This window comes from Brachypodium distachyon, chromosome 4, assembly GCF_000005505.3.
Source record: "Brachypodium distachyon strain Bd21 chromosome 4, Brachypodium_distachyon_v3.0, whole genome shotgun sequence".
In the NCBI taxonomy this organism is placed as follows: domain Eukaryota; kingdom Viridiplantae; phylum Streptophyta; class Magnoliopsida; order Poales; family Poaceae; genus Brachypodium; species Brachypodium distachyon.
Window position 1 is genome coordinate 35707298 of NC_016134.3, and position 140727 is coordinate 35848024.

General features: G+C 44.9%; 14 protein-coding genes and 2 non-coding genes across 28 annotated transcripts in view; 11 read left to right on the forward strand and 5 right to left on the reverse strand.

Moving 5' to 3' along the window:
• Window positions 1–13597: 13597 nt before the first annotated feature.
• LOC104584676 lies at window positions 13598–14580 on the reverse strand. Its single transcript, XM_010239854.3, has 2 exons — window positions 14303–14580; window positions 13598–14185 (listed from the first exon to the last, which is right to left on the reverse strand). The coding sequence occupies exons 1-2, from the start codon at window positions 14370–14372 to the stop codon at window positions 13947–13949; spliced, it is 309 nt and encodes a 102-aa protein (XP_010238156.1). The 5' UTR covers window positions 14373–14580; the 3' UTR covers window positions 13598–13946.
• A 4098-nt stretch (window positions 14581–18678) lies between these two features.
• Window positions 18679–19188, forward strand: LOC106866724 (uncharacterized mitochondrial protein AtMg00810-like). The gene has a single exon (XM_014902390.1). The coding sequence runs from the start codon at window positions 18679–18681 to the stop codon at window positions 19186–19188; it is 510 nt and encodes a 169-aa protein (XP_014757876.1).
• Window positions 19189–23917: 4729 nt separating this feature from the next.
• On the forward strand, window positions 23918–25077 carry LOC100834251. Its single transcript, XM_003578060.4, has 3 exons — window positions 23918–24115; window positions 24194–24267; window positions 24646–25077. The coding sequence occupies exons 1-3, from the start codon at window positions 24028–24030 to the stop codon at window positions 24769–24771; spliced, it is 288 nt and encodes a 95-aa protein (XP_003578108.1). The 5' UTR covers window positions 23918–24027; the 3' UTR covers window positions 24772–25077.
• A 250-nt stretch (window positions 25078–25327) lies between these two features.
• LOC100834551 (pentatricopeptide repeat-containing protein At2g36730) lies at window positions 25328–27085 on the forward strand. The gene has a single exon (XM_003578061.4). The coding sequence runs from the start codon at window positions 25343–25345 to the stop codon at window positions 26885–26887; it is 1545 nt and encodes a 514-aa protein (XP_003578109.4). The 5' UTR covers window positions 25328–25342; the 3' UTR covers window positions 26888–27085.
• A 1621-nt stretch (window positions 27086–28706) lies between these two features.
• On the forward strand, window positions 28707–33448 carry LOC100834851. The gene is made up of 9 exons (XM_003578062.4): window positions 28707–28834; window positions 30120–30187; window positions 30300–30660; window positions 31765–31836; window positions 31920–31984; window positions 32125–32275; window positions 32354–32431; window positions 32525–32614; window positions 32880–33448. The coding sequence occupies exons 3-9, from the start codon at window positions 30403–30405 to the stop codon at window positions 33000–33002; spliced, it is 837 nt and encodes a 278-aa protein (XP_003578110.1). The 5' UTR covers window positions 28707–28834; window positions 30120–30187; window positions 30300–30402; the 3' UTR covers window positions 33003–33448.
• Window positions 33449–33588: 140 nt separating this feature from the next.
• Window positions 33589–37464, reverse strand: LOC100835158 (activating signal cointegrator 1). Its single transcript, XM_003578063.4, has 4 exons — window positions 37217–37464; window positions 34780–35412; window positions 34254–34352; window positions 33589–34144 (listed from the first exon to the last, which is right to left on the reverse strand). The coding sequence occupies exons 1-4, from the start codon at window positions 37385–37387 to the stop codon at window positions 33794–33796; spliced, it is 1254 nt and encodes a 417-aa protein (XP_003578111.1). The 5' UTR covers window positions 37388–37464; the 3' UTR covers window positions 33589–33793.
• A 93-nt stretch (window positions 37465–37557) lies between these two features.
• On the forward strand, window positions 37558–41705 carry LOC100835467. Of its 2 annotated transcripts, none has more exons than XM_024462782.1 (10): window positions 37558–37885; window positions 38194–38282; window positions 38411–38518; window positions 38644–38726; window positions 39060–39124; window positions 40059–40108; window positions 40206–40298; window positions 40380–40471; window positions 41149–41255; window positions 41409–41705. In XM_024462782.1, the coding sequence occupies exons 1-10, from the start codon at window positions 37631–37633 to the stop codon at window positions 41448–41450; spliced, it is 984 nt and encodes a 327-aa protein (XP_024318550.1). In that variant the 5' UTR covers window positions 37558–37630; the 3' UTR covers window positions 41451–41705. The 2 variants fall into 2 exon arrangements, with proteins under 2 accessions (XP_024318550.1, XP_003578112.1); XM_003578064.4 differs by having other exon boundaries at window positions 37560–37885; window positions 38991–39124.
• Window positions 41706–44838: 3133 nt separating this feature from the next.
• Window positions 44839–47262, forward strand: LOC100824629 (protein FEZ). Its single transcript, XM_014902391.2, is given in 4 exon segments — window positions 44839–45277; window positions 46158–46459; window positions 46556–47234; window positions 47237–47262. Coding segments are annotated over 4 exon segments (1188 nt in total). The 5' UTR covers window positions 44839–45096.
• LOC100824936 (pentatricopeptide repeat-containing protein At1g74600, chloroplastic) lies at window positions 46449–51040 on the reverse strand. 7 transcript variants are annotated; one of them, XM_024462784.1, is made up of 5 exons: window positions 48342–51040; window positions 47765–47841; window positions 47383–47489; window positions 47128–47262; window positions 46449–47018 (listed from the first exon to the last, which is right to left on the reverse strand). In XM_024462784.1, the coding sequence occupies exon 1, from the start codon at window positions 50918–50920 to the stop codon at window positions 48491–48493; it is 2430 nt and encodes an 809-aa protein (XP_024318552.1). In that variant the 5' UTR covers window positions 50921–51040; the 3' UTR covers window positions 46449–47018; window positions 47128–47262; window positions 47383–47489; window positions 47765–47841; window positions 48342–48490. The 7 variants fall into 7 exon arrangements, with proteins under 7 accessions (XP_024318552.1, XP_024318551.1, XP_024318555.1 ...); XM_024462783.1 differs by lacking the exon at window positions 47383–47489; XM_024462787.1 differs by lacking the exons at window positions 47383–47489; window positions 47765–47841.
• A 115-nt stretch (window positions 51041–51155) lies between these two features.
• On the forward strand, window positions 51156–51236 carry TRNAL-CAG. The gene has a single exon. It is a non-coding gene; the product is annotated as a tRNA-Leu (tRNA).
• Window positions 51237–53515: 2279 nt separating this feature from the next.
• Window positions 53516–59083, reverse strand: LOC100835777. 2 transcript variants are annotated; one of them, XM_010239857.3, is made up of 5 exons: window positions 58365–59083; window positions 55993–58220; window positions 54510–54920; window positions 54189–54421; window positions 53516–54066 (listed from the first exon to the last, which is right to left on the reverse strand). In XM_010239857.3, the coding sequence occupies exons 1-5, from the start codon at window positions 58556–58558 to the stop codon at window positions 53812–53814; spliced, it is 3321 nt and encodes a 1106-aa protein (XP_010238159.1). In that variant the 5' UTR covers window positions 58559–59083; the 3' UTR covers window positions 53516–53811. The 2 variants fall into 2 exon arrangements, with proteins under 2 accessions (XP_010238159.1, XP_010238160.1); XM_010239858.3 differs by having other exon boundaries at window positions 53591–54066; window positions 55993–58217; window positions 58365–59081.
• An 8096-nt stretch (window positions 59084–67179) lies between these two features.
• On the forward strand, window positions 67180–73810 carry LOC100836082. Its single transcript, XM_003578065.4, has 4 exons — window positions 67180–67433; window positions 68676–68991; window positions 70383–70542; window positions 73075–73810. The coding sequence occupies exons 1-4, from the start codon at window positions 67284–67286 to the stop codon at window positions 73541–73543; spliced, it is 1095 nt and encodes a 364-aa protein (XP_003578113.1). The 5' UTR covers window positions 67180–67283; the 3' UTR covers window positions 73544–73810.
• A 13710-nt stretch (window positions 73811–87520) lies between these two features.
• LOC112269105 lies at window positions 87521–87639 on the forward strand. The gene has a single exon (XR_002960692.1). It is a non-coding gene; the product is annotated as a 5S ribosomal RNA (ribosomal RNA).
• Window positions 87640–91242: 3603 nt separating this feature from the next.
• LOC100825541 (myb-related protein 306) lies at window positions 91243–93092 on the forward strand. The gene is made up of 3 exons (XM_003576478.4): window positions 91243–91681; window positions 91810–91939; window positions 92064–93092. Exons 1-3 carry the CDS (start codon window positions 91549–91551, stop codon window positions 92767–92769), a joined length of 969 nt encoding a protein of 322 aa, XP_003576526.1. The 5' UTR covers window positions 91243–91548; the 3' UTR covers window positions 92770–93092.
• A 22494-nt stretch (window positions 93093–115586) lies between these two features.
• Window positions 115587–121020, forward strand: LOC100836392 (zinc-finger homeodomain protein 7). Of its 5 annotated transcripts, XM_010239862.3 has the most exons (5): window positions 115605–115862; window positions 116517–116606; window positions 117549–117666; window positions 119388–119489; window positions 120245–121020. In XM_010239862.3, the coding sequence occupies exons 3-5, from the start codon at window positions 117637–117639 to the stop codon at window positions 120686–120688; spliced, it is 576 nt and encodes a 191-aa protein (XP_010238164.1). In that variant the 5' UTR covers window positions 115605–115862; window positions 116517–116606; window positions 117549–117636; the 3' UTR covers window positions 120689–121020. The 5 variants fall into 5 exon arrangements, with proteins under 5 accessions (XP_024310232.1, XP_010238164.1, XP_024310230.1 ...); XM_024454464.1 differs by having other exon boundaries at window positions 115587–115732; window positions 117549–119489; XM_024454462.1 differs by having other exon boundaries at window positions 117549–119489.
• An 18712-nt stretch (window positions 121021–139732) lies between these two features.
• The window catches only part of LOC100825855 (zinc-finger homeodomain protein 9), a 1619-nt gene continuing 624 nt past the window's right edge, over window positions 139733–140727 (reverse strand). Inside the window, exon 1 of the mRNA XM_003576479.4 lies at window positions 139733–140727. This exon is cut by the window's right edge and continues 624 nt beyond it. Within this exon, the coding sequence (XP_003576527.1) occupies window positions 140162–140727 (566 nt within the window). The 3' untranslated portion in view covers window positions 139733–140161.

The window sequence follows — 140727 nt, forward strand, 5'->3', positions numbered from 1 at the left end:
TACTCTATTCCAAAGCCATAAGAGTCACCAGCTGACGTGCTGTTTTCTCCATCATGTCGTAAATTGGTCCAAGCTGAGCATCGTCTGGAACACTGGAGGGAGTCAAATGCAGAGAGTCCAGATTTAATGAGGGGTAGTGAAGCCGAACAAACGAGAGGGCTAGAACAGCCCCTTCGATCAATTGTTCATGCGTAGCCCCCCTCACCGCTGCTCCTTCGCAAAATCTCTCGATCAATCCCTTCAGGTCCACGGGAACAGGAAGCTCCGGAAACAAGTTATGGTGCACCTCAGTCAAGCAGTGGCTGCAGGACTTCAGGCAGACCACAGCTCTTGCAACTCGATCTTGCAGCAGTGCAAGGGTATAACCCTTGTCGCGGTTTGACCAGAATGAAGGGGTCATTGAACCAGACCATGCTATAGCATCAAGATGGCTTTTTACGCTTTCAGCTTCAACATATGGTTCTGGCATCATATCTGCAAAAGATGGCGTGTCCAAATCAGTCGAAATTCAGCTGACCCAGCAATTTCAAGCAGAGGAATCAGTTGTTACCTCGCAAATTAGAACTCAGCTTCACGATTTCCCCAAGAAGGAAATCTTTTCGGCCCGACGTGGCCCGATTCTCCGACTTAAGCAAGGAGATCTCCTCCCGTGCTTGCGCAAGTTGGTATTCAACATGTCCCAAACGGATATGCATAACCTCGAGTGCGTCGGAGGAACTCATCTCTTCCCACATGACTTAAGTGCTAATCAGCAGGGCAAATCCTTTGCGCTGGTTAGTACGCTCGAGTCCGCACTCGGTTATTTTTATTCAATTGTGAGAAACTCCCACCGGGAGTACTCGAACTCCAACCTAAATTCGACTTCAACAAGTCAGAATTCGACTTGGTGTTGACTAAGCAAAGTCATATCGTTCCATTTCTAAAAAAGAAGGGGAACAAGTTCGCCAAGAACTACAAGGATATCAAATTACAACCTTGAGTTCGGTCGCCACTACACACAGTCACAACCGAACTCGGGGGCTACTCCCATCGGGAGCGCTGATCGCGCACCCGGTAGAATATTCTCTACAAAAAAGAACTACATGGCTATGTACTACGAGGTATGGTTTCCTCCTCGGCTGCTTGCCCGGATCATCTGTAGCGTGGCCACTTGCCCGGCCTCCAGGAACGACCCTATACTCTGGGTGAGAGCAGCTGGCAGGGTAGCAACTCGCCAGAAATCCAACTCGGGGCAGTTAACTCGCACAAATGCGAGGGCAATCTGGGCACCCATCACCAGTTGGAGTCGAACCAATTCCTTCATTTTCTCCTTGCCGTGAAACTTCACCATCAGGCTGCCCAGTCCAGGAGGCACCTTCTCCCGTGGCGATAAGGCACGATGAGTCGAAGCTAGCATGTCACGGCAGGAAGTGAAATACCTCTTGACCTGTTTGATCCACTCGATCAACAGCATCAAGTCGTAGCTCCTCGACTGATCCAGCCAAATGGGTGACGGGTCATGAGCTCAGCGAGCCTGAATTGCAGCATTCACTCTGACCTTCTCGTCATTAGGGTCAAAGCGAACAGCTGCATAGAAGACGATAAGATTACTTTGCAAACTGACATGAAAGGCAAAGTCTTGAGAACCTATACCTTGGATTTGACTGCTCAGGTTACGAAGTTCTCCAAAGACAAACTCCTCCTGGTTGGTTGCAGCTTTCAGGCTAGACTTGTTACTTCTAGCGTCACCCAGCATGTCACGCTTCAGCTTAGCGAGCCGAGCCTCAACTTCTTGGAACTGCTCTGGGGACAGAGTCGTCTCAGCTTGACCCTTTTTGCTAGGGTTGGCTGGAACATTGTTGGGAGAGGCTGCCTTTGCAGCTGGAACCGGGTGACTTGATTGTCCTTTTTCCCTCTGCGCGAAAAAAGACTCAAGTTACCTCATCATTCATCCTAAAAACTCCTTCAGGGGTGGAGATAAAGACTTTGGATTTCTTTCCAAAAAAGGCTCAGCTAGAGCAGTTCTTTACAAAGCAAAAGAACAGAAGAAGAAGATTCACAAGGGAGAAAGAGAATCGAATATATCTAGTGAAAGATCGCCTACCTCTGGGCCATGAGATGAAGCTAGGTTTATCTCCTCGATTGATCTACGAGGTTGCCGCAACGAGAGCTCAGCCAACTCTTTGCCTTTTCCCATAAAGGGCCCTAGGCTGATCGTCTCGCCTGCCCTCGATCGAGTCGATTGAGAAGCTACTCGACGGAGAGTGTCTTCCTCGACGCCATGCTCAAGAGCAAGCGTGAAGAATAATTCAGCGTCGGTCGTCGACTGATGCTGGCAGTACTTCTCTATCGGGTCTTGTCTCGCAGTAAAGAACTCGATGAGCCCATTCAACGACTGCGGCACTGACCCATCAGGAAACATCTTCCTAATTACGGTGGTCAGAATCTTCGTCACCTGCCGAAGCTTGGCCTTAGCTTCGGCGTTGATAACTTTGACATTCTCTAGAGCCTCATTGAAGCTCTGGCTTTTCTTATTAAATTGAACCTCAGCAGAGGCATCAAGGACTCCTGCAAAAGGATAGTGCAACAGTCAAACTTTACACTAGAAGGTAAAGCCCCATGTGTGACGGACTCAAACGCTCACCAGCAACAGATCGAGTAGCACTTTCGAGTCGCTCGATCCAAATCTTTTCTCGCTCTTTCTCCGTGGAAAGACGGGAGTCCATACGTTGCTGGAGGCGATTCTTTTCGACAGTTCCTTCCTTCAGCTCTTGACGACACTGATCCAGCTCTGCTCCAAGTCACTCCCGCTCTGCCGTCGTCTCCTCAAACTCTTCAATAAGAGTTGTCATGGAGCGGATGATTGGTTAAAAACAAATAGCGGTCTCAAGTTATTTCTTGAGCATCACTCCCACCGGGAGGCAAAAGACAACAACAAAAGACAAATTTGCTCACATGCTGACTCGGTGCAGGAGTCGTCGCTTGAGGAATAGTCGACTCATCTGGTTGACTCCCTCTGCTCGTTTCGGAAGGATTAGCCGCTGAGGCTCCTTCTGCGTGAGTTGCCTTTTCCTTAGTCGGCTGGTCCGACCCTTTCAAGTCCTGACCAGTCGATTGAGTCTCGGGAGCCTTTTTGCCGTCGACTGAGCCACCAGTATGGCTGAGCAAGAATTTTTTAGAGATTTAATAAAATCTCTAAAATGCTAAAATAGGATCGCCAAAGTGCTCACCTGCCACAGTCAAATCGAGCAAGAAGGCTAAAACGACGAGCCGAAACGGGCCCGTCAGACTTGGTTCTCTTGAACGCAGAAACAGACACTGACGACACGATATTCGGGTCTCTCGTGCCTGTTGGTCGGGTCTGTACCGGCGGATTATCATCTTCTCTGCCACGCTTCTTTGTCGGTGGAGAAACGTTGGTTGGCTCATTTTCGGGTCCCAAGAATTAAAAAGTTTGAGCAGAAACAGTTCATGTCAAGACTGCAAGGTTTGTTAGAAGCCTCGATGATTACCTTTTCCCGGGGTCTGTCAGGTCCATAGGAAGCTACTGGAGGGTCAATCTCGCATGGCTCTGACTCACCCAAGTCAGCGAGCCGTCGAACCCGTCGACACACTTCAGTCGAACGAAATTCCACGGTACTAATCCGGGTCGGGTCACGAACCCCTTGATATGCCCACATGGGATGAGCACGAGCTTGCAGAGGCTGGATTCTTCTCCGAATAAAAAGCAGCAATGAGGTGAATTCCAGTCACCTTCAGCTGAGGAGTCTCCATAAGAGACAAGACTTGGGCCATCAGAGTCTCGGCCTCTTCGCCCTCTGTTCCTCCCAACTTATGACTCCAGACCGTCGTCTTCTTCACCGAAGGTGTCGCGGAGAATTCAGGGAGACTGAAGCCACGCCCTTCGGCTGGCACATCCATGACATAAAACCACCTCGATTTCCATTGAGAAACTGATTCCCTCGCTCGGAGGTTGAATAATTTGGCATCTGCTTCAGTTTTGATGTCCACACATCCAATCGCATCCTTGCCCTGGCGCTGGATTGTGAACATTCTCTTCCAAAGACCCAGGTGTGGGTTTATACCAAGAAAGCATTCACACAGCGTCACAAAGCACGCGATGTGGAGATAGGAGTTTGGAGAAAGATTATGAAATTGGATCCCATAGGCCAAAAGCAAGCTACGAAGGAAATGGTGGACTGGGGATGCTAAGCCGCGAGTGATGAAATCGTAATGCACCACTCGCTCTCCATGCATGGGACGAGGGATTACTTCCTCGCAGGGAAAACGCACGTGCCCAGGTCGCGGGGACAGCAACCCTTCCTCTTGCATGCTGGCCACCCTTTCGCGATCCACGAAGGACAGCGGCCAAGCTTCTGCGCTCTTCTTGCTCTTCCCCATTTCACTGGGTCGAAGGACATTCTTGTCAGGGAACACGAAGGGTTTTGGCTATGGAAGCTAAAATCTTGGGCGCCTGAGCTCTGGGTGCGAGGAGGAAGAAGGGTTAAACTAATTTTTCCCACCTCTGCTTTTATCCTTACCTTGGCAAAAAATCCGGGACGCACGATCTCGTTCGTGGCCACGTGTTCCGCATCAACCGGAATACGAAACGGCAAGGATGAAAATAACTGCTTACTTCATGGGCGCAAGAACCAATGGGATCATCATTGTGTCTTGTTTACTACGCGAAGTGTGATCATTTCTCCACTGACACGACTACAGTGTGCCTTGCTGTCAGGCTAGGCTGTACATTCAGGCACATCAGCTGACCAAACGGCTCTTCACCTCCAACAGGTACGTCATCAATGACGAAGTCTGACTCGAATCATGACTCGAAACTATCTTTCATACAGGATGACGGAGTTTATCTTAAATGTTGAAACTCGTATTGAATCTCGACTGTGAATACTAGGACTCTCATTCGAGTCGCTAACTAACCAACTGTTGCTTTATACTGGCTAAAGACTTCATACAGTCAGCTATTGTCTGCTCTTTACTTACAACAGTAAAACCAGGGTAATGACCCTAACACAAAACAGTCGATTTCATATAGTCGACTCAATCGAGTCACACCAGCTGCGTCACCTTGATTGCTTATGCTCATTCGCATAACAGTAAGCCTCTTGGATTTCGTCCAAAAAGCTTGGAGCCGCACCAGCTGTGCTGCTCTAGTAAACCCATGCTCATTGCATGAAGATAAGCCTCATGGATCATCCCATCGAGCTTGAAATCGTACTAGCTGCGAATTTTAGCAAACCCATGCTCATTGCATGAAGATAAGACCCGAAATTTCTCTATCGGGCCTGGAATCGTACCAGCTACGTTATTCCAGTCGAATCCATACTCATTGTATGAAGGTAAGTCCTAAAATTTAGGCCTGGATATGCATCGACTGCATCCCTCTAGTAATAATTCTCACTTAAGGGTCGCTCCCTACAATCATGTTCATTACATGAAGATAAGACCCGTAGGCTTCCTATAGGGCCTGGAAATGTACCAGCTGCGTATTTCCAGTACAAGCAATCTTGACGAACGAGTCGAGTGCTTAAAAGCTGGAACTTGACTTTATAAGGCCCCAGCAGGCTAAGTCAAAAATCGCCAGTTGCCAGGTTCGAGCCCGGGGACTCGAATGCTGATGAAAGCTAGTGTTGTATTCGTCCTAGAGTGATCAACTGACTCGACTTCTCGAGTATCTGGGCACATTAAGCATATATCCCTATGACTCCTACTCATCGCGTTGATCTGCTATCAAAATCATATTGTGAAACTGTTACTTAACAGTCAAACACTAAAGCATCAGTTCAAACATTCTCTGAGTCAAGATACTTCTCATTCGGAGTACAAGTCGATAAAATGCCAAAGTCGACAGCACTAAGCAACTGGCTCAACAGCAAAATGAGTCCATTCTTTACGGGAAAAGTCCCTAGTCAAGTTTTCGACTCAACTAGGCACTTGGGGGCTACTCACGTGGTTATGACTAATTACGTACTTGACTCGAGCATACCCGGTACAGCCCAGCTGGGGGCTCACAAGGACGCCTACTACGACTCCAGGAGTCTACATGCCAAATCTTGCGACTCAAGAGAAGGAAGATTAACTAGAGTATATTCCCTCGTTGTAACCGACTTGGACTCTACCTTAGACCTGGATTCCTGCATATATAAAGGATCAGGAGGGGGAGCCAAGAGGACACCCCCAACTTAGATACAAGTTGCCTAGACGCACTCATCGACTCTGTGCATCTAGACTCTGCGGCACCCCATTCTAATCGACTCAGCAATACAGATCCGACAAGCAGCACGTAGGGGTATTACCTCATCGAGGGCCCTGAACCTGGATAAATCGTGTCCCCTGTGTCCTTGTTAGCCGACGAGTTCGCCAACACACACTCGAAATCTTTCCTTGATACAAGTCCATCAATATGGACATTGTCGAAGTCACATCTTCGTCACTTCGCTGTTGACGGGTATGTCACCTACCATCAAAAAATTAGCGCCGATAAATCCTGAAATAATTCAGAAAAACATGACACTCATGTAAAGTCTAGGACTTGAACCTGAATAGAGGGTTGCTGGTTCCACCATAAGAATCAGACCAACTAAAGTAGGCTCGGTTCACTGTTTCCTGGTGTATTTGTGAGCACCGAAACGCGATGGTCTTTGATGGGACGGCAGCGAGTGCATTTAAGATTCTGCGGGTGATTAGACAGGAGAGCGCAGCCTAGAGGAGCGCCGGACAAATTAGAAGTGGGTTTATGTTTAGTGAGTTTGGTGTTGTAGTGGATGAGTGAAACTTGCGTGAGTAGTTGTTGTAATTCAGCCTTTGATTTCTAACCGCATCGCGGTCTTCTTCTTCAGTACTCGATGAGATATATATTCTAAAAGGAAAAAAAAAGACAGGCTGTATCATTGTGACGGTCATCTTTTCATGCATGAAAAAAAAAATCATCTTTTCATGCATGTGTCATGTCCGGACTGGGAGACTGTGTTCACCCGGACGCCCGCAGCACGCGCTACCTTTCAGCCTTCTTCTTTTTTTCGTACATCCTACGGACCGGAAAGACTTGAAAGCTCCAGAGTCCAGCTGGAAGACTGGAGAAAAACGTAAAGAGGTTGACTCAATTCCTTTGGGCCTACTTCAAATTTTCTTTTCCTTTGGGCCGACATATCAGGTTTTATTGTAGTATGGGTCGTGGAATATGGACCTCAAGGCCCAAACGTCTTGAAAGACCCAGCCTAATCCGCTCACGTATCAGCCCAGTCCGTTTGCTATGCTTGTCCCTGGATCACAGTCTCACCCGCACTGTTTGTCCTCTGCTCCTGGTCGGTTTCGGATGAAGCAACGCTTTGGTACAGAAGATTGCACGTGGTTTACAGAATAAAATAAAAATTATGCTAGCATGTTTCCTCCGATCCTAAATTATTGTCGAATTATTACATGTATCTAGACGTTTTTTAAGAATAGATACATCCATATTTCGACAAATTTGAGTCAAAAGTTTAACATCAGAAGGAGTAATAGTAATAGATTATCCTTTAGTTATATTTTGAATTAATGATTATATTAAAAAAAGCGGTGAAAAGATAAAACCTAGTACAATGGATTTTTTTTTTGCAAAGAGATCATCGCTTAATTAGTTAAGAGGAGACTCATACTTTTGTTTTCTTCATATCTTACTCCCTTTCATATTAGCAATTATCATGTATGATACTGTTGAGAGAAGCTGATCACCCTCATTGTATGTGCCCTTACATCAAAGATTTTGGATGAATCGAAAGTTACATCAAAATCTTTGAAGCCAACTTTTCTAACTGCGCAAATCACATTTTTCTTCAAGAGGTAAATGCATCGTCAGTCTATTAACTTGGCACGCATGTGCAGATTAGTCACCATACTTGTAAAATGCTAAATTCAAGTGTTACAACTTTGCACGCATGCGCGCGCGAGGTCAATACTACGAATTCGTATGTTTTGACGCTGATGTGGACGAAAACGATTCAATTTATTTACAAAGGATACCCTAAATTAATATGGAAGGGGGTAAATTATAAAACTGCGACGAATAATTTCTTTTCCTTCCTCCTCCAAATCTGCCAACCTCCTGCAGCGCCACGACCACCGTCATCGCCACCTCCGGCGGTGGCGGCCTCGTCGTTGCCACCATAGATGGCTGCCAGGGCGCTGATGGCGCACTCCACCTGCGGACAGACATCCCCTCAACTGCCCGCTCACCGGCGTTCCGAGGACCTCCATCCTATCAGCTCAGTGCCGGCCGTGGGCCCAATGCCACCACCGCCGCGCCCACCTGCACCATAGCCTCCCTGCCCCTTCTCTCGAGGAGCCGATTGATTATTTGGTGTGCCGCGCGACAAGGTCTAGTGGCCGGTTGGCGGCGGCGTTCATGGCGTCCTCGCCGAAGTCCGCAATTAGTGAAATCGGTTGACGCGAAATGGCAGGTGGGTGTAGTATGTGCTTTATCTTGAATTAATTTGAGAGGGGAGGGCCGTGGTGGTCAGTGTCGTCGGCAAAGCTCATGGCGGAGCATCTCACCGGACTTGGGGAAGACGGGCTCTGCTGGGCTTGGGGCTACTGTGGGTCGGACTTCTTGAACTCGAAGGCAGATGCCATGTCCGGTGAAGAGCACAGGCACCAGATGGCGCTGGCGCTGTTCGTCGACAACTTCCAAGCCTGATCGGCACCGGAAACCGAACTGTTCGACTCCTCGTCGGCTGCTTAAAAAAATTGCGAGCCGGCCGATGGTGCTCTGCGGCAACCTCAACATGATCGTTCTAACCGCATGTACAACCATGCGATGGCCACGACGAACGTGCAGTTGTTCTCCAGCAGCGCGAGCAGCGTGTCTCTGCGGCCGCCCGGGGCTCCCATGCGAGCGCATGTGCAGCTGCACAGCAGATTCCTTCACGGCATCGATGGTGTGGTGCCGCCGCCGGCCTACCTGCGGATGTCCGACAGCAAACTAAAGTAGTAGCATCTGATCGAGGAGCAGATGGTGTGGCAGCTGTATGTCAAGAGTGGGTGCATGGAGGGAAATTCAGGATTATGGGGTTGATGGTGAGAGCATAAAAGAGGAGGGGGCTATTCGCAGGATTTAATGGCCTGGCTTGGTACACTTAGTCCACGTAGGCATGCAACATCATCATCTGGACCAGCGAAACGTATTTTTGACCGCGAATGCTCAAACGTGCCAAGTTGTATCACTTGTTTTTAGCAATTTTCATGTACGATGACCAATCTGCACATCCGTGCCAAGTTGATAGATCAGCGGTGCATTTACCTCTTTCTTCAAATATCTCAGGTGACAAAAAAGTAGAAGACCAAATCTGCATAAGCTGAACTAACCTTGTAGGTTTTAGTGAGCCGCATGAGCCGCCCACCCCAGAGGGTGAGAACTTAATATCGTTGAACGCGTGGTGGCCGGGGACACTCCCCTCGCAAGACAGATTGTTGAACCATATTGTCAACGTTGTTACCTTTGTACAACAAATTGTGTAGAGTCGGCTTAATATACAAAACCCATTTTATCTGACTTGTACGCGTTAACTCTCCACTTATTTCGTAAAAAAAAACTCTCCACGTTCGTTTGCGTCCATTCATCTAATGGGCAGCTCGAGTGGTCTCGATTAATTTGAAGGGTATGTACCCATTGTTTGAAGAAAAAAACGACTTACTCTGTTGAGAACATCCCAACTAATGATACAACCACAGCCCCTACAGCACCTACACCTAAAGTACCGGAGATACATGGACCAATTACTAGAGCTCGTGCACGACAACTAAATTATCAGGTACTTTCGTTCCTCGGTACTTCATTTAATATTAATGAGAATATGCTGCTGCCTAAGATGGGTTCTTTTATGTGTTTTAGGAATGAAGAACCTAACTTGGACCTCAAGGATCAGCGTTGGACAGCAAACCATGAAGGTGGCAGCAAGGTAGCGGGAGGTAGCTCAAGTGATGATTTCAGAACATTGAAACCGCTGGATGAGAAGAAGGTCGCATCCTCTTCATCAATGGGATTTCGGCCAAGTGGAGAATTCCCCCTCCAATGGGTATCTATGGGCCAAAGACGAGGGTTATAACCTTACTTTATTGGACCTAAGGCCATGTAATAGGATCCAGCCAATTTTTAGATGTTTTCGTTGTGTTTTAGGAGGATTCCTAGGCCGTTTCGGAGTCCCTCAAGGGCCTGGCCGAAACCACCTAGTTCCCTCCTATTTATACTCCATGAGCCCCCCTATGGAGCCTTGGGTTTTGATTAGATAAAGTTTAGCCTTTGCTACTTTCGTGTAATCGCGTGTGTCGGTTAGACCACCTGTTTTACCGTCATCAAGACTCCAACTATACTGAGTATTCAGATTCGTGAACCTTCATATCTCCTATTCGCAATTTCAGATTGCTTTTCATCTTGTTCTTCGATTGCTTGCAGGAACAAAGACCTTCGTGGTCAAGTTGATCGTGCCCCCGCGGGATCAATAACCTTCTGGAGTTGGTGTATCAATCGCTAAGGCTCTGCCTCCTAGGTTGTAGTCAGATCGTCAATGTCACCTCCTACCAAATCGATAATTAGGTATCTCATCGAAAGATCAGGACACCCTCGAGGCTATCATACTCCCTACGATGCATAATAAGAGCAACTCTAGCAGTTACTGAACCCGAGCGATCCGAACTAACCGAGTTCGGATCAATCGAATTCGAGAATTCGGTACCGTCTCTATTCCGGCAGAATAGATACCGAATACCAAAACTGAACAAAAGAGAAATTTGAAACTTCGCGCGAAATTCATGTAAATACGCGGATGGTTCATCACGATTCACAATGCAGATCATCGGAGTTCGTCATCCATCCACATACTTAAGTTCTACAACATCTACTAGTTCAACATTTACCAAAAGTTAGCTAAATTAGAGGAGCAAACACCCAAAAACAAAATGCTCCTCGCCGGCCCCGCCGGCTTCCAGTGTCCTCGCCGGAATGCTTGCTTACTCATCTTGTCAGAAAGGACGATGACCGGGGGAGCTGTTGTCACCGGAGCCGCGGGAGCCGCGTTGGAGAAGTCGTAGGCGGCCGCGAGCGCATCCTCTCCTCTGTGGCGAGCCGGCGCGCGTCGTCTTCAGCGATGGAGTGGTTCGATGCCTACTTCGCGCGCGATGTCCTCAGGGTCGAACCCCGCCTTCGCCTCCCCAACTATCTCCACCGATGAATCGGAGGACGAGGAAGAGGAGGGCGGAGCCAACCCTCACCGGCGTGGGGTGGATGCCGCTCGAGTTCCCCTCCCCGGCGGCGTTGTAGGGGCTGTCGGTGAGGTCGTCCCACCACCCCCACTTGCAGGCTCCCCGCTTGCGGCCAGCCTCGGACTGGTGGCGTCAGGCTTCTTCCTCGGCGATGATGAGCCGGCCGTTGGTAGGGTTTCTGTGGCCGCGGGGACCAACAGTTGGACGCGCGGCGAGCGGCGGAGGAGATCGGGGGCCGCATTTTGCCGAGGAAGCTCGCTGGAAATGGAGTGGGTGGCGGTGGCGGCGGCAGAGCGGGGTGGATTGCGGCTGAGGGAGTTCGGAGTTGGAACCGGAAAACCCCCGTCGAACGCTACATGTAGTGCACAGAAACGAAGCGATTCGGTGACCCGAATTAGGTTTTCGGTAAATGGGCTCGATTCGATATCTGGTCTGGCCCATTTTTTGGCCCAAAATTGAAAACAGAGTTCGGATCGTTCGGGTTCGGTAACTGCTAGAGCGGATCTAAGTGTCGGAGATTTAATACAAAATCATAGGTTCTCATCGGTTGCGGTGAGCAACTCATGCAGCTATTCAAAACCTACAAGGTTAGTCCAAGTTGTACAGGTCTGGTCTTGTGCAGTTTCATCACGAGAGATATGGAGAGATTTCAAGACAGTGATGACGAATCTAAAGGTTTTTACTTCAAAGAATCTTGATGTAACTTATAATTCCATTTGGGTTCTTTCTCGTCAGTTTTTCTTTCATTTTTTCGATACTTTGTACTCTGTTTATCAATAAAACCAGCTGTTTCTCTTAAAAAAAATGTCGGGAATTTAATACAAAATCAGTAGAATTTTGAACTAAATCCCCGTACTTATTATGGATCGGAGAGTACATACTTACTATCTGGACCACTCGAGCTAGCTGACCTACCTTCCAATACGTACACTCTCCGGTATACAATTAAGTACAAGTACATGGCAGGAATACGTCAATATCGGTCGTGCACAGCCAAATTTCTGACCAACTAGTCGCAATTGGCTGGACGTACGGGTCCACTGCGGTGGACTCGCGGCTTACGGGCACCCGTACGCCCATAGTTTAAGTGCAAGTTAAGCTCGCTCTGATCCGATGATGGTGCGCACGTACCAAAGATGGAACCCTACCATCTCATCCGCTACCGCCTCTTTTGGAGCGACGCAGCGACTACTTTAGTGGTTCCGTAAAGTTTCTTCCCCTTCCCCTTCTCTCTTTCGCCGATGCATGCAAGTCGATCTAACAAAGTACAAACCATGCCAAACCTTTTCGTTGGATCACGAGGTTGACATGTCCCAACCAATCAAAAGTATCCGATCCATGCTCATCTGCATGAGTTAGCTGCAGCAGATCGATGCAGATCAAGGATTTTGTTAGCGAGGATCGATATGCTTATCTTAACGAGGGATCATCAACCACTTGAAATCGCCGTGCAACTCCTAAAAAAGTTGTCTGTACGGATCGAGCTCCGGAACTAACATCTAGATCGATCTTGTGTATGTGTGCAACCCGATGAGTTGACCCAGACGCTGAGTGCCCATGCCCGGGTGTTTATCTCGGAAAGCAATGACGTGGCAATCAATCATCTGCAAGTCTGTCGATAAAAGGGATACTTTTTTCTTTTTGAAACTGAAAAAAGGGTACATTTTTCGACCCTCGATCGGATGCCATGATTGGGATCGATGGGCCAATTTAAACAATGAAGGAATTTATGAAGGTTAACAGGTTGACAATGACATCAATTAGGGAGAACGCAAATCAGACACTACTTGTGGTACGTAGCAGTATAATATGTAGCCCATCCATGCATCCCAGAACAGCCAAACCTTTTTTGTTCTTCTCCAAATTCAGCCAAACTTTTGTCTGGTAGGTCAAGAGAGTCTATGACGCCGTGCAGCCCGTGCTGCATCTTGCAGGAGGTGCATGGCATTTGACCTAATCATTCGATTAACTAGCTCGGAGAAAGAGAAATGATATGATCACCTCACAATCAAAGGGTTAGCTGCCACTGGCTTCGTTAGTTCCTGTGTTTAGTTAGCTGTTACCGTCCGACCGAATGATTATGGCATCTGCTTGTTCCAGGGAGCAACGGTTCAGTCAGATGGATCTGAAGAACAGAAGAACATCGTACCATGGGATTCAATCATGTCATTCAGCAGCGCATTCCCTTCGTTCCGCAAACAACTCACATAAGTTTTTCTGTTTCGTTTCACAAAACAACTTGTTTTTCTCTTGTTTTTCGCACCTGGCTAATAATAGTTCACATCCATTTAATGCTTATCCAATATGAGTGTCAGACGATACTACTTACGAAAGTTGTCTATCAAAGTGCACAAATCTATATGAGTAAGCAATGGCGAAGAATGTTGATAATTTTATTTCAAAGCACACAATGAATCGGTTGTACAGATGGACGGCATGCAGGGTTCGTTACAGATCGATGGATCAAAACTCAACAGTAAACACATACACGCACTGACAGACACAGTGATACAAGATGAAATTCTCGGAACTAACAAACTACAAAGGGCGATCAGAATCAAAATTACCACTACTATGTACCAATTCGTCAAGAACCGCGGCAAGAAGAAGGGAGGAGAACACCTGTTCATTCTGACCCCTATCTCCTTGCGTTATCTCCTTACGTACACGCAAATGCGTAGGCGATGGACGGCATGCCGTTCGATCGATCTCGATCAGTGCCCCGGCGGCGAGGTGGGGTACTCCGGCGTAGCGGGCACGTTGCCGTGGGGGTTGGTGTTGGCCTTAGGCTCCGAGTAGTCCGCCACCGTCGACACCATCCCGCCGGCGCCCTCCTCCTCCTGCAGCAGCCGGGTGGCGCCGCCGCCGCCGAGGGGCGAGCGCCACCGGCGGCCGTAGTGCCCCGCCGCCCTCATCACCTGCACCTTCCTCCCTTCCACAATCACCACCGAACCTGCATCAATTCCATCCATCCACGGCACACACGCGCGATCGAGCGTCAGTTAATCTTTACCTTGTGGCCGTGTATCGATCTTGCGTGCACGCATGTAGAATTGTAGATACGCTTTACCTTGTGGGAAGGAGAGGGCGAGTAGGAGAGCCGCGATGAAGAGGACGGCGAGAAATCTCGGCGTGGCCATAGTGGCCGGAGTTGAGATGGAAATTAGTGGGGTGTCTGTTGGCTATGGCGAGAGAGAGGGATCAGCGAGGGAGAATGGGAGATAGGATCGAGAAGGGAGAAGAAGACGATGTGCTTTCGTGGGCTTTAAATGAGGCTTTCGGAGGCTTCGAAGCCGCCGGGGTCACTTGCGTGCGCAGCAGGCCTATTTTAGTGTGCCACTGCCAGCTGGGATCGGAACAGAGGGGGGGGGGGGGGGTCATCTTTTAGAGCGTGACGAGCGTCTCACCCACGGCTACTTGCCATGTAATCATTCTAGCTTATGCGGAGAATAGGAAGAAGGGAATGTCAGCTTCCTGCTGAAGAAACAGGTAAAAGGCTGTTTCCAAGAAAAGTCGGAGCAAAAAAAAGGGTCCTGGACTCCTATCAGAGAAGATATCTCTAAAACTTGGCCAAAAAAAGAAGATATCTCTGAAAAAACATGTTTGGAGAGAGAAATAACACGGCTTGTTGACAATGTTTTTACGCAGCACACGGTGAATTCTCTTAATCTCGCTGGCCTTATCCATTTTTATCAGTAAGATTTATTATATGTGTTGAGTAGTGTCACTCTAGCGGTGCCTCCACCTCCGCACGTTGCTCCACTTGTACGATGTAATATATGAGAGCCTGAGTATGGCAGCACCTCACGGTGCATTCTCCCAATCTTCTGTCTCTCTAACTCTCTACATGGTATCAGTCGCTGGGTTCTAACTGCCCACGATCCCACTTCCGCTGCTCCATCTCGCCATGACTCCGACTTCCTCCCCTGCCAGTCGCGGCCGCAGCCTCGCCGCCGCGTTCGACGCCGCCGACGCCCACGTCCTCGGCTCCCCTGGTCTTCACTCCCCCGCTGCCCGCCTTCTCTCTTCCTCCACTAGCGCCGGTGCGGCCCCCGCTGCGGGCGCCCTGGGTGCGCCTGCTCCCAACCGCCATAACGTCGTGGTCATTGGCGAGCGCGTGCCGCTAGTCCTTCAACTCTAGCCGCCCAACTACACCCCCTGGCGCCTCATGTTCGAACTGCTCCTGCAGCAGAACGGGCTCACCGATCACCTCACCGGCGATGCTCAGCCCCACGACCCCGTGTGGCTCCAGGACGACGCCCTCATCGTCTCTTGGATCTATTTCCGTGTGTCGCTGGAAATTCTCGGCCTCATCATCGCCCCCGCACCGACCGCGTCCACCGTCTGGCAAGCCGTGCACGGCCTCTTCCTCGACAACATGGAGATGCCGTGATCTACATCGGCAACGCCCTCCGCACCCTCGAACAGGGCGACTTGCCGGTGCTCACGTACTTCGGCCGCCTCAAGGAGTATGCCGACCAACTTCGCGATCTCGGCGAGCCCCTCACAGATCGGCAGCTGGTGATGCAGATGTTCCGCGGCCTCGACGAGCGCTTCCACGTCTACATCCCGATCCTCACCGGCCGGACGCCCTTCCCCTCCTTCCTCGAGTGCCGTGCATTCCTCTCCCTAGAGGAGACTCGCAAGTTTACCGCCCGGGTCTCCCACAACACCGCCCTCCACGCGGCAGCCACCAACAGCAACACCGGCTCCGGCTCCACCTCCAACAACCGCAGTGGCAAGAACAAGGGCAAAGGGAAGGGCAAGCAGCCGCAGGGCGGATCCACGCCGGCACAGGGCTCCAACCGCTCAGGCACGTCGACACCTCCTCTACCTGCGCCCAACACCAACCCCTGGACCGGCCTGGTGCACGCGTGGCCCGTGCTGTGGGGTCCTCATGCTCCTGGATCAGGGATCCTTGGGCCCCAGCCCCTGGCGCCGCCCGCGTTCGCTGGCTCCTCGACGCATGTTCCAGCGCCGCCCGCGTACCCTGCTGCCCCGCCTCCTGTCCCAGCTCCTCCTGCACCTGCCTGGGATCAGGAGGGTCTTATCCAGGCCCTCAACGCCCTCTCGATGCAATCTGCGACGCCGACGATGGGCGACTGGTACATGGACACCGGCGCCACTGCTCACATGACCTCGGATCCTGGTATGCTCTCCACTCTCCGCCCCTCTACGAGTTCTCGCATTGTCCTTGGCAACAGTTCCTCGCTTGCTGTTTCGCACACTGGTAGCCTCTCCATTCCCACGTCTCCCTCCCCCCTCACTCTGCACAATGTTCTTGTTTCTCCCTCCCTCATCAAAAACCTAATCTCTGTTAAATGTCTCGCTCGTCAGAATCCTGTGAACGTTGAGTTTGATGATTGTGGTTTTTCTGTCAAGGATCGGCGCACCCGGGAGGTTTTGCTCCGATGTGACGATTCCGATGATGATCTGTACCCGCTCTGCCCCAAGCCGCACCTCAGCCTTCACACCGCCACGGTGCACGCTGATCTCTGGCACCAACGTTTGGGTCACCCCGGGGGCGAGTCACTCTCTGGTGTTCTTCGGCATGTCGTGCCTCGCCAACCCGCCACCACCTCTCATACTTGTCACGCATGTCGCATAGGCAAAAACACTTGTTTACCTTTCAGTTTGTCAAACCATGTGTCCCTTGTTCCTTTCAGTTTAGTTCATTGTGATGTTTGGACGTCTCCTGTATCTAGTGTTTCTGGTTTTCAGTATTACTTGTTGTTGCTCGATGACTATAGCCACTTCTCTTGGACTGTACCCCTTCGCCACAAGTCCGATGTCTTTCTAGCGATCAAACGGTTCCATGCCTTCCTGCAAACACAGTTCCACCTCCCCCTCCTCACCATACAGTTCGACAATGGCCGCGAGTTCGACAATCTCTCTAGCCGGGAATTCTTTGCCGCTCACGGTATCCAACTTTGCATGTCCTGCCCCTACACGTCCCCACCGAACGGGCGCGCTGAACGCACTCTTCGCACTCTCAATGACATCACCCGCACCTTGCTCTTTCATGCTTCCATGCCTCTGCGGTTCTGGGCTGAGGCTCTGGCCATGGCCACTTTTCTGCTCAACCATCGTCCCTGTCGTCCTCGCCAAATCATCACAACGTTCGAGCTTCTCTACGGCGTGCCCCCTGACTACACTCAACTACGCGTGTTTGGTTGCCTCTGCTATCCTAACACTCTCCCTACTATGCCGCACAAACTTGCCCCGCGCTCCACTGCGTGCAACCGGTGCTACGACAACTCCACCCATCGCGTCATCATGTCCCGCCATGTCCACTTCGATGAGCAGATCTTCCCTTTTGCCGCATCCCAAGCCACACCACCTCCCCCCCCCACCCCCATTTCCGCTTCCCAGGCGTGGCCTCCAACCCCTGCCGCGGCAGCCTCGTCCTACCGCGCCCCTGCCGCGGCAGACATTTCCTGCCGCGCCCCTGCCGCGGCAGACTCCCCCCAACGATCCCAACAACCCACTTCCCCGCCCAACCACTCCCCCATCACACCCCCTGATGCCTCACCTGCCGCGCCAGCTTCTCCTGATCCTGCCGCCGCTCCTGTCGCACCCACACCAGCCCCGCTCCCCACGCACATAATGCGCACCCGTGCCCAATCGGGCATTTTCATGCCCAACCCCAAATACAGCCTGACCATCTCCACCACTCCTTCCTTCTCCCCGCTCCCAACCTCTGTGCGTGCAGCTTTGCGAGATCCCTGTTGGCTAACCGCAATGAAGGACGGCGCTGATGGCGAACCGCACCTGGACTTTGGTGCCTTGACTGGCAGGTGCGAACATCGTTTCTGGCAAGTGGCTGTTCAGACACAAACTTCGGCCAGATGGCAGCCTCGACCGCTACAAAGCGTGATGGGTTCTTCGCGGCTTCTCTCAGCGGCCGAGCGTCGACTTTGACGAGACCTTCAGCCCGGTCGTCAAATCTGCCATGATCCGCACCGTCCTTGCTGTGGCTGTTGCTTGGGACTGGCCGGTCCACCAGATGGACGTGAACAATGCCTTCCTCCAGGAACGCATCTACTGTCAGCAACCAGCCGGCTTCGTCGACGAGCGCCACCCCGACCATGTGTGCCTGCTTGATCGCTCCCTGTATGGGCTCAAGCAGGCGCCTCTCGCGTTGTACGACCGCTTCACGGCACCTCTGCGCTCCATCGGCTTCTCCGTCACCAAGTCGGACCACTCCTTGTACGTGCTCCGCCGAGGTGCTGACACGGCGTTCCTGCTCCTCTACGTCGACAACATCGTCCTCATGGCCTCCTCCGACAACCTGCTGCGCGCGGTCACCGCCCAGCTCAGCTCTGAGTTCTCCATGAAGGACTTGGGGCCACTGCGGTTCTTCCTCGGCATCCGTGTCTCCAGGAGCTCCGCCGGCTTCTTCACGACCAAGCACAGTACGCGGAGGACCTCCTCGAGCGTGCCTGCATGACCGTCTGCACGCCCGTCTCCACGCCGATCGACGCACGCGCCAAGCTGGATGCCGACTCCGGCGCACCGGTCTCCGACGCGTCTGAGTACAGGAGCCTCGTCGGGGCTCTCCAGTACCTCACGATGACACGCCCAAATCTCCAGTATGCCGTGCAACAGGCGTGTCTCTACATGCACGCTCCCCGGGAACCTCACTTGACGCTGGTGAAGCGCATCCTGCGCTATGTTCACGGCACCACGACTCTTGGTCTGCATCTCCGCCGGTCATTGCAGCTGGACCTTGTCGTCTACTCCGACGCCAACTGGGCCGGGTGCACCGACACTCGCCGCTCCACTTCCGGGTATGCGGTGTTCCTTGGTGATGCACTGGTGTCATGGTCGTCGAAGCGCCAGCCCACCGTCTCCCGCTCCAGCGCCGAGGCAGAGTACCGCGGCGAGCTGCTGGCTTCGCCAGCTCCTCGGCGAGCTCCATGTTCCCCTCAACCGTGCGACCGTCGTGTACTGTGACAACATCTCCTCTGTCTACATGGCTGCCAACCCAGTTCACCATCAGCGCACGAAGCACATCAAGCTCGAGATTATGACGAAGAGAGAAGGTCGCGCTCGGCCAGCTCCATGTCTTGCATGTGCCCACGACGCTGCAATTCGCTGACATTATGACGAAGGGGTTGCCGGCATCCACTTTTTCTGAGTTTCGATCCAGTTTGTGCATCGACAATCCGACGCACGAACTAAGGGGGGGGGGGTGTTGAGTAGTGTCACTCTAGCGGTTGCCTCCACCTCCCCACGTTGCTCCACTTGTACGATGTAACTTGTACTCTATATATATGAGAGCCTGAGTATGGCAGCACCTCACGGTGCATTCTCCCAATCTTCTGTTTCTCTAACTCTCTACAATATGGTTAACCAATGTTGTCTGTTTTTGTGTGCAGTTTTACAACAAAGTGTAAGATAATTTTACACAATACAATTTGGCGATCGCAAGCTGAAACCGTGGGCGGTGCTTCCGTGGACTGGATGCATGGTGGCGGTGATCTGCCACGGTGAATTCGGCTTGCCAGGATCTGTTGCGGATGGGACATCCCTACTACCTTTAGATCGGGTTTGATTCGGTACGATCACTAGATGATTGGCGAGGCCTCTCATAATGGAGTCGTCTTGTCAAATCTGTTGTTGGTCTCATTTGGCAGACATTCCTTAGTCGCCACAAGAAGTCAGGAAGTGGATCGAGGTGTGACGATGACGGAAAGCGGGATGGTATGGGACCTTTTCTATTTTTAGCATCTCCTCTAGCAGCATCCGGCTAGCGAGATGTCGCCGGTAGGTAGATGGGATTGATGACGGTTTTCGTCTTTTGTTACAAGGTTTGTGATAAGTTTGTAGACTTACTGTCGAGAGGCATACTGTCTTGGGATTTTTTATTTTTTGGTTGACATGTGCGACATTTGTCTACTTTTGTTTGATATTTTTGGTAGATAACATATGGTTGTGTGCATCAACCGATGCAGAGGCTGGGTCTTTCCCTTTTAGAAAAACAAATGGACAGAGTTTGAACTCACAAGACTCTAATAAGATTGACACATGTATCCTGAGAGCATTCAAATATGCAACTTGAAATTAGTACATTTCAATTCTCTAGCATCACACGACACGAAAGGGTGAAAATGTCACAACGCTTCCTACCACTGCCATAATGACATCAACTATGCTATACCTGGCGCGTGAGATTGTTTACAAGCATGATCTTTTTCTTTTCTTTTCTTTTTCTTTTAACGGAGATCGACCGTCTTTTCTCCAAAAAAAATAATGATCTTTTTAATTTTGGGTTAGTTGGATCTATGCCATTATAATTTTCACCGGTTGGAGATATGCCATTACAAAAACTTGACTTCGAGAAATGCCACTCTAACTTTTTTATACCTCTATTCATGCCATTTTCTCCAATACCGGCACGTATACTATCTAAATACATATAGACATAGGTCTATACGAACAATTTTTTTCCCATCCCAAGTCAAACAGTTTTATTTCTCTTATTCCCCACGCGTTCCTCATATCCCGTCCCCAACAGTGGACTCATATTACTGTGTTTTATTTTCTGTAATTTTTATAGAATTTTGGGCCAAATTTGATTTTTTTTTTACCTTTATGGCGCCTGGAAGACTCGAACGTACTGCTGAACGTTCTAAATAGGGGTATTATGGTAAATACTGTTGTACACGCTGAAATATATGTATTTTATGAACCCTTATTGGTCCTAAGTGGACAGAATGGCATTGATAGAGGTATAAAAAAGTTAGAGTGTCATTTCTCCAAGTTAAGTTTTTGTAATGGCATATCTCCAACCGGTGGAATAGCGAGTGGCATAGATCCAATTAACCTTTTAATTTTTTGTACTATATTTTTTAACATTTTTTGTATTTGTCCTTACCAAGAAATTATCCTTCAAGCAGACAGTGGAAAGAAGAGATCGGAATTCAATTTGTATGTACTCCGTAGCATTTATGGGGGTGCACTGGTGCGGTGCAGTGGACCAGACACCAAACTTTAGGTTCGAGCATGATTCTCCAACCTTCATAAGGCAACGTTTCGGGAAATTATGCCGGGCCGTTTCACTTGCAGAGACCAGCCCAATTTTGCTCCTTTTCAGCATTAGCATTACAACAGGCCCAGGCTACAAATTGTGATGCATCTTCGAAGCCCCAAGTGCAGGAGTCGGCCCATAAAACATCGCATGGTTTCCTCTTCCAATACGACCTCGCCTCTATGGCTCTATCGCCGCCATCGGTCGGGTTTTGATGCGGATGGATTCACCCCTGTTCTCACTGAATTTACTCGCTGAGTAATCATGTGTCAGGGGACACAATTTTTTCCCACACTCATCACCCGAGGGTAATTGAGTACCGAGGGCGAAAATACCCGTCATCCATGGCGCACAAACAGATATACTGAGCACGGCGGCAGTTGCAGGACGAGCAGGCGAGGCATGGAGGTGCGTTGGACTGTCGGCCGTCTTGAGTGGACAAGGTCTAGAAGCGGATGAGAGCGCGAGGCTTGGAAGCGGCCGATGCCCTCGTCTGCCATGGCCCATAAGATAAGGTGAGTCTTGTTGTAACAAAATTAACTGTATGCGAAATCTTGCCCCCCTTTCATTGATGTTGTGCATCGCCGGTGACGCCGCATCAATGCTCACCAATGACTAGAGGTTGACATCGACTGATTTAAAAAATTGCATCCGCCTGCTGACGTATATCCAATCCTAATAAATATCGATCTCTAAACAAATAAAACAAAATCCGGCTCAATTCGAATACCGACAAAGTTATTGTTAGACCGGCTCACTCATGATCCTGTGTTCATGTCTATCAACTTCGTTTTTTCTATCAGGTCTAGGATAAACATGTTTGACTCCAAATCTAACTCTCTTATGAGTCTAAGTGTAGCCCACACGCATATTTGACATACAATTTCAACACCAGTCATCTCACACATTGTCATTTCTATAATAGGAAAAAGATACTCCACAAAGCCTCATTATTGGCTAGCCGAAATGCTGCAAATATTGTAAGGAGGCCAGCTTTTTCCAGCACCACATTGTTGCACTCAGCTTGGACACTAACCACACTCAGCAACGCATAACTAAACAAAGCTTTACGGATCTAAAATGAACCATGAGGGTCCTCCACTTTCCATAGGATGTTTCAAAACGTCTCCACTGCTGCGGCTATGAAGAAATTGCAGCCACCGGTTCTCATGCTTGTGCATGCCCCACTACGGATGATCCACAGACCTCTGAACGAAAATATCTGGATCTTGGCAGTCTAGTGCATCATGCATAGTTCACACAAAAGATGCAACATACGTATTAATTACTACTCCATTTGTTACTAAACAGGATATAAGAAGTTCTAAGTTTGTGCTAAGTCAAACTTCTTCAAGTTTTCGCATAAAAAATATATAAACTTTGATCAAGTTTATAATTTTTTATCAACATTTAGAACTTCAATTAGTTTTATTAAATCTGTCATTGTATTGATATTGTAGATCTTAGTAGATTTTCTAAAAACTTGATCAAACTTGAAGAAATTTGACTAGGACAAACATATGGCTTCTTACATTTAGGAACGAATGAAGTATATATATCACTATTGAAATAAGAAATTGTGATCGATGCGCATTTCAATTTACAATACATGCATGTACTATCTTTGTATATAGTTCATTTGACATTAAAAATAACAAAATTTTGAGAATTAACCAAAAGGATAAGGCAAAAAAATTGGACAATGGATGGATTTTATTGGTCTGTGCTGCCACAAAACGGGATGCAAGTATCTCTCGACTTGCGCATTGCTAATGAAAAAATGATGTAAAAATACAAAAGAAACACCTACTGTTGACAAACTTTATTTCTTTGTTTCCTTCCAACACATTATGGATTTTGAAGATAATATTGTAAAGGTTTTGCTATTCAGAAGTCGCCGGTTTCTTAGTTAGAGATCAGTCGACTTGCTTGGGCGTTTGATCTTAATCAAACGACAACATATGGGAGAAGGAGGAGCGGGGATGACACACATATATTATTCCAATGACTCTAATGCATCAACTTAGATTTAAACCCTTTTGCTTAAAAATCAGACGACCGCGATATATAGTCACACCCATATTGTAAAAGATGCTAGAATAACCTACATACCAAGCTCTAGAAAATAATCATGATGACTTGGTGCCTACCGAAGGACAGGTGTATGTTGACATTGAAAAGCCGTCCCATTTGTTCTGACAGTGATCACCGCTAAGTTAGAGTGTTAGCTAGTTATACTTCCACTGGTTACAGGACGGGCATTTCCGTGGTTATTCAGACAAACAAACAATTCAAACATAATTGTAGTATGTCCTGCAAAACATATACAACAATGATCCTATACCAATGCTTTTGACTCTCCAGTTACATAGTGTTTGTCTTTTTTTTTTTTGCCGATAAGTTACATAGTGTTTGTCAGTGCCCCAAAGATAGTGAAAACAAGTTCCCAAACAAATCAATTGCTAATTTCAAATGGATCGATGAGATATGGACAAATGAGAGCACTCCAACAGCTAGTGGAGGGGGAGAAAGGCAGCTAAAGTTGGCTACTGTCTAATTCCACTGGTTAGACTTTGTGAATCGCAATGACCTTTTTGACTTTGGTTCCTAAAAACGAGTGATCTAGGTCGCATGACATGTGCCCATAAAAGGGGGATCCAAGGCATCAAGCACGACCAAGGACAAGTGCAAGGCAGGCACATGAACCCAACAGAGAGTTGAGAGAGAATCCTTTGAGGCAGTAGCTAGTTTCAGTGCATGCAATGGAGAGAACCTCAGCATCACTCTGCCTAGTGATCACCTTGTTGGCATTCTACTTCTTGGTTCCCTCGAATGCTATACCTCTCTCAAGTAAACTTCGCATCTCCCTCAAGTAAACCTGTTGTTCTGGTGTAATAAGATCTGATCATTCCTTTCTGGTGTGTTTAGGAGTGCAGAAGCTGGTGGCTTTGCAAGAGAACAGTGAGATGCTATCGGTTGAAGAAAGCACTCCAAAGCCAGAGGTATGCTAATAGAGGCCATGCTAATATGCTAGTACGTCCTAAAATTACAAGATTTCTTTGGTTCAACTTTTTTACAAGATTTGGAAGACTAATAGACTATATACCGTAAGATCTTCGCACATGCATGGAACACATGGAGAATGTTCTTCTTTTTGTCGAAGCTATGGCAGGAGCTTGATTTTCCCTTGAACATAAGCATAAAAGAGTTGCCCAGTTAACTGAAAGAAAACTGGACGAAAACCAAATTATGTTTTTCCGTATCACATACGGCGTAACTATATAAGATTCAGACGGTTTTACCATTTGGATATATAATGAAATGGCATGTGCTCTGTTGTTGAATAAGTGATCATTTCTGATGTGTGATATATATTTCAGCTGGAGACGGGAAGAGTGGTCCCGGTGGACGACGAGGTGATGATCGGCGCGAGGATGGCGCTGGAGACGCAGGACTACGCGCCCTCAGGCCCGAACAACCACCACAAACCACCTGGCTGGAGCTGAGCAGATCGAGCTCGGGTCAGCACTTTGATCGAGGTTTTCATCGCTGGTTTAATTTAGTAAATCATGCGCGTTGTGTTGTGTGTGCTCTTCCATGATGATGTGATGTATTATTGATGTGTGTGGTGTGCTGCTCACAATCTTCATTTAGTCAGTAAGTAAGAATGCATATTTAGTTATTACAGTGAGCTGTATGCTTGGGATCGCAAAAGTTGCTGCTACCATTGTAAGGAACTAATTAAGATTCATGCATGTCTAATTGAGATATGATGGAGTTAAATTCTGGTGGAATAATTACTAAAAAACCTATATCTGGCTCGTTTTCGTGTTGTCGAGAGAAACAGGTTGTGTTTTATTTTTATTTTATTTTTTTCAGAGAGGAAGCAGAAACCGGATTTGTGACACTTGTTTACCATTATATTATACTTACAATACTAAAATAATTAGCCAAAAAAGGAGATCTGATGATTAATTGTTAGCAAAAAATTGTTCATCTCAGAAACATCTCTCTCTCAAAAAAAACTGAAACAACAACAGCGACGCACCGAGCGAGCATCAAGACTAACTCCATGGCATGGCCCAGCCCAGCCCAACAACAACCAGCGTCGAGCACCTCCGTCTCCATGGCATGGCCCTTGCCACTCTCATCGCCGGCGCCGCCACCGTGCACCATATACGGCAGCTCCACGCCCACGTCATCACTTCTGGCCGCCTCCCGACCGTTGGCCCCATCCTCCTCCCCCGCCTCATTTCCCTGCCCTCCCCCGACCTCCAGCTCGCCCAGCGTCTCCTCCTGTCCCTCCCCTCCCCGCCCCTCGCGCTCTACAACCTCCTCCTTCCCCCGCTCGCCTCCTCGCTTGAACCATCCGCCGCGGCCCGCCTCTTCCTCCACCTCCGCCGCAGCGGCCTATTCCCCGACGCCCACACGCTCCCGCACGTCCTCAAGGCCCTCGCGGGTCTCGCCCCGGGCTCCCTCCCCCTCGTCGCCTCCACCCACGCGGAGGCCATCAAGGATGGCCTAGAGTGCGCCGTGGTCTACGTCCGGAACGCCCTCATGGCCGCGTACTCTTCCTGCGGTCATCTGGCGGGCGCCATCCAGGTGTTCGACGAAATGCCGCGCCGCACCGTGGTGTCCTGGAACACCGCGCTCACTGCCTGCGTGGACAACGACTACCACAGCGGTTGCGTCGGCCTGTTTTCTGCAATGGTAGAAGCTGGGTTCCATCCCGACCAGACCACGTTCGTGTGCATGATGTCCGCAGCTGCGGAGCTGGGCAACCTACCGCTTGGCAAGTGGGCGCACGGGCAGGTCGTCGCAAGGCGGTTGGACATGACGCTTCAGCTTGGCACAGCAACAGTGAACATGTACGCCAAGTGCGGCATGGTAAGTTATGCGAGGCGCTTGTTTGAAAGGATGCCAGCGTGGAATGTCTGGACTTGGAGTGCAATGATCATGGGGTTTGCACAAAATGGATTGGCATGGGAAGCACTTAAGCTATTCGAAAGGATGAAGGGTGCATCCATCGCGCCCAACTATGTCACATTTCTCGGGCTGCTCTGCGCATGTAGCCATGCTGGACTGGTCGACGAGGGACGTCAGTTCTTCCGTGAAATGCGGCATGTATACAGGATTGAGCCAATGATGAGACACTACAGCGCTATGGTTGATGTCCTAGGGCGCAACGGTCGCCTCCAGGAAGCTTATGACTTTGTTATGGACATGCCTGTCGAGGCTGACCCAGTTGTCTGGAGGACATTGTTGGGCGCCTGCCAACTGCAGAGCTCCAAGGACTGCATCGACATTGTCAGCAAGGTGCAGAAGCGATTGCTTGAGCTGGAGCCCAGGAGAAGCGGGAACTATGTGATGGTCGCCAACATCTACTCTGACATTGGGTCGTGGGATGAAGCTGCGAAGGCGAGGAGGCTGATGAGGGAAGGGGGGATGAAGAAGATGGCAGGAGAGAGCTGTGTCGAGGTTGGGGGGCAGGTGCATTGCTTCATCTCCGGAGACGATTCTTGCCCTGAATATCATGGGGCTTTTAGCATTGTCCATGAATTGGATCTCAACATGAGAAAATGTGAACCTATTGACGGAGTTTCGCTTATCGACGTTCACTGAGTACATAGCGTGCAATGACAGCTTATTGCATCTGCATCTGCGCAGAGCCTTTCATCCACCTTACTCTATAACCAAACAGCCAAGTGTTCTTGTTAATTCCTGGAATCACACAAAACAGGACCTGGTGTTCCCGTTTTTTCTGTGAATAACATATTAATTTGCTCTTTTCAACAGAATTATGGCATTCTTTTTTTCTTCTGTGAAACATTTATTACCAAATTAAGGTTCTTTCTTCATGCTGCTCCTCTCCCCCTCGTTCTCCCAACCCAAGCATTTTACTCCACTTGTAATGGACCCATATATAGGTATGTGCAAGAAAAGCCTCAACACATGGTAAATATGACATCAAACTTTCTACAGGAGACATCCTACTCACTATTAGACGAAGCTACAAACACTGCCGTCGGGAGAGTAAGGACCAAACCTATACAAGAGATTTTCCGTACCTATGTTTGCTATATAACCTCATATACGTATGATCACATTTCCCCCAGAAATAGTACATTTTACGATACCATAATTTTGTCGGGATATCTTCCTAAACACAAATATACAATTATTATGAATGGAAGGAGTATTTCACAATACCATGATTTTCTCAGGATATTTTTGATATAAACAAATATACAAAATCATAGTTACAAAATCTAGCTGGCCATGTAATGACCCCCACCTATTAGAACATTGTAATTCTATCGAGTTTTGAGAGAGAGAGAGAGAGAGAGAGACTTTGGACACAAGAAAAGTATTCCACTAAATTTGATAATTCCATACTTCTCTAAAAAAAAATGTACTCCCTCCGTTCCTGATTATTGGCGCCGGAAATTTCGCAAAAAAACTCTTACTATTTCCCAAAATCGACTTGCAGTCCACGTTCTACCAAAACTTTTGCAAAAAAAAACCCCTGTAGTTTTTCAAAATCAATGCGCAGTCCACATTCAATTGAAGATGTGTACTACAGGTTGATTTCATAAATTAATAAGGTTTTTTTTTCGCAAAATAACCGACGCCAATTAATTGGGAACGAAGGAGTATTACGTTAAGTTTATATTGGTTTCCTATAAATACTCTAGACATAGGAAATGTATTCCGTTAAATATGGTACCCAATCTAAGTCAAAGGATCCTAAAAAAAATACTTCCTTCGATTCTTGTACTCCCTCCGTTTCTTAAAAAATGGCATATTAGTTTTTTTAAGAAAAGGCTTTGACCACAAATTACTATGCCAATGTGTGGTTTATATGACATAAAATTAGTATCGCTAGATTCGTTATCAAAGTACTTTATGATACATGTGGTTTCATGTCATATAAACCATACTTTAATATAGTAATTTGTGGTCAAAGCCTTGTTTTAATGAAAACTAATATGACATTCTTTAACGAACGGAGGGATTATCAATTTTGCCCAAAATAGATGTACTTATTCGTAAAAAGCGTCTAGATACATGTAATATTTCAACAAGAATTACGGGACGGAGAGAGTGAGTGCAAAACAAATTCATGCCACTTATTTTGGGATGGAGGGAGTACTGGAGTTAAAAAAAAATGAAATTTTATAATGCTGCATAGTTACTCCGTATTAAAAAAAATGTAACTTGAAAGGAACGTTAAGAGTAAGGAAATCTAAAAGGGCATTCCTGCATCACATCGTGAGAAGTTTGATTAAATGTCCCATTCTGTAGGTTGTTCTTTACTCAAACGCTCACTTGCCGTGACTGGTCCTCTGAAAATTAGAATAAAAACTCTTTAACTCGCGAGCTCTTTGGCTGGCAAGTAGGGCCCGTTCGTCCTCTCAACCCTGGTTTCCAGCTGGACAGGAGGGCCCGTCGCGCGGTGGAAGGCGACCCACCCACCCATGGGCCCAGCGTTGCCGTCATATATTATCCGCACCCAAACGGGGGCGAGATCGAGGACGAGGCCGGAGCCGCACTGGAGTTCTACCTTTGGTAACAAAATTTCTTCGTCCTTGCACCCATTTCCCCCAATTTTTTCTGCAATTATTTTTCTAATTGGTTTGTTCGTCGCGGCGGCGTGTCGCGATTTTGGTGCGGGGAAGGTGAGATTTCGTTGCAGGATTTCTCCAGCCTGTTAATTTCTGCGGAACCGGTCGGCGCGATTGGTCCCCATAGCATAGGCCGCGGAATGTCGTCGGGGGAGAGGGGAATTGGGGGGTAGGTTATGGCGGATTCGATGTAATTTGGTCGATTCGTGGTGCTGACGCTACGCGATTGGATTTAATCAATGCATTTCGTTTCAGTTTTGCGTTATGTACCGTTCGAATCCGTCCATGGGTTAGATGGTTTAGGCGGCATTTCGTGTGCGGAAGGGGAAAAGTGAGGAAATTAATTTCATCTGTCTGCTGCGTGTTGATCGCTTCGCTGTGCTGGAATTTAGAATTTGGATTGGTATGGGCGTGCTCATATCTGTTTTGGGAGTAACTTTTGTCGGGATGCGCTCTGCTCTACGCAGTTGAAATTGAGGAATATTTAGATTGTGTTTCCTTGGGAGTCACGCTGATTGGTGGGAAACCCTGTAAATTTGTGTGTGTCTTTTTTTTTTTCCATCGCATTGCCCCCTCTCTCTGTTGATAAAATTGAGGATGGTGGTGGAAGAATCCTCAATTTCATCAACCTGGATAGGACAAAACAACATTGTTTTGTAATTTAATCTTAATTTGTGATGCCCCACCTGGCACACACAGTGTAACTCTTCACATCGAAGAGTGCTTCTCACCAGATTTTACCCATAATAATTTCATAGGTTTCAAGCTTAGTTTTGGGGCATAATTTGGAAGTACTTATGATTGTATAAATTATTGTGCTTGGAACTCTTCTTATTGAAGAGCACTTATGTTGTATAATCTATTGTGCTAGGAATGTGGTTCTGTGATTAGAATTTGGGAGGATGAAAATGCAGTTTTTTTATTCTCTTTCGGTAATAACCATTATGTGCTCTTATTAATGGTTTGCACCTGCCTATGATTTATATGCAAGGTGATCTTGAAGAAACTATCAGGATATAGTTTGCCGTCCTTTCTGGGAACTTTTTGATTGCTTCAAAATGTGTGGATCAACACTTCTATTTGGAGAACAAATTCGTTTCCATATTGTAACCAACTTAAAGTGTTTGTAGAAACATCATTTAGCCTGTTGATTGCTTCATTTTGAATCTTGACTTGAGCTACTTTCATCTGTAACTGCAAAATTCACTGAAAGCACAACTTTTGTGCAGAAAGGTGGAGCTCGAATAATTGCTGCCTCTATCTTTCACCAAGGATTTTGGTGCCTCATTTTGTGAAAGTAGGCAAATTTCTTCATCCGCTTCATAATTTTGAACTCTATTTTTTCAGCTGTTGCTTGACTGTGGATGTTTCTGATAAATCATATTAATGTTTGGTTGATTTTTTTTCAGCTGGATACTATTATTGGTTTAGCAACCAGATTGCATACTCTGAGCAGATCCAATAGGATTTAAAGAACACTTTTGTTCGAAAGGTCATTAGTTATTTGCAACGATGAAGGATCATCTGATGCTCAATGTTGACCGCCTGATGGTGCCTGAACCCATTGAGGTCACTGGAGCACCCAAGAGCTCCTCATCGAGGGACGTCACTGCACAGCTACCCCCTACATCACATTCCTTTTTTGCAGTTGGAGACAGCATGATTCCTGAAGAAGAACCTCTTCTGCAGATGCTGGAGTGTCGTATTTGTCAGGAGGAGGATGACATAAAAAATCTAGAGAGCCCGTGCGCTTGCACTGGCAGTGTAAAGGTACATATTATTCCATCAACTCTTGTGTTTTTTTGGTTGAAGTTTCGGTTGCTATTAGTTCATGTTTATTCGATTATCTGGGAAGCAAATTTGATTTGACAATATCAACTTGTATCAGTAGTGTTTGTTTGCATGTCTATTTGGTAGATATATGATTCTCTGATTAGTCAATCTGGCCTTGTTTATTGAATTAGGTGTCAACACCATTCTTGAAAGGTCTACTATTGCTTGGAATACTTTTTTGATTAACTTTTTCCAAAGTTTTTTTTTTCTGTAATTCCAGTTTGTATTGGTTTGAATGAAGTACACATGTACCACCACACAAAAGAATGCTGATGATATTTCTGTTTTTTTTCCGCAGCTTAATCAGTTAGCAAATGTGAATTTGGCCTGGACTGATCATGTCACGGTTATTTGAAAACTGAATGAAATGATTGTTCATCCATATGATGGAGACTCTTTGCTTGTAATTTGTGGCTATCTAGACACTCTTTTTCATAACTTAATATTATTAGAAAGTTTTCGCATGAAAGCTAAGGATTGCTTGAAATAGGAGATGGTTCCAAAATTGATAGTGTCAAGACAGTAAACATCACATTCTTTTGTGATGGGGAGTCTTCTAGAAGATAATACTAAAATACGATATATGACAGAAGTACTACTTAACATCAATATCATGTCATCATTGCATCTTATCTTGAGTCTGGGACGGAACTCACTACTCAGTAATTCAGTATGATGATGCTATCTGTAACTAGCAAGCATCCGGATAATCGGAATTTCAAACAACACATGGCTTATATCACTGACATTTTCTCTACTAAGTAGTAATGGTGTGTTTTCTTTGTGAACCACCTCCTGGTAAATTGGGTATTTATTTGTTATTCAAGCACGCAAAAGGTGGAATCAAACTCTGTCTGTGCTCTGCTCCAACTGTGTCCACTATAGTCCTTACATTCTAGCTGAATAGATGTTCAAGTTGATTCTTGTTGGCGTGCTTGTCTGATATGCTTATGAAGCTATTTTTTTTTATGTTTTGAAATTGGGGTCTCTCCTAGGTAATATGCATGGGTAACGTTCTCATGTTTTTTAGTTTTTGTGCAGTATGCACATAGGGCTTGTGTACAACGATGGTGCAATGAGAAAGGAGATGTAACATGTGAAATCTGCCATGAGGTGAGTTTTTTTCTAGGTGATTTTATCAAGTATTTTCCCCCAGATACGGTCCTGAACTATTACTGGAAATTACCTTGCTGCAGCCTTATGAACATGGGTACACTGCGCCTCCCAGACCCCATCCTGATGAAACTACAATCGATATAAGGCATGACATCCTTATTTTGCTTCATTCAATACATGGATATCCTATTATTATCTTTGGTTTTATAAGTCATTTTATTTTGTATCTCTGATGTCATGTTTAAAGTATTCAATTGCTGCTTTATTCTTTTTTTGCGATGGCAGTGGTGGCTGGACTATTACTGGTACCACATTTGACTTGCGTGATCCTAGGATCCTTGCAGTAGCACAAAATCACATCATGGAAGCTGAATATGATGATTATTCAGCCACAAATGCCAGCACCGCTGCCTTTTGTCGCTCTGCTGCCCTTGTTGTGAGTTCTTACTCTGCAGATGTATCTATAAACAGAAAAGCTTGTTGCTTACTTATTTATGTTTTCCTGTATGTTCAGTTAATGGCTCTCCTATTACTGAGGCATGCATTGACTCTAACTGATGAAGACGACGACGATACTTCAGCAATGTTTTCAGTAAGCAAAAGAACGGTCTTCAAAATAATACCATAGGGGCCATCTCGCTGTACATTATCATTTATCTGACTTTTGTGGTTCATTATTTGGCAGCTTTTCTTGCTGCGTGCTGCTGGTTTTCTTCTGCCATTCTACATAATGGCTTGGGCGATTAGTATCTTGCAGCGCCGCAGACAACGGCAGGTTAGTATGGCACTGTGATTTATGCATCTTTATTCTCTTCTATTCTTGTACATTTGTTGGGAACATCTTATAATTGGGGGAGGAGGGTTGGTGGGTGGGAAGAGCTTTGCATATGCATGAGGTGACTGGGAAGAGCTTTCCAACAGATCTCCGAACAGGAGCAGTTTCAAGAAACGTGGTCGGTGACTGGGAAAATTTGCCTTTGAGCCTGTTGTAAACTTGTAATCACAATCTTTTCCGTTGTTTGTTCAATGTGTATGTTCAGGAGGCAGCTGCATTAGCAGCAACAGAGGTGGCATTCATTCTCCAGTCTGGGCAAGGAAGAGGAGTGCATTTCACCATTGCGCCAGATTCTCCTGCCACGCCCCAGCACGAACCACAACCTTGAGGATGTCTGCTCAAGAGCGACTGGCTGGCTGGCAGCTGTGGCGATCTCAGAGTGTTGGTTTGCGTGGTTCACCGCAGGAGTTATGGTTGCTTCTGGTGCAGAGCGAGCCATATTATTTATTTATTTTACATCAGTGTCCTGAGTGTAAAGTTGTGAGACTTTGTGCTCCAGATTTCGCTTGTTGATGCTGGCCAGTGAGTCTCAGTGACGTGTGTATAAAAGTATGAACCATTTGGATCGGGTACGATCGGTCCTAAGTATTTACTTTAAAAAACAGACGGCCCTTCTCCAGGCCGCTGTTTCGTCTCTAGCCTCTAGTCTACACGCTTCTTTTACTGCAAATTTATGTACTCTCTGGTAGAATTGTACTAAGTAGTTAGGGAGTAACAGGAATTGTAGCGCTTTACGCTTGAACTTTTAATATGTGTTTGCAGTGGTGTCGCAAAGTGAGGCCTTAGCGTGCTTCAAAAGTAATCCATCCTCGATTTTCATCAGTAGGCAAAAGAACTTGCTAGCCGGCTAAAATGAGAACTTGCTAACAAATTGCCGAAATAATTCAAGGAAATTTGTGTACGACACGACAAAGTTGCTGGTTCTCAGAAATGCCATTTTCAGCTTTTTAATACAAAACTGTATGAACAATGCTCAGTAACCACCAACACTCTCAACTTGGGAACAAGGTAAACAGGTGCAATATCTCTTCATTTAGGGTCATAACATTTTTACAGTTGCTCTAATCCTTTGAAAAATGGGATACTTACCCAGTGACCATCACAACCCACAAGTAAAACTCAATCAAAATCAAGGGAGCACTCATAGTCATCACCTTCACGAACTTGACCGAAGGAACTGTAGGTAAGGTGATCACCCTTCTTCGTTTTGCCACCAAGAAAGCTCTGGGAGTCCTTGTCATCGTGCTGCACCCTTCCAGTTACCTCCAGGCACAAGCCATTCTGCGCAAGTTTCTTGCTCTGTTTTACTCTGTCGGTTCTCGGCTTCACTGGTCCTGTTTCAATGAACACTGGCTGATCTCTGATCGTGGGGTTGGGCTGTATGCGGTGCATCTGATCCTTTTCCTCTGCTGGTCTCATGATCCCTTGATCAGATTCCAACTCACCGGCTTCATCCTTGTTCAAAATTACCTGCAGAAGATAGACGCAAAATTATGTCTGCATCCAAATGATTTTTTTCCTTCCTGAAAGCTTCTGAACAATAATTAAACTGAGCCTGCAGGAACGAGATACTACGTACCTTACGGCCGACCAGATCAAATGTGACAACCACTTTCCCTTTTTGTTTATCAGCTGCATCCTGAGCTTCCTCGTGCACCTTCTTTAAGTCTGACTTCTCCTGAAGTGAGAAAAACAGAGAATTACAGTAATATCTTGCTTATTATACCGTTCAATTGGAACAACTGACTTTACAACCATCTCAAAATAGTAGACAAGCACAAGCTTTTTATCATCGTCGAATCCAGCAAATATACATGTTTTGGAGTAAATAACTCTGAGCTGATTGCAGAACCGCCTGATTCTCTTAGCACTAAAAGAAGAGTACATTGCATAAATCCCATAACAAATATGAATTTCCATGTTAAGATTAGGCGTTGTATGCACATCTTGGTTAATAGATACACAGCTCACGGTATGCATATCCTAGATCACTAAGTTTTAGTATAGTTTAATCAACAAACGGACAATTGTCAGAATGAGCAGATATGAGTAGGCCACAAGCCATGTGAGGAACAACGGAATATTAAAAATCAACTGTAGATTACCTTCGATGAGAGCCAACTATTTCCTTCCATTTCAAAATAGTCACTTTGATCATCATAAACTTTTGTCCTTGCTGCAGAGTTTCTATCATAGTCAACAAGTCTCTTTGCATAAGCTTCAGCTGCAGCTTCTGTTTCTGAACTAGGAACTCCAACATCACTTAAACCAGCATATGTACTACCTTCCATTAAGACAAGTGCACCACAGAAACTACAGGGTCCCTCGCCCTCTTGTTCACACACAATTTTGCCACATGATAAACAGTTGCTAATAAGATTGTGCTGGCGTGCTTGGCATGAACAAGGTTTCCCCTGCTTGAAGACAATAGAACCCTTTGCTGCCTCGGCAAGAGAGATGACCTTTCCTCCCTTCTTTTTTGCACCTTTCTTGGAGGCAACTCGGGGCTCTGCAGTATCTGACTGACTCTTAGAACCCTGACTAGAAGAAGATGCTGGATCTTTTTGTGTACGTGTTTGATTCTTTGCTTGGGCAGTTGCTGCATCAGCAGATGGCTTTAGATAAGGCTGAAGGTTAGATGACTGCAAGCTTTCAGTTCCTTTCGAGGGATCAATGTAGCCCCTCCTCTGCAAATACTCCTGAATGAGGTCCTCTGCAGCTTCTACTCCGACAATATTCTGCACCATTGAACAGGCCATGCCAAAGTTTATGTCAACTAAAATAACAGTAGCGTCCACATTTGCATGTACAACTCCAAAATAATTTTAAAAAGCAATGGAACTAGAGCTCATTTAAAATGCACAATGGTCACACACTAATAAAAATAAATAACACAATGGTAATACACTGGTCAAAATGATGGCGCATTTTGGCTAAATGATAGTAGATTCTTTCCGAGCAAGCTAAAAGATAGATTAGTATTAAGAGTTCCAATGTTTACTTTTTAGCAAGATGTAATATTCTGCGAACGACACCGTTCAGAACACAATGGACCATTTTTTTTCTTCATCACAGTCCATTATTTTTGGTTGTCGGATATATATAACATCCACTCATCATCTTTTCTTCTTACCCCTTCCTAATTGCTCGAGCCAACTTCATCAACATCGTCCTGCTGCCTCTGGCGTCATGTCCAGCGTCTGCCGATAGGTCAAATGTTTCCTCTAACCCCTCGGACCCGGTAAACCCTCTATTCTAAACACTCCTAATCGATCCACCAATGTCTCCCTCCTCAGCTCTGCTACCATCTCTGCTCCTGCACCGGGCACCGCCAGCGACTCAGCCTCGTCACCCTAGCCACTTCGGTGATGCTCAAAATGCCAGGGTTTTCCATCTCACTCTTCGCCATCTCTATAAGAGAATTGACCAAGTTTTGGAGGAAACAAATGACTGAGGTAAAGTGATGAGTTTGAAAAACGGTACTGATGCAATGATTAATAAAATATACTCCCTCCGTCCGGAAATAAGTGACGTAGGGAGTATTCTAATTGACAGTTACACATATGGGTCCCAATTTTTTATTTTGCACTGGGCCTTCAATTTCTCAGGCATGGCCCTAGTGATACAAATGTCAAGGGCACAAAATTTCAGAACCATGGATATTCAGGCTTAATGTGCCCATGCTACCCTTTCAACTTGGTTCAAGATGCATAGCAAGAGATACGTAAAGATACACAGCCTAACCAATAGTTAAAACCTACAAGTCAAGGTGAAATATTTGCAAGAAAGCAACCCATTTCCACTGTATACCACAACACGTGCAGAAAGTTTGACATTCACAAGATAATATACAAAATATACAAGCGCAACCAGATGGCTTGGATTTGGCTGATCATGCCTCAACCTGACAAGGCCATGCTAATTATGCATTGGGCTAAGTTCCCTTAAGATCCTACAGATCAAATTAACAGTACTATCTCTATGTTGCTAGCGAACATGCATATAAGTATATTAAGCAATAGACTTCATAAAATGCTCAGTCATACTTACAACGAAGCATCAGGTTACAAAATCATATTCATGATGATACAAGTCATTGAAGCACCTAGTTTTCCATCCATAACATACAAGTCTAACTTGAGAGACTTAAATCATTCATCAAGTTATCCTCTCCAGGAAACAAAACCGCAGAAACCCTCAACCAAACAAAGCAGGTAGAGGCACAATGCAGCAAACCTCGCCCCAAAAGTTACAACGCCCTGATGATCAGAGTCTCAGACTATCGAAGCTAACAATTATCACCACAGGATATAAACGTTGATCCAACCTGATAGGCTGATATCAATCCTGACGCCACCCAACTCAAATCGCATAAACGCTAATCTGAGAAGACCCCCAAACGGACGCAGATCAGGTCGCCGCACCAAACAAACACAAACACACAATAAGCTTCAATCAGAAGCCAGCGCGCAACGCGGTACGAATCATGTGCTCTCATATATCATTCTAGTGACGAAGCGGTGTGGGGTGGGGGATACGGACCGCGAGGTAGTCGGCGGCGTCGGGTGGAGGCGCGAGCTCGCAGAAGGAGACGAGGCCCGAGATGAGATCGGCGTCGAGATCCAGAGTGCTCCCCTTCTGACCCCTCAGTTCCTGCAGCGCACCCTTCAGCCACTCGCCGGACGTGCTCGCCGACGTCGCCATCGCCGCCATCGCCGCCGCTGTTGCCTGGAGCGCTGGAGAGGCCTTGGGAGAAGAAAGGGTGTGTGTCTTTTGCAATTTTCACCCTGATCTTTGTAATACTATAATAAAAAGGTCTCCCGATTCTATTTTGTGAACCCCATCCTTGCGTTCTAATACAATTTACAAAGAGGTTCTCACCTTATCCCCGAAAGCCTTTCGGTTCTTCTACAGCGAGCAGAGAAGGAAACGAAAGAAGCGTGTTCTCAACTTCTCATGGCCTGTTCGTCGTCTTCGTCTCCGCTCTCTCTTCTTCTCCTCCGGCCTCTCCCACGCATACCCCTCATCCATTCCAGGCACAGGAAGCCATTCCCTTTCCCAAGAACTGGCCGCATAGCAGCTTCAGCGGCAGCAAGAGCTCAGCAGCGGTTGCTGCGGCCGCGGGAGACCGGCCGGTGGAGGAGAAGCTTGAGGAGCGGAGGAGGCTTCGTGTGCTTATCCTACAGTAACCCGCCCCCGCCTTCCAATAAGGTGATGCGCAGCCGATTCATTTCTTGGTACCTTACCGATCCGTCGTAGGAGCAGCAGTGCTGATTTACATTGTTCCTTGGTGGTTGGTGTGGAATTTAGTTTCTTTAATGAACATAATTTTTTTAGTAAGGACAATTTAATGTATCTACGGAAAATGTAATGGGTGTATCGGTGAAATGTCAACTATGTGGATATTATCTTGCCCTGGAAAATGCAGACATTACTGAAGTTTAGCTGGACAGTAAGAATTCCTGTCTTTCTTATGTTATCCTTCTGACAACTTTGTTGCATTACCTGGATATAAGCAGGATTCGGATGAGTGGCCTGTCCTTCGCCGGTGGGATGTGCCATGGGAGTGGCAAACCGTTGTGCTCACCATGGTGGGCTGTGGAGTAAGGTACTCTTACCTTGCGCACCGGATAAGCATTTTGAATTATCTTATATGCATATTCTGGTTGGTGATATCTATTTGCAGTTATAGGCATGCCTAAGCCTGAGAAAGTATCCTGAGTGTTGTTTAGACAGCTTTGCTCTGACAGGATTGGTTGAGCAGTCGGTGTTGCAATACGCAGGGTATAAAGCTGCAGGGGCAACTATAGATGAGAAGGCAGAAATACTCTTTCTCGGGCAACTGTAGGGATCTATTCTTACTCAATTCCTTCGTTGATAATGTGTATCTACCAAAAGATGGGTACTGCCTTTTTCCAAAATGATTAATTTTATTGTCTTATTCTTATGTAGTTTATTGTCTTATGCAGTAGCGTGACAGCAGTTCTGCTTGGTGTTATATTTAGCATCACCAATACCTTCCGACCATTCCCGGATGATATCTTTCGTTATGGTCAGGACTTGATCTTATTGATATGCTTACTCTTAATAAATTTGATTTTGTGCAAAGAGTACACCATACTCTTTTTTGGAAAGTATTTTTCTGAATTCCGAGAAGTTTTTGGGATATTTGCTGGCACTGGAGTTTCCTTGTAATTATGAGTTTAATTCGTAATCTTTTTCATCATCACTGCTTTTAACATTCAAATCATGGTCAGTGGACTCTTTTTACAATTTGTTTAGGAGGAAAGTTGACACTGTAATTTCGAGCTTTCAGATATTAAAGAACCATTCAAACTAAGAAATGGCTGGCTTCTGTGGGCTGGTATTGGTCTCTTTGGTGCAGTCATTTCCATAGCTCTAGTTGGAGCTGCCATGACCTATCTGAATGGTGAACCTCCAGAGAGAGAGGTACAGCCTGTTAAATGCTTTAGCAGGCAGATTTTTCTTGTGCACGACCATCTATTAGTTGTTTCCTGACATTTTTATCCCAGTACATACATTAGTCTGATTATATTCACCTTCAATTTTCTATCCAATTTATTTGTTGAGAAAATCATGCGGTGAATCAAGTATTTTGTTTCCCTATATGCCAAATGCAGAAGTTCTTCCTAAGAATATGTTTTTCTTTCATATGACCACTCTTTTAGAATGTCCTAGGCCCACTTGAGCCTCGTTTTATGTGATCACTCTTTACTCATGCAAGACTAGCTCTAGTTTATAACTAAGCAATGGCAACTCTGAGACTGTCCTATACTTTGGACTCAGTACTAAATGATTGCCAAGTCAATTCATTGTCTATAATGGTCACAACAGACATTCATTGTCTATAATGGTCACAACAGACAGATATGTTGTTAACTTCCATTTGAGATAAAAGCATCATTTGTTGATAAGATAGACATTTGGAAACATATCGTATTACTCATTTAGGTTGGGAATTGAATTCTGAGATGCCATACATCTATGCTACTTATAAAATTTCGAGTTGGTGGTGAGTTCACTCCTGCAAACTCTTGCAAAAGGCACGAATAAACAATTGTGGTGGAAGAGATTCAGACTCAAACAGCTTAATCTAATCCCATGCTACAAGTTTCGGACCGAGAATTCAATCAATTGTTGTCCTCGCCTTTTTTCCGTTTGACTACCAATCCAAAACAATGCAATCGATCGGCAAATTGTATGCTCACTCTTTTTTCTGATTTTGTGGCAACACACGAGCATTGTGCTAGTAATTTTGAATGTTCAGCTTTTTTTTATACCTATTTGTTTTACAACTTTACTAGTTAACCTTTTTCTGGATACTATTTCATGACTAGTGATCTATTTGTCTTTGTTTCGACAGAAGGACTCACTGGTTCTTTTACTGCCACTAATTGGCTCGTCAACTCTCAGGTATCATCTCTCGAGCTTTTGTGTTTTACTTGATACTGTCTATAGACCAGGTAATCAGGACTTGAATTTGTTTTCATTGTTTCAAATCTGTTGGTAGCACTGCCTATTTGGTGGGTATTACTGGAGTTCTAGCACCAATTCTGGAGGAGACTGTGTTTCGAGGATTTCTAATGGTGTCCTTGACTAAGTGGTAGAATTTGATCTCATGTATATTTTTCTAAAGCTTGCAGTACTGCACGTTGATGTTTCGAATTGTTTGCTTTCGATACAGGTTTCCTACTCCAGTATGTGTGGTGTTCAGTGCTGCTGTATTTGCCTTTGCTCATCTGACTCCTGATCAATTTCCGCAGCTGTTTGTACTTGGTAATTTTCTTGCATATTTAGAACTAATGCAGAAAACCATGTTACTTGCAATTTCGCAAGCAGTGCATAAACATATTTAGTTGCCGACAAACTTGGCCATATGGCCCATACTGCAATATGGGCAGCTGCTGCTGTGGCCTTATTCTGGAAACCAGCAGCACATGGCACCTGGCGTCCAGTCTTTATTAGGGAAGCTTCATGTTACAGATAAGTAGACTCCACATATTAGTTGTTCAGGACGAGAATTAGGAAGTACACGTTGTATAGGACTTGAGTTAGTTTCAAAGATAATCCAAAGGCTCCATCTATGCTCGGGCAGGGGGTTTAGATGGGCTCGGGAGGGACCTTTGCCAGCGTGGCGGTCAACATGGTCAAAACCGCCTAGACCAGCCGGAAACAGACCAAGGTGGGTCGGGTGCCCGGTTTTAAAAGTTCGGGGTTCAGGTGGGTGGGGGGGGGGGGGGTAATATAATCAAAGGATCATGATACATACATCTACCACCGAATAGGTGGATATTGCAGTGATTTCCTAACGATCTAGGACATAGTCTTGGTGGAGTGAACGGACGCCTCGGATATTTATAAGAGTAAAGATAGAGATACAAATTACCATTATGTTGATATAAAAACTTTCAGAATGCAAATATTATGTCACTGCCTTGATTATTGGTCTGCAGGTGTTGCACTAGGGTTTACATATGCTCAAACTCGCAATCTTCTAGCTCCTATTACAATACATGCATTTTGGAACTCAGGAGTTATATTACTGCTAACTTTTCTTCAGGTACATTTTATCATCTGTCTCAGTAATTTCCTTGATGAAAATGCTAGGAATTATGGGTTGACTAACATGCAGGATATGCCGCATGAGCTGGGCCAGCTAATTCATGTTCTCCATCTTCCTACATAACTTACATGTGATCTTTTATTGCTTCAGTTGCAAGGGTATGATATCAAGGAGCTCCTGGGGGCATCTTGAAGACTTCAACTGATCAGCTTTTGGCTTTGTGTATATCCTTCGGTAACTTCAGCCAAAAAAACGAAATGACTAATGATCTCTATTTTTACTGTTTAATGATCGATATTTACGGTGCAAGTAAGCAATTTTATGTACCCTTACAATAAGTTGTCACATAATTTGTATGTATCCTTGCACTAACTTTTATGTACTGGTCCAGCTAATTCATGTTGTGTATATGAAATCAGCGTCCTCCGATGGCGCTTCCTCTGGCAACATGTTTTGCAACTGAATGAGACACTGAACCACTGGTAGTGGTAGATTAGGCCTGTGAATCACTCTTCTCTCCAGAATTGCTACTGGCTCAGCTTTGATCCTGCCTTGTTCACCAGTGGAAGATTAGGCATAGGAAAAACTCTTCTCCCCAGATGCTGCTTAAGTTGACTCGTATGAAAACCTGGGTGAATCTCTAGTTTATAGGGCCATGAAAAACTTTGATCTCAATTTCAATGATCCTGAATCAGGATGTAAACACCGGCAAAAAAAAAAAGAATCAGGATGTAAACGGCGGCCCATTTAAGCCCGTTTAGTGTCCATTTAGGCACCAGTCAAGCGTGCAGACACGCATTGGGAGGCAAACACGGTACCAAAACACACTAAAATGCATACCAGGCGGGCTTCCCGCGCCGTTTAAGCCGCCGTTGACATCCCTAATCCTGAAAGACCCAAAGCATCATGTCTGGAAGGCTGAATTTATAAACACGCCATATCCCCTACTTCAAAATGACTTTCAGTTCTCAGTGTCTCATCAAACTGCTTGAGTCTGTTTTAGGCCTTGTGCAAATCTGTCTTCATTTGTTGCCTGGCTTTTTCCTAACGCCTTGCATGAAACCCAATGTTTGCAACACTTAGACATAGTGTATGAAGTAACGAAAAAAACATTTACGGCATCAAAACAATTAGTCGGAGCACACCCAGAATCATTACAACCTAACGTCTTGCGTTCGCAGCAAATGATATGCGTATGCTTGCTTGTACTAGCATGTTGAAATACTGATTGTAACATCAAAACTTTCAAAACTCCTCAGAGTTGCCATTGCTTAGTTATAAACAAATTGAGCTAGTCTTGCACACGACTAGCCAAGAAACATGTTCTCGCAAAAAAAAAACATGGCTGGCCGCTGGCGGCGCTATCCCTATCCTGAGACTGAATTGTCCTTATTTTCAAATTCCCCTGGAGGGATTTCTCCAAACGTTTTTTTATATGCACTGCCAGATTTTCATTACATTCTCGAAGCATTTTGATGAACCAGAGAACTTGGGGAAAAAAGTTGTGACGAGCACGCTGCACGCCCTAAGCCCTGGCCCTGCTGGTTCTGTTCGCTCAGGCCCATCTTGTTGATGCACTCCATATAACGCCTAGTTATAGTCCGCAATTCCTCTAAAAAAGTTATAGTCCGCAATTAAATTTGACCCAATCATAATTATTTCAAAACAATTACGGAGTACATCCCTTTGGCAAGAACGCATCTCGTCGACACAGGTATAATTGCTGTAAGAAGGCAACAAGGGTCCCATAGTCGATCACGACGGTAGAAGACCAGTGTTCCAAACGAGATCACTGAGAATCGGGGAGGCATAGGAATTTTTCTGAGGCCATTTTTATACCAAAACCTTGTCTTCAAGCCGTTGGAACTTGGAATCGTACCGCTGCGGCGCTGTCACTTGCAGCTTCTACCTGACCCAAGAAAGATGATGCAGAAAGTCCCATGTAAAAAATTTGTTGGCATACCTCCAATTAAACAGACATACTGACATACTGGATGACTCTATAAGATCATGTAACCGAATCATCGTATATAGTCAAAATTTTGTACTCCCTCTGATCCTAAATTCTTGACTCAAATTTGCCCAAATATGAATGTATCTATTCTTAAAAAGCATCTAGATACATGTAATATTTCGATAATAATTTAGGATCGGAGGGAGTAATATTTAGGAACAGAATCTTATAAAATAATAAATAGTATACAGTTGGTGATCGTCCAGAAGACACCATCAATCAAGATGAGATTGATTCCATGGTGGCAACTGATTGTGAAATTAAAGTTGATACGGACGAATTAGAGGTAACAGTTTGCAGTGAGTTACACGCTAGTTAATAAAATATGCAGACAATTGCACTGGTATCTTCTAAGGCAATCGCTGTTGTCAGATAATGAGGATTTTTTTTGTTTCATACACACAGTTGAGCGCGAAGGTTTTTGAAATACATTAACAGTTCCCCACCTTTTCAGTTAAGCTGTTGTGCAGGTTTAGCACAAGAACATGTACATCTATTGTCACATCAACGTTCATCTAAATTCCCTTCAATGATGTTAACGGAATCCAAATAAGGTACTCGCTGCTTCTCTACGTACAAAATGGAACTGCCATGGTAAGAACAAACTAATATTTAGATCGAGGGAAGAAGGATTCCATAAACAGGAAAATAATTTCTATGCAAATCAGATCAGTAATGCAATCTAGAAGCATATATGTACTGACAATTATGTACAGTAAATAATAATTTTTTATATGAGTAACGGATTTCTAAACCAGATAATGGAATAATATGTCTTGATATCCTTGCAGAAAATTGGCATAGTAAGAATATTCTTGCACATAAATCATTGAATATTTTGGGAGTGTTTTGCATCCAAGGCACATACTAAAGAAACTGTTCAAACTGCACATCATTTCTATGAAACTTGCATATATAAGACTACTGTTGTAAGAACACTGTTGAAGGAGTTTACGGAGTCCTAGGTCTTAACTGTTAATTCTTTTTCTCAAACAAGCATCAAAATGCGTGACATTTTTGTATTATAAGGAGAGCACTGGGAAGATGCAAAAATTACAGAGGCGAACCAAAACTGAAACCAAGAAAAGAAACAAAACTAAGCTTGGAAGGCAAACCAAAAAGGGTGCCACTGGAAATTAAAAAAGCCCACGAAAATAAAGAAATAAGAATAGATCATAATTCAAGGTGTGAGCCGAAAGAGACTGATAATCCCCACATGTTGCAGAGCTTGGTACTAATCCCTGATTAAATATGTCAAATAGGTTCAAAAGGAGAAGGAATAAAATATTACTTTATTGCAAGCAGGTCCTCGTCTAGTCATGTTTAAGCAGCTGTAATTTCGTTCACAAGCATATGTTGGCCTCCCCTTCCTGACTATCATTTACAACCCAGGATACAGCATACAATAGAAGCCTACGTACGAAGTTTCTGAAAACAGCACACCTTAAAAGTAGTTATTTAAGCACTAGTTTCTCACCTCCTGCCGTCAAGTTACACTTGATGCCTTCCTTGTTTCCCATTGGTTACATTTAGTTCCATCAGGCCGTCGACTGTATTTTTCTCTTGGTTGATAAGTTCCTGCACCGTCTTAGACAATTGTGAGTTATAAAGGTTTTGTCATCTGTGCACAAGCACAAAGCCACAGACAAAGGATATAAATGATGGTAGAATGTCAATTGTTGATAAGTCCTGCACTGTATTACAGAGGCAGCTTCGCGAGGTTGTCTTCGCCTAGGCAACTTTGATATCCTAAAACCATTCACTACATCCAAATAGGTAGTACAAGAGCAGTGTAACCTGTATCAGCATTCACCGTTCTGGATCATGGATGAGAGATGTGATATGGACAAGTCAGAGGAGGTACTTCTGCCTGGGTTCCGGTTCCATCCCACAGATGAAGAGCTGGTGGGTTTTTATCTCAAGAGAAAGATTCAGCAGAAACCCCTTTCCATTGAGCTCATCAGGCAACTGGACATCTACAAGTATGACCCATGGGATCTCCCAAGTAAGCTGCTATGCTCTCTGTACTTCCCGTTCTTATTTGCTAGTGGGTGGAGAATAAGGAACTTTAATATTGCAAAGGTTTGTTTCCCTATCTATTATGCAGATGCCAGATAGTATGCCCCAGGATAAAATTAGAATTTAGAAAGTATTAAACAGTCAGTATCTTAATTCAACCAAATAATGCATGGGGAAAGATCAAGCCATAGTACTCGTGTCATCATCCACTATGTAATCTGAAGTAATTTTTTGCACAGCTTTTAGTGACAGGAACTGCTTACTTTGAGAAACTACAGCAAAAGATACAGTTTTCATAGTTATCCTATATGCGATATATAAAAAAACAACATAAGAAGAACTATCTCCTTTGCATCCACTCGAGTACAAAGTTTTACTCTGGAAAAAGTTGATCTTATAGCAATATTTCCAGCAATGGATACACCAAAAGGTCAGATTGAACTCAGATGAAAGATGACAACTTCTACACCATTACCACAAATAAGAGATCCAAGATTGGTCAGATTGATCTTAGGGCTCCCCTCACCCCCCTCTAGTATCTTCTTTTTTCGTTCTTTCTTTTTATAATAACACGCTGTGTTGTTTCGTTAAAAAGAAAGAGAGAGATGGAAGATTGTAAGCATGGATGATGCATACGTGGAAAGTGTTCGAAATACAGTAGCAATCATAGATAATAGCAAAAGTGACACAAAACATACTAACTTAGAGCACCTATATTCATATGAGACCTCGTTAAGTGGCACCTTCTCGTCAGAAAAGAAAACGCCACCTAGTTATCATCCTTATCTGCAACATTACTTCATTGTCTTGTATTATTCACCTTTACTCTCTGTAATCTTTAAGTTTATTATCTTGCTCATGGATAGAGCTTGCAAGTTCTGGCGAGAAAGAATGGTATTTCTACTGCCCAAGGGACCGGAAGTATCGGAATAGTGCTAGACCAAATAGAGTCACAGGAGCTGGATTCTGGAAAGCAACAGGAACAGATAGGCCCATTTACTCTTCTGAGGGAACCAAGTGCATAGGCCTGAAGAAGTCCCTTGTCTTCTATAAAGGGAGAGCGGCTAAAGGGATCAAGACAGATTGGATGATGCATGAGTTCAGGCTTCCTTCACTAACTGATCCATCACTTCCTAAAATACCAATAGACAAAAACATTCCAGCTAATGTAAGGCCTTTATTCATAGTATTTACTTATAGCACTAAAATTCTTAGAATATTAGATATATGATATATCTTCTGATGATTTTTCTTTATCAAACAGGATGCATGGGCTATTTGTAGGATATTTAAAAAGCCTAGTTCGATGGCACAAAGAGCGTTATCTCACTCCTGGGGTCCCCAATCAACTGCCATGACAGAGCCAGACCTGTTATCTGCTTTGCAGTCCATACAAGCTTCGCATTTTGCTTTGGAAGGCTCCTCTCGCTCAGCAGAACTTGCACTACCTGCGAATCGGTTCAATAGCCAACAGTCCTTTCAGGGACGACAACTGCAGAAGCTCAACAGTTCAGAAAATGGGTCTTCATGTAAAGTAATAAACTTCAACCTTAGTCCATCTTTAACTCATCTATCAGACAAAGACATCCATAGCGGTCCGATCATCATGCCATTTGAAACACAGACCCTGCAGAAGTCATCGGATGCCACATCCGTGGTTCTCAGCATAGCCCCTGGAATAATCAATAGCATACATGAAGCCTCGCCAAACACCGAGCTTGAACAGCCTGAAGAGTGCAATGGATATGCAGTTGATTGGGTTATGGACACAGACAAAGGAATTGGAAATAGCGATGAAGATCCATATACAAGAAAAGCTGAGAATGGATACATTACTGGCAATCAGTGTGGAGTTTCACGAAAAATAAAATTTCCATTTGATTTGGGGGAAGATTCTTCAGATGATTGGGCATGTAGCATTCGCTGCGAATCTCTCACTTGCCCCGAACCTCCCCCAGAGATGTCCAATAGCTGCTCTACCGAAAAATATTATACATAGTTGGAAAATATAACACCAACAGCTATTTTCATCTATCAGCAAAGATCAGCCATTGTACATTTTCAGTTAGGTCTGCATCTTATGAACTGTACCTATGTTTACAGATAAGCTAACAGCGAGAAGAATAGCCTGGTCGTATGTATTTGAGTTCTTCATCATCATGAATACCTATATTTTCCCTGATAACTAGAGGTGTGCCCTACATGTAAAAATATGCAAATTTCATCATAAAACGGATAACAAATTAAGTACAGCAAGGAGACGCCCCCAGACCCATCGGTGTAGCAGTAGCTCTAGGCCTGTACAGTTGTTGTCTTTTTTGTTTCTCTAGTGGTTTTGGTTCTTTCAGTTGATTTTTTCACTTCGTTTCGTTTTTTTCTTCTTCAGTTTGTTTCTTTGTACGCGAAATGACGCGCATTTAGATGCATGTTTGAGAAAAGAGTACAGCAAGGAAGTCTGACTCGGTTCTGTTACCATGGAAACTTTAGAGCTTAGATAACTAACTATCCAGTCTTCTGCATGATCAGGAACAAGCATCTCTGATCAAATACCTACAAGATTTAGAACAACTGCCAATGTGACTACAAAGTACAGTAAACAGAGTAAAAATACTAAAGTGGCTCAAAAATCCGAAAACATTTACGTATATAAAAGTTCATGTCTTCTTTGTGCTTGTAAATTTTCATTGAAAAAAGAACATTTTTGTGCCCTGAGCAAAAAAAAAAACAGTGCGTTTAAAAAGTAAAAGAGTAGCCACTAAATTGTTTTTACACAGGAACCAAAATCAATATTTTCTCCATGAAATTTTAAAAACACACAAAGTACTCGGACGTTTACATCATTATATGTTTATTTTTTCCCGAAATTTTGACATTTGGAAAAAAAACTTTGAAATACTCCAGCAAATTAATCTAATATACCAATGGTGCCATAGTTCATTGCTTACATATATAACAAACTGGTCTCTTTTCCAATTTCCTTAAGATAATGTCATCATCTAAATTCAATTAAGAAATCTTGCAGAGACACAAAGTTTACAGCATTAACATACTCTGCAATATGTCTTGGTCAGAATAAATCTTCAGCCGATGTACTATGATCTCTATAGTTGATCTCATGCAAGCAGCCCAGAACACCTCATGAAACACATGTTCCTATCTACTGTGCCGTATTTCTGTATCCCTTCAGTCAATTCAATTATTACACCATACTCCATCCAGGCTCTTTCTTGACATCCATTGATTTTCTGACTCTCGCTACTTCCTCCCAGTCTCCAGAATTTGCAAGAATGTTCGACAGAGTTGCAAAAGAGCCTGAATCGTAACCATCTTCACGAATCTTATTTTCTACGAATCCTCCAAGTACAGCATCATTATGAACTCTGCAAGCAGCAAAGAGTGTGCTCCATACCATCAAGTCAGCCTTCATAGGCATACTCTCAATAAAACTCTTTGCATCTTGAAGCCTCCCAGATCGACCAAGTAAATCAACCATACAACAGTAGTGATGTAACATTGGCTCAACCCCATAAATTGTTCTCATAGATTCAAAATAGTTAACGCCTTCTTCAACCAAACCATTGCGACTGCAAGCAGATAAAACACTCACTAATACAACAGTATCTGGTTTTACTCCAAGCGTAATCATCAAATCGAACATCTCCAAAGCATCCCGACCACTTCCATGTTGAGCGTATCCATCAATTATAGCTGTCCATGTAACTAAATCTGGGGAAGTAATTTCATCAAAAACTTTACGAGAATCATTCAGGTTGCCACTTTTGGAGTACAACTTCACGAGTGAACTGCTTACTGATAGATCGGAGAGTATGCCTGCTTTAATTGCATGCCCATGCAATAATTTACCATAGAGCGGTCTTGCTATGTCAGCACATAGGCTAAGAATAGACGAACATATAAACCTATCTATCTGAAAACCAGTTGACAGCATGAGCTGAAATAGTGACATTGCCTCAGCACTGCAACCATTTGTAGAGTATCCAGATATCATTGAAGAGAACATGACCTGATCTTTGCATGGAGTTGCATCAAAAATTCTTCTGGCTGTTTGTGCTTCTTGACATTTGGAATACATGGAAACCAAACAATGGCTAATGGATGTGATTTCTCCATGGACACGAAGAATGTGTCCATGAATTGTCTTCCCTTTAAGCAAGCATTCTGGTTTGTCACAAGCTGAAAGAATGGCAGATAGCGTCACATAGTCAGGCTTAAAACCATCAAGAATCATAATCCTAAACAATCGGAATGCCTCAACAGAATGACCATGCGATGCAAAACCAGCAACCATTGCTGTCCATGAGACTTCATCCCTTTCCTGCATCTCTTTGAAGACCCTGTAGCTGTCTTCCAAATCATCACCTCTAGAGTACATGGTGGAGAGTGCACTGCCCACAAGAACATCATGAACAAACCCATCTTTTATAACCAACGAATGCAGTTGTCTGCCAAACTCAATTGAGTCCATGGAACTGAAAACAGAAGCATAGCATCTGTCATTTGGTCTTAGGCCCTGACGAAACATCCTCATTAACAGCTGAAGTGATCTCGGTAAGCTGTGGCTACTAACCCCAGATATGAAAGTCGACCAGATACGTGTGCTGCTTACTGTGCCAACTTCTTCAAACGCTGTCTCAGACAACTCAATAGCCCCAATGTTAGCATACGTGCAGATAAGAGCCTCCTTGACAGCGTGATCCAAGTACAGCTCCTTCTTCATGATCATGCCATGCATCTGGCTAACCTCTCGTATCATATACATCTGGGAGCACGCGAGCAAGATGCTAGTGGCTGTGTATTTATTCATTGATACGCCGCTCCGCACCATTTCCCTGAGCAGCCGAACAGCACTTACTGGTTCCTCCTCCTGCACGAAACCAGCTATCGCGGTGGTCCAGGAAACCACATTTCGGATTGGCATCCTCCAAAACTCCCTCATGGCAGCAATCATATCACCCGATTTTGCATACATATTAACAATAGACGTTCCAACAAACACATCATACTCAGGATCACGCCGAAGCACCAAGCCATGCACCGCCCTCCCGACACACAGCTCAGCACCCATTGCACAGGCACTAAGAACCCCAGAGTAAGTGAACGAGTTCGGTTCACAGGAGCCCCGTACCATATCACTGAACATATCAATGGCAAGCCTGTCTTGGTCGTTCCGCACCGCCCCGGAGATAACAGTGTTCCAGCAAACAGCACTCCCCCGGTCGCCATCCTCGAACGCCTTGAGCGCGTCCTCGAAGCGACCGCTCTTGGCTAGCAGGTCGATCATCCCGCTGCATACATAGGCGTCGCCCGTGAGCCCGTCCTTCCAGGCGACGCAGTAAACCTGCTCAGCGAACGCAACGTGCCCAGGGCCGACGCAAGCCGCAAGCGCTTTCCCAAAGTCCAAATGGCTGGGCGTGTTCCCCACAGCGCGCGAGAGGACGAAACTTGCGAGCGCGGACGGGAGTCGCCTGAGATGGTCCGGGTGCCGCACTTCGTCGAGCAGGTGGTGGGCGTCGGCTTGCGCGGCAGAGGCAGTACAGGCTGAGAGCCTGCGTAGGTGGACGGAAAGGGCGGTGGTAATGGCGGCGGGGGACGGAAGGCGTGGAGGCATGAGACGGCGCGATGCAAGGATGGAGAGATGGCGTGGGGATGGAACTGCAGGGAGGACGAATTTAAGCGCGCGGCATCGCCGGCGAACTTTCTTTACAAAATGGCAGGGGGTCCATTACCCTTTGGGACAAGGGGTTAGGGTCACTCAGGAGTCAGGACCTTAACAAAGAATCTCAAAGCCACGCCAATCTTTACAAAAGGATTAAGTAACATTTTGTTCCATCAACGATCATGAAGTCAAGATGGCCGAGTTGGTCTAAGGCGCCAGTTTCAGGTACTGGTCCGAAAGGGCGTGGGTTCAAATCCCACTCTTGACATAAATTTTTCCCCGAATTTGTTGTCGTTCAGTCATTTTGTTTTCCCGAGCTAATTTTTGTCTGCATAAGGCTGTCTTTTTTACTTCTTCGAACAACGTATCCTTTCATCGAACTAGACTTTCTTTTCTTTATCAAACTTATCCCACGCTAGACAAACTGCATAAGCTTGCCTTTATAAGGAATTAAAGGTACCATAAAATTCTCAAACAGATCCCCGACTCCCCGTACTGCTCCCAGGCGGCACCGGGAGAAAACCCTAGCGCCGCCCCCCGTTCTCCCCCTTGCTCCCTTCCGCCGCCGCTGCCGCTGGCCTCGGAGCCGCGGTGGCAGCGGGCCTCCGCTGCCAAAAGGGGCGGGGGGCACCTCTTCCTCTCTGCGTGTGGCGTCGGTGCCCATCGGGCTTGACTAAGACGACGACGGTGGGCTCACCGGCGCGGGGAAGCCAGGGCGACGGCCCCGGGGCGAGAGGCGGCGTTTGGCTTGGGCTCTCGGCGAGGTTTTGTGCGGGGAGCGGCGCCGTGGCCAGGCGCCCGTCGGTCTTGAGTCTGCGCTCGGATCTGACGGTGGCGGCACCTCGGTGAGCTGCTGCGGCGCAAGGAGCTCGAGGTGGTGGGTCGACGGGGACTCTGGTCCCGGTGGAGCCCCAGCTGCTGATCTACGGTGGTGGCGGTGTGCCGTAGATTTGGGAGGGCGGCGCAGCGGCATTGCGACGGGGAACCCGGCGGCCGTTCACGGCGCCGGGCCTAGCTTGCATCGCGGCTGGGGTGCTGCGGTGGTTGCTGGGCATGGTGGTGAGTTGGTGGTGATGACAAATGCAACTTTTGTGTGGCGTGCTGGGTCTTGTGCCCTGGTCGGCAGCAGCCTACTTGGCTGTTCCTTTTGGTGGATGGGCCTGCTAGGCGAAAGCCTTGCTCTGTTGTGCTCGGAGTCGACGGCGGCGGCACTCTTTGGCGTCGGATCCCTCCTTGGAGGCGTCGTCATAAATTTCGCCCCTTCCAAAAGCGGGTGCTTGGCTTTCCGAGTGAAAACCCAAGCTCCGGTTTGTCCGGAGCGGGCGATGGCGGCGGTTACGTCGCTTCCTCCTTGGAGGTCTTGGAGGCCAAGATCGTTGACACGTACGAGCTTCAGGATGCTATGTGGTTTTTCTTGGTCATTATGGATGGTGGACGCCGGGGCAGCGGCGTCGGGTTTGGTTACAGTGTACGTCGGGGCGGCGGCTCCGGAAACCGTTGCTTCTGCAGCTCTATGGTGTGGGGTTGCGGTTTGTCACGGCGAGGGTGTGGATCTTGTGCTGTTGGGGCAGTGAGATTGTCGGCCCGGTCAACGCGATCTCATTGGGGATCGGTTGTCTTGGATGTCGGGGTGGCGGCCCCGAGTTTGGTGCGGCAGCCAAGGTCTGTGAGCGGTTGATTTTGCGCAGCTAGGGCTACGGAGAGCCCCTCTCGTGCGGCGTTGCAGCTCCTGTGCGAGCGGTGGATGTCAGGGCGGCGGCCCTGGAAGGGGGTGATGGTGGTTTGTGCAGGGCGCATTTGGGAGGTGTGTTTGTTGCACGACCTTTACTGTTCTTGTGTTGTGTGGGCGACGGACAGTTTTGTGTTGTGGGTGTGTGTTGTGGGTGTGTCGGACTCTGGGTCTAGTTGAGCTAGGCAGGTTGAGCCTTTTTTGTATGATTTTCGGCCTAATTTTCCTCATAAATCGGGCCAATCTATTATTCTTAAATGAATTGCGGGAGCTCCCCGCCCTCTGACAAGATTCGTCAAAAATAAAAAATCCTCAAACTTTGATAGAAAAAGCAATCCATGGCAATACAAAACACAGCAACTACTGCTAGTAGTAGGAGGAGGAGACCACTGGTCCCGTGATCTAGTCAGCAGCAGCCAGCAGACGCATCTCATCGATCCGGGGCAACTGGTGAGTTATGAGATCCTCTGTTTTCTGGTTGCAGCATGCATGCCGTGCTTGCAGTTGGTACTTGGGTTGTTAGGGTCAGTGATGCCGCCATTAGATACCTCATGTGGCAAACAAAAGGGCACGAGAACTGCTCACCCAGAAGTAGCCAGAGACCCACAGCTGACAGCGTGATTAATATCTGTGGTTCCCATCCCAGCAGTACAATCCAGCCAAAGCTGCCGGTGCCTCTTGCATGCTTGTTGCACACACACCTTGTTGTTGCTTCGTCCCTTAATGGAGTATGAAACTGTACTACCTGCGCCCTCAGCAGTCATGCTATATCGAACTGGCAAGCATGTCAGTCTGGTGGCGACACAAGCAAAGAACAGTTGGTTTCAGAAGTGGCAACCTGCGCACATTCTGGTAGACGTGTCTTTATTCCCTAGTTAAAAGCCAGTGGCTGCTAGTAGAATTGACTATATATATGACATGGGATCTGTGATTCATGCCATGTTTATCAAGTTACATTTGTAGTTACCGACCTTTGTAGAGTGTAAACTGTAAAGAAACTGGATTACTAAGGGGTTGGGAAAAATACCTACAAGCCGTGGATTACATGGTGATGATTGCTTTTTATGAAGAGAAAAGAAACAAAATCAGAGAGAGAGAGAGATAATATGTACTCTCAGCAGGGGAACAACAAAAATGAAGCTTCCCTGTGGATCCTCCTATTTTCTACCAGTATGATCTTGTCCAGCTTCGCCTTGCACCACTGCAGTTGCTCGCTGGTGATCCTCGGCATCCTCAGCACCCGCGCCACCAGCCGCATGTCGACCTGCGAGAAGAAGAGGTTCTGGTTCGATCTGTCCTCCTTGGGCTTCTTGAACTTCTTTACGATGCAGTTCCCCGTCCTCAAGAGATCCTTCAGCCTCTTCTCTTTCTGCACCGGCAGTTTCAGAGCTGAGTTTCCATGGTTTATGTAACTAGTACTTTGCCGGTACTATAGCAAATCATATCCTTTGCCGGACGCATACTATTTTATTGTGTAAAAGGTAAACTTACCTTCTGTAATGTGGCATGGATGTGCATCATAAGATCATGGTCCAAGGGGTCCTGGAGCTCGACGTGGGCGTTCGACAAGCCCTTCAGGACCGACGACGGCGTCTCTGATTTGTCAACCTTGATGAACTCCCACAAAATGTGCATTGACTCCTCCATAACGTCCTCCAGCTCCTCGCTCGTAATGACGTAGTTCCCTTTGCGCTGGTCCTCCATCCTGTCCTTTAAACTGTCCTCTGCAACCCAGAGTTAACATTACTACAACCGATCATTTCAGGCCACAAGGCCCAGTTGACTGTCAAATTTCTGAATCCTGGCGCTAACCTTTTATCACAGGTACTTGCAAGAGGTTCCGAAGGACGCATCGATTGTTGATGTAGTTTGGCAGCCTTGGGCCCTTGAAGGACTCGTCCTCGACGAACCTCTGCACCACCACCTGAAACTGCTGGAACTCTCCGGCCACCTGGTTGTACTGGTGGCTGTGGTAAGAGTCGGATTCCGGCAGATCACGGGCTTGCTCGTACTGCCACCTGAGGAACTCCCATGACAGGCACGTCTGGCCAACGTAGACCGTCTCCAAGTCATACCGGAGCTCCTTGAGAAACCGCTCAGATGGGTCCTCGGGTGATCTCCGTCGAGATGATCGGAAATTGTGTGACAGGATGGATGTCACTGTTGGTGACATGGTTTTCAGAGAGTTCGTGGCTTGTTGGGGCCCTCTGAGCTGGAGAAAATCTGCAGTGAAATTTCAGTACAGCACCATATTAGAGATTAAAGAGTCTTTATACAAGTGGGGGAAAGCTAATAAATCCATTTCTTTGAGCATGCTGAGTTGGACAAATATGCTAGTTGAAAGCAAAACAAAGCTATGTCAGTCAGATTTACAAAAGGTAGATGCAATGCTTGATCGATACAAAAGTTGCAGGGATTGTGAATAGCATTCGAGCAGTCCTTCAATATCGCAAATAAATGCAGTTCTTCATTCTGACCAGATTGAACCCAATTCCAGAACATTTTTGCCTTTAAAGTGAACCAGGCTACCTCTCTAAAGGTAAGGGTGATATTGGATCTGGGCCATGAAAGGATTTCATTAATTCTGTCCTAAAATGATATTTGACCTGCAGTTAACAGTTACCATCGCTTCCCGGAGAAGAAAGAAATGTTTTCAGATTACCCATTGTGTAATCCCATGCAATTAACTCCGTCCCAAGTTGATATCCCCCGCATTACATTCTAACACCCTTAAAAAGGAAAGTTTACGCTCACAAGTAGATTTTTTTTTTAATAATCTCGTGTCTAAATATAATTCTTCAAAAACAAAGGGTGCTCTGGTTTTTTAGCTATATAAACACAAGAAAAGCAGCATGGTACAAGTACCAAATTATCATGATTAAATATCCAGATTTCCGATTTTACGTAATTTTGTATTGAAAAATTGAAATATCCCTTTAATTTAATTTGGAAATTTTAGTTCGAGTTTAAAGTTCTAGGTATGTTAACATTACTCTGGATTTTCTGAAAAGATTCTCTGGCACAAAATATTCATCATTATATTCCCCTTACTGCTCATCAGTGAAATATCTGTGCTTTCCCATCATCTGTGTGATTATAATAATCCAATTGAATATTAAGGATCATCAAATACTAACTGTTCAAAGAAATGGAGCTTACCCTAATTTCTTTTTATAGAATATCTGTGCAATTGTACTCGAGAAAAGAAATACCCATGCAATTGTACTTGAGTGCCCACAAATATACTGGAATCAAAGAGGACAAAAATAAACGGGTGTAGTTAAGTTTGGCGTACCTATTGCATACATCTTCTGATAGCACAGTATGTCAAACTTTCTCATCCTCTCCCTATAGCTCTTGTAGAACTTGTTCAGCTCGTCCATCGGGTCGTCACGCAGGAACTTGGCGTCAATCCTCCATGGCTTAAGGTCCTCCATTGGCGCTTTTGGTGACTCTGCTTCCTCCAGGATCGTCGGCAGCCCAACTGACCGCACCTTCTTCAGCTCCAGCTTAAGCTGCTCTATCAGGTCCTGGTGCTCCCACAGTGACTCCAGCTCATCCTCCTCCTCTGTCAAGTCTTTCCACTTGCCTTCCTGATCCTCTTCCTCCTCCTCCAAAGCTTTTGCCTTCTCGGGAACTGAGAAATGGACATGTCGAGGGGTTTTGCCCGGATGATCATCTGCACTAGCACGTTTATCTTCTGTTGGCTCTGAAATGTTCTTGCCTTCAGGGATCACCCCATGATGATGATCATTTGTATCGAACTCTTGCTCTGGATGCTCTGGGATTATGTTATCATCAGAAACCACTGCACCTGACTGATCATTTATATCGACAATTGCTTTCCTGTCATCAGGCATGAGTTCATTTGAATGATCATTTGTGACAGAAAGTTCTTTCACTGAAAGCTCAGGGCTTCTTTTTTCATCATAAGCAACTTCACCTGCTTGTTCTTCTCTGCCTACAATTTCTTTCCAAACATCAGCTATAACAAGTTCATGTGATTGGTCACCTGTACCGACAAATTCTAGATCGGAATGCTCTGGGCTTCTCTTGTCGTCAGAAACCGATGCATCTGGTTGATCATTTGTACTGGCCGATTCTGCCCTATCAACAGAGACAAGCTCCGGCGAATTATCACTCGTACCGACAAGTACCCTCTCTGATGGCTCTGGCTCTGGGCTCTTAGTATCATGAACTGATTGATACGCCGAAACAGCCAGCTCTCTGTCAGTGGCTGCTCCTGGACTGCTCTTAGCATCGGAAATAGCTTCGTCTGAATGATCATTTATCGTGATGGTTTCCTTCTCCGAATGCTCCAAGCTGTTCTCAGCAGTGGAATCAGCGTCGTACACGGGTGCTGCGGCCATGGGCTCGTCATCATCATCACTCATGTCGATGCAGCTCCCCTCTGCCTCTTCGGCTTCTCCAGTTCCCTTCTCGTCATCCTCTTTGTACTCGGCATCCGGCGAAGGGCTCCGAGACCACATGTCCTCAGGGTACTTGATGCTGTCCGGAGAAGCCTGGCCGATCGAGCCCGGCGACACCGTGGTCGGCGTGGAATGGCGGAAAGACCGCTCCAGCGCGTCAACCTCCTGCAGGGACTCCATGGCCTGGAGCACCTTGGCCTTGTAGCTCCGGAGGCTGGCGGCGTCGTGCGCCGCCGCGGGAAAGTCCTTCTCCGAGAGGAACCAGTCGCTGTCGGAGTCGACGACGAGCTCCTTCACCGAGTACCCGTCGCTAGCGCTGGACTCTGAGTCGGAGTCGCCGAAGCCGGAGAATTCGGACGCGAAGCTCGTCCTCGCCGCGCTCACGGCGGCGCCGCTGCCCTTGGACGGGGTCCTCGCCGGCTTCCGCCTCCGCGACTGTGTCTTCTTCCCCGGTGACGCCGCTCCGGGCTTGTTCGCCGGCTGGAAGTTGTTCGTCGTGGCGAGGCCGCCGCTGCGGCGGGAGGCCACGTCGACCACCCTTCGCTCCTCAGGCTGCGCGGGCGGCGGCGGCGGCAGAAAGGACTCCTGGACGCGCACCGTCATGGCCTCCGGCTCCTTGACGAACCCGCGGAAGTCTCGCTCCGTCAGGAACCGGTAGTTGTGCGTAGCTGGAACGATCTTGGGCTCTTCTTCTTCTTCTTCCGCTACTTCCTCTGTTTCCTCTGCTTCCTCCTCGTGTTCTTCTCGACAAGCCAGCGGTCCAGATGGAATTGGCGATTCCTTCTCCTGCTCTCGTTCGTGCTGTTCCTTCTCTTGGACCACCGCCGCCTCTCGCGGAATCTCCGGTATCTGGTGGTGGAAGCTGAAACTGAGGCTCGACGGAGCCGGCGGCGGCGAGGCCGTGGCCGTGGGCGCTGAGTCGTCGAAAGCCCGGTCGTACGTGGCCATGCTCTCAACGAAATCCTCCTCGCTCGCATGCACGAAGCTGAAGCTGCGCATCATCTGCAGAACCCTGTCGTCGTTCCTGTCCGCCTCTGCCTCGCCGGCGAAGCCTCCGCGGCTCGCCTTCTTCTCCGCCTCCGCGTCCTCGCTGCTGACAGGAAGGTAAAAAAAAAGGAAACCACCACCAATCAGTCATGCCATAATCACGGCAGTGGGCCGATCAGAGAAATTCAGATTCGAAAACCCAAGGGAAATCGAACCCTTCTGGCAGCAGGGAGGCAGTAGTCGCGCTTACCTTGAGGAGGAGGAGGAGGGAGAGGACATGTAGGCGGAGGCGACATGGATGGCGGCGACGAGCGCGACGGTGAGGAGCCAGAAGAAGAGGGGCGTGGCGGAGGAGGAGGAGGAGGAGAAGCCCACCACGGATTGGATAAACCCGCCGGAGCCGCCACCACCCGCGGCGGCGCGGGCTCCTTCCCCGACATCCATGGACGACGCAAAATTCAACCAGGCGCCAACCGGCAAAGTGGCTGCTACCTGCTAGGCCGCCTTCCAAGCCAACAACATAGCAGCGGCAGAGCTAACAACAGCCCAGCCTAGCGATCCTGTCGTCCTTTGTACGCCATGGTCGCGCGCGGCAGGAAGGAAGGCGAGGAAAACAACGCGGCAGCGGCCTATCTATCGATCGATGGAGAGAGACGAGAAGGAAGGAGAGCCGGAGTGCGACTGATTCGGACCCGGCAGCCACGCCCACGATGCGACCGCGACGCGACGCCAGGGCCAGGCTCGGGCCTGGGCGGGCTCGCCTTCAAGCACACACTCAACACAACAGGTGCGTCCTCTCCTCCTCCGATCAATCAGGTCGCACCTAAACTCGACTCGTGACACCTGCGCACCCAAAATCAACGCGGGATCGATTATTCGATTGGGGTCCGGGGCTTTTTGATCTGACGCCCCCCTGCCGGCGTTCGGGCCGGCGAGTTTTTATCGGGGATTTCGGCGGCGGGTGGGCAGTCCGCTTCCTTCGCCGCGCGACCAGCTGGCGTCGGTTTAGGCTTAAGCTAGTGTGGATGGAGGCTGACTCGGCCGAAAGCCCCCAAGATAACAACGTGAACGGCCGCGTGAAACAAGACCGGCCGGTGCCGCGTCCTGCGCCCCGTGCAGCGTTTTCCTTTCTTTCCCCTTGCCTCTTCTTCTTTACTGATTTTGAAATGTCCTTTTTCCTTTGCGGTGTGCTGTTCTTTCCTTGTGCCACACAGATTCTGCTTTTGGTTAGCTTCGCACGGGGAAGAAACCGACTCGGTCCGACGGAGCTCCCGCACCAAATTTTTCACGAGCGAGTGGTTTCAAAAGGGCTGGCGGGATAGGGACATGTATGGTTGTAAATTTGGCAGCCGTTGATTATACACTCTTTTTAGACGGAAAGATCATACGCATTTTGTCTTAACTGGATCCAACTCGGGTGCAAATGTATGGAAGGAATTGAATTATTCGAGCCTTTCATCTTTCCAGCAACAAATGTTCGATGGAAAATTGTGTTCTAAGATAGGAGTTCCTGGCGTTTGAATGAGTTCTTTTTAGGAGCTTTCGATTAGGTTTCAGACGTGTGTCACGCGCTCTCGCACTTGCCATTTCCAGCTGAACCGAGTCATATGACAAGTAGGGTCACAGCACGAGCACCTTCCAATCCATTATGAACGTCTGATTTGATTTCCTGTCTCGTAATAATGGCGCGAGCCTAAATTGCGTGCGCTGCCATGGCCGATGGATCCGATCCTTTCTCTATGGTGCTGCATCCGTGCGGATATGGAAAAGCCTACGGAATTCACCCATGCGATCGAGGAGGCATATATATAGCGTGGCGTAAAGCCAGCCGGCCGGCGATCCGAGTCAATGCGCAGGCGGGATCTAGCACGCATATCTCCGCCAATTACGTGACTCAGATCTCCGTTTAAGCATTCGCACCTGAGAGCTTTTAATTGGATTGTTCGCCAAGAAAGGTGACTCCAGTAGAGTAGATGATGGCAGGTGCTAAATCATTTTCGTGCTCACATGGTTAGACGGTATCAGCTCCGAGATGAGCCGTTTAGTTGCGATCACCAGCATAATACCAGATGATGCGTTCTCACACCGATTAGATGGCTAATGATAGATTTTGTACTCAGAGTTAATTGTATTTACCTAAAAATGTTGAATTATAGGTGAATTGCCATTTTTTCCTCATCATATTGAACTTTTGGATAAACTGGTTTGAAATGCATGAAACTCGATATGATATCTAATCTGAAAGGTCTTGAGTTTAAGACCTGGTTGTCACAATTAAATTGCGAGTCATTTTCGGCTCACATTTAGACTTGAGAAAGCCAAGCGTGAGGATGAGCGTTGACATACAAAGTGAATTCCCTTCTTTTTCTGTCAGGTTGAGTTCTTTGGTGAACTGATTCGGTGCATGAAACTCAATAGTACTAAATCTTAATGTCGCAAGCTATGTCCATCAAATAGGGACGGTCGACACGAGGCGTACTTAATCTTAAATAACTTTAGTTGTGTTCGATCCCGTATGCGATGCACTTTGATCGTTGTAAATGTATATGTGTTTATGGAATACAATGAAATTTTAGCATCGTATACAATATATTGTTTAGGAATCTATAAAGGGAATAAAAAGGAGAAATTTCACTAAATATTGTAAAAGGTAAATTCTACCCTTGAAAATATGAATATTTTTTAACATAATTTTTAAAAATCATGTACAGCTCGTTTGGCATCCATCATTTCGGCATAGAATTGTATAATTCATTTTGAATTTCAAAAAACAACTTGTTTTGGTTGGCACGGAATTAGCCACAGGAATTCAATCTCAAATTCCATGGAATCACGCTATAACTAGCCTCAATTCCTCTCTAAAAGCCATATTCTCTAGAATTGTCTCTCACTCTTCAATTCCATGTTGTAGACAAACATGATTTTTCAACCCGGAATTCAAATTCAACCAAATGAAATCTTATCAAAAATTGGATTTCATTTCATTTTGATTAAATGAAATGAATTCTTGGTTGCCAAACGAGCTGGTGGGGATTAAAAGCAACCCAAATCTGGGTGAAATTGAACTCACTGGATCTTCAACCATAATCACGCAAATTTATTAAACCTAAAAGAACCTTAGCCACACAAAACAAACGCAGATCGTAGGCACGTCTTTGTCCCACCAGCCGCGCATGAAAGAGATGTGACACCTCGTAAGACCAAAAGCAAATCCTCACGTGATGCCAAACACAGCGAAAATCATGTCATCACCCCCAGCGGTTAGCGCACGCCCAAAGCCGGTAAACAGACACATACATCCGTTGAGCGACGACAATTTGCGTCTCCTCCGATCAGGCTGCGCCCGCATCAGGCCGTGGTGGCTGACTGGCTGTGGGCCTGTGGCCGACAGATGCCGAATTCGACGAATCATGGAGATCGGAGAGGCCGGGGGCAGCAGTACGGCCACCCCGCGAGCGCGAGCGCGAGCCCGGCGGGTGGTCCACGCGTCGGCTTGCTGCCACACGGGGGCGAGGTACGCGGGAAAAGTCGTTGCCTGTCCATTTCCTCCGGGAAATCGTACACTCCTTCCTTCATGTGTAATCTGCAGAATATTAGATCTACTCCAGCTTCCACATGTGAGCGCACGACGCAAGTACGACTCCGGCCGGTGATGACGCCATTATGTTATATATATTCTGCTAATCAAAGTTTTAGTCGCAGGAGAGAAAACTCATGCGTTGAATTGTTACAGTACTATGTACGCGGCTCTTCGGGTCTCGGGGAAACTGAAAGATCGGTATGGTTGGGGTGAATAAAAGACTAACAAATTTTAACCTTTTCTTTTCTTAAAAGATACAAACACTTAATTTTAGGACTTTCTAGATTCTCTAAATTGAATGTAACCCTAGTATGAAGTGCACTAGCCGAAACAAAATATAGACAAAGAAGTAAAACAAGTAAGTAAAAGGGCAAGTATGATACCACACGGGAAGACGAATATTTCACCGGAGTTCCACCTATTGGGATCGGTGCACGTCTCCGTTTGGAGGAGCACGAAGACTCGCTCTATTCTCCAACTCACCACACCACAAAGGTGGGATGAGCTCTCATAACACCACAAAAGCGAAGTGATTTTCACTAATGACTTCCTTGAAGGCGAATGTCGAATCTTTACAAACAAGCAGAAAGGCATGAATCCACAACTAATTTGGAGTCTCCTTCCCAAATCCTCAAACAACTCCTCACAAGATTGGAGTGCTTGAAGAGACACCTTCCAGCTAGGGATCCCAAAATCCCAAGAGTAACAAAATCCACCAAGAAAAACCAGGAGAATCAACTTTTGATTTGGTGAAACCCTAAATCGAGCTATTCTCAACCCTTCCTCAAAGTATTAGTTAGGGGGGAAGTACTAGGGAGAGAGATCTCGAGATTTGAAACTTTGGAGGTGAAGAACGCTTGCAGGAATCGATAGTCGAACCGTTGGGGACGAAGACCCCCTTTTATAGGGATCCCTGATTTCTGCCCGTTATAAGCAATTTCTGCACAGGGCGGTACTACCGCTAGTTCAAGCGGTAGTGCAGCACCGGTACCGTGCTAGTGCCGCTATATGTCAGTAGCGTTTTGCTACCTCATAGCACTGGTGCAGTACCGGGGCGGTACTACCGGCCTGGGATGACCGGTACTGCCGCCCTGGATAGGAAAAACAGGCAGAACCCTTTGGTTCAAGAATAGGTTTTAGCTAAACTTCACCGGTGGGATTGAGGCTATCTAGTGGGTGCAATTTGGTGGTTGTGTGTACATGAAATTGATTCACCCAAGCCTTCCTAGATGGATTCGCTCTTTATAGTACAGATTTTCCTACGACTCAATGTAAATAAAAAGCCGTAAATCCTTCTACGCTTCTTTTCTTTGAGGAAAATGAACCGCTTTGCTTGATTCTATATAATTACTGAAAACACTTAGCATACGGTTAGTCCACATATAAAGTTGTCATTAACACCAAAACTCATTAGGGATCGAAATACCCTTTAAGAAACCAGGACATGAACTCATGACAGCGAAAGAATAGTTCCCCCCACAAGGCTACGCCTAAAGTTTCCAAGCGAAATGGGAATATATTGCCCGCACCGATTAGTCCATAGCAACTTGCCCCTGCATACCCTGTTGAGAAAACGATGCTCTTGGCGCATCCGGCCGCGGGCGCGCGAAAGAAAAATCTCACCTCTCACCAGAGGTTGCTTTGGGTTTGGGTTAAACACTTAAACCCAAGCTGGTGACGAGCCATGCATTCGGGATCAGATAGTGACTAGAGGAAGCGTAGTGGAGGTGGTCTCCCAGTCAGCTCCAACTTTTCCATCTTTTGCCCGTAAGAAGCCAAAGTGTTCTTGGTAGGCAAGCATGGTTTGGAACGTCGATCGAGTATCTAGGGGAATTTAAGTGTCGTGGTGTTTCATTTGGCCAGTTCCATTAGCAACACAAAACGCTTTACTTGTTTCACAGGCCATCCATCGTTGCGGGGTGAATCGATCCATCAAACTATCGAAGCCTTTGTGTGCGTTGCACTCTGCATGCTCTGGTGAGTAGTGACTCGACGGTTCTTGATCTGGACTGCCCTTTGTCGGTATACTTTGGAGGAATATGTATCTGAGCGTGGAAAAGTTGTGATCGATGAATATTTACCTTTGTTCTTGGCTTGGCGCTAGCTAGCTCTTGGATCTCATTCCCTTGAAATGTTGGCAATAGCAGTCGAAACTCGCTTTCAGTTCAGTGGGAGAAAAGAGATGGTTTTGCTGTGCCATGGAGATAAAAGACATTTTTTCTCCGTTTGGGATTAGATAGGGACCGCTGAAAAGGACATGGACATATTAATTAGCTGCACATGGAAACGAAGAAGACACAACAAAATCAATGAGTAAAAGAAAATGACTTGCATGGAAAATTCAAATAGGAGTCCACTAAAAAGCGAGAGAGAGGAAATAGCACCAAAGGTCCCTTAACTTGGTAGGTGTAACACTATAGTCCATAAACTTGCAAATCGTCCATTTGACACCCCTAAACTTGGCAAACGGGAACATTTTCAGTCGAAATCATGTTTGATACCTCTTATGTGACATGTGGCAGCTGACATGGCAATTATTAAACTCAAAGATTTTTTTACCAAGCTTGTTGCTCAAATTTTTTCCAAATAACCTCATAAAGTTTCTCTCCTTTTTCTTACGGGCTAGGCCTCTTTTTCTTTATTTCCCCATCCGAGCTATGGGAATTTCCTGTTATTTCCAAATACCTAACTAGTGTGTTAGCCATGACGTCGACAGGGAATAAACTTGCCATTTTCTTTTGTGCAAAATCATGTGTGGTCGGGACTCTTGGACTCACGTACATAAGCTTGAGGTTAGCGATTTGGGAAATATTGAGAAATCTCTAATGGGGGGTATTTGGAAAATTCCGAAGATGCAAGTTTGCTATAGAAATTTTCCTCGAAACTTTCCTAATAGCCATGTCAGCCTTCATGTGGCACATTTGAGCTTAAAAATGTGTGATTTGGACCAAAAATGTTTCTATCCACCAAGTAGGACGCCAAGTGCACGATTTGCAAGTTTATGGACTAATCTGTTCCCACCTACCAAGTTAACGGAACTCCGGTGCAATTTCCTTAAAAAAATACATGCCATGATCTCTTGAGTGTTGATTAGTTGCACATGTCGACAAAGAAGAAAAATAAAACCAATGAGTATTTTTTTAAAAAATATTGCAATTATTCACACGGGAGTCCACTAAGAATTGATGACATGATCTCCTCCAAAATAAAAAAACAATACTCCCTGCATCTCATATTAAGTGACTTTCTATTACATGTATCTAGATGTATTTTAGTATATATATATACGTCCATATTTAGACAAATTTATCACTTAATATGAGACGGAGGGAGTAGATAACATGATGTTCTAGATAGAGAAATAAGGTGTTACGTGAGAAAATGTCCAGTTTTTGTCCAAGTAAACGTTCAAGGATCTCATCTGTTTACACTTTAGGCGTTGTGCATAAAATTCAATTGAACCATTTTTCCTTGCCGAACTAAAGCTGAACGCCGAGTCAACACCCTCCCTTACGTTGTACTGACAAAATATGACATATACTCCGTCTCCGATTGAATACTTGCACTACCATTCTTCTTCCAATTTTAGTTTGCAATATTTAATGGAATTTGTTCCACATCAATGTACTCCCTACCTACTAACCCTGGTGCTAAAAAACGGTCGACCAGTTACTACCACCTGATTCTAGGAGCCTTCGCTAATAAGAAAGAGATTTTAGGAGCCATTAATCATTCCTTCGTCATTCAAATACTCGCATCACAGCAACAGATTCAGAGACCTGTCCATTCACGCCGGCCCCAGAAATTGATTCGAGGCCACTTAATTCGGCCATGATTCGCATAACGATTACAACATCTCGATGTGATATTCTGGAGCCCGACTAAAATATTTCCGTTGGTGCCGCCGTGGATAGCCCCAACACTCCAACCATCCGGCAATTTATTTTCTTTTGGGTGCTGTTTTGTCGTTGGTGCCAGTTTAGGCATAGTGCACGTACCTAACGCTCGGCTGGGAGAGCCCCCGAGCAAAGAAGAAAGAGGAACCTAGATTTCAGTGGCCGCTGTTGTTGTTGGCCCGGCCGGGAGGCATCAGATTTGGATGGTGCGCAGAGCAGCTGAGCGCAAAGTTCCCAGGCACCGAAAAGTTCTGAAAATAACTTGGGCATCTGGCACTCGGACACGAAAGCAGTTTTCCATGCATTCTGTTTTTAGGCTTCAGAGTTCAGAGTTCGTCGGCTGAGAAGAGGAATGGGTCGATGGACGTCGCCTGTCCCGCCCGCCGTGCAAGGCGTGTCTGAAATTAGCCTGCGTAGCAAACTTTGGTACTTGGATGTTTTTTACAAGACCTCCCTTGCTTACTTAGGTGCTAGTTAAAGTCCAAGGACGTCGGTTGATGTGAGGTCTAATTAAACACGAGATCGAGCTGGGGCAGCACGACGGGATTGGCGTGAGAAAAAGATTCCGTCGTCGTCCATGACGTGAACCCTACGGGCAAGTAATCGCGATGAGATCCACGAGCTGAAAAAGGCGGAACCGAAAGACCGGCGCCGTAGCATCTGTTTCGTTTGGTCGTCGTCAGGCACCGAATCGACGGCCGTGCCGTTGGGGTCGGCGTCGTGTAGGAGATTAGTAGGAGCCGGATGCTTTCCTTGTGCTGTGCGGTCTGGAGTCTGGACGGCGAATCGTGTCGTCCCCATGCTTTTTGCGCTTCCTGTTTGCGCGGTTGGGCGACCCGTTCCGTGTGATTCTTCTTCTAGCTGGTGGCCTGGAACCGGAGGCGTGGGACAGTGGGAGACCGAAAGCTTACGCGGGCACGATGGGAAATTTGGGCCTAACTTTGCCTGATGCACTTTCCCCCGCTAGGTAGTGGGCCTAGGTTAATGCCCGGCCTGAATTTGCTCTGTTTTCCCCCTTGAATACACGGCCCATACAGCATATGTCAGTGTCAGTTCTCACTTCTCTTCAGATTATGGCCCATCTGACCAGGAAAAGGTACAGGCGCAGAGAAATTACTTACGGTTATGCTAAAAAAAAAACCCCTTACGGTCCAGGCCCAAACGCAGTTTTCCTACTACGCTCTTTTTTCTTCTCTAGCCAGTGACGCTCTTCGTTTACAAAAAAAAAAGTGACGCTCTTCTTGCCTGTTGAAGTGTGAATTGTGCAAACCCCCCCCCCCCCCCCCCCCCCCCCCCAAATCGTGAAGATTGGAGTGCCCCACGTACGTGAAGACCTCCCCTCAGCACACTCACACAGGGGAAAAAAAAGGGATGCGTCGGTGACACAAAGGAAATAAAAAACAGAATTGCAAGTTTGGTCCAGAATCTCCTTTTCATTCATTTCAAAGTATTGATATCGCCTAGCTAGCTTTTCTACAGCTTGCTAAATGCCTAAATTCAACGGCACAACTGCACATAATTTTTTTGTCAAATTGCAAATACTTTTCCGTTCTGAAAAAAAAAAGACAAGAGAGGAAAGACATGGACGCAACGAAGCGACGGTGAGGCTCTAGTCGTCGAGTTCCCGAGTCCACTGCAGCCCACGTTGTGTGCTCCCTCTCCACACCTCCGCCGCTTCCGCCTCCCACTGCCCATGCACCCCTCCGCGGCGGCCACCGCCGCCTTCCTCGCCCCCGCCGTTGCGGTCTCCAACCGCCTGGTTCCGTTCCGGCGGGCGAGGTGCTTCACTGTACGCTCCGTCGCCTCCCCACCCGTCCCCAAGCCCGCATCCTCGCCCTCCAAGGTGAGATCGCCTGACAATTACTAGGCGCGACATTTTCTCATTGCTGTGCCTGGCTGCCGGACTCGAAGTTCATCGGAGTCGTTGTATTGAGTAGTCGAATAATCGTTGAATAAGCTGCGAATCCTAGCGCGATTGAGATGCTTCAACTTACTTGACGCGAATTTAGATCTCGAAATGTTTGGTAGGTTTCCAGTTTTAAGAAATTCTTATATTGCTTCAAAAATTAAAGCCTAACCAACGCTTTATGGACATAACATCTGGCACCTAAATGTGACGATTGCTGCCATGCACTGCTTATGCTAGCAAAAATTTGGGTTGAATTTAAAACTGTGTTGTGAAGTAACATACAGCATATGTGCCATACCTGGGGTGGTTTAATTGCTGCTATGCACTCTTCAGTTGAAGCGAAGAGAGGGAGGGAGATTCTAATGATCATTGATCAGATACCTGTTCAGAAAATGGACCTCCACATTATGCATCCTGCCACACAATATCCGTCATTCTCAGTAAAAACCTAAAAAAACTCTTGACCTTACTGCCTTTAACTGTTATTTCAATTCACTGTGAGTTTATGATGCTTGTCGCAAAGATTAATATTTGCAAAGACTGACCAGTTTAAGCTTGTGCAAAGATGTTTTACTTTTAGAGAAGACGCTAGACTATATCTATGATCCATGTTATGCTGAAGTTAGTACTAATATGAAGTACGATTACTGAAGTTTGTGATTTGTCAACCTGTCAACCGTCAGATAATTGCTAAATTTATTTCCTTCATGACCCGTTAGCTACGTGCTTACTCAGCTAGAAACTTGGAGTCTTGTACAAGGAATGTCAACATGGTCCAATGTGGATTGTAACTTATCAACAAAGGGGCTAAGTTAGATCTTGATTATTGGACCATGTTGTGCTGAACTTAGTACTAATATGATCTATTGATTACTTTGTGATTTGTCAACCGTTGGAGTGGTACTCCCTCCGATCCATAAAAAGTGTCACCCACTTAGTACAAAATGGGCGACACTTCTGTGGATCGGAGGGAGTATCATGTTTATATCAACAGATTTCACTATAACAAAAATTTGCCATGGTTAAAGTTCTTAGTGAATTTTAATTACTTGAGTGGCAAATATCTCAACATTGGACTTTTACAATCGAGAGATGTTGACCATGGTCATATGAGCAATTTTCTATTTCTTTTTGTGGTACTATCTGTGCTATAACTTTATTGGTATGATTTTCTAGACTGGCAAGTGGCAATGGACGTTTGAGGATAAACCAGTAAGCGTTTACTATGAGGAACATGCACAGGAGTCAGTTGAGAATGTGAAGAACATCCTTATGATCCCTACAATTTCCGATGTTAGCACAGTGGAGGAATGGAGGGTGGTTGCCAAAGATATTGTGAAACAGAAAGGAGAGATCGGTTACCGTGCTACTATTGTTGATTGGCCTGGTCTGGGTTATTCAGACAGGCCTTCACTGAACTATAGTGCCGATGTGATGGAGAATTTTCTGGTTCAGCTACTGAATTCACCAAATAGTCCCGTGGCAGATTCAGGTAAATCAGATTTTACCCTTTCAGTGGATTGTCAATCTTCACTGTAAGTGACTTCTATATCTAAATAAAAGCCCCCCACTACCTGATTTCTCTCAACATGCAAACATGCCACCTCAGCAGGCGCACCACATTGCCATGCAAACAATGCCACCTCATCAAGTCATGTATGTCTTTTTTTTCAAGCCATGCATGTATTCATTTACATTTTGCATTAACCTCTCAATGCAAACCATGCCACCTCATCAATTCAATCATGTCTTCTTTTTTTCAGAAAAGTTTTCTCTTTTTATACATCATTTGGTCACATACTTCTTAGGTTTTATTGTTTCTAAATGTAAAGCAAGAACACTTTTACATTTTCCCCCATTAGTTTTAGTTAATTTTAAGCATCTATTTATGCATTTGTTTCAACACGGTTCTGCAGCAACGCGCGGGACATCATCTAGTTTCCATTAGAACTTGTACCTGATTCTCTCCAATTGACCTTGGTTACGCCTATTTACGAATATTACTATTTGTTCGTCTAGCTTTTAATGTTATTCTCCTACTTTACCTGCATATTTTATTGTAATCATTGTTGTAAAAAAAAGGATATCTGGTTCAGACTGCTCATTGGTTCAACCTGAGTCCAGAACTTGTATTTACTATGCGCAAAATAGTGTCTCCAAGTTTATCGTTACAGCCAACTTAGCAAGCTAAGAATTAAACTGGGGGAGTACACATGCTGTATTGAAAGGATAATTACTGACCGAATCCGTTTCTGAATCTGACGGTATAGGATGCGGGAAGAGAAATAGCTATCCGGTTGGATACGGTATACAATATGGTACAAGCGTTATCCGGCAGATACCAAATTATCCAAAATTACGATCGGATAATCCGACACTAATAAGCCGGATAGTATCCGTTTTTCTTGTTGCAGCTATGTTCAAACTTCCAATGTGTATAATACTATACTGATGCTTGCCACGGTTTGGTATCTGGGTCCAACATAAAGGATTATAAACTTATTAATTATTACTAATATGCACGCACTATCTGCCCATCATTATCCGTTTCGGTCCGGCATCGCTCCGTACCGCTTCCGAATCCGACAAAAAATATGGAATAGGATATTAGGATATGGTATGAGTACTATCTTATGTTAGTAGTTAGCAGGCAGAGTAGCAATGCAGTTTAAAGAGAGCTTAAATGTTCATCAGAACAGTTGCGTACACAACGGAAATGTTATGCTAACGTATTCCAGTTGGCTGATGTTTGTCACATTGATTGTGCTTGCCAGTTGCCACTGTTGTTTTGAATTCTTTAGTTGTATGCAATTTGAAATTATCATTATGTTTGAATGTCAGTATTCAGTTAACGCTGTTTTCTAATGTCCACACCATGTTCAGATGGTGAATTGGTAGTTGTTGGAGGTGGGCATGCAGCAACGATAGCAGTCCGTGCTGCTGGGAAGGGCCTCATCAGGCCATCTGCTATTGCTGCTGTTGCACCTACTTGGGCTGGACCACTCCCCATTGTATTTGGCCGAGGTTCTGATATGGAAACAAGGTACTACTGTGCAAGTTCTTTTGATAATTACTACCTCCTATCCCAAATGCAAGTCCTTTTAGAATGTACCAGTCAAACAGTTCTAAGTTTGACCATCTATAAAGAAATAATTGCTAGCATCCAAAACATGAGATTGATACAGTGGTGGTGCTACGTGCAAACTGTGATGTCAATTTTTTATGTCAACTGACATCTCAACTTTGCCAAAACCCATATATGCCAAGTTTCTTGGTCTTTGATACATTAGTCCTCAAGTGTTTAAAGCAATAATATGCATTGGTGTCACAGGCCTCAGGTCCTAGCACCACCACTGGGTTGATTAGCTTGTTATTTACTATTTGATTCGGAGTAGTAGTCAACCTAATCATTGACGAGGGTACAAAGTACAAGTTCGCTTAATACATATTGTTGGCATGGTTATGGGACGATGCTGGCACTAGGCTGGAGGACACAAAATTAACTGATGACTAAGGGACTGTCGAAGATCTGCTGAGGTACATTTGAAATGATAGAAGTTGTTTTTTCATCATCATCTGTTGCAGCTGGAAGCCTGCAATTCCAGGATTCAGTAACAAAACTGAACATTTAACCATCTCATGCAGTGCTTAGTAGATACATTAACACAATCTTTTGGACATGCAGATTTCTCTATTTTCAGAAAAGCATTTATTTCTCTAATAAACAAATCACGGAAATTGATTTTTCACACTCTGGAGCACACTCAACTACAATTAACCATCCACCGTGCTCAGTCATCTCGATTAGCTTAGAACACATACCGAGGTAGAATAACAGTACAAGAAAGGGGGCAGCTAAAACAGGAATTGGAAGGAGAGAAAGAAATAAAAAACCTGGATCTTTCCGAGGGTGATCGGGGCATGGGGATTGGATCTCTCCCATCCTACTCCGTGCAGAGGTAATCTACAGAGTACCGATATCACAAAATCCTACAATTATTGGAAGGAGGAGGAGCTGATGGAGAGGAGGCAGAGACTTAGTGGAGAGAACGAAGCTGCTGTCGTTGCTGTCGGAGGAGGCGTCGCCCCGTGACTGGAGAGAAGGTGACTGCGCACCGCAAGTTGCGCAAAGAGTAGGGCACGCCGGAGACGATGAGGTCGCTGAGACGGACGGGTAGCGGGCAGCCCCGCCCCCTCTGTCACCGCAGTATTTTTTTCGACCTGCGTGGATTGATTGCACGGTTCAGAGAAGATGTTTTTGCAGCCGGTGGATTGAAGGGGATTGGGCCTCAACCAAACACGCAAACAGTCGATACCCTGGAATACATCACGGCCAGGTTAAGCCATGTGGTTTGGGCCGGGATCCTGGCCGGTAAAGGCCTAAGCAAAGAAGGCCTAAGCAAAGAAGGCCTAAAGGGGAAAGAAAACAAAAGGAGCAAAGAAAAGGAACCCAAAAAAAAAAGGCTCCTAGGGTCTACTTTAATAGACCCTCTTTGACCACTTCTGAACTGTGCAATTTGTGATATGCTCAACATTAGGTGGTAGTGGAGTTTACCACTTTACCTTGTGCTAAGAGATTATTTTAGGATATTACCACTACCAATGCACATTTCTAGGTTTTCAGCAACAGTTACATTTTCCTGTGCTTTCTTCCATGTATAGTTTTTAAGACACTCCACTTACATGCTTCATGAATGTAGCACATATATATTTCTTAACCCTTTCCTCATAATATTTTGTTATTCGTGATGTATGTCATTTGTCAAGGGTGCATATGCAAAAATGTGCTGGGCGAGGATACCAAAAGTCTTCAGGTTGTTAAGTAGTCAAGACAATAAGTGGTCCCGGACAGCTACTGGATGCAACATGACTAGTAGAAATACTCCCATTTGAACATCGTTATAGGGACCCTGACTTTCCATATGCTGGCTGAAGCCTGCTTTGCGTACCCCATGTTGCCATTTGTTCTATAGTGTACTAGTGTTCATGTTGTCAGTAGTTGTATTCCGTGCGTTTACTGGTATTGGAGTATCTCATTCAAAGAACAGGAAATATGCTAGGTGGTTTAGTACTAAACAGTAATGCAACACTGCTTTTGCATACAAATCTTTTCATTCATATGCAGTTTGTAGGTGCCTAGGCCCCACATCTGGGATGCAATTGAGAAAATGTTTGTCGGTACCATCGGGTGTGTCCTATGCCAGTTATTCCGTGAGTAATTTGTCCCTTGGTTGCCATCATGAAGAATGAAGATGTCTACCTTGTTACACAGAGAGAGTACCAGTAGCATAGTTAGCAGGCATTTATTTTCCAAATCGGTGCTATGTCTTAATGAGCAAGTAGATTATCAATTCTGTTTTCAGCACTTGGTTTCATGCTAAATTGCTGATATATATGTACTTGGTGAAACGCTTTTGAGAAACATGATTGGTGGAAATGATACAGTACAAGTGGTGGTGTGGATAACTCATAATATGATCACCCCTGCCAGCCGCCTTTTACAGATATCACAGCCTATTACTATGCTTAAGATGCAAACTCACTGGTGAAAATATTTTTCAATTGTTTATAACAGGTATGGGCTTCTACGAGGAACACTCAGGGCCCCAGCTATCGGCTGGATGATGTACAATGTGCTGGTGAGCAATGAGAAGTCCATACAGTCTCAGTACAAGTCCCATGTCTACGCGAACCCTGAGAATGTAACTCCGGATATTGTCGAGAGCCGCTACGAGTTGACAAAAAGAAAAGGCGCTCGATATGTCCCTGCTGCCTTCCTGACGGGCCTTCTTGACCCTGTCCAATCCAGGGAAGAATTCCTGCAGCTGTTTGCTAAATTGGATGGAGATATCCCAGTTTTAGTGGTATCGACTTCAAATTCTCCCAAGAGGTCGAAGGCCGAGATGGAGGCTCTCAAGGGCGCCAAAGGCGTGACCAAATTTGTGGAGGTTCCGGGCGCGCTTCTGCCGCAGGAAGAATATCCCTTGGCAGTTGCAGAGGAACTCTACGACTTTCTGCAGGAATCATACTCGTCAATAAGATGAATTGCGACATGTGCGGAAAACCACGCCGGAGTAAAGCCCCACACACTGACATACACATACCATTATCATCTTTCTCCAGTGAATCCATCGACGTGCCATATTGTACTGGACTACTGGAGCTTTTAGTAACAGCAAAGCATCATCACTTCCTGAGTACCACAACACAGCCAAGCCTGTTTTTGACAGAACAGGCTATACATGCGTACAGCTTCAACTTGTGTAAAGTATACCGCCCTGACCAATAATTGCAGTTCACTCCTAGGCGCATCTTCGTGGCTCCAGTTTTTTATCGCATCAAGCAAGCCTAACATTACATCATCATCTGGTGGGCATTTCATTCATTGGACATGACGGCAGCAGTTCTTCCAAGTCTGGTTTGTACCCATTGATGGCAAAGTACAAGCTCTAGGACTCTGGTCTTCCAGCACAGGTTAAACGTCTCTTCTTACTCCTCTCGTTCCCGACCTGTACATTTCAACTGTGGCGACGGGCGTACGTGCCGCGGCAGCGTTGTCGAGGCTCTTTAGCCGGCGAATCAATGCTTCAGAAGCTGAGAGGTACGTGCTCCTGGAACCAGAAGCCCGCATCGCATCGTAGTACTACTACATGAAGATTCTGACCAAATCATTGGAGCATGATCCCAGCGGTGCCCGTGCCGCGGCTGCTATCAATGCCCGCATTTAGTGAAGCCTCCCGAAGCCAGCACGCAACCTCCTCACCACTCGCGTCTTCGCCAGGTCCGGTAGCTAAATGCCGCCGGGGCCTATGTCGGCATGGTCCACGGGTGACGTCGCTGTCGAACAGGCGCCTACGTGGCAGGCTGGACAGCGAGAGGGGGCATTCAAGGGGGCGGAAAGGGAAGCCGGAGTGGCAAGTGAGGTGTCCCAGTTCAAGAGGTGGACTTTTCCGTGCTCCGGTGACCTGCGGTTCATCTCTCACATGACTACTCCACGCTTAATGGCGGTCCATGTAGAGTGGGCACTGGACAGTGTGATCACAGTGCCGTAACATCATCATCATCGTCATCCGGGTATTGCCCGCAAGATAGCTAGGCAGGGTACCGTCTTCGGGTGTCCCTCCATGGATTGGACCTTTGGTAGTGAGATTATGTATGCGTGTCCCGATGCATCTCTTCCCCGGCCCCTTTCTGGCTGCGTTGCGTAGAGTGGCTGGCCCTGCAGCTGCAGGCAAACTGACGATACCACTGAGGCACTGACTAAAACATCAGCCGTTGGAGTGGAGTGGAGTATGTCTTGCACGAGCCAAATCACCGGAACGAGGGAATTTTGGGCAATCTGGAAGTGCCAGCGCACACTCATCTTTTTCCTCGGACTGTTCATTTCGGTTCTCACCATACCATAAGCCGAAAGAGTGGAGTGTTTAACCGTCACAAAAGAGCGTCAGTTTGGTAGCGATGCGTCTCCGGAAAGTCCACCGCGGGCAGGGACATGATCATCGACGGACATCAGGGCATGAGATCATCGACGGACATCAGGACATGAGATCATTGTGTGCGACCTTGCCAGAGCCCCACCGACTCCTAATAATTCCAAGTTTGCTTTGCGATCTTAAAGGCCTTTTCTGGTTACTCCCGTCGTCTCGGCGCAAGACGGCAATTCCTACTGGCCGAGTTCTTGTTCATCACATACCTTTTTTCGGTCCCATGGCTTCAGATGACTCTGCTTTGGCATGTAAAGTATTCTCGTCAAGCTAATGTGAATTGTGATAGCCCCAATTGTAGGGGATGAGCAGGTGCGTCACTTGCTCCAAAAAGCACAATTTTTTTAACCTTTTTTTTTCCAGAGAAGAGAGAAACTTTTCTATAACCGGCAAACCGTTTTTTAGAGCAATGACCTACCTTTATTGATTCATAAAAGAAAGTACAATAAATCAATACAATTAAATGAACATAAACACCGAAGATTCTCGATAAAAGCTCCATCATGGTCCTTCAAAATCAACACCTCTAGAGCCATCCTTCATATCTTGGCGTTACGCCAGGTTGGTGATGAAATTGCAGAACATTATATTTGCACAAGTTGGACTAATCTTATAAGTTTTGAAAAGCCGCATGAGCCGACCACTTCAAATCGTGGGAATCGTTGAGCACACTGTGGTTGTGGACATACGCTTTGCAAGACAAGTTGTAAAACCGCTACTCCATCCATGAATCGACAAGAAAAAAGGACCAAGAACATAAATAACAAGTCACGAGAATCACTAACTTCATGGAGTAGGCTGTGGCACATACAACAGAACGATGACGGAGTCAGAACACCAATCTTCTAGACAAAGCCATCTTCACCGTCAAGATGCCGTCGCAAAAACAAACAAACCTAACAAGAGAAATATCAAAACTAGATGTCAAACGTTAATCCATATTTCCCCCGTCTTTGAAATGCTAGATCGGTCCTTAGAGACAAGGGAAATCGTCAGCGATCAAAGTCTTCTTCAAAAATGGTTGTTAGGGTTTGGTTTCTGCTCTCTGTGTAACTGCTGAATCTTCTGATCATTAGTAAACCATTTTCTTAAATACATTTCCTGACGAGACACAATAGACATAACACGATAAAGGTGAATCAATTCCTAGTGATGTCAAAACGGACATATACCAAGGAGAGTTACCTTACAACTTTAAAACCGTTTAGAAGTGCAGAACTCGACATTTACTCCGTGAAGCAGAAGACGCATAAGCCGTTGGTTACAATCCAACTAACTACGTTTGATGGTGATTTCAAAAGCTACATTTGATGGCGGGACGCAACCGGACAAGCGGGGATAGATGCATCGTAACATCAAAATGTACAGAGAAGAACTACTGTCCGAATCTGAGAGTTGATGAGTGTATTGGTATAAGTTAACACCATTTAAGAAATGGAGCACTCAATATTTACTCCATGAAGCACACCGGTTTTTTTTTTGAACCGTTTGTCGTCAACAAAATGTTGCATGTTAATTTGAAGAATACTCAAGACTATGCCCAAGGCGTCTAATTTTTAAACAGAAGCTTGAATCTTAGTCGACAATATCAAAGCCTTCAGATTATATCTAAATGTCATTCCTAGTCCTTCCTTCTATCGTTCGTTCTGAATCCTAAAAAAACACAGAGCAGATCCAACGGCTAAAAATCGAATAATCCCTAACTAATAATCAAACGGAGACTTAGACATAGCAAAATCAAAAGAATTGTGTATTTAGGATCATTTTGGTATTGCTGAACCGTGCTGCCCTGAGTTATTTTATACTTCTCTGATCCTAAATTCTTGACTCAAATTTGCCCATATATGAATGTTTCTATTCTTAAAAAACGTGTACATACATGTAATATTTCGACAACAATTTTGGATCGAAGGAAGTAATTTGCCGTGACAAACACACACGAAAGTAGGAAAAAATTGATTAGCCAAACACGATAATAGCGAAAATCCGGTGGAAAAAGGATCACGATAATCCACCAAACGAAGCCTTAATTAAACTGTTCACGACAATCTTCTCGAAAAAAAAAAGTTTAGGAGCACGAGAAACGCAAATCGCCATTGACTCCACGGCACACACGGAAGCAGCTGGTCAACATAAGTCACCCCGGCCGGATCCGTAGCGAGATGCAGCCTCCTGGGCGCGATCAGCTCATCAGCATCGGTCGGTCGCTTTCGGCTTTTCAAGTGAAAAGCGCGCGGCGCCCTCATTGGCCATCGCATCGGCGGTTCGTTCGACACGTCCGGCGCAGCAGCCACGCTAGCTTGTTCGATGTTTTCACACTTTGCCCGGTCTCTCTCCCGTGCCTTTCGCGAAATCGCGAGCCGACAGATGATCCACGGGTCCTTTTCGTTCTGTTATATCCTCCGTGCGCCGCATGCTGCTTTCCCATTGAAATTCTGTTGACAAAGCTGAGTTCTTTTTTTTTCTCGTGGAATGGTGGAGAAATACTCTAATCGTAGACACCTCTGGTTTAGTTTTAGGCTCAAATTTATTGGTGAAGGCCCAAAAGACAGGCACAGTTGCACACTCAAAAATAGAGGGGAAAAAAGTCGAGAAAGATTAAAATGCATCAACGTAGTGGTCGAGCTTGCGCCCTTGTGTGGCTCGGTCAGTTAGATCGATAGTCTGACAGGGGTGGAGCAACCGTCTGGCCAAACCGGATATCAATAGTTATGATTAACTGAATTGTTGTGCCCCTTCATATTCACTCATAAATTCATAGTCAGAACTCAACTTTAGAGACCATGAGCGCCGTGCATTGACCATCAGAGAGAGTACATGCATATTTTGTTGCTCTGATCAGCCATCAGTATGTACTGTAGATGACGCCAATATTAGCGAGCAGACCATTAAAAAACTAACATCAGCCAGCAGGCAACAAATAAGTAGCCCCCGCTGTCTACAACTTCTTAGCACGTGTCCAGGTGGGCCAATGGGCCTTTACTAGGCCATATTGATTTTGTAAAGTAGTTAGCAAGTCTCTTTGATCGATTTTCTCCTCATTAACATGTTGATCATGGTGATTGCTGACCACAGAAAGCTTCTAGAATTAGAAATTTGTACGTTGTTAAATTATTTTTGGTGTTCTCTCTATGATCCAGAGCATCTCTCTATGATCCAGATCATAGGCTATTATAACACATTGATTTGACCTGTGAGAGTATCGTTTTCGTTTTGGTTCTTCTAGCCAGCATTCTCCGCCAAGTGTCCACATTCTCGCACACACGCGTGCATCTTAGAGAGAACTAGCATGTGAGATCACGTATTTTATCCACATCTCCTGTCAGTTTTAAGTGTGTGCTAAACTGATAAATAAGCATACTCGCATACGCTATGTAGTGTGCGCCTGCGTGCTCTGTAGTGAGGAAAAATGTGGTGCCAAACAAATAAGAGAAACCATGATTAGTAGAGAGTAAACCAAGGTTCAGTTTGAGGCTTATTGTGCATCGTCCCTTTCACTCTGCCAAGAAGAAGTTCTAGTCGCTAGGCGAGCCGCGAGCCAAAGTATCCAACTTCGTGTCGCGTTCCATCTCAAAGGCTCTAGATCGTACGTAAAGAGAAAGTATATATCCTCACGGAGTCACGGTCTCGTGTCGAGCCTTACAAGGGTTACTTGGCCCAGTGAAGGCATAGCATCTCTGATACGGAGTAGATGCCTGGTTGGCCACCGACGGATCGAGACGTTAAGATTTCCATTTTGTTCGTCTTAAGTGGCCCGGGACCCTGAACACCCTCCCCCTGACGGCTGACGGTGCATCAACGTCAGCGACCCTTGTAGTCCTACGTGACACAAGCGTTATTTGGGTCGCCACGGTATCGTCAGGAATGCTATCTGACAGCAGATAAATTAAGGATTCGATCTACAGGCCACCAGCATATATTGGAAACCACGCGTGTATACGTATGTACAGCTCCCCCGACCCCCGATTCTAAAATGTAAATGCAAGATGTTCTTGTTTTAATCGTAAGTCAAATTTTAATAGAAAAATTAAAGTTTAACCAAGTTTATAGAATTTTTTTAACATATCCATAACTCTAAATTTGTTCGATATTCCCTGCTAATATCGTCACTCAACTTGTCAGAAAGTTCATTTCTCGTTCTTCAAAAACAATTCGTACTTTTTTCATCTCTCAACTTTTAAAACCGGACACTTTAAGTCCTTAAAACTATCCGAAGCGGTTTGTCTAGTCACGTGTCCGGTTTGCACTTAATCCCGTGACCGCCGAGACTGTTAAAATTGGCCGTCGTCGTGCTCTGGATCTCGTCCAGGCATTGGTTGTACTTTTCCTCCGTCTACATCATACATATCTTGATTGGAAAAAAAATAAGTGAAAAAACTATGCGAAAACCAAACAGGTGGTTAGGAAAACCACCTTGGATGGACCGAGAGACTAAAAGTGTCCGGTTTTGAAAATTGAGGGACGAAAAAAGTACGAAATTTTTTTGAGAGATGAAAAGCGAACTTTCCGACAAGTTGAGGGACGAAAAAAATACTTTTCTCTATATTTAAAGCCAATGGTTTGCTGGATCTTTCAGAAAAATATTTTTTGTTTTATTAATCTCTCTATATATATATGTATGTAGCATACTTATTTGATATTGCAAACATTAATATATTTTCTATACACTTGATCGAACATTAAAAGTTGATTTTATGATAAAATTAGACTATTTTAAAGATACAGATGCGACAAAACCTCGTGTCAATGTTCCCCGTACATACAAATGTGTCAATTGTTTCCTCTTTATCTGCTATGGTAGCTCGGAATGACCTTGGATCGAACATGTGGTGGACAATTCAAACGCCACTGGGCTGGCTAAGCAATTCATTTCGTACAGGCCTGTGTAGCTACTCCTAACTAGCAAGACCTAGCCGAGATCAAATCACAATTAATTAATTGAGACTCCCTGAGTCCCGCTCTTACGTGTAACAACCTCGTTTGTATTGCACTCCTTTTCAAACTAACGACCTCGATCTCTCTCTATCTCTCATCATCATCTATACAGTTACATTTCAATCAAGTTGTCATTACAGGGCAGTTGTTCGTTAATGAGCTAGATCAGCTAGGTAATACGTAGTACTCCCTCTGATCCTAAATTCTTGATTCAAATTTGCCTAAATATGGATGCATCTATTCTTAAAAAGTGTTTAGATACATGTAATATTTCGATAACAATTTAGGATCGGAGGGAGTACATACTTAACCAGTTCCTGCAAAAGAAAAGAAGAAGAAAACTAGCTATAGCGTTCTGTCCTTGCAAGCAAAAGTAAATAAATGGCAGATTTTAGCATACTTCACATAGACAAAATGAAGGATTAAGAAAGGGTACTCTTGACTTTTCACATTAGTAATGAAAGCTAAACAAAAGTACGGCGGTCAGAATTCCCCCTCCCCCTCTCGCTCTCTCTCTCTCTCTCCAGCCCACCGCCGCTCCCAGCGCACCACAGCCACCGACCTCACAGGGTGCACCCGCCCGTCCTCTGAGTACTCCAATGAAGGGGAGGACGAAGAAATTGACGTCTTTTTTCCTCCATTCATCTAAATTGGAGTAACAACTAATCTGTATCCTTAGATCAAAGAAAACGAAAGGTCCAAATTAATTCTAGGGTATTGTAAAAGAGCTCGCTCAAATAAATACAATAGATTACTATATGTATGCTCATATATCTTGTAGACATACATGGAGGTGAAGGTGTCAATTGGGATGAAGAGGAAGAAGAATGGGGAGAAAACGAAATAAGTGAAAATATGCAGGGGCTTAATGCATAAATGGGATGCAAACTGAAAGTAAGGAAAATTGTCAAATGCGCTTAAACATCGGTTTTGGGTAAACTGAGAAGATTAGTCTGAATTAGAAGTGTGGTTCTGCGAGAAAATTACCGAAAAGTGCGTGGCGGATACTTGATCATTTGAATTTAATTATGTTTGATCGATTGGCTCGTATAAACAGAGCATGAATAACACGCCGCTGACGACTTAAGCTGAACCCTGTCCGATCAGAATATATGCGATCGTGATTGCCCGGCCCTCTCGATCCTGAACTAATTAAAGACACTTTGTTTTTCAAACCCAAATTAACTGATCAACTGTCATTGTGAGGATTAACTTGACAAGTTACATTCAGCATGTCGATTGGGTTGTCGTGGTGGTGTCACGGCAGATGTCATGAGATGGTTTGAGCTGGAGCCGATGGACGATGGTGGATCCGGAGGAGTGATGGTGTAGAGTAACCACGCACAACTCAGAGAAGACATGGTGTTTACCCAGGTTCGGAACCCTCTTGTAGAGGTAAATCTCCTACTCCTGCTTTGTTCGTATTAGCTGAGATAACAGAGAGCTACAATGGTGCTCCTTGAGCTGTGTTCAGAGGAAGAAGAAGAAACCCCTCTCACAGGAGGGGTGAAGCCTCTATTTATAGGCTAGGAAGGTCACAATGACAAGTGGGGCAAGGAGAAATCCTAACTACCCCACGCCCGCCGGGTGTGCCCATGGTCCCCTCCGGATTGTCCGGGAGGGGACAATGCAGTTTTGTGCTTTTCGTACTGTGAGGTGGCGCGCATTGTAGCCATGCTCCGGCTCTCGTCACCGTCCTTCTATGGCGCGTCACTATGCAGTCGTCCGACACGGCGACGTGAGCAACGACTGCTTTTCCGTCATCAAAGGAGCGTAGTTTATTTTAGACCGTGTGATCAGGATAAGACCGTTGGCATATCCCGGCTCCAGCCGAGAGAAGATAGCTTTTACTTGTCTCGTAGACATTTTTACTTGTCCCGTAGACACATGAGACAAGATAACGACGCCGGCATACTTTTGGTATGCCGGTCTGTTAGAAAATATGAGTGCCGGTTTATTCACTTATGTCGGCGCTGCTTTTACTTAGCCGGTCATTATGTGTCGTCATGATCCTATCCGGAGTCATTCCTCCGACATGGTTTCTGTTGCCAACCTTTTTCGAGCATTGAGATGAATCAAAATATATCTGAACCTATCTATGCATGGATGCCACTCCAACAAAATTCAACCACGAAAGTGAAGTACCGTCACGTTTCGAGCGGCCCTTTTCTTTCTTTTTAATTTTTTTTTGAGCTGGATTCGAGCGGCCCTTTTCGTCGCCAATAAATGGCTAGTAGGCGGACGCGGAACGGATCGAGAAAAGAAGATGGATCAAGCCGGGCAGACTCTTCCATGAGCTAAGCCAAGCATGTAACCTTCGTTCTTGCTGATGTTAAAATTGTTAAATCAAGTACTTTATCAGCGAGAAGATTTACAGCCTCTTTTGTATTATAGCTAGCGTGCTGAAAATTAAATAAATGGGTGTGCTTACATACAGGCCATTGTTTAATTTGTCAACTACTCCATCCGATTCTAAATTCTTGTCATTGTTTTAGTACAAATTTCTCCCATAAAAATAAGTGCTTCTTCCAAACTGAATTCACAGGAGCTTTGAGGGGTTTAAAGGAATGACTTGATCCGACAGCGTTGTCAGAGACGGTGAAGAAAAGAGCACGGGGTTTAAAGAGTAAGTTTCACAAAACCACAACTCGAATTTCACGGACTCACACTTAATGTTAATTGTCTCACAAAACCACACTTCTTGAGATAAACTTTCTCAAAGGACCCAAACCGGATAGATTAGGGCTTTTGATGGAATTTTTGACAGGTCAGACCCACATGTCATATGACATGGCCATTCGATCCGACCTACTAACCTATTACTATTTTTAATTTCTTCATTTAACCAACCCGATTCTGTCAAAATAAAGAACGGCTCTGTCGTCTGGCATATGACAGGAGGGTCCCACCTATCGGGAACACGGCCAAACAACCTAATCTATGAGATTTGAGGTATGCGAGAAATCTCATCCCAAGAAGTGTGATTTTGTGAGACGATTATCGTTAAGTGTGGTTCTGTACAACTTTTGTCACGAAAAGTGTGGTTTTGTGAGATTTAAATTCTTGCACGGCGTTGATCTGACTGTTGGCGGAGAAATAAAAAAGCGTTCTCTACATACATCTCTACGATATTCGGTTACCCCGGCGGTCTTCCACAACCCTTACTTCCGAATAGAAATGTTTACAGTTTCAACCTTCACGGTGGATCGATGTCTGAACACATGTCCTAGCTGTAGCTTTCATATGGCTAGCTAGATGATGGAGCTACTTTTCTTTGTACAAAAAACGTGAGATCCAGCGATGGACATGCGGAGCTTGCTTCAATGTGTCAACTTTAGTTATTTTCGATCGATACGTGTGCAAAGAAGAATGTATGTTGCCAATGCATGTGATCGATCGTACGTCATGCGCGCATGTACTCTCCGATACATACATCGATCGATCACTTTAACAGGCTGTTTGCATGCATGCCGCTGGCTTTCAAAGTTCGATCCGTAACGTACGTGCCCATGCATGTGACAGCGGCCTTGCTTTGTCTTGTCACGATTGGAAGCTTAAGCCGTCGCCTGATTGTTGCTACCTCGGATCCAAAATAAGTATGGCAGTTTTGAATTAGATTTGGTTCAAAACCGAAATACTTATTTTGGATCAGAGGGAGTATGTTTAAACAACAATATGCCTTTATTAATTCATAAAAGAAAGCAGTACACTAGATAAATACAAATGGATACGAACATGAGCAACAAAGGTTCTAGACAAAATTAAAACCTTTATCATGGTTCTTCGAAATCATCGGCTCTACGTCCATCATTCGCATCTTTACATTCATGCGATGACGAAATTGCAGAATATCATCTTTAAATAAGTTGGATTAACCTCGTAGATTTTAAAATCTCACATGAGCACACATCAAAAGGTGAGAAGACACAAAAAGATGAGCCGTGATAACCACTGACAACATGAAGTAGGGCACGAGGCCTACACCAATCTTCTAGATGGACATTTCCACCATCAACAACATAAAAACCTAACAAGAAAAATAACAAAACTAGATGCCAAACATTGATTTGTGGTGTCACCTGTCGCCCAACGCCAGATCGATTGTCAAAGACGAGGGTAAACTCTGGAGATCAAAACTTTCTTCAAAGACAATAGCTAGGGTTTAGTCTTCTCTTCCTGTGTACAACTTACTCTCTCAGGCACTACTACAAAAACGTTTATCAGTAACGGTCAAAAATGGCTATCAGTATCGGGCAGACCGCCCGCCACTAACTTCTTGCTAGTGATGTGGGGTACATCAGTGGCGGGCGGTTGCCCTGTTGGTGATGATATGCACATCAGTGGCGGGCACTGTAGAGACCGACACTGATATCATTTTTGACATTTCAAAAAAAAGCGGGCCACAGCCCACATGCGATAAATCAACAAATCACAAATCCACAATTTAATCAAACCAATTGATGAATTAATCCACGTCGCATACAACAAATCACAAAAAAAAATCACGCCAGGGCTGCAGTGGCCGGCTCCCGCGGCGACAGCAGGAAGAGGGAGGGAGCCCGGGTCCGCCAGATCTGGCGGCGGCGAAGTCGGTCCAGACCTGTGAGAGAAAGAGAGTCTGATAGAGAGAGAGAGAGAGAGAACGAGAGATGGAGATGGAGATAGACGGCTACCTCAGCAGCGGAGTGCTGTGCGGCGTGGGAGGCCAGATCCGGCCGCTACTGAGCCGAGGGAGGACGGATCCGGTGGCTGCGGGGGGCGGATCCGAAGGCGGCAGGGGCCGGGGCGGCCGGATCCGAAGGAGGCAGAGCCAGGGCGGGCTTCCAGGGCAGCGGCGGCGGCTGGTGCACCATGGCGGCGTCGGGGACGAGGGAGGCCGCGGGGCCGAGATGGAGGGTGAGCGCAAGAGGGACGGGAGAGAGAATCGAGGAGGGAGGAGGAGGGAGGGAGAGAGATGTGTTCGGGAGAGAGATGAGGAGGACACAGCGGCAGGGGTTGTGAGATAGAGGAGATGTGGTGGGGATTAGGGTTAGGGGTAGTTTTTATAGGCCAAAAATTGGGTTGGGCCTCAATCGGGTTGGCCGGGCCTAGAAATAGCATCAGTGGTGAGTTTAAATGTTAAACCCGTCACTGATGAGGCTAGACATGATTTTTTTTTGTGTTTTTTATATTCCGTATAATACAAAGTATTTTCCATAACTAAATTGATCAATAAATTATCAATACGGTCTACATTCTCTGAAAAATTGATAGGTTTTATTTTGAACCGTATTAATTATAGTTGTTTCACAACATATCTCATTTTTTGCATTTGGAAAATGGGAAATCATTTGACATAACCAAACATTTGTAAATCTCTTTGGCAATGTTGTTTGTCATCGCAGGATGCATCTATGTGCAAAAACTGGATACATTATCTTGAACCATGACATATAAATGGGCATGACTTTGGACATTTGGTTTTAAACACATAAACATTCATACCTGATAGTCCATGTTGTGAAGAATTATTTGAACAGTGATAAAAAATTCAAGTTTATCAATTTTCCCAGCAACTAGTATAGATAAGAGGATTCCATGCCAAAGAATTGTCTTTTTTTTTTTACATTTGCTTCATATTTTTTGACTTTTCTGAAGATGGGGTGAAGTTTGGTTATAACAAAATGGAAAATCATTTTTTATAACCAAAACTTTGAAAACCTCTTGTACATATAGTTTGTCATGACCAGATGCACACTTGTGCAAAAATTGGATATTATCATCAACTATGGCATGGAAATGAACTAACCTTTGGTGATTTGGCTTAAAAACTAAAGTTCAACTATGGAAAATTGACAAGATTGTACTACATAGGTCAATTTTCGAATGTTACCATATGACATTATTGCTACAACGTGTTAAGAAAGAAAAAAAAAGAATTTAGCAAAAGAATCACATTTTTCTGGTTTTTTATGAATTAGTTATGATGTTTTCAATCTTCGAAGGTCTTTAGGGGAATGCCGGCCACTGATGTGTGTTTTGGTGAATTTTGCAAGTTTATGCATTGGACCGTCCTGCGCCCGTCACTGATGAAGGGTCATCAGTGACAGGCCTTTCTCGCCCGCCACTGACGAGGGTTCATCAGTGACGGACGTACCGTGCCCGAAACTGATGAGGGGTCATCAGTAGCGGTCAGGAAAGGCCCGTCATTGATGACTTATCACTTATGTTGTGTTTTGTAGGAGTGAGGTTACGATCGGATTTTTTTTAACTTTTATGCATAACTAAAAGAAATTGGAAAACAGACATCTTAAACTATCGTTTGTATTATACACATCTTAGGGCCTCTTTGGTTCATAGGATTGGAAAAATACGGGAATAGGAAAAATAAAGTATTGCTATGTGATGTCCATTTGAACCCTATAAGATTTTGTTTGTCCCAAAGTTTGTTTGATTGCACCAAAGGTATTCTACCAAGAGGTTGGAGTGGATGGAAATTTCCTATGAAATGTAGTACAAATGAATCCTTTGAAATAATTCCTATAGTATTCAATCCTACAAATGAAACGACCAAACGTAGAAAATTTTCCTAAGAATTTCAATCTTTCAAAATTCCTATGAAAAATCCTTAATCAAAGGAGGCCTTAATCTCTCCAAGGATGCATGACACACAATATTACACTCTCAGATATAACATGTCCATATACATATATACCTCTGAATATTTAATTAAATACACCGAACATATATATATCTGTACGTGTATGTCGATGATATATTTGTGATCTCATATCGTACGTATAAGATAATTAAGTACTCTCTCTGATACTAAATTCTTGACTCAAATTTGCCCAAATATGAATGTATCTATTCTTAAAAAGCGTCTAGATACATTTATGTAATATTTTGACAAGAATTTAGAATCGGAGAGAGTATATATCATGTATGTGTAGTATCCTAGCTTGCAGATAGAGAGCAATATGCCACACGTACCTATTGGAGCTATCTAGCTACGCTGTACTCTCTTGAGCGTATAATGTGCGCGCCCGCCCATATATGGCCCATGCATGCATATCGTTCCGTATGTATTTAGATCTGCTGCACGTTTCATGCACGGTGCGTTATGCGTATATGCAATGAAGAACATTTAATTCATCAATGAGCCTAGATCAGTAATAATATGGAGAAGTATATATGTACGTACACGCTGAAATCGACTGCGTGGTGTACTGAAGCCACAGCACAGTGGGTCCTATCTAGCCTATATAAATTTTACGAACGTTATTGGGTGATATCTTGGGAAGTCCTCGCGTTGCATTTCTTTTTTCTCTTTTTTGGTTGCAACTTTTCGTAAAATGGATGTAGCTTCATCATACGGAGTCCGATCGGGATATTCTTGTACTTAAAACGACCGGAACGTGATTTTGATCCAAAAACACATAAGTCCGGACCCACTGGGGTTTATGCCGATATTCCAGATGCCTGTCTCTTTTTTTGCGTCCTAAGGTAGCAGAACGAGCGACGGTTTTTTTTTTCCGCGTGGCCACGGCGTGCGAGCCCTCTCTGGGCGGTGTCGGCGGCGCTCAAAGGGCTCGGTGCCTTCGAGGGAGCGCGCAACATGTCTGATGCGATCATACCAGCACTAAAGCATCGGATCCCATCAGAACTCCGAAGTCAAGCGTGATTGGGCGAGAGTAGTATTAGGATGGGTGACTTCCTGGGAAGTTCTCGTGTTGCATTGCTCTTTTATCTTTTTTGGTTGCCATTTTTCATAAAATGGACGTAGCTTTGTCATACGGAGTCCGATCGAGACGTTCTTGTACTTAAAACAACCGGAATGGGATTTTGATCCCAAAAACACATAAGTCCAGACCCACTCCGATCCATATTAGTTGTCAAAATATTACATGTATCTAGACGTTTTTTAGATATATATACATCTATATTTGGGCAAATTTAAGACAATTAATATGGATCGGATGGAGTAGTAGATAATATGCAAGTACAGAAGTAAACTTGTGTAGTTGTGTGTTTACATATGTGCACAAATGCGTGCTGGAGATCAAGTTAGTGAATAGATCATGTATCAGTTTTTTTTAAGTTAGATGATATACCAGATTATGAACTCGAGAGTATGTAAGAACTAAACTGTTTGCAATGTACCTCTTACTTTGCACTATACATACTCATAAATATAAATTCACTCATTGAGGTTCTGTTTACTTGAATAAAAGAAACATTTGCTAAATAAAGAGCTTGACATAAATTTTGACAAGCTTCTGATTACCATCTCCAATAGAGTCTATGATAAGTTGTGTGTCAAATTTCCTATACAACTTGTTCGATTTGTAGGATTTGAAACCATAGGAATTTATCATATATATATGGACTATGCCTGCCATTCCAAAGAATTTTTTCCACTACGCGAGAATACCCCTTCCGGGAATAATCACCGCCACTGGAAGCCGTTTGGGGCATCCCCGCGCATCACCAGTGGCGGGTACTAGTGTCTTGTATGCACCTTATGTAAGGTGCCACAGGCATCACCAGGATTTGAACCACCGGTGGCGCAGAGTTAGTGGCAGGTCCGACCCAGCCACTAACCCCGTTTTTGAACCGCCACTAGTGACCTTTTTCGTAGCAGTGTTTCAAGAGGTCAAATCTCATAGAAAATTGCCCTTGTTATATGACAACTATGGCTAGCTAGCACATAATCCTTCAACAAGTTCATTCATTTTTCATGCGGTGCAATCAATTAACCAGGTTCCATTATACATTCATGAGTTTTGTATTCACGGGATTTAACATGCCATGATATTTAATTTCTATGTTTTTCCTACTCCCATGTTTTTGAAACCATGTGAATCAAAGTGACCCTTATTGTTTAATACCTTTTTCCGATTCTTGGATTCGAATTGTCGATAATTAATGGCTCTGTAATAATTCTAGATCTTTAAAAAGTTTGACATTTTTTCAAAATAATTGATTGATTTTTCTCAAGATATCTGTTTCTTGTGCTGTTTCCTTTGGGTTGTCATACGTGCAAAGTCATTACTATATCATCAGTCATACCACTTTGACTTTGATTAAGCAATTTTTTTTTCCAAATACTGAAAGCTAACGGTAAAATTTCTTTGGCATGGCGAGCGAAACAAAGGAAAAGAGGGTCATCATCAAAGAGTCTGGTGCTGAGTTGTGTGGGCCCGGCGCCATTCCCATTGGCATTGAGGTGTCAATTAGTATACATAGTTTTGGTGCCGAACGGTATGAGCTCAACGCCCTTCGCCCTTTGACTTTGAGGTCGGTGCCAAGGGGAATGACGTTGAACTCATGGAGCTTGGCGTCAAACTCGTTGGTGCTGACCCCTTTCCCTTGTTTTGCGCTCACAAATATGTTTATTTTTTCAACACCGTGATGCATGACGTTAACCTGTACAAACCTGAACACCTGAGTAAAAGAGTCAGTTTTGGAAGTTTCATACTAAGGTCATTCTTGACTCAACTTTGAAAAGAAGGTTAGTTATTTCATCCATTTTCACATTTGTCACAACCCGGTTGCAAAAGAGAGAAGCAGAAATTTTGACGAATTTATGGTGTAAAACAGTTCCCGTTTCTTTCATTTGTTTTTTATTTTCAAAGATGGATAGCCCCCGACGTCTGCAACAATTGACGCACACGGTCAGCTTTCATTCAATTGTAATCCCCAATAAACAAAAATGTGTTGTTTATGGGTATCAACGAACCTTTAACACTTTGACAAATTATATACGTAGTACTCTTGAATATTTGGAAATCATCTGGATAGATTGTCTCGAAAAGTAGTCAGTCGAGCTATGTTTTAGAGAGCGTATTTCTTTTGGAAACCTGAGCTTTTAAGCCGGAGGGAGTACTAACTCTACTTCTTTTACTTTCAACTTTCTGCTCAACGAAAGTGGAAAAGTGTCGGGGAGGTGAAGATGGCCTCAGAAAATAAATGCACGCGGCCCAGTTCACTCCAATCAAGCTGACTTTAGCTAGCCCCATCCAATTCAATGCACCTTGCTGTCCTCATTTGAGAACTCATTACACACTGCCAAAGAAAAGGCCACGTGTATATGCCTGGTCCAAATATTGTAAAACAAAATTGGGGCATCAGTCGTACGTACTATACCGAGATTGAAAATCTACTCTTGAAAATGAACATTGCTGGGTGTCAAAAATTAATTACTCCACGAATGAACACATGAGAAATTCAAATTAGAGAATGAACACATTGCATGCATCTCTATAAACCATGAAAAAAATATATAAGCTACTCTGTTGCATCCGAAATGATTTTATCTCCAACGGTTGCATCCAAAATACACGAAATTACACAACATGTGGTAAACAGCATTTGGGTGGTCAACATCGTTTCAATTAAGAAAGTAAGCTTGGTTGTTACGAGTTAACTTGCTAATTAATTAGCACTGCAGTATTAATGCAGATCTTAATAATGTATATTCCGCACCTAGCCGCTTTAAATAAAATTTTAAGTGCAGAAAACGTAAGATGAATTGGTCAAATTCAGATAACACCAAGTTCATGAGCACTTTAGCTAGGCCATATATCTTTCTAGAAAATTACCTATCTGTAATATTAGCTAGTTAATCAATCCAATATAGCTTTAAAGTTCATTTATGCTCGCATGCATATTACAATTTATCGATTCTCTGATGTTCTAACCAATGTGCAAACACTCAGGAAAAAGATATTCACAATTAACAACGATTAGTACGTATTTAAAGTTCATTTATTTAAGTGCACATACATATTTACCTTCGTTCCAAAGTACATGAGGTCCTATAATCAGTTTAGTTAAATTTATCTCTTTGAGTACTGATATGTAAAAAAAAGATCAGTCAAATAAAATAAAATAATATCATCATGTTTGTCCTGACAAATATTTTACAATCCTGTAATTCCTTGTGAAAATTAACATATGCTCAAAATCGTATCTCAAAAACTATGTCCTCAATATTTTTTTGGGATGATAAACCAGATACGCCTGACACAATTCATTGCATATCTTGAAGCTAGTTCAAATCCTAGCAAGATACACTCTACATTTAATTCCCCACTCAAAAAAGATAAGCACAAGTAATTATCATCATTTAATTAAAATCCATCCCCAATTAATCACATACATTTCCGAGTGTAGTCATTTAAGAGGAAACACAAATGGCAGATATCCTGAAGCAGCAAGTACCAAACCCATCACCGGCCGGATAATAATAATATCGGTGCTGTGCTTGTGTTTCTGCGTGTGTGTGTGTGGCTACCCTCCCCTCCCTTCTCATTTTCGTGTGCATGTGTACATGTTGCTGTAACATGTGTCATGTCGATCGCAGCGCGTGGTATTAGTTCGGCATTCTACTCAGGGTCAAACCTCAGTAGTAGACAGTGTGGTGCGTGGTAGCTAGCTAGCGTTTCTTCTTCTGATTCTTCTTCTCCGAGACAAAGCCATGGCTTATATATACCACTAGCCCCCACCCCCCTTCCCTTTTACCTCATATCTGCTTAACTGCAGCCAGCCTACCTCTGCCGCCAAGCCTGGCCAGCCAAGAAGATACTTTTTCATCTCGCCAACAACCCCACCGCCGGCCACCGTACCGGGCACGCGAGAAAGCGCCCATGGGGAGACCGCCGTGCTGCGACAAGGTTGGCGTGAAGAAGGGGCCATGGACGCCCGAGGAGGACCTCATGCTCGTCTCCTACATCCAGGAGCACGGCCCCGGGAACTGGCGCGCCGTCCCGACCAACACCGGTACGTAATTCATCCGTATATGCTTGATCTTCCTCTGTGTTCTTGCGTTTTTCACGGTGGAATTGGGGTTCCCAGGCAGCCGTATCCAGTTAATTAACAAAGCGTTTTACTTTTGGCCGTCTGTGCAGGGCTGATGCGGTGCAGTAAGAGCTGCCGGCTGCGGTGGACCAACTACCTCCGGCCCGGGATCAAGCGCGGCAACTTCACCGACCAGGAGGAGAAGCTCATCGTCCACCTCCAGGCCCTCCTCGGCAACCGGTATACCATCAGTCATCTTCAGTTTCCATAATTTTCTTCTTTGTTTCGTCGTTTCTTTCATGGAGGAAGACACAATTGCTGATACATACTGTACTAATTAAGCTTTGTTTCGTTGTGGGTATAGATGGGCGGCGATAGCGTCCTACTTGCCGGAGCGGACGGACAACGACATCAAGAACTACTGGAACACCCACCTCAAGAAGAAGCTCAAGAAGATGCAGCAGGCCGCCGCCGGCGACGGCGGCGCCGCCACCTCCTCGGCCGGCGACACCGCCGGAGCCGCCGCGGCCCCCGCCGTCCCCAAGGGCCAGTGGGAGCGCCGCCTGCAGACTGACATCCACACGGCGCGCCAGGCCCTTCGCGACGCGCTCTCCGTCGAGCCCTCCCCTGCGCCCGCGCCCGCCAAGGAGGAGCTGGGGACGATGCCGATGCCGATGTCGATGCCAATGCCGATGCCGACGCCGGCGCCTACAACGACGACATACGCGTCGAGCGCGGAGAACATCGCGCGGCTTCTGGAAGGCTGGATGCGCCCGGCCGCGTCCAAGGGGCCGGAGGCTTCGGGGTCAGCGTCGTCAACGACGCATCCGCCTCAGCTGCAGTGCTCCTCCTGGGAGGGCGCGACGTCGGTGAGCCAGAGCGCAGGCGCGGCGCACACGCCCGAGGGCTCGACGGAGACGAGCCACAAGACCGGCGGCGGAGGCGGCGCGGCGCCGGCGTTCTCCATGCTGGAGAGCTGGCTGCTCGACGACGGCATGGGCCACGGCGACGGCGAGGCGGGGCTCATGGACGACGTGGTGCCGCTGGGGGACCCCAGCGAGTTCTTCTAAGTTAATCGACTAGAGCATGCAGCAACAACAAGAAGAAGTTATTCTGAGAAAGGTCTCGCCGATCAAGTAGCTGAGCGAGGAACAACTGAAGAAGAAGGTGCTCCGATTTAGGTCCAACAGGGTGTAGAACTGTCGATCGATCCAGTTTGGTGGTTAATCTTCCTTTTTAATTAGATTTTTGTTGCTGTCTTTGCTGTGTTAACTAGGGTTTGGAACTGATCATGCCGTAAATGGATCGTGCAGGAGGGCGAGAATTAAAGAAAGAAATGTACATCTTACTTATAAAACAAAGATTTATTTATATAGATCGATGCTTAATTAGAGTACTCTCCTGCTGTTATTTCCGGTATATGTTTTTTTTTCTTTTATTTGTTTCAAGTTGATTTTTCATTGATCATGGATATATATGCTTAATGCATGGTTCACCAAATTACTTTGCTGTGTCTTGAATCTTGCACGGGACAGATTTCTAAATTTTGAATGAACGAAAATTTAAGCTCCAAGGTAAATTGTGATCTCATTTGTGAAAAACGCATTTGTAATTTGTATGCAATACTGAACATGTCAAGAGTTGATGGAAATTAAGCTTGAAGGGTCCCAGTTTTTAACATGTGAAAGTGGAGTGCGATATGGGTCACATTAAAATTGTACCAATAATCTTGTAATGCTTAAATCTTTTTCATTTGTGTTCGATTGAACAAAGAGCTGTCATGCATTTATTTGGCACAATTTAATGCATGAAAGTCACATGTTGTACCCAATCCCTTCGGAACTTCAATTAACATATTGGGATTATATTGTTTTTTACACAATGGGAAATTTGTTATTCTAGGGACAGTTTGGAAGAGGAGTATTTCTTTCTAAAGTTTCATTACATGCTTTAAAGACTTACTAAACCTTTACAAGGAAACAATGTTCTTTCAATAGACCTTACAGTGTAAGGAAAATACTCCTCCTTTCTGAATTTATCTTTATTATTTTACGTATTCATTTATTATTGTCTTCATGTGTTCTGAGCCGCCTTCATCGGAGCGGCTCGGTCAAGTCAATGTACCGGGTTTTGGTTCATTCTGACGTAAGGTGTTATGGAAGTTGAAGGTGCCATGGAAAAATTACAAAATTTCTTTGGTTTTTACGGCGGGGTCACTTTGACCAAAGACAACATCTTAAAGAAGAATTGGAATGGCAGCTCTAAATGCTGCTCAACCGCTTGTAATCTTACCCCCCCCCCCCCCTCCTCCGCCACCGATTAATGTTTATCACCTGTTTGAGTCTAAGTAGGAGTTAATAAAATATCTAATGGGCTTCTTATATGGTTGGGGTTGCAACGATTATTTTGGAAATTTTCTATGCAGGAATAATATCATTTTAAACAAAATAAATGTAACTTCTCCAATGCAGTTTATACATATTCTCTTATAGTTTTGCTCTGTACTTGGTCTCCTCTACTTATTTGGTACAATTTAATGCTTGAAAGTCTTATGTTGTACCCAATCCTTCCGGGACTTTAATTAACATATTGGGATTATATTGTTTTTTACATAATGGGAAATTTGTTCTTCTAGGGATCGTTTGGAAGAGGAGTATTTCTTTCTAAAGTTTCATTACATGCTTTAAAGGCTTACTAAACGTTTACAAGAAAACGATGTTCTTTCAAATAGACCTTACAGTGTTAGGAAAATATTCCTCCTTTCTGAATTTATCTTTATTTTTTACGTATTCATTTATTATTGCCTTCGTGTGTTCCGAACCTTCACTAGAGCGGCTCGGTCAAGTGAATGTACCGGGTTCTAGTTCATTCTGACGTAAGGTGTTATGGAAGTTGAAGGTGCCACCGAAAATTACAAAATTTCTTTGGTTCTTACGGCAGGGTCACTTTGACCAAAGACAACATCTTAAAGCAGAATTGGAATGGCAGCTCTAAATGGTGCTTTCGTCACGAGGATGAGACAGTTGTACAATATTTTATTTCGGTGCCATGTCTCTCGAACTGTGTGCTCAACTGCTTCTAATCTTATCCCCCCCCCCCCCCCCCCCCGTCCCTCCGGCACCGATGAATGTTTATCACCTGTTTGGGTCTAAGTGAGGAGTTAATAAAATAACTAATTTGCTTCTTATATGGTTGGGGTTGCAATGTTATTTTGGGCAATTTTCTATGCAGGAATAATATCATTTTTAACAAAATAAATGTAACTTCTCCAATGCATGTTATACATATTCTTGTATAGTTTTGCTCTGTACTTGGTCTCCTCTACTTATTTGGTACAATCTAATGCTTGAAAGTCACATGTTGTACCCAATCCTTCCGGGACTTTAATTAACATATTGGGATTATATTGTTTTTTACATAATGGGAACTTTGTTCTTCTAGGGATCGTTTGGAAGAGGAGTATTTCTTTCTAAAGTTTCGTTACATGCTTTAAAGACTTACTTCTGTACAAGAAAATGGTGTTCTTTCAAATAGACCTAATAGTGTTAGGAAAATACTCCTCCTTTCTGAATTTATCTTTATTATTTTACTTATTTATTTATTATTGTCTTCATGTGTTCTGAACCTTCACCAGAGCACCTTGTTTTCGGTCAAGTCAATGTATCGAGTTCTGGTTCATTCTGACGTAAGGTATTACGGAAGTTGAAGGTGCCACTGAAAACTACAAAATTTCTTTGGTTCTTACAGCCGGCGGGGTCACTTTGACCAAAGATAACATCTTAAAGCAGAATTGGAATGACAGCTCTAAATGTTGCTTTCATCACGAGGATGAGACAAATATACAACATTATATTTCAGTGTCTCTCGAACTGTCTGCTCAACCGCTTCTTATCTTACCACCCCCCCCCCCCTTGCCGATTAATGTTTATCACCTGTTTGGGTCTAAGTGAGGAGTTAATAAAATATATAATGTGCTTCTTATATGATTGGGGCTGCAAGGTTATTTTGGGCAATTTGCTATGCAGGAAGATAATAGCCCCCTTCTTTTCGGCTGGAGCTTCTTCAGAAACCAGCTTTAGCTTAATTTCTAGGAAAAGCTGCTGCCACAAGAAGCTCTCACAAGCTATTTTGTTTCCTTCTTTTCAGTTTCTGGACTGAAATCTTCACTCGTCTCCGAAATCAAACTGACATGAGAACAAGTGCTCGTCTGAAATTGGATCCGGCGGGATGGGCGAGGGTGATCCTGGCCCAGACGCACCGAGCGCCCTTTGCATCATCCTCCCAGCGAGCCCTTCCCGGCCGTCGTCGAGCGCCCCGCGCGCCCTTCGTGGCTGCTGTTAGGTTCGTTGCATAGAAAACAAAAAATTTCCTACGAGAAGTGCGGAAGAAAACCCAAGAATATATATACTAGATGTATGTAACGAGAGGGATCATGAACACCATACCCTCGTAGACCGCTAAGCGTTACGATCACGAGATCGTTGTTGGTGTAGTGGAACTTTCAATGAGATCAATCTCAGTGCCGAACGGACAGCACCTCCTTGGTATCCACACGTTCAGCTTCACGTTGTCCCCTCCTTCCTCGATCCAGCAAGCGAGAGGGAGAGGTAGACGAGATCCCGGCAGCACGACGGCATGGTGACTATGGTGAATATTCTCACAGGCAGGGTTACGCCGTGCGCGTGAGAAGAGGAGGAGAGGAGGGCTCAGGGGAGAGAGATCCAACTGAAAGCTTGGGGTGTCTCTCTCCCTTGCCCCCCCTTCTATTTATATAGGGGTAGAGGAGGCGTGGCCGGCCAGGACTATCCCGTGGCCAGGACTCTCCGGCGGCCAGGACTCTCATGCGGCCAGGACTCTCCCGCGGCCAGGACTCTCCTCCTGGCCGCATGGGCCCTGTGGGCTAGCCCCTCGGCCCATTAAGGCCAGGGTGCTCCCTCATAGGCCCATTTAGCCCAGGGATAGGTGGGCCTCAAGGTGGAACCCTCCGGATCCCTCCGGAACCTTCTAGAAGCTTCCCGGTCAAAACCGGGAAATATTCCAAACTTTCCAGAACCCTGAAAACAACTTTCCATATATAAATCTTTATCTCCGGAACATTCCGGAGCTCCTCGTTGCGTCTAGGATCCCATCCAAGACTCCGAATCATAATTCGATATCATCATCATTTATCTCATCTAACCCAAGCAACATGAAACGTTAAGTGTGTGACCCTACGGGTTCGAGAACATGTGGACATGATCAAATATCAATAACCAATAGCGGGACCTGGATGTCCATAATAGTTCCCACATATTCCACGAAGATCTCATCGGTTGAACCACTATGTCGAGGATTCAATTAATCCAGTATCCAATTCTCTTTGTCTCGCGATATATTACTTGCCCGAGATTTGATCGTCGGTATCGCCATACCTAGTTTAATCTCGTTACCGGCAAGTTCTCTTTACTCGTTCCGTAATATAATACCCCCGCAACTAAACACATTAGTCGCATGCTTGCAAGCTCATTAGGATGTTATATTACCGAGAGGGCCCAGAGATATCTCTCCGTCACAAGGAGTGACAAATCCCAGTCTTGATCCATACAACCCAACAAGCACCTTCTGGGATACCTGAAAAACACCTTTATGATCACCCAGTTACGAGATGACGGTTGATGCCCACAAAGTATTCTTCCGGTACTAGGGAGTGGCATGATCTCATGATCTAAAGAAATAATACTTGACATAATAAAACATAAGCAACTTAAACTTAAGTGACACGATCAAAAGCTATGTTTAGGTTTGGGTCTGTCCATCACATCATTCTCCTAATGATATGATCTCGTTATTAAATGACAACACATGTCTATGGTTAGGAAACCTTAACCATCTTTAATCAACGAGCTAATCTAGTAGAGGCGTATTAGGGACACGGTATTTGTTTATTTATCCACACATGTATTTGAGTTTCCAATCAATACAATTATAGCATGGGCAATAAACATTTATCAAGAACAATGAAATATGATAATAACAAATTTATTATTGCCTCTAGGGCATATTTCCAACAGTCTCCCACTTGCGGCGACGGCAGGGAGACAAGCTCGCTCGGGGCTTCGCTCGGTCCGGGAAATAACGATTCGCCGGAAGGAACTTGGCGGTGGCATTTTGGCCGTAAAAATGGTTTGCCGTGAGGGCAAGTATGAAAATACTGTGTGGAGAAGCCCAAGAAACTGGTCCAGACCAGTTTTTCCCAGCAGCTCTTTTTACACATGATTTGGGTTGGGCTTCTCCAGGCAGCTGTTGAGAAATTTTCCCTTCTTTTGGGCTTCAGCTGTCTGGAACCTAGAAGCTAGTCTAGAAGCCCAAAAGAAGGAGGCCAATACTATTTTTTTAAAGAAACGTAACTTCTCCGATGCAGGTTATACATATTCTTGTACAGTTTTGCTGTGTACTTTGTCTACTCTACTCAAACTAATGGACTGCCAACTGGCTTTGTTGGCATGCAACAAATTTAAGGAAGTGGTCTAGAGATCTTTTCACCCGTTATGCATGAGTGGCGGTCTAGTCTTCGGATTGATGCCGGTAGGGGTTGTTTTTATTGTTTTGATCTAGCTAATAATTTAATGTACACGTTTAGTTGGAGGTTCAATTCTTTGTTGGTTTTACCGTTTGATATAGCATTGAGATCAATAAAAACTTACGCTTTTTAAAATATATTTTTGTCTCGTATATATCAGTCGTTTAGCTTTGTAGAGCCTTTAGACATGTAGTTTTCTCCTAAATATGTGTCTTTGTATGAAAATATTGGTCAGAGTCAGCTCCTTTACTGTATCATGTCTGGCAGGACATAATTTGTAATTTTATCCACATCCAAACATTGTCTGTTTCATTTAAAAAATATCTACCTTTACAAAAAAAACAATGTTCTTTCAAATAGAGCTTACAGTTTTAGGTAAATACTCCACCTTTCTAAATTTATCTCTGCAGATTTTTTTGTCTTATTTCAAAGGGTAAGATTGCTCATAAGTCAATATCGTCACATGTGCAAGACTGGAAGACAGTTCCGCTTGGCAAGAAGAAATATGACCACATGAAAAACAGTTTAACATTGTTCTCAAGTTTTAGAGGTACGAGATTGAATTATTTTTCTAAATCCAGTGGTATATGATCTATTGTAAGAACATTTTGTAACGGACCACTAATGGATCTGACAAGCTGGTGTTTCTAAACAGATTATGTGAATCTTATAGAGTACACGGATGCATTTGTAATTTGTGGAAATGTTAATTTGCTTTACGACCCATTACAGTGTTGTTAGCTATTGTTTTGTTGGTGCATATTTACCATTGTCAGCTCTTCACTGCATTATCATCACCGCCTTTATTGTTTACTTATTCATTTATCATTGCCTTCATGTGTTCTGGAACCTTCATAAGAACGCGGCTTGTTTTCGGTCAAATCAATGTACCAGATTCTAGTTCATTCTAACATGTCGATTACAGACAAGGTGTCACTGAAGTTGAAGGTGCCACTGAAAATAAACCTTTTCACCGGTTCTTGCGGTGGGGACACTTTGACCAGAGGCAAAACATGTTAAGCAGAATTTGAATGGCAGCTCCAAATGCTGCTTTTGTCATAAGGTGAGGCAATTGTAACCGTTTTCTTTTGGTGCCATGCATGTTTCTCGAACTATGTGATCAACAGTCACCTCTCGTAATGTTTCTCACAAGTCTGGCTCTTGGTTGCGAGGATTTAATGAAAGATTAAACTTCTTATGATTGGATTTGCAATGTTATGTTGGGCAATTTGGCTTTGCAAGAATAATACTCAAGTCGGGGAACCGTCAGCTGGCTTTGCTGATTTGCAACAAGTTGAAGCAACTGTTGAGAGATCTTTTCATCTGCCATGGGAATGATGCTGCTTGGAGTTGTTTCTTTTCTTTTGATTCAATAATGTACACATCTGGAATTCGTTAGCTGTGTGCGTGCTATCACGGAGTCCGGGGTTTTTATACTTTGTTGTTTGTACCGCTTGATATAACATTGAAATCAATAAAAAAATTTGGGAAAAAAATATTGTAATTTGTTTGTCTTGTATATAGGCTTGTAGTTTTGTAGCCCTTTACACATGTATTTTGTCCTAATTAAAAATGTATCTTTTTATACTCGTATTGTGTCTGAGTCTGCTCCTTTGTTGTATCTTGTCTGACCCGACATAATTTGTAATTTTATCCACACACGAGCATTGTCCATTTCATTTCAAAAATATCTTTCGCTAAGAAGTATACGATGGCTTATTATTTAGAGTAAATTTTAGATAACCACAGTTTTTGGGGCAATTGTCTCACCATGCCCTAGTTTTTGCTAATTTGTCCGTAGAACGGCAGAACCACACATTTTCGGTCAGAATTTCAACTAGCTCAAAATACATGTTTAAGCCCATATGATAGGATTCCTGACTAGTGGGCCCCACCTGTCAAGTGCCACGTCGGACCGGACGAACCCGACCTGACCTGGTAACCAGCATTTAACTCCCCTTGCCCCCCTTTTACTCTCGGTAACCCGCATTTTTTCGGGTCGGTCGTGGAACCTAACAGGAGGGGCCCACATGTAAGGAATCCCGTCAAACGAACGTAAACCTGTGTTTTGGGTTAGTTGAGACAGTTTGATCGAAAATGTGTGGTTCTGCGGGCACTTAGCAAAAAGTGTGGCTCGGTGAGCCGACTGTCTCAAAAACTGTAGTTCCTTAAAATTTGCTTTATTATTTACTGAGTAAATTCACATAACTACACATGTGGTGGCTAGGTTTAAGGGAACCACAATTGACAATAATTTTTTCACAGAACCTCCATTTTTGAGATAACTCTTCTCAAAAATCTAAATCTACCAATTTAGTGCTTTTTGGCAACGATTCTGACAGATGTACCCACATACATCTCTTAACGGGGTTTTTACTGGACTTGTACTCGACCTGTTCTTTATATCCTCCAGGTTTGGGGATTGGATAGGGTATTTTGCCACGTAGACACTTACATGTGAGCCACACACGTCGGAAACACCGACAAATCCATTAAACTGAAAGTTTGGGTTATTTGAGAAGTCATGCCTCAAGAGTTGTGATTCTGTGAGAAAATTAGCGTCAACTGTGGTTTCATGAAACCCTAGCTACAAAATGTGTGATTTTGTGCAATTTATTCTTATTTATATGACCGAATCTTCTTTGTTTCATTCCTGCTGATTTGTACTACCTCCTTTCAAAATATAGGGTGTATTTCTTTTATAAAGCTTTGACCAAAATTAGTCCATCAACACATGACTTATGTGATATGTACAAATCATAAGTACATGATTAATTTACATGACATCACTTGAGTTAAAGTGAAATAAACGAAGCAGGGATATAGATCTACCTAAGAAAGGGATTTAGGGGAAAACAATATGGACTGTGAAGTTTCCAAGTCTATTATCCTGTATATACGACCACATATATGTGTCTGATTTGGTCAAGAGGTCCTTTGGTTAATTCAACACACACACATTCAGTTAACTGTAAGCGCGCGCTGTTATGATTAATGAGACACTTGATCACCTTATTTTTCTGCTCTTATGACGGTGATCTGTGTGACAGGTTCACCGAATCCTGCACTAGATTTAAGCGATCTAATGCCTCCTCTTGTTCCATCTGATGGTAGCTCATCAGGAGAAGAGATGTCACAATGGCATACTAGCTAGCTAGTTCAGCTATGAATACAGTCAAAGTAATTGCTGTATCCCATTGTGTTCAAGCATGGCTGAGGATTCCTTCGGCTAGAGTGGTGCCTTACAAGTTATAGTCCTATATTTGTTATGATTTTTTTAATTTAATAAAATTATGTCTATGTTCTGCTAGATACAGAGGTCGGGAGGTTTTGGTCTTCCTTTTCGAAACTATAAGATCTTGCTCTCACCACGCAATTATAATGATCTACTGCTCTCTCTGCATTGTTAATCGAAGTCTAGCACCATTAAACCAGATTAGTCTGGCGCTAAGAAAAAGGCAAATCCAGCTGTATGCAGTACATACGGCAATATTCCCGTATGGACTTGTTTGGATAAAAAGGGAACCCACACACTCGTCAGATGGACAGCAGGACAGGAAACTTGGATTGATATCCCCAATAGTTCGAAGGTACCGGATCAGCGCGGCTGGGTCATCTAATCCTCGGCTCAAACTGATAAACCAGTAGCGTGAATGAAATAACGCACTTACAATGAACATGTTGATAGTCAGGACAACCTGAAACAGTACGAGAAGTGTTGATGCAGGAGGTTGAAAGAACAGAATGAGTATCTTATCTTGAAATAAATACTGAAACAGTGAAACTCTCGTAAAGATCAATACCTTGAATCCAACCAGGGTCCGACGGTTAACAAATTTGGTTTAGGTTTTGGCGGAAGAGGATGGAGTTTTTTTTTTAAAAAAGGTGGTTGAAACCTCCGACCTCTGCATAAAAAAGATGCACAGAACCACATTTTATTGATTTATTAACAAGCCCGACAAGATGAATACATAGATCGAAAACCACATACCACCACCCAACATCGAAATCCGAAGGCTGCACTAGACACAACCGGATAGGCGAATCCACAACGTGTGCCGTCTGCTCACGTTCTAAAAACAACCGCCACCTTCTTCCACAAACCCATTTTCAGGATATAGATCAAAGCGTTGCATCATGCCAGACTTGGCATCGACGAGCAGGATCAAACATCTTCAGGCATCATGTGATCCAAAACAATGCCCCAAGAGGGAAAAGACGACGGAGTTTGGTGCAGAGATATGCTAGTATATCGAGTTGAATTTCGTAACGTGGGTCCTGATTGAGGTGTTGTCTTCGAGGACATCATCTTACAGATATAGCAGTAGATCATTATAATTACGAAACTATAAGATTTTGCTCTCACCACGCAATTATAATGATCTGCTGCTCTCGCTGCATTATAATGATCAGGATCCACTGCTTATCCAAACAAAGAAGGCTAAACCACGAGGTTTTACCAACCCGCATACTCATTGTTGACACTGGTGTTATCATCCACCCTTGCTACTAGCGGGCGTCTGCTCGCGCAAAGCATAGCGCTAAACCGGTTGGAACCCTTATCTAGTTGGTGGAGACCCTGCCGCCTCTGTTTACCGTGCGGGCTTCATCTGGAGTTCTTATCTAGAGACGGCAAGGAGGAAGAAAGGGGGAGAGAGCGAGGGTTAGTAGTGGTTGTTGGGATGGCCGCCTCAGCCGCTGCTCTGATCCCGATAGCCATCCTGGAGACCTCGCCGCATTTGTTTCCCACGCGGGTTTCGCACGAGGCTTCGTTTGCTGCTCCGATTCCGATAGACAGCCCGGAGAGACCTCGCCGCCTCTATTTGTCGCGCGTGTTTCGCCCAAAGGCTTAATCCGGTGACAAGGAGAAGGAATAAAGAGGAGAGGGCTAGTAGTGGTGGATGGGGTGGCCACCCGACCCGCTCGGGAGATTGTTCTTTGATGGCCTATGGAGAACGCTGATTTCTTCTAACAAGAAGTTCACGTAGGCGGGTTCCTGACGTCGCGTCAAGCGTATATGTTCATGCCAGTATTTGTCTTGTTTGTAACGGGTTCCTAGCTGCCAGAAATTGTAGCATTGGGGTACTGAAAGACAGTGCACACACGGTTTCCTATTTTATTTTCACGACATAGCACAAACTAATTTTGTAACTAAAAAGACTTTCTATTAAGAATGTTTACGGTATTGATTATATATATCGTGCAGATTGAGCTAAAAGAGTAATTTACGAAAAAAGAAACTGGCATGGTGACGCCAACTGTGTGTTTTGCTCTTACAATGAGACAATCAAACACATGTTCTTTGACTGCCAGTTCGCTCGTTCTGTATGGTTTACCATTCAAGTGGCGTCTAATCTTCACCCGCAACATAGCATATCAAATATTTTGGTAATTGGCTTGACATAGGCAAGTAATTTTAGAGCTAAGATTTTGATGGGAGCGACCGTGCTTTGTTGGTCGATTTGGCTACGCAGGAACGGCATTATTTTTAATCGGAACCGATAATGAAGATCTTCATGGGTAGATTAATTGTGCCGGTGGGTGTGGCCGCGCTGGCGAGAGACGACGTAGCAGTAGTCCCATGGATAGATAAGACAGACATATATGGATGCAGATAGACACACCAAAAAAAAGTTTTAAATTAAAGAGCAAGGAAACAACGAGGGATCGTCCCTGCAGGGGCTGCATAGTGCAATGCCATGCTCGCGGCCTTGGAAACACCACAGGGAGTGGCGTTAAATATGCTAGTGCCACCTCGTCGACTGCTGCCTGCATTGACCTTTTCCTTTCTCCTCCTGGGCGGCTACGACGCAAGGAAAAGCTCAGGCAGCCAGGCCAGGGCATCTGCATGCATGCATGCACCACAATAATAAACAAAACACCTTTTTCTCTTTATGGATCGATTTCATTTTCGCCTCCGGCCTCGATCGATCTCATATGCAAGCCATGACCTCATCACGGCCAAAAGTTGAGTTCTTCAGTTTCGGTCTTTGCGTTCATGTGAATGAATACCTGGCCCGGGTTTAGTTAACTAGTGTGGCTCCATTATTCTCTCCAGTATACCAGTGAGACATGAGGAGAATTGATCACAGAACCTTTGTTTTTTCTCACTCAAGAATTGCAGTGAAATGTAGTTTACTCCATGGAGAAGGAACACATGGTTGCATAATTGGAAGTATATATATTTACCCAACAAAAGTTGACCTGTGAAGGGTGGTCAAAAGAAGGATCAAGGTAGTCGCATGGAAAGATCAAACATGCAGAGGGAAGAGAGACATGATAAAAAAAAAAGTGGCAGAAGAACACTACTACAGAAAGGCTTATCAGTAACGGTTGAAAAATATCATCAGTAACAGTCGCTCGCGACTGTTACTGATGATTGTACCATCATCAGTAACGGTCGCTATATCATCAGTAACGGTCGCGTTGCCACATCAGTGTCGGTCGAGCGACCGACACTGATACATTTTCGGTATTTAAAAAAATAATTAAAATCACAGGAAATACACAGAATGTATATACAGCACAGCACATAAAAATACATATAAAGCCGCATTACATCACAACAAAGCACATCACATCATTTAAAGCATACAAATGTATATAAAGCCGCATCATTTAAAGCATATAAAGAATACAAAAGTATCTCACTTCACGACATTGATTACAAAGTGTCAAAATTTCATAGAAGCATATAAAGAATACTAATGTATCTCATTTCAAGTTTGAAGCTATTTTTGTGGGTGAACCCTAAACACCACTTGTTCCACGCATTCGTAGAAGTCCCCACTAGGCTTGATGACCTCATTGTTGATGAGATGGGCGAACTCCCTTTGAATGTTATACACGACCCATTTAGGTCGGTGTCCCATTGTCATTCGGGGCCGCCAGTACTCTTCCATCGCCGCGACTGACTCCTTCCACTCAGGCTTGAACATGCTGGCATTCTTCATAAGGATGTGACAACAGTAGTAGCCACAGAACACACTGTCGGGCGGCTGTTGCTGGCAAGGGAACCTGTGGTTGTGGTGAGGCTCGTCTTTATAGCCTTTACCAGCTAGTTTTCCCTTGGTCGGCACTTTCCAGGCAGTGTTAATGAGTGATTTGATGAGTTTCCAGAACCGGCCTCGAACACCCTTCTTCGGAAGTTGTGAATCGAAGTAGTACACCACGGACCAAGGAAAACAAATGAGTAGTGTCACCAAATGGTTTCTGTTTTCAAAAAAAACAAACTTTAGTATCTAAGGGTGTATAAGAAAAGACTGAATTAGAAAAAACAAACAGTTCCATATATAAAATTGAACTTATCCCAAATTAAGGAAGAAGAGGATAAAGTCGTGGTCCGCGTATTTCTCGAGACATGCCACCAAGTATTTAGATGCCAGGATTCTTGTGTGATCCTTTTCTGACTGAAGACCGATGTCACCGTAGTTAAACACCGCAGGGTCTAGAATGGCTACTTTTTTGACCTCCATTCGCCGTAGTTCCCTTATTTGGTAGGCAGACTACAGCCTTAAGAGGTTGATATCAAGCTTTTGACGGTTGAAGAGGTGGAACAGTTCGTTGAACTCCACACCAAAGGTGATAGGACGTTCCTGAATGTTTCCGGTTTCTTGGTCAAAGAAGCCATAGTCTTTTGGGATTCGAACATTGATTTGCTGGGCATGCTGTTGAGAACCAGCTGATGCTTGTATGTAGAACTGATGAAGCTTTTGCATCTCTCTAGACACCGCACGCAAGGAATCTTCGGTGACCATTGGTCTTCCAGGATAGTAAATAAGCACCCGGTCAAACTCCCTAGCCACGAAATAGGATCCGTCTTCGAATCTCTGGCCTTGACGGGGGTTCTTTATGAGAATGTCAGGCCTATTGTCCTCTCAGACTCCAGTTATGTCAGGCACATAGTGCATCTCATCTTGAGTGACATTGGAGGACTCCTTGATGATCTTGCCGCCACGCCCCCTCTTTTTATGCCTCCTCTTATTGTCCCATGCCTTCTGCTTCTCTGCCTTGTACTTATCATTGATCTTGCGGCCACCCATGGACTCAGCGACACCCAAGAGAGAGAAGGTAGGAGGGACGCTTCCAGCCTGTGCCGACCCTGTGGTCTGGCTATCTTTGAATTGTGGAGGCACCGACATTGCCCGCTCTTCATCTCCGCCGGCATCGACAGGAGGAAGTATCCTAGGGGAAAGGCCGAGCGGCGATTGAGAAGTAACTTTGTGGGTGGAGGGAGATGGAATCATGGAGGGTCGGCGCTGGTTGTAGAGAGATACCAAGCTCCTAGGCCACATAATGCGGTAATTTGGACAACCGCCTAGGATATCCACGCCTTCCTCCAGAGGTAGCGGGATAGCATAATCACGATGCTCTTTGACGACGGAGTCCACCGTCACACTCACCTGTGCGTCGTTCATAAGAATGTCATGCACCAGTGGCAGTGATTGTCTGGGCATCAGGCGGCCAATGGCGCCTACAGGCTTCCCAGGCTTGTCTACGTGGATACGACACTTCACCGGTGCCTGCGCGTAACAAGAAGAAGGCATATGTGTGTAAGATCTTTATTCATGAAGGTAAGGAGTGAAAAAGAGTTTGTAAAATATGCTTACAAGGATGTTGTCGCTCGGACCCGGATCGTTATCCCGGATGCCCTCGCTTGGGTCCGGTTGGCTACCGGGGGGGTTGTCCATGCTAGGAGCCGGGCTGTAACATGGGGTGTAGGTGTTTTCGTCGTCCATATGTGTGTCGAGGCGGCGCTGCTCTTCAGCGGGGTGCTCTTTCACGGGGGAAGAGGAGGAAGGAGGTTCCTCAAACTTTCCACTCCTCCCCCGAGTATGGCGTCAAGGGCGAGGTGGTCTTTGGCCAATGCCGACACCAAATGATGGACGGCACCGCGTGTAGGTGTCTTCGTCTTTGTATAGGTTGTAACATGCAAGACGACACTGCGTGGTCACCGTCACGAAACCATTCTTGTCGGCTGCCGACACTTGATCTTTGCCCCACAACTCTTTTCTGATAGACATGAGTTCCAGGTCCTTCCGTGCATTGGGTCCATCTTTCGTCTTGTTTGGAATGTTCATCAGCAACCCCAGCACGATGTCGCATACATTTTTCTCCACGTGCATGACATCTATGCTGTGGCGGCATTCTAAATGTGCCCAGTACTCCAGGTCCCAGAATACGGACCTCTTTTTCCACACGACGCCTTCAGGTTCCTTATATTTCTTCGCAGCAATCTTTCCGGTGACAACCTCAAGATCGTTTACAATTTCGAGGATTTGCATACCAGACTTCTCCTTCGGCGCTGTCCCGTGCTCCGTCTTCCCATTGAACCTTTCCTTGTCATCCCTCCAAGGGTCTTTAGCATCCAACCATTTTCGGTGGCCCATGTAAACAATTTTGGATGAAGCGGGCAACTTCTCTGATGTCGTGTTTTCCCTGCACTTTGTACAGGCCTTGTAGCCATGTGTCACCTGGCATGAAGTATTTCCATTCGCGGGGTAGTCATGCACGCAGGTCAGAAGCGCTGCTCTCATCCTGAAGTACTCCCTCCTGTTTGCGTCCCAAACCACTATGCCAGGGTTCCAAAGCTGCTTCAGCTCATCCTTCACTAGCTGCAGATACACATTTAGGTCAGCTCCCGGCTGCTTTGGACCCTGTATGAGCATGCACATGTGGATGTACTTTCTCTTCATGATTAACCATGGAGGAAGGTTGTAGACAAACAAGATCACTGGCCATGTGCTGTGTTTGTTGTTCATGTTTCCGAAAGGATTTATCCCGTCAGTGCTGAGACCGAGCCTCAGGTTTCTGGGCTCTGCCCCGAAATCAGAAAATGCTGCGTCGAAGTCTCTCCACTGAGTCCCATCGGCAGGGTGTCTTAGGACCCCAGCTTCCTCCACACGGTAGTGCCCGTTAAGATCGAATGCAGCCTGCGCCGGATCGTGATGGACGAGATACCTCGTGTCCTTAACGTTCTGCATCCAACGCTCAACTCGGCCACCTGCCGTAAGATACCAGACAGTTTTTGCTGGCCTGCCCTTCATCACTTCTTCCTCATCGTCTTCGCCAGCTCTGGCGTTTTTCTTCTTGTATCTCGATGCACCGCATATGTGGCACCTCTCATGGTTCTCGTACTCTCCAATGTGTACCATGCAGTCGTTTGGACATGAATGATGTTTCAGGCAATCTAATCCAAGCGGGTATGTAATTTTCTTCGCCTCGTATGTGGTCTTGGGAAACTTGTTTGGCTGTGGAAAAACCGAAGTAAGGTAACTCAACAAGTCCGTGAAGCCCGTGTCTGACCAGCATGATGCGGCCTTCAGCCTCAAAAGTTCGAACGTCACTTCGAGCACGTTGTTTTCTTCGCTAGCTCCATTATACAAAGGTGTGTTTGCGTCCTCCAACAATTTTTTGAACTGAGCAGACTCTGCCTCATCTTCAGGGTCCTCCAGCTGCTCCCGTAGGTACGGGTCATCTAGCATTTCGGCAATCCTGCCACGTGGAGCTCCTTCACCTTCCGCATTAGCCTCCTCATCGACCCTTGTTTCCTCCTTGAAATCATTCGCCAGATCATACCGCAGGACATCATCATCTTCACTACCACTACCGACATCAACCGCATCCTCTCCGTGACAAGTCCAGCGAGAATAACCTTCCACAAAACCCGATGCCAGCACGTGCATCTGAACATCTTCAGGCTTCATCATGCATGTGTTTCCACATTTGCGACATGGACAACGCATCATCACAAGTCCTTTTCGTTCCATATCACCTTTCGCGACTCCAAAAAAGACCGTCCATTCGGTTATCCAACGAGCATTGATTCTTTCCTTGGAGTACATCCCAAGAACGGTCCTTCGATCTGCAACACAATACACAAGAAAACATACAAAGCAAAATAGTTAGCCTAATCATTGACAAGGAGATTAAGGTGTTAATTAACCGGAACTAACTAAAAATTTGAAATTAGAGACATTCAGAGAGAAATTGGAGGCCGGTGAGAAAGATCGGGAGGGAGAGAGAGCTCACAAGGGAGAGGGAAGCTTCGGGGGACGACGACGAGGCCGCATTTTGGCCGGCGGCCGGAGCTCAAAAATTTGAAATTGGGGAATTTCGGAGAGAAATTGGAGGCCGGCGAGATAGATCGGGAGGGAGAGATAGATCGGGAGGGAGAGGGAAGCTTCGGGGTCGAAGATCGGAGCTCGCCGGCCGCCGGAGCTCCAAAAATGGAGCTCGGCGGCCATGGCCGCCCGCCGGCCATGGAGACGGCGGCCGCCGGCGTGGGGGGGGGGAGAGAGGAGGAAGGTAGAGGAAGGAGGGGCTACCTGGGGGGCTCGCCGGCGGCCATGGCGCCGTCGGGTAGCGCTTCGCCATCGCCGGAGAAGAAGGGGCCGCAGCTGGTCCGTTACGACGCGCAGCGCGACCAGCTGCGGCTCTGTTCTTCATATTTAAACCGCGATACTCATCAGTGGCGGTCGAGAATTGGGCGGCTGTTACTGATAATAGGGGTACATCAGTAACGGTCGAGTTAGGGCGACCTTTACTGATGCGTGATTCATCAGTGGCAGTCGTCTCTTAACCGACCGCCACTAATGTATCTCGCGAGGTATGATGGTTCATCAGTGGCGGTCGCCTCGCGCGACCGCCACTGATGTATGGCTGGGCGGGGACGGGTAGACGCCGCTCTGTTCATCAGTAACGGTCGCGACCGCGACCAACACTGATGTTGTTCATCAGTAACGGTCGCATCGGACCCGTTACTGACGTGCCGTTGAATGTAGACCGTTTTGTTGTAGTGTTGTGCGAATTGAATGCATTCCCAGCAAAAAAGAAAACAAGGACATAAATGCATGCCCTCCACTACTGCACATGTGAAGGGACTTAGTGGTGGCTAGGCTAGACAGAGACATGATCGATCATTCATCTTCATCAGCATGCATGCCTGTCTCTCTCTCCTCTATTTACTCTCCAGTCTTCTTCACGCTGTAAAGATCGATGAGAGATCGAGCAGAAGGATGGATCCTGTGTTACTCTTATAGTCTTATGCATCATCAATTGCACACAATCGACACCCAGCTAAAATGTTATAATAATTCAGAGATATTTTCTAGATAGTTTGTAACCTTTCATGTCGTGCTGAATGCTGTAAAAATTCTGTTCAAAACTGTACTCCCTCCGTTGCTAAATTCTTGTCGTTGTTTCAGTACAAATTTGAACTAAAACAATGACAAGAATTTAGCAAACTGAGGGAGTAGTATCTTCCTGTTTTCGCTCTCTTGATTCTACTACTCGCACTAGTGAAATTCGTCTTTTTCAAACACAATGCATGTTTGCATAAAATTTGGATCCTTAATTCTATGCTCGATATATATCCTGCTGCAATGCTACGAAACAACGCCAAAAAAATCATAACTGTTTTGCTACCACGGCAGCGTACTAATTAAGGTAGCGCAGTGTGGAACTTCACCGTACAAATATGCATTTTTCTTCAGGGATCTGCAGAAGTTATGCCCATCCATGGTATCCAGAGTTGATATCGTCACACTTATTACTCGCCATCAATGTTGAAAACATGAACAAACAAGTCTGCTGCAATAATATCTCACACTGCAACTGCAAGACAGTGTACGCGGGCGCGCGCGTACAGAATATATATAACCACTGGAGTACTAAATCACACATGCACATACTACTCCTCTTCAAGAATTATTAGTCCGGGGCTACCCTACTTTTCAAGAACAAGATGATGCCCGTACGTTGTTGCGAAAATTTTTATTTAACATACGAAAGTGAAATTGAATAGCAACAAAAGAGTATCAAAATCGAAAACATATATAATGAAATTGTATGATAGATTCTTCACTTAGTATCTACATGCATGTGCAAAAAATATGAGTTTTTCATTAAATAGATGTGAACATATTAATGATGTGATGATGTGGCATTTTTGCATGTTTAAAGAAATCAAGTAGCGAGATTCTCCTACATAGATATAAAAAATAAGTTATGTGGCTACCCAGCTCTACTCCGTAGCGTATAGATACACGCATGTAGTTAATTACTTCCATGATACACGCATGTAGTTAATTACTTCCATAATTAAAGAAAAATCATGCTGCTAATACTACAATGCAGCCTAGCTGAACTTACTGAATTTATGCTACAGTTGCTTGACAAAACTTGTAGGACATCCATGCATCGACATCCTGCAACAGCAAGGGGGAAAAGGCAGCACGGACGTAAGTGCGCTGGCACTTGCACAGTGCGTATGGTATCAGAAAATTTGGCATAAACAAACGCAGCTACGTGTACGCGATTATCATTATTCATTAATTGCAATGTTATCCGTTGCAGGACAAAGGCATGTGCGGGATTGTAATTAGTTCCTAGTGATGGGAGTAATGGAAAGCACGTGTGGGAGAATTGGACCGAGTACGTGCCCGGCTTGATTTACCAGACTGCCTGCCCTAGCTAACTCGCCCAAAATTCAATCTCAAGCTTCCGATTAGGGCCCGTAATGATGTACGGAGTATCTGAACAAGCTGCGTATGCATGCAGTACAGTTCAGTACGAGTTTCATGCAAATTAAACCTTTAGGTTTTGTTTGGTGTTAGTGTATTTTTTTTACCCACTAGTGTTTTGGTATTTGAGAGATTTTGGTGTTCATCCAAAACTTTCAAAAACCAAAAGCACTAGTATAAAAAGTGTTTCAATTTGCTAAAAAATGGAGTGTTTTGTGAAGAAAAACTAGAAATAATTTCCTCTAAACACTTCCTACCAAACAACCAATTGAGTTTTTAATGTTTTTTCAATTTGAAGTGGATAATACACTAGAACACACCCCAAAAACTCGAATACCAAAAAAAGGCCTTAGGCGAGCAAAGTCTTAGTGGAATGTTTGTTCGAAGACTTGGGAATTAATATGACCGATTATATTTTTTCAAAAAAACAAAAAACTGTAGACGCCCGGATCGAATGCATGAGATCGAGTATGCAAAAAGCAAGCACGCAGTGTGCTGCAGCGTGCTCGACGCGGAGGAAAGGGGACATTTATGGACCGTTGAAGCATCCATCGTCGTCGCGAATCAGTCATCAGATCATGCCTGTACTTGTTCATGTACGTACTTACGTTGTGCAGAGACAGAGAGAGATATCTTGCTTAGTGCAATAGTAATTCACGCCTGCCAGCTAGCTAGCTTGCTTGCTGGACCCATCGATCCCGAGCCTGACCTGGAAGCGCCGTTGTTGTGGTTACTCCATATATGTACGGAGATTATTCTCAGCAACTTGCTTTGTAAGTTCAGAAAACGTCCCATGTGTGCAGGGAACATGACAGAGATAAGAGTTACGGCAAACAGCTAAGGTGCATCAGAAATGGCCAACTCTAGGTGTCAATCAGCTGCCTGGGAAAAAAAAAAGCTGCCCCTCCTGAGCCGTCCAGTCTAACTTAAATTAAAATGAGGAGGCGTCCGGTCATTGCAGCAAAAAAAAGCTGCATATTGTTGTCGTGCTTTTGACGTGGCCTGTCAAAAACATTCAGCACCGTCTGAGCGACATCTATGCAGCAACTTTTTTAATGCATGCAATAATTAAATCCCTATTATTTACCATAAATTTTTGAGAAGATAGGTCACAACATATCCAACATGGAATACATATACGCAGCAATTGAAAAACATGTTTGCAGCATTTTCCATACTCACAATATCACCGCAACATCTTGTTTGGTGTGTATGCAGAATATCGAAACAACCTGAATGGTGGCCAGCATGAGAAGGTCATACAAGAAAATATAACGGTGTGTATAGCACTACATCCAAACCTAGAGCTCGACACATATAATTTTTTCAAAATATGCAACCTCCTAGAAAACAAGAACTTTCAGTCGATCTGGAAATAAACATACTCTCCTGTTTGAAAATGGTCCGTTGTGAGAGCAGAGTAAAAAAAAACAGAGTATTTTCCTTTGACAGAAACAAAAAAACCAGAGTCTTGATCCATCGGTTCCAGGCTTGCAGTTCCAGGAAACGATACGAAGTTGTGGTGTCACCGGCGGAGGATGCACTTATGCACAAGTAGAGCTGCAAGCAGGTTATCCTTTGACCCTTCTTAGTTCAAACAAATGAACTAATTTTTTAAAAAGTTGTGACATTTTTGAGTTTTAGTTCATTTGGTTAAACTAAGCAAGGTTAAAGGATACTCTGAGGGTCACAATTTTGCGGCTCTACGCAGAAGATCACAAGCCGAATTAAGAGGTCGATACCCCATTGGCATGAAGTTGATTACTCGACAGGTCCAGGGGCTAAGACCGTAGTAGTACTAGCGGGTAGGGTATAGCTGCACACATACGAGACGCGTGCACGTACCGACGTACGGTTCCCATCGTGATATTATTCGATCTGCGCGTGTGCGTACGTAAGTTGCATCAGCTAGCAGCACGGCGTCGCGTACAAGGATATATATCTATCGACAACCGGTATGACCTACAGTAGAAAGTACAGTACTGTAGTACCAAGATGCATGCAAAGCATTAACAGGGTCTTGTTTCTTTTCACGCGCGCGGAAATACGTGTGGAGATTAATTAAGCTGATCAGGCGTACGTACGGGTGCCCATGAAACCCTAAATGTAGATGGCAACTCGATCATCCAGCTGATGTTTGTCTTTTGTTTTTGTTGCATTGCAGAATGTTAGTTGTAGTTGTAGTGTTGTACCATATGCTCGTACCGTGGTACGTATAACTAGTAATGGCCTGTTCCGCTGTCAGCATGCATGCATCATTGCAGCGTTCCGGCTAGTTAAGAGGGTTGTGTGCTCTCATCTGTTTCTGCTTATGCATGCTTTGCTTGGTCAGTATAGTACCCACAAGACACGTGCAGCTAGCTACCAGTGTACTGCTCCGTCCATTCCAAAAAACAACTCGTATATAAATTTTTCTCATTTGTTTCAAAACACACCTCATTTTTCTCTTAGTACCCACACCCGGCCAATAACTACACGCATCCATTTATTATTAATCCAATATGAGTGATCAGGCACTAGAAACGAGAGCTGACTTGATCCAAGTGTACAAATCTATATGAGTTGTGTTTCGAAACGGAGGGAGTAACGTGTACTCTCTTCTTCGAATCAAGGCTTCACGCCGGCTTCACTGTCATCGCATCGTCGGTCATGCCCGAATGTACTCTCTCCATTAATAATGTGTTCTATTTGTACCAAACCGTTTTTCTTCCGGTAATTTGTTCTAGTAATAATTTTGCTTTAAACTCTTGGTAACATTTAATTGAAGCACTAACTAGGATAGAACTGGTTAGGTGCATCAATTCAAATTCAAACCTCGGCGAACACATTATTAATTAAAATAAGGCCTGAAGTAACTTAAACGTGATGGGAGTGTTTGAAATATATTAAACACTTTTCCCTATCCGTTTGAATTTTTTGGTGAATTGGTTAATTAGGTGCAACAATTCAGCATGAGACCCCATCACTTAGAAGATTGGTGTTCTGAACTCCGTTCTCATATGGGTGTAGGTGTTGCATCCTACTCCATGGATTCCGCGGTTCGTCTTTTCGCATTTTTGCTCATTTTCTTTGTCGAATCACAGAAAGAGCAGCCTCTTCACTTCTGCATTCAACGATAATTTTCACTGTTTGAGGTGGGCGACTAATGCGGCTTTTCAAACCTATGAGGTTAGTCGAGGTTGTGCTAGGAAGTCCCAATGGATGCCATACCATATAATATATGAATTTACTCCAAAGCCTTGAAAATAAGTTATATATATTTCACTCGCTGTATGTATCTCCAATCAAAAGTCGTATGTTTCCCTTATTTGAATATAATTTTAATGTAGATTATGCTTCAAAAAAGAGTTTCTATTTTGAATACATAAATTGTAATTGTAATAAAAACTAATTCTGGATACAAATTCGAACAAATTAAAATTGTGTTGTAGTTTAGATCATGATTTGGAGAAAAATCACTTAATGTGCACCAAATGTACACATGATTAAAAATGTAGATGACAACTTGAATCATGTGTACATTTTTCAAATTAAACCATACTCGACCTAGTTTGAATTGATAACGAATGAGAAAGTTGACTACATATTATGACGTTTTATTTACAGGAAATATGTGGAAATCAATGAGTGCATGAAGGAAAATGTAAAAAAAGAGACTCAGAATTATAAAACAATGAAAAAGAAAAGGAAAACAGTGATGAATAACACATTTACTCCCTTAAATACTGGGCCCTCGCGAGTCCATCAAATCTTACATACTGAGCCTAAATCTTAAGTTGTTGCACATCTCGGCCTTCAGATCCAGGCCCAAGTAAAATCCCGGCCTGACCAAAACCCTAGAAAGCCCACCTTCCTCCGCCTACCGTCTCCGTCGACGGCCGCGCCGGCGGCCTGAGGTACCAGATCCAGCCACCGACGCGTTATCCTGCCCCTTTCCCTTCGCTCCAAGCAGTATGGTTCTCCGGTGGATACACCCATACAGATATCATCAAAGTAGAAATGGTGTTAGGTTTTCTCCCGCTCTATGTCGATTCGTGCGTACAATTGGTTCCTTTACTGATTAGATAATCAGTAAATCAGGGTATATAAGACTAGATCCTTGTTTTGAGATGTTTCTTTTTCTGCTAGCCATCTGTTGCATATTTGGATTCAGTTTAAATAAATATAGTGCCTGAAGTTTCATCATTGCTGGGTCAAATTGAAATGTCTGAAACGCTGAGTGTTATTCGATACTGCTCCCTCCGTTCCTAAATGTAAGAAGTCTTTGCTTTGTATTAAGTCAAACTTCTTAAACTTTGACAAAGTTTATAGAAAAATCTACAGAAATTTACGGCTCTAAATTAGTTTTATTAAATCCATCATGATATATATTCCACATTATACTCATATAGAACATGTATTGATTTATTTTTTTATAAACTTGCTAGAAATTAGATTTAGGACAAAGCTAGGACTCCTTACATTTAGGAACGGAGGGTGTACCGTATTATAGAGCGGATAGGAATTGCACCTCTAGGAAGGTGTTAGATGGCATGCTATAATCTTTAATATGGTGATTTACATCTTTTTGAATGAAGCAATCAATCAATTGTTTACAAGCTTTCATGTGTTCAGACATTCCAGACTTGCTTTACAGCAACAAGTATTGTCCATGAATTTATCACCAGCTAGTTGTAGCAGAATTCATCTATTTTGGCTTTTGGGGTTCACATCTAATCAATTGCAAGTATTACAGATACTCTGCATCATAGTGAATGGTTATAGACGACAGCTCCTTCTTCATGTTGGAAAGGGAAGATTGTCCATTGCAGTTTCTTTCTTTGAGGTACAGTCTTACCAAGATGATGCATAACCTCAATATGGCAGTTTCCAACACTTATATTATCCTTCTCCAAGACTAGGTCATGGAACAGAATGCAGTGAGCGATTATTTCAGAGGTTCTGAGCACAAAGGCTCTTGTTCTAGTATTACACTAAACCTAACATGCCTCGAAGCAAAGCTATGGATTAGTTGGTAGGGGTAATTCTTACAAATGGCAACTTCTTTTATAATGCCTACCCTTGTAGAGCCCAACCTCGAACCTTCAATGTTATGTACTTATATGTTAAGTTGCATGTGTTTCCCCATAACATATAAGAATTGTATTAATGTGCAGATTAGAACTCGGGGCTTCTTTTATATTGTTTGGTGTTTGCTAACATGAATAGAAGCATGCATCTACTCATCGTTGATTCTTCACTTTTGACCATGCTGATGAATTCGCTATGGCTCTGCCACTGCGTAGCTGATGCAGACATGCGCAAAGCCTGGAAAAAAAACTTTCTAGTGGATCCCCATGTGGCCAGATTCAGTTGCACTTTTGGTCTTGCCAACAAAGGGCTCATTGGGTTTGTTTTCTTTTGAAAATTGATCAACACACAATTGTCGTGTGATGGATGAAAATACTTTTAAACGATAGTTAAATCTCCTTCCCTGAATTTGTTTCTTATAGGTTCCGAAATTTGCAAAATGATTACTTGATCATGCTTTTAGTTTTTAATATTTATCTGGGTAACACTCCCTCCGTCCAATATTAAGTGACTCAAATTTGTCTAAAAATGGACGTATCTGGTACTAAAATACGTCTAGATACATGTAATATTTCGGCACTTAATATGGGACGGAGGGAGTATTATTTAAATGTAGTTAAAGTGTTATTTAAATGTAGCTAAAAGCATAAACCCAATGGTTTGGAGTAACTGCTGAATTGGCATGCCAATCTTGCAGGGATAGGATCAAATGGGAGCCTCTATTCAAATTGTGAGGCGCATGGTAATACTGTATCTGTCCATCAGTACAGCCAATCAGCGCTATCATGGATATTATGATCCTTTGTGTATGTGAGGTAAATGCTGAAGCACTTTTGTTGGTCGATGGCAAGGATTCATGAATCATGATGCCAGAATTGTCTTATGTTTTGATTATTAACCTTTGTTTTCATGAATCTAACACGCCCGGTATAGTAGGACGGAGGGAGTATTTCTGTTGAATAAGTCAGTGTCCACATTGTTGCGTTTATCAGATGGCAAGTGCTTTAGCTGGAACTTATTTTTATTGCATGGATAGATTAAACCAGCTAGCTATGGAATCTCTAGGTTTTTTGTTTGCACGTCTTATCAAGGTAAATGCAATAAGCTAACCCGTCGAGATCATTGAACAACATATCTTTTCAGTGCATGTAATTGTTTTCTTTATCACAAACTTATTTGGTACTCCATCTGTCAACTCTTAGTGGACGTGCACGCATTTTGAGGTTTAACTTTGACCATTAATTAGACAAATAAAGTGCCATTTGAAACTTTTTTTGAATTCAAACTCAATGGTATAGCTTTTGTGGCACAAAACTACATATTATTGGTCCCCGTCCCCCCGTCAGGGGGCATCATTGTCACACAAGACTATATACTTCACCATTGGCACACTCCATCCCTTCGTCACTTGGTCAAAGGTTGATTTGAAAGAAAAGAAAGCCTAGGGTAGTTGAACAGTAATCTATGAAGGCACTGCTGCAGCTGATTGATAATTGGATGTTGCTTTCTGCATTTCATTTAATATTTCCAGCTAGTAGCTAGCTGATTGCATGCTATCCATATTACTTACACTCATTTTTCTGTCTAGTTTCTGCCACAAAGTTATCAGTCCTTGGCTGATCTGGGAGACCTATCCTCAAAGCACATACGAATATATATGTACATATATTCTTCTTAAGGTGTTATATGCCAGAGACATGACTTGTGCACCTAATATTTGAATTAGTCAAAGCATATCTATGGAAGAAAAATTACACCCTGACAAAACTATAGGATCAAGCAATGTCATCATGGATTTGTGCTAGCTTAGGGTATCAAGGAAAATGATAGGTTGAACACCGATGTTCTCCAACGGTTGGGTGGTTAAGAAGCAAAGCCAAAACCTTTCGTTTTCTAATCTTATCCATGATGTGCTTGCTTTCAAACTAAAAAAAATATCCAGTATCATGGTATTTCCAACATGAGGTTGCATTGTTGTCTGAGTTCTCGAAGGGTGAAGCTTGTCTACTGAACTAGAATGAACATGTTTATTGTTGTTGCATATGATCTCTTGTTCACTCCTTTGCACTTGTTGCTTCTATAGCAAGGTGATGTGATTGCTTTATGAAGAACCAAAATACAAAAAAGGCAGGCGGCTTGGGTCATCGCTTGCATGATTATTTTTTATTATTTAGTTGTCTCCAGGATTTCAGCTCAGAGTGTCCCTGTGGGTTCACTAATTCCAAAGATTCCTGACTATGTGCACTATTGGGACTTTGACATCTTGTGTTCTCCAAGATTACTGTTTTTTATTTTGGTGTTTTGCTGATATGCTCTCTTGTGGATGGCGAGTACAGAATTAGCAGGCTCCACATGTCCCTGCTGTTTTTGGCAGTGCTGAGTCTACTAGATGAGTCTTTGGTATCTTTTTGTTTGTCAAGTTGAGATTCCTGCATATGTTCTGCATTATAGGAGTACATATTTGCATGCTTCCCTTTATGTCCTTGCAATATTGTCGGGTATAATTATAATTGTAGGTTTATTCTTTATATGCAAGATGTTGGAAATCCTTGCTTTAGAAATAGACATGGCACCTACGAAAACTGAATACGGAATGACCTTGGACCCCACTCAAGCACGGGCCATCTGCAGCCTACAGGTAATAGCACTTTTTGCTGCCCTGCAATGTCTCAATGCTTCTGCTATGGATGGTATTCAACTAAGTAGATTGTGTCATCATTTTTTAAGCTTTCTTTTGGTTTTGATCATCCTATACTCTTATTGTTCCACTGAGTCACTATTATGGGAAATACATAGTTGCATGGCTGGTTAAATTATATGTTTTCGCTTTTGCACCGATTGTATGATGTGATCCCTTCTTTTCCTGTATATGATTGGTCTTTAGCTTTTTCTCTGTCATACTCAGTGAGTTGTTATTTAGGAGTCTACATCTATATAGAAATTCATGTCCACATATATGTCACATGCTAAAACAGTAAAGGAAATCTATTGCACAGGATGGGGTATAGCAACAGGTGCCTGGTGGCCAGAGAATGAGCAAAGCCAAACGACACCCTGCCTTCTTAGATATCTAGGCTGGCATGCAATGCTGATGGTGCCCTTTCTATCAAAGGGGCCTACTCCTTTGGGATTCTTAGGATTCAAGTATCCTTAACTGGCCACTCCAATTATATGAAAGTAAGAAAAGCAGAAGAAGAAATAATACACATGCACACCTATAGATCGGGGTAGGGCTGAAAGGAGGACTGCAATTTAAGGTTTGCCATAATGGCCCAAGAATGGTTCAACTCTGTTAATAAGGTGGAATTTGCCGGACCATCAGTTCAACTAAGCCCAAATAGATCTTCTGCTAATCCGCACACATGAGCTAGCCATCATGTCTTGTTTGTGCAGCCTAGCTCTTTGTCCATCGGAAACAATGCATCATTAGGTAAAGGAAGGGAGGAAGGTGGCTATAAATATGCAATGCGATGGAGAGGGTTGGTCTGTGCTGAAAGCAAGCTAGCTGGGAGCAAAGAGGCAGAAAAGAGAAAGAGAGGTCACCCCATGATGAAGAGGCTTGTGGTCCTGAGGAGGTGCCAGCCAATCCTGCAGTTCAGATGCTGCAGCGTGCGGTACAGCGAGTGCCGCCGCAACCATGCTGCCAGCATGGGGGGCTATGCCGTGGACGGGTGCCGGCAGTTCATCGCTGACGGAGAGGAGGGTAGTGCCGCGCTCAAGTGTGTGGCCTGCGGCTGTCACCGCAGCTTCCACCGCAGGGTGCAGGTCTACGAGGTGGCATGGGACTACGAATCCGACAAGTCGTCTTCGTCCTCCTCCAGCAGCGGCGGCGACTAGGCCGCCGGAGTTCCATAGACAGGCCCCTGCAACAGCAGCATTCAGCAATTGATTCATCGTCCCTTCTCGTCCGTCTCAGGCATCGTCAAACTACTTCTAGGTGGGGGTGCATCATTTCTAGCCTAGGATCCCTATGATTGTTAGCTTCTGTATTGCCGAAACGCTTATAATAACTCGGGTGATCATCTCTACTCTACTCTTTAGTGTCTTGTTTGTCTTCTTCGCGATCCTAATTGTAATCGAATGCATGCCAGCTCAAGTTATCTAAGTACCTATTGCTTCTGTATCTGAATCTCTCAGTGGCTGCCATCTCAACTTCAATTCACTGGCTACATTATTGTTTCCATGAGATTTGCGTTCTTGATCCACGGTAGCATTTGACCTGGCCACTGTGCAAATAATTTTGCCCTGTTGTCAGCTTTATGTCCCCCAGAAAAATTAAGGTGGTCTTTGTGCCATCTGAAGTTGCAGACATTCCTATATTCTCCAAATCGAAGAACTTGCACAGTGCAGGCAAAGTCAGGTTCATGCACAGAACAGGTAACCAGTGCACATGCTTCCTCGCTTAATTGCTTCCTCGCTGGTTCCGGATGGGAATGGGTAAACGATATCCGCATGTCCGACGGGTTTTTATACGGTATGGTAAGAAAAAATACCTGCGGGTATGTAAATGGTAAAATTCTATACCGACAGGTATGACGGGTACGGATATGGTATTGGCCTACCCGTACCCGTCTACCTGTGTACCGCAACTACAATAGTCAGCCCTGTACAAGAGGCCCATTAAATCTTGCCTAAAAGCCCAACCCAACATTTCACATATATACAACTCTGCCCCCAAAAGACATAACCCTAATCCCATCCGGCCATCTCCCTCCCCTGTCCGCCGCCACAGTGCCACGCCCACCCTCGGCCTCCTGCTTCTGTCCTCCTCCCGTCCGCTGGCGGCCGGCCAGGTCGGCCTACTCCTCGTCTCCGCTCCTCCTGTCCGCCGGTGGCCGGCCCCGCCCCGCGCCCTGCGCCCCCGTCGGTGGCCGGCCACGCCCGCGCGCCCACGTCGGCACGCCCCCGTCGGCGGCCGCCCCCGCCTCAGCCTCCTCCTCCTCCTCCTGTCCGCCGGCGGCGGGCCACGCCCACGCGCCCACGCCCAAGCGAGATGGACATCGATTTGGAAGGGTCTGACAGCGGCCACGACAATTTCTTCATTGTTCATTGTTCAATTTCTGAGAAATATGTGAACTTTGTTCTGATTTTTTCTTTTGTACTGTGTATTTGTCCTATTTAATATCAGCGGGTCTAGTAGAAATACCCACAGGTAACCCGTACCCGTGATGGGTAGCGGGTATGATAAAATTTCATACCCGTCCACGGGTACGAGCGGTACCGTACCTGAACTCGTTGGGTGCCATCCGGATCGCTGGGGCAGTGTGCATCAGCGAGCTAGCCTGGTCGACACGAATGTTATTTTGACATTTATGTGGAAGGAAAAGTTAGATGCGTCGCTTCCTTTGGACCTGCCTCGACAGCAGCATAAAAAGGGCAGCACGACAGCAATTATAGCAGTAACTCGCAAAGATACACACTATGAATAGCGTTCCAGCCAGTCACCCTCCTCTTCTTATCTTCCCTCTTCTTTTTACGAACATGGCAGTTGTGCTGCCTTTTCGATTAGAAGGAAAGAACAGAGTCAAAAAGGAAAGAACAGAGTCAAACTATTACAAACTTAGACAACAGCCGGTGCAAACTCAAAATAAGGATACAATATAGCCAACTTAGACAATAGCTGGCAACGAGCAAACAAAAAGGACTACTTCTCCCTTGCCTCCATCAGGAGGCTGAATTCGTATCTTCCCTCTTTTCATCACCCTTTTTCGGTTGCCTCTCGGAACAGTTTACATGTTACATCCCATCCGGACCTTTTAACCGGTCACTCATGCAAGAAAATCTCGCCTTCTTTTTACATGTTACATGAGCGTCTAAATTTTGTCTAGAATGCCACTCTTGCTCCAAGATGGCTATCGGTTTCTGGTTGGATGATTTGAAGCGAGTCATTGACATTTTCTTCTTCCGTCTTTTGTGCTGGGAGACCTGTAGTGTGGCAGAAGAAAAGACTCAAAAGAGAACCAGTGGTTGAACGAAACGGCGCCGGAGGAGGGCCATGGAAGTGTGGTCTCAAAGGAATTTCTTTCGGGGTCGCATTTCGCTGACGGCATGGAAATACGAGGAGTATGTTGGTGTTCGCAGCACGCAAGCGACAAGTGCCAAGGGACTTTGAAGGCCACAATAACGGCTGTGTGTGCCAAAAGCGAACAACACGGCTGCAGAACGCAGATGGTGATGGGTAGTAACCTAGTCGGTTCGGAGATCAGACGCTCCGACCAAACTACACCGACTACTACTGAAAACTGTAAGAACCTCCTCCGATCTTAATGGATGCTTCCTCTGATCTCCAGGCCCTCTTGCACACCAAGAGCACTGTCGACTTGTCGAGTCTTCCTCGTTTGCCGCTTCCGGAATCCAGATAGTACTAGGAGCTGCTCACTCCGGCTGGATCAGCAGCGGCAATCCACTGGTCCTCTGAGGAGGCGCATTTTATGCGATGCCCGTTTTGTCTATGGTTTCCGGAGCACTTCCAGAGAGGAGAATCTTCCACTTTCTCACTGAGTTCAGAAACAATCTCCATTCCTGCTTAGTATTCAGTCAAATGCCTTAGTTAAATGCAAAATCATCCCGGAACTACCGTAATCCCCACAGGATTGCAGCACATATAGAGTCGAAAGAAGCTGGCCAAACATTCTTGGCCCAACGGCTATCACATTGTTGGGCCACTCAATGATAGAACTTGATGAGAAAATTGCACGTTGATGCAGAGTTGCAGACTTCGCATCGAGCAGCTGTCAGATAGCAATCCTCTCCGGACATATTGTCGTACGTCTTCTAATGTCGTTGCTCGGTGCTCCGTTTTTATTGGTTTGAATCAACAGATTGATGTGCGAACATTGTATTCAAGGCCTTACTTGAAGTACCGACTACGAGGAAAGATTTTATTCTTTTCTGGTCTTCATTGGACCAACTCATGACAGTCTTTGTGGCCTTAGCTTCTGGTCTGAATTTCCATGGTTGGATCTGGCGTGCCTTGATCTGGCCACAGTCGTGTTGGATGAATAAAGACAAGTTTTTTTTTGTTTTTTTTCAGAATAATGAATAAAGACAAGTGTGTTGAAACTATTTGCAACCTCAAAAAAACGAGAGCGATGGAGGCAGGAGAGGAGATACAGCCCAGGTCTTAGGCCCAAGTCCATCGAAAGGCATATACGGAAATGGACAAGTCTATGATGGACCGGCCCAGTTCTACACGAAGCACATCATGGACTACCGAGTTTCAGGCAAAGTTTTCTCTCAAAAAGGAAGTTTCAGGCAATGTTACGAGTCTATGACCAGCATAGCTTTGACACCGCGACTACTTTCAAATTCTATTCTCAGAAATGAGAGAGTTCTTCACAACTCTAAATTGCCACTCTAGCGTAGTCCAATAAATATTTAACCCGTGACCCAATGGTTCCACTAATCCATGACTTGTTAGCAGTGCCAAGCAATAGGGAATGCATCATCGCTAATAACTTGTCGTCAATTGAGAAAGGGACTGCTTTCTTGCATGTGTGAAACAAATTGATTACGTTGGTTATATCAATACCCCTAGGATTGTCCTGTCTCACTCCACGACCCCACTCCCAAATTGGAAAAGACACAAACTGAAGCAACAGATCCCAAATCCTGCCTGCTCTGTCAGTTTTCTACAATAAACAAGATATAATTATTGGACTATTGGAGTAGTAACCTATCCAATCTCAGCTCGCCGACCACTACTGTTTCCGATGACTCTAGTGCCAGGATGTTTAGCAATGGCTAATTATCGTCTACGGAATAAAGATGGAAAATGATGGAAACGGCTAGCTTTGACACTTTCGGCTAACTTTGTTGTGGTTTTCAGAGAGATAAGATCCCCATCCTCTTGCCATCCATTCTACTCCTCTCAATTATGGGGATACAACAACTTCTTGTGGACCTAGTGCATCAAGTGTTACTGTCATGGTGAACCCAAAAACTGGCGTTAACAGCTCACATGTTAGATGCATCATGAACCAATTCAAGTATCTGACAGTTAGATATTTGGGCTTGAGCCCACAAGGAGCTGATGCTATTTACTGTCAGCTACTGGCAAAACTATATATATAATCCAGTGGACATGGTCCATCAACACCTGAGGTTCACAACTAGCGGTATCAATTATGCCTCTCCATCTCCATTTTATCCACAGGGAATCTTTGTGGAGGACATCAAAGCCCGAATAGAACAAAGATATGATATGAGTGTCACCCATGCATGCTGTCAATCACACAAACAGAGGCATCAATGATGGTGGTTTTGCACCAGACCAACTTGGGTGCCTGCCCTGCCCAGTTGACAGGGAGGGAGGGACATGGAAGCCCTGCATCTTGGGAGGGTGTCTCTGCACAAGCTTAGCTGCCCCCCAACCTAGGCAGCATAATTCTTCTTCCCGCCATTCCTAACTTTCACCAGACTCCTCCCCTCCCTTGTACTCCATTTGCATTATTATTGCCAATGGCAGATGCACTCAATAAATGGAATCATGCTGATTTTGGTGCCATTGCCAGCCAGATACCTCAGGGGCAGCCATCAAATGGTGGAGGCTGATGCTGCATGTGATTGCAGCAGGGGCATTAACCTGCAGCTGGAATCAGTGGATGTACTACTAGTTTGAGTAGTTACAAGAGGTGTGACATGCAAAGCCCTCTCATGTGAGCTCCATGCTTTGTGTCCCCCTTTGCCCTCAATAATTCTTTCTTTTGTTGTCAAAATATAATGCAATTTATTTTTCAGTTCACAACATTAAGACATACAAAAAGGTACGTAGGATCATCATTATTTGAAGGAACATCTGGATCAAAATTGCACTGTAAAAGTTTGTTTATAAACTTGCATCGTATCCCCCCTTGATGTAACCATGTAGACTCTACACAACTTGGACCGATAAATTATAGTGTAGACAGATAGACATCCGCGGAGTATGTTAGAGACCATGAAAAGTCAATTCCGATTGGTCTAAAATGCCGGAAGTAGCCGATGCTTATAAGGAAAGCATCAAAGGAACCAAATTTGAAGTCTTTGTTAACTGCATGCGTCTGCTGAGATTCCAAATTGTTAAAATGGGACCATCCAAGCCAAGGATTAGGACAATTACCGCAACGAGAGCGGCACTTTGGCTTATGCTTTCGTGGAAAGGAAGAAAAGTTAGGCTTATCTCCATTGGCTGAGGTCCAAGTGTTTGGATGTGTTAACATCATTTTCCAATAACCAGAAATCAGTGGTTGTTGTTTGTCAAAAATGAGTGGATTATTGGGTGGTCACAATTATTTTACCAGTTATATAAGGCCTTATGCAAGAAACATGTGTCCCTAAATACTACTAGTATTACTTTACGATAAACTTTCTCCTGTTCCTTAGCTAAATTTCCTAATTTGGGACACTGATGTCAACTATCACTACAGATGTAAAAGTCCAGTAGCATTGTTCCTTGTAACGAAAGTGCAAGCTTAGGACCTCGGTGGGCTGTTGTGCCAGATGGCATTCAAAAAATGGGGTGAATGTTAGGTCATAATCAAGATCACGCGCGTCTAATCCAGGGAGCTTAAATGCGGTTCAGCTCTAGCTAGTAGCTAGCAAATTTTCTACTAGTACTCTTGTCTTTGTTAACACCGAATTGTATGATCCAGAGATGAGTCCCAACGCTGTTAGTTACTCCTTTTTAAAGATTCAATATGTACTTATTAGTTCCCCCTCCAAAAAAAAATATGTACTTAGTTTCGGTGGCTCCTATAATTTTGAAAATTCATATTGAGTTTGTTTCTGAAAAAAAAAGCTCATACTAGAATATTACTAGCTCTCTGTTCCTAAACAGAGGTGGTAGGTTCGACGCAATTTATTATTTTCTTTTGCAGAAATTCTACGCAATTATTAAGTGGTGGGTCTTTTATTTGTTTTTCTGAAAGGATATCCCTTGCTTATAGACAACAAAGAGGCGCTTTAACAAATTCATAAAGATTTTTTTTTTCGAAAAGAAGGAATGCCCCGGTCTCTGCATCGATCGATGCACACAGTCATATATTATTAAAATCATCCGTCATCCAAAATCATCCAAAGAACAAGAAGCCGGTTACCAAAGGAAAATTACATATAGTGAAAGGAAAACATCAAAATCCTTCCAGCCTAAGACCTGTGCGCCATCCAAACCGGCTGAATAACTCCCGTGCGACCGTCTCCAAACGGTTGCACCCAGAATCCATACATTCCTGAGCCTCCGTCCGAAGCAGTAGGGACCACATACGGAGCCAATAGGACGCCCAAAGAACGACCTGCAAGAAGTTAGCCACTCTCTTGTTACGAAAAACCAAATCATTTCTGCAATTCCATATAGACCAACATATCGCACACGTCCCTACAAGGATGAGCGAGGCAATTTTTTTCTCAACACCCCTAAGCCACCGCCCAAACATATTAGTAACACAAGATGGCGGTGGTAAATTAAATGTCACAAAGACGGTTCGCCACACCAAACGCGTCATCGGACACTGGAAAAAAAGATGTTAAATGGTCTCATCTTGATCACAGAAAAAACACTTCTTGCTACCACCCCAATTCCTTTTGGCCAAATTATCCTTAGTAAGCACCACCCCCCCCCCCCCCCCCGACATAAGTACCAAGCAAAAAAATTATTTTAAGAGGAACTTTAAGTTTCCAAATAACCTTATGACGAAATTGGCAATCATTGTCAATAAGCGAGTTGTACAGCGACTTCACCGAATATGACCCAGAAGAATTCAGTCTCCAGGTAAAGGAATCCGCTTGATTCACAAGATTTACAGACTCGAGTTTATGACACAACTCCAACCAATCCACCAGACGATCCCCAACAATTGCTCTACGAAATGCAATATTAGGAGGATCCGCCCCCAACACTTCAGCAACCGAAGCCTTGTGGTTAAGGGCAATCCTATAAAGAGATGGAAACTGATGTCTAAGAAGAGAGTCACCAAACCATGTATCTTCCCAAAAACAAACATCGGCTCCACAATTAACCGAAAAAGAAATATGAGGAAAGAAAAACTGACGAATCCGCAGCAATCCCTTTCAAAAAGGTGAATCATAAGCCCTCATTCGAACTTGGGACAAAGAGCTTGCGTAGAGATATTTATTCCACAATAACTCCACCCACAACCCCTCACCCAAAAGAATCTTATATAACCACTTACTCAGCAAACAAATATTTTTAATTTCAAAATTCTCAATCCCCAAACCTTCTTGATCACGAGGCCGGCATAGAATATCCCAATTAGCCAATCTGTATTTTCTTTTTTGTTCATCGCATTAACAAATTCATAAAGATAGATATACATTCTTGACAGACCCTCACTATTTAATTAGTACTCAATGCAGTTAAATTTCTAGGAGTTCTTAATATTGATATCCCCCTTCCCCCAACATTTTGTACGCTCGGGCATATGTGGACCAGAACTATAGCAAACCATAGGAGTGCACATTACATGACCCTAAAGAGATATGTGACAGCTAGCTAAAGCAGTGTGGGACACCATTATTTTCTTAAGACGAGTATAATGGATACTCATAACAACCGGAATCATTCACGCCGTCTCTCCTTGCATCAATGGCTCTAACACTCTCACGTGGGCCCGACTCTCAGGTGAATTATAGGGAGCATAATGTCAGTGTCACTCGATCCGGCAATCCATGAGGTAATTCCACAGATACTTATCATGTATGTTTCCAAAATCTGTTAATAATTTAACAGATAAGCATGCATGGCAACCCCAGCTCTTTACCATATGGTCGCACACAGCACGAAACTTTTTATACGCCACCCATCGAAGTATATTTACGACTACACCCACCACAGAAGAAAGAAAGAGATACTCTCTTTTAGTCTCATATAATTAGCTTCCTGGCCATCGCCATCACTAGCTATGTAGCTAGATTAGATGCGCTTTAGCGTTTGGAGCTTTGGGGATGCCATGATAAAGTCAGCGTGCAGATCAGTCCATGCATGAGGCTCCAATGATTAGCCGAAGTTACATCCCGCGGTACATTTATCCGTGTTTTTGAGCAAAAGAACTTCTCGAGTATAAAAATGACACCAGCTTCACGACGCACATTTCACCCCCTGCTGGGGACGTTGTTGCGCAAAACACCACATCTGCGATTTTTTTTTTGCAAATTTCACCACATATTGGTGTAATTAGTTGCAGATAGGTCCTAATAACGTGTTAGACGAGTTAATCACATTTCTGACCTGTGGGTCCTGCATGTCAGTGCTAACATGTACCGAGCCCTTTGCCACGGTGAACCGGGTCGGGTTTGGAGCCAACTAGTTAAAAGGAAATAACGTCTGATTAGGTTCCAAAATATGGTAAATCGGGTCGGGGTCTGCCTCCACCGAATCGGACATGATTTCATTTTAATCAGTTGGCTCAGACCCGACCCGGTCCACCGTGGTAAGGGGCTCGGTCCACGTCGGCACTGACATGTGGGGCCCACAGGTCAAAACGTGGTTAGCTCATCTAACACGCTATTATGACATATCTGCAACTCATTAGACAAATATGTGGTGAAATCTGCAAAAAATTCGTAGAAGTGGTGTTTTGCGCAACATCGTCCCCAATAGGTGGTGGAATGTGCAATGTGCTCCCAGCTTCACCACGCTCTGCCATAATTATTCTACTTCTTCCGTCCAACAAAGGATGTCTCAACTTTGACTAGATTTGAATGCATTTATACACTAAGTCATGTTTAAATACATTCAAATTTTGACAAACTTGAGACATATATTGTTGGACGGAGGAAGTAGCTAATCCACAGCAATGCAAAATTTCAGAATGACAAGCACATATAAAAAGATGAAATATATATATTGTTTCCCTCTCTTTAAAAGGGTGTTTTCTTTAAGGTTGCGTGCCCATTATTAGATGTACGAAGGATTTTTGCGGGCCTTTTCCAAGTTTACACCTTCAAAACATTTTGTGGGTGTTTCGGTGCATGCCCATTTTGGTTGTACACTTCCGTTCCTAAATATAAAAAATTCTATTTTTATCGTCAGTCAAATTTCTTCAAACTTGATCAAGTTTACAAAAAAAATGTACCAACATCAGCAACTCTAAATAAGTTATATTAAATTATTCATTATATATATTTTCATGGTATACCTTTTGGTATTGTAGATTTTTCTATATATTTGGTCAAACTTGAAGAATTTTGACTTAGGACAAATGTAAAACTTGATATATATTTTTCTTCAAAACAAGACCGTTAATTCCGTCATTTGATTAGAAGAAAGAGTTAGCCCCGTTTATAAAGAAAGTCGGGCCTAAAAATCATACAAAGCACGGTTTATTCAAGAAAAGCCGTACGAAAATCTTAACAACGAGCAAGCTGCTTAATGACGCCGCCAATCACAGGCCCACCGACATTGAAGGGGCCAACACAACGCACACCCCGCCACTACCGTAGCACGGATCCGGGCGCGAGCCCAGATCTAGCCAAAACCAGCGGTAGACCACCGCCGCCCCGCCTACGAACCCATCCTCGCAACGCGCCCTACCAGATCCGAGCCGCCGCACGTCACCAGCCACCACCAACCCAAGGACAGAGCCGTGTCGTCGCCGGCTCTGCACGACGACGGAGGCCACCTCCGATGGCGAGGAACGGGGGAGTTGAGGTCAGTGGCAACGGTGGCAGAACGGATTCGCCGCCTGTGTCGCCTGGTAAATTCTTATATTTAGGAACAAAATGATATTGGCTTTAGTTATTGGGTCCAACTAATCGAGGAAGCAGCTAAAGAAACTAATCGAGCAATAAGTAGCAAACCGCGAACGCCATAATTCTCATGTAAAACGAGATTTACACAATAGAAGGAGACGGGGAGAGTAACGGACTGGCTAGAAAAAATAAGAGTAAATATCACAAAACCCCTAGTTTCTGACAAACTGTATCACAGAAGTACACCTTTTCGTTTTTTTCTTTCACTTAGCCCGTATTTTTGGACTAATCCATATCGCAAAACCCGTAATTTTGCTGCCAACGCTGTTAATAGCGAAACTGCCATGGGGGGGCCACCTGTCGGCCTCTAAAACGAAATCTTACTTACTTTAGTAACACCTGCCCTGCCCCAAGCCCCCTCCCGCTTCTTCCCCAAGACCGGCGGAGCGCCGCCCGCGTCAATCCCCCTGCTTGCAACCTCCAGCGCCAAGACGACGCCCGCAAAAGCAGCGTGACGTCTCCAAGATCCTTCTGGCGCACTCGCCCTCATCCCCGGCTGCCCCGAGCGCTCCCGCACCGAGCTCCTCCTCCGCCGGCCGCTCCTCGCCGTCGACTCGCCTCAACCGGCTTCCTCTTCCCTGACCAATCCCGCCTACGAGTTCGTGGTGAGCTTCTCCTTCTTTCCCCCTATCCCCCCCCCCCCCCGGATCCACCCCGTAGAGCTCTGCCGTATTGGACGCCGCCAGCGAGTTTCTCCCATGAGCGTTCTGCCCCCTGCGTCGTCCATGGTGGGAGCATTCCAGCCCAAACCAAGCCCGCAGCCCAGCCGCACCTGCAGCCCCACTGTCCCGCCCAGCCGCCCTGCCGCGTCGCCCGCTCGTCGTCCCGGACGGAGGGGAGGCCGCCACCGCCCGTCAGTTTCCCTGTTAGCGTCGTTGACAGCGAGATTTAGGTTTTTGCGATACGGTTTAGTCCAAGAATACGGGTTAAGTGATAAAAAAAATACAGTTCGTCAGAAACTAGGTGTTCCGTGATATTTACTTAAAAAAATAACGTAATGATGGTGCACGGGAGCCTTTGTTGACGTGTTGAAGTCAAAACGGCATTTCGTCCCGGATCCGGTCAGGCGCATGCAGCCTTCTGAAGAAAAAGAGAAAAGAAAACCCCTGGTCTATCATCCATGTCGCTCCGAAGGAAAACCATCCTCACTGCAGCTGAGTAGTTGACCGCGGCCGACATATAGGCCCACCCGTCGTGCTTCCCATCCCGGCCCCATAAGTCAGTGCTGTTTCGTCAAATGTAGTTACCCGGGAACACGGGTACCCTATCCCGGAACGGCCATAGCAGCAAGCAATGGTATTTATAACGTCTGGTCTACTAGTAGATGGCTTACACTGACACGGCATTAACATTCAATGAGCTCCAACGACCTTCATTGATCGGAAAGCCATTTTCATGTCATGGCCTGAGATAAGCCTAGCTTGCCAACGGTTACAATGGAGTACTCCACTAGTCTCCGGTCAAATTTGAGCAACGAGGAAAGTTTGTTTTAATTTGAACCTTTTTATTATGACACATCGACATTTTGTACCACGGTTAAATTGCTGTGACACTTTGAACCACAATTTGCAACAAAGGTCCACCTCAAGCCAAAATTTCGGCAATCCGGGAGAGTTCCTCTCGAACATACGTATACTCCAAGAGAATACTGAGCCAGTGAGCTGCATGTTACAAAAAAAAAACTCCGTAATCAATTTTTTCTTTGAGAAAAAAAAAGAGATGATGGCAAATAGAGTAGTACTCACTCCGTCCCATATTAAACATGTGGCGTCAGATTCTAGTACAATGGATGCACGACACCAGGTGAATGCTCCTGTAGCAGCCGCGTTGAAAGGCTTGAGGCATCGTTACATAAAGAATGGAATCCCGTGTGAATCTGCACTGTTTGAGTTGAGACCAAACTTGAATTATTTTGTTTACTCCCTGCGGTTTATTAAAGATAGACTGCAGAAGGCATATAGGAGTACTATAGTATATACATACATGAGTCCAAAATTCCACTGCATATATACATCCATTTTCTTAAAGCAAAAAATGAAAAGGGAAACATGACAGAACAACACAAAATGCGGTGTGTAGGCAAGGAGTAATACTACTAGTAGTAATTCACAGTTGCAGACGTCGTTTACCGCTAGAGAGTCACTGTACAGATGTCATGGAGTAATATCAGCTTTGGATTTTGTGTGATTCGGGTTAAAGAAACACCACCTCGGGAGGCGTGCTCAGCACCGGCTAGACAACCATTCGATGCGGGTAGCGTACGAAGCAGCCTCCCGGCGCCGGGACCGAGGAGAGCCACTGGAGCAGGTTTAACCGTGACAGCTCGATCGTCGGCAATAAACGCACAACGGACGAGCGGGATTTAATTAGGCCAAATGGACAACCGTGGCGCGTGCCATTTTTTCTACCTCGCCCGTTTTTATATGAGACCGGATGACGTCACCATGCCCGGAAGACAAATACACCATCCGAGGGAGTACTTCCACGCGGACCCGGCGTCCTTCATCCCGACCATGTACGGCACCGCCACCACGGCAACGGACTTCACTGGATTGGGTCGGGTACACGCCCGACGTGGCACTTGGCAGTGGGCTCACGTGTAAGGAAAGGTATCAAATGCGCTTAACCATCAATTTTTGGCCACTTGATACAATTAGTTTGAAGAAGTGTGGTTTTCAAGAAAATTAACGAAATGTGTGGTTTTGTGAGAAGACTACCTTGAGAACTGTGATTTCTTGATATTTACACTTTGTTTAATGCCGCATTAGGAGAATAATTTGATTCCAATACTGCCAAAAGTATCTTCTAATCTAGGATTGCTCTAATTATAGCAAATTCAAAAAAAAAACTCTACCTCCTTAAAGTCAAATTTTGAGATTCTTTTAAAAAAAATGCCATTACAATGAGTCAAAAGATGCCACTACAGTTGCTTTTTTCGCAGGGTGAGAACTGAAATGAAATTTTTTTCCCGAATACGCAAAAATTACAATGGCATATATATATTAAATTAACCTAAAGAAAACAAAATAAGTACAATTTTTAGGGACCGTGTGTCACGTTCTGCTAAAGAAAACTACCACCACCGTGGGTAGTACTTTTTACTACACAACTAGCAAGGTGTCCCACGCAATTGCGCGGGAAATGCCAATATAACTTTTTAGGTTTTGGAACACATATGTGTTGTTATATTATTTTAAAAACACTAATAACCACGATAGGTCTATGTCATTCATGTGTAAGGTCACAATAGGTCAATTAGTTGTTTGTAAGAATTGACATGTCGTATCTGTATTAACATTGGAGTAATACATCCGAATAAAGTTAAGATTATGAGCATGTTTGGTTGCTATAAATCAATGCAAAATTAATAGCCCCTAGTAGATTTACAAAAGTAGAGTTAACCAACCTCACTACACCTAGAAGTATATAAGTGTAACATGTTATATTTTGGACATGAAACAATATTTTATTTCTATGTGATTTTAGCTTGTAAAGAACGCAAGCCGGTTGGTCGATTGTTCACGTTTGTAGTACACTTATCATTGCAATTCGGCAAACTCTTCATCATATGTCAATGACATGATGTCTTGCCTAAGGTTGTCATAACTTGTCAAAATTAAAAGGTCCCCATCTCCTAAAACCGTAGACACCTCCGTTCTAAGAAAGCATTCATTTCCACTACACTGCTCCCCACCGGCAATGCGAAGGACCCTTCCTCCCCGCATGCCACTACGGCAGGAGGGTGGGACTCTGACCTAAGTTAACAGGTGGTAGTTATGTATCTTAGAGTTAGGTTTGGTTCCTCGACTGCAACGCTATTGTGGGTGGCACTCGACCTGCATTGTGGGGTGGTAGTTAGGTTTCTTAGAGTTAGGTTTGGTTCCTCCACTGCGTCGCTATGGTGGATATGGCGACGTTATGCGGTTTAAGAATCAGCAATGATCTCGTTGGCGGCGACTCTTTTGGAGTAGACGATTTGGTTCTTTCTTCGTGTTTTGCAGATGCTTTTATTGTCCTGGTGCATTTTGTCTGATCGACGAGATTTTGCCAACTTTGGCGTCGTCTCAAGGCTAGTAAAGTTAGGCATCGACAGAATTGTCTTGCCGAATCTACCGTGGTCATCCAACCTTCGTTGTCGCCTTTCTCCGGTACGACGCCGTGCTTCTCAATTCAATATCGCAGGCATCTTCTGGCTCAGACCGGCTACTTTCCGGCTGCCACGTCAAAAACGTTGTCCTAACTCCGACGTTGTTTGGAAGTCCGAAGTCATTTTTTCTTATTTAGTTGTGTAATTTTTTTTTAATATATGACCTTTGCCTTTCACAGAAAAAAAGGTTGCCAGAACTAACGTCGAATGAATATGTGTCAATGATTCGTTATCTACTACACCAAAAAATTGTTTTCGCTGCTGTGAAATTTTGTTTATTATAGTTTGTTTTTTGCCTTATGCTTTTATCGATCAAGCCCAATGTTTTCATGCCACAACTCATGGTTCCATCGTGAAAAAAAAACATGCATCTTTAAACAAGCAACTATCATGCACACGTTCAGCTTCACAATCGAACCCTCCGATGAGTTTTCTTAACACACGGCAAGCTTTACCAATGAGATGGAGTATTTGAGTAATCGTGAGTCCCATTTTTTTCGGAATAATCGTGAGTCTTTTTTAGAATAACCGTGAGTCCTATTAGAAACATACTAATCCCTATTGGGCCGTGAGCCTACGTACGTGGACTTTAAATAGAAATATAACTTCTCATTAAATCTTGATAGATAAGTATAAGATCCAACGGTTAGAAACAATTGGGGTGATGTTGATCAACGTGGAAGCTAACATCGATACTCATCGTGTTGCTTTTAGTATATAAAATAATAGATGTGTGCATGGCTGACGTGTAATCGATTCTGTAATGTATAGTGTGCCACAGTCTCGGATATAAACCAAATATCAGCCACAATACAACAATAAAAAGAAAAGAACACACCGTCCATACTCCATGGGCCATTAGTAATAAAAAAAGAACAACGAAAAAAAATAGGCATCCACATGGTTGCAGCCATCGCCATGCTACCACACCTCCATTACTATAATCTCAGGTATTTTAACCGACTATCGCGCTCCTTACCTGGGAGGACACCTTCCACTAGTGGGGACATCCTTTGATTAAATTAACCAATGCACATTTCGGGAACCTATCCAAAGGAAGATCAGCATAGGGGGAGACGGATCTAGGCTGGCAACGCATCATGCAAGAAGCTGAGGCAGCGCTTAGATTAGATTATTTGCTAGGGTTTGCCATCACATGAACCCCAACAACCCAGCAACCAAATCTTTCAAGACCTTGCATGCCCATCACCATCACAAGATAAAGCATGATCGCGAGGAGCATCCTTATGATGAGTTCCCCTTAAAGAGGCATCACCGTATCTGATTGAACAATATTTTGAATCAGTTTTAACAAGATGGGTCACATTGTTTATACACTTCGTAATGGTCGTCCATAAGATGGATTAAACATGTTACGGCAAATAACATGGAGTAATAACCATAACACACCTCCGTATCTTTTCCTTGCTAATACTAGAATATAGGCTGCCAAGTATACTCCACTAGTTGTGTATAAAAGCACCCTAAGTTTATTCTCTACTACTCCCTATTAAGAGTCGAAGAATGTTGGCCTAATCGTGACAATTAGGGATGTGAGCGGATTTTTTTATCATGTTTATTTGACTTGCTAGTTCAAAAAGTTTGCTTAATTTTTTTAAGTAAAAATTTAGAGATCGGTCTGGAAACAGGATATATGCAGGATTCCACTTACATCCTTATTCCTTAATGATATTATCACTCTGCTCAATCACATTCCATGTATAGTCATGTCGCTCGTTAATTGGTTCTATATTTCAGGCACGGGTTTCGGTTGAGCTCTGTGGGCATTTGAGCCTTGCATAGTCAGAAAATAAATTAGTTTGTCGGCTTAGTAGTTTGAGTTTAGAGAAAAGAAGGATCATAACCTTTCTCTTTTAAGACGCAACTACCGCATGATCACTCTCTCTTACGGTAGTCGCGCACAAGTAAACCAATGGCACTATACATTGTCATGTTGGGAAACACTCTTCTGAACCATCACACGGTTGATAGATTTTAGGTTATTTTAATTTCTCAATTTAGTACTTTCAGATTATTGCCCCAAAGTACAAAGAATAGGATAGAAGTCCTAATCTTTGGATCAACCAAATTTAGCGGTTTCAATCATACAAAACCCTCTCTTATACTTCTATGAAGAACTACCCACCGCCCCCTCACCTTGCATCTCCGAAGGCGTCATCGCATCGTCTCCATGTCACACCTTAAACAAGTCTTTCAATTATCCATGTTCTCAAATTATCCAATTACAAACCATGTCGCGGCCCTCGGCAAAGATGGACGAGCTGGAGATGATAAAGGAGTTGGATACCCAACATTGAGAAATTTGACTATTGGAGCCATCAAAATTTTAGTCAAATGTGCTACAATAGCTATGTAAATTTAGTAAATAACCGCGGATAGAATCATGTCGTTCCTTCCTATTCCGAATAATGTCGTCGCAAACTTGCAATGCTGCTTACTACCTTATATTGCAAATGCAAATATGAACAAAAGCGTGGTCAAAATGTCAAATACTTCCTCTGTTTCATAATTCTTGTCCATTTTTTAGCAAAATTGAGACAAGAATTATGAAACATGGGAGCATTTTATTATCTATGCCAATATATTAAATTAGAATTGGTAGTGATGATATGGTCGCGGTACGTCACTTCACCGAAATTATGAATCTGCCACTGCTGTCCTCACATGTCTTTTAATCCCGGCTCCCACAGTCCTCAAGCGCAGAAAAAACACGTACCGCCAAAAAAAAGAAACCAACAGAGCCCTCCTCGCTCCTCCTCCTCTCCTATGAATCTCACCCCCACCCCCGCCCGATCCGGATCTCGTCCGGCCCGCCATCGCTCTTGGTCGCCTCCACCAGCTCGTGCGTGTCGGCGGAGTCCGTGTGCGGCAGGCGGCTGCGGACCCACGCCTCCGTCGCGCGCTCCGACCACCGCCTCCACCGGCTCGTGCCTCTAGTGGCTCACCGGTGGGACTTGGACGGCGATGGGATGAGCCTGAGGCTGGGATGGCGGTGGCCTCGCGCAAGGCAACAGGGACCGCGTCGGCGCGAGCCATCGGTGGCCCTCCGGACGGGCAGTGGCGCGCGGCGACCAGTGGCCGGCGCGCGGGCACGGAGAACGGGCTGACAAGGCTGCTAGAGGGCGCAGGCAGGTGGCGCACAGGCGTACTTGGCGGCAAGTGGGAGGAGACGGCGCGCGGGAGTGGACGGGCGACGGGCATCGACGGGTAGAGGCGGTGCGCACAAGCGGGGGGGCGCGCATTGCGGCGTGATGTTCGGTGGCGGGATGAATTGGGACGAGGAGAGGAGGAGTTTGCACTCAAGGTGGATGGAGAGGATAGTCAGAGGGAGAGTGAGAAATTGGGAGAAGAGATTTGAGAAATAAAGTATGGAGTAGGACTAATAGGAGAGCATGTCAAGGAGAAATATAGAAATAAGACATGTGAAAAAGAGAAAGAGACCAGAGTATAGCCTACGAAAATAGACATATCATAATCGCTATATACATATGTGCTCATAAAACACATCAACATTTAATTTGACGTTTTGATACAATTTTTCGTTATTTCATAGGAACGCACGGGTTCTTTTGCTAGTTTATTTTTATTTGACAAGAGGGGTCTTTGAGTCTGAAGCAATGTATATAGGCCTTGTTTTAGCGGCACAAGATGGTTTAATATCTTAAAAGAAAACCGGTGCACATGGTCATACAAAAACTCTGACTTGTTGCACCCTGCTCAGGTTAGGGACTACTCCATCTGATTCTATATTCTTGACTCAAATTTATCTAAATATGGATGTATCTATTCTAAAAAACGTTAGATACGTGTAATATTTCGACAACAATTTAGAATGGGAGGAAGTAATTTTGAACTACCAACATGGACCAGCGGGTAGGGATCGCTCCGGCAGAAAATGTGCAAGCCCCGACCGAAGCAACATAAGGAGCTGGGAATGTTTTTCCGCAGAAAGAACCAAAAAGAAAGAAGAGGAGTGGCACGGGCGGGGGCACACCACCTGCGCAAGCAAATCATGGGCTAGGTTTTAAGCTGCAGCTGGCGGCCGCGGGTCGGAAGAGATCCCATCGATTGCATCCTTCGGGAATTGGGCAGGGAAGGAAGAGAGACGAGATCATCACTCTTTATCAGAAGACAGACAGAGCAAGAAAGGAGGAGGGAAAAGCAAAGAAGAAGAAGAAGAAAAAAAACGAAAATAAAGGCAACTCTTTTTTTTCTCCTCTGAACCTGCTCGCTCTGTCTGTCAGGCCGCCGGCCATGCCAACGCTAAATGCCATCACGAGCGCAACTGCATGATTTGGCATGTCAGCCATCAGCTTTTCAAGGGCGCCCCCAGCGGCACGACAAAAAGCATCGCTCCCTCCCGTCACCGCCTACAGTAACACGGTAGTACTACCTCCGTTCACTCGTCCTCCTTTTTTTTTTTGCTTCTTTCCCTTAAGACGTTGTTAGGACAAAGCACCTAGCGCTTCCTTCCTGCCTAATTGCTCTCTCCTTGCATGCTTTGCATTGCATGCGTACCTGAGTACTACTACCCGGCCCTGGCCCGGCCGGCCCCAACCCCATCTCGTCATCCCCCCCTAACCGCACGATCGAGTTGATGGCTATCTGGGTGCGCTTTTTGGCCGTGTCGCGTTGAGTTCATGGCTTGGCTGTGTGATGCAAAAGGCTTTTTTTTTTCTCTCTCCAATGGTGGGGATGCCTGAACGGGACTGGTTTGGGAGAAGAAGGCCTAGGGAGAGAGAGGGAGACAATTCTATACCGAGTAGTTACTGATGGCAAGCGTGCGAAGAAGACAATGGCTTGGATTTTGTTGTTTAATTTATCTGCAAGTACACTTCAAAATGCGGCTCCTAAGTCCTAATCACCTAATGATGGGGTTTAGCCGCGCAAAGGCGGATTATTCTAGTCGTAAAGCGCAACCACAAGTACAGGCAAATCCCAATTAATTAATGGGAGAACAGTGCTAATGAGAGACAGGAGGCTGCTTCCATTCTGTGTCAAGAATTCTTCACAGTACGTGAGCATGAGATCCTAAAAGTCTACTGGGAGGAAGAGAACCCTCGCCTACAGCTACCGCAGGTCTGCTCAACTTACAGGCAGCGACAATAACAAACCAAGAAAGGTGCCACTTTTGAGATGGGGATAATCTAATTAATCCTAAATTACATTCCTCGTCGGATCCCAAGATCATACAGGGGGGAGGGAGGGGGAGCTTAGATTTCTAGACAGCACGCGGCCCCTCGTTTTCTTGGGGTTAATTTCTCACATGGATGGATCGATCGAAATACTACTAAATAAAGAAACGAAATGGAATGATCACTGGAAGCTACGAGTACTCCTTGTTTGTTCTTTCCTTCTCTTCTCTCCCGGCCTGCCCTATTCTCTCTCTCTCTAGTTTACGCCGACTGCGATGAAGAAGCTCCTCCGTTCACTGGGTGGCCGCCGGTGCCGTTCATGTTGAAGCCGGTGGCGGCGGGGGCTTCGGAGGGATTGAACGGTGGTGGCGGGGCGGCGGCAGCGTCGGCTCCAGAGGCGGTGGTGGTGGTGGCGACGGCAGAGGAGGCGGACGCGCTGCGGCGGGCGCTGTGGCCGCCGAGGTAGTTGTGCTTGTTATTGTGCATCCAGACCTTGAAGACGCCCTTGCTGACGCCGATGTCGCGGCAGCGGTCGTCGACGATGGCCTCGTCCCGCTTCTGGAGGCGCCACCCGAGCCGCTCCGACAGCTCCTGCATCCGCTTCTTCTGCTCCAGGGTGAACTTGGTCCGGAACCGCTTCCTCTGCGCCGGCATCATCGGCATCGCCCCGAGGTGCTGGGCCGGGACTGGGCCTGCAGGGACCATCTGGGCCGCCGCCACCGGCGAGACCGGGAGCCTCTGCTGCGCGGCCCCCGGCGCGCTGGAGGAGTTGAGGGAGAGCAGCATGTGCGGCGCGGGCGCTAGCGCCGGGCTGAAGTACGCCCCCG

Coding starts and splice junctions, on each gene's coding strand:
- LOC100835777 (XM_010239857.3), bottom strand. CDS start 58,558: ATGGATGTCGGGGAAGGAGCCCGCGCCGCCGCGGGTGGTGGCGGCTCC. Junction 54,921..55,992: donor TCAGAAGATGTATGCAATAG/GTACGCCAAACT, acceptor ATTTCACTGCAG/ATTTTCTCCAGCTCAGAGGG. Junction 54,422..54,509: donor GCAAGTACCTGTGATAAAAG/GTTAGCGCCAGG, acceptor TCTGGGTTGCAG/AGGACAGTTTAAAGGACAGG.
- LOC100836082 (XM_003578065.4), top strand. CDS start 67,284: ATGCACCCCTCCGCGGCGGCCACCGCCGCCTTCCTCGCCCCCGCCGTT. Junction 67,434..68,675: donor CCGCATCCTCGCCCTCCAAG/GTGAGATCGCCT, acceptor ATGATTTTCTAG/ACTGGCAAGTGGCAATGGAC. Junction 70,543..73,074: donor GGTTCTGATATGGAAACAAG/GTACTACTGTGC, acceptor TGTTTATAACAG/GTATGGGCTTCTACGAGGAA.
- LOC106866724 (XM_014902390.1), top strand. CDS start 18,679: ATGACCGTCTGCACGCCCGTCTCCACGCCGATCGACGCACGCGCCAAG.
- LOC100824936 (XM_024462789.1), bottom strand. CDS start 50,920: ATGCCTCCACGCCTTCCGTCCCCCGCCGCCATTACCACCGCCCTTTCC.
- LOC100835467 (XM_003578064.4), top strand. CDS start 37,631: ATGGCCTGTTCGTCGTCTTCGTCTCCGCTCTCTCTTCTTCTCCTCCGG. Junction 40,109..40,205: donor ATTGGCTCGTCAACTCTCAG/GTATCATCTCTC, acceptor ATCTGTTGGTAG/CACTGCCTATTTGGTGGGTA. Junction 40,299..40,379: donor ATGGTGTCCTTGACTAAGTG/GTAGAATTTGAT, acceptor CTTTCGATACAG/GTTTCCTACTCCAGTATGTG.
- LOC100834851 (XM_003578062.4), top strand. CDS start 30,403: ATGAAGGATCATCTGATGCTCAATGTTGACCGCCTGATGGTGCCTGAA. Junction 30,661..31,764: donor CTTGCACTGGCAGTGTAAAG/GTACATATTATT, acceptor GTTTTTGTGCAG/TATGCACATAGGGCTTGTGT. Junction 32,432..32,524: donor ATACTTCAGCAATGTTTTCA/GTAAGCAAAAGA, acceptor ATTATTTGGCAG/CTTTTCTTGCTGCGTGCTGC.
- LOC100825541 (XM_003576478.4), top strand. CDS start 91,549: ATGGGGAGACCGCCGTGCTGCGACAAGGTTGGCGTGAAGAAGGGGCCA. Junction 91,682..91,809: donor CGCCGTCCCGACCAACACCG/GTACGTAATTCA, acceptor CCGTCTGTGCAG/GGCTGATGCGGTGCAGTAAG. Junction 91,940..92,063: donor CAGGCCCTCCTCGGCAACCG/GTATACCATCAG, acceptor TTGTGGGTATAG/ATGGGCGGCGATAGCGTCCT.
- LOC100836392 (XM_024454464.1), top strand. CDS start 119,241: ATGAGTCTTTGGTATCTTTTTGTTTGTCAAGTTGAGATTCCTGCATAT. Junction 119,490..120,244: donor GGGCCATCTGCAGCCTACAG/GTAATAGCACTT, acceptor TTGTTTGTGCAG/CCTAGCTCTTTGTCCATCGG.
- LOC100834551 (XM_003578061.4), top strand. CDS start 25,343: ATGGCCCAGCCCAGCCCAACAACAACCAGCGTCGAGCACCTCCGTCTC.
- LOC104584676 (XM_010239854.3), bottom strand. CDS start 14,372: ATGGCCACGCCGAGATTTCTCGCCGTCCTCTTCATCGCGGCTCTCCTA. Junction 14,186..14,302: donor CGCCCTCTCCTTCCCACAAG/GTAAAGCGTATC, acceptor GAATTGATGCAG/GTTCGGTGGTGATTGTGGAA.
- LOC100835158 (XM_003578063.4), bottom strand. CDS start 37,387: ATGGCGGCGATGGCGACGTCGGCGAGCACGTCCGGCGAGTGGCTGAAG. Junction 35,413..37,216: donor ACGCCGCCGACTACCTCGCG/GTCCGTATCCCC, acceptor TCAATGGTGCAG/AATATTGTCGGAGTAGAAGC. Junction 34,145..34,253: donor TTGATCTGGTCGGCCGTAAG/GTACGTAGTATC, acceptor TATCTTCTGCAG/GTAATTTTGAACAAGGATGA.
- LOC100834251 (XM_003578060.4), top strand. CDS start 24,028: ATGGAGAGAACCTCAGCATCACTCTGCCTAGTGATCACCTTGTTGGCA. Junction 24,116..24,193: donor GAATGCTATACCTCTCTCAA/GTAAACTTCGCA, acceptor TGGTGTGTTTAG/GAGTGCAGAAGCTGGTGGCT. Junction 24,268..24,645: donor AAAGCACTCCAAAGCCAGAG/GTATGCTAATAG, acceptor TATATATTTCAG/CTGGAGACGGGAAGAGTGGT.